Source organism: Coregonus clupeaformis, unplaced genomic scaffold (assembly GCF_020615455.1).
Source record: "Coregonus clupeaformis isolate EN_2021a unplaced genomic scaffold, ASM2061545v1 scaf0201, whole genome shotgun sequence".
NCBI classification, from domain to species: domain Eukaryota; kingdom Metazoa; phylum Chordata; class Actinopteri; order Salmoniformes; family Salmonidae; genus Coregonus; species Coregonus clupeaformis.
In genome coordinates this window covers 322,469-456,965 of record NW_025533656.1, presented here as the reverse complement: position 1 = coordinate 456,965, position 134,497 = coordinate 322,469, and the positions used below count along the sequence as shown (strand labels likewise).

The window sequence follows — 134,497 nt, the reverse complement described above, 5'->3', positions numbered from 1 at the left end:
CTTGACCAGGTTTGCACACACTGCAGCAGGGATTTTGGCCCACTCCTCCATACAGACCTTCTCCAGATCCTTCAGGTTTCGGGGCTGTCGCTGGGCAATACGGACTTTCAGCTCCCTCCAAAGATGTTCTATTGGGTTCAGGTCTGGAGACTGGCTAGGCCACTCCAGGACCTTGAGATTATTCTTATGGAGCCACTCCTTAGTTGCCCTGGCTGTGTGTTTCGGGTCGTTGTCATGCTGGAAGACCCAGCCACGACCCATCTTCAATGCTCTTACTGAGGGAAGGAGGTTGTTGGCCAAGATCTCGCGATACATGGCCCCATCCATCCTCCCCTCCATACGGTGCAGTCGTCCTGTCCCCTTTGCAGAAAATCATCCCCATGCTTCACGGTTGGGATGGTGTTCTTGGGGTTGTACTCATCCTTCTTCTTCCTCCAAACACGGCCAGTGGAGTTTAGACCAAAAAGCTCTATTTTTGTCTCATCAGACCACATGACCTTCTCCCATTCCTCCTCTGGATCATCCGGATGGTCATTGGCAAACTTCAGACGGGCCTGGACATGCACTGGCTTGAGCAGGGGGACCTTGCGTGCGCTGCAGGATTTTAATCCATGACGGCATAGTGTGTTACTAATGGTTTAATTTGAGACTGTGGTCCCAGCTCTCTTCAGGTCATTGACCAGGTCCTGCCGTGTAGTTCTGGGCTGATCCCTCACCTTCCTCATGATCATTGATGCCCCACGAGGTGAGATCTTGCATGGAGCCCCAGACCGAGGGTGATTGACCGTCATCTTGAACTTCTTCCATTTTCTAATAATTGCGCCAACAGTTGTTGCCTTCTCACCAAGCTGCTTGCCTATTGTCCTGTAGCCCATCCCAGTCTTGTGCAGGTCTACAATTTTATCCCTGATGTCCTTACACAGCTCTCTGGTCTTGGCCATTGTGGAGAGGTTGGAGTCTGTTTGATTGAGTGCGTGGGTAGTTGTCTTTTATACAGGTAACGAGTTCAAACAGGTGCAGTTAATACAGGTAATGAGTTGAGAACAGGAGGGCTTCTTAACTAACAGGTCTGTGAGAGCCGGAATTCTTACTGGTTGGTAGGTGATCAAATACTTATGTCATGCAATAAAATGCAAATACATTACTTAAAAATCATACAATGTGATTTTCTGGATTTTTGTTTTAGATTCCGTCACTCACAGTTGAAGTGTACCTATGATAAAAATTACAGACCTCTACATGCTTTGTAAGTAGGAAAACCTGCAAAATCGGCAGTGTATCAAATACTTGTTCTCCCCACTCTCCATACATATCCTTTTTTTAAATGTATTTCCCTATAGTACTTTCCAAACCCACCAGCTCTCCCTTAATTGGAGTAAACTAGTGAACAACATTGCTTAGGCCTCTACTTCCAGCTTATACATACTATACATTTTTTTTTTTTTTTACTCCTGAACTTCATCTACCCTCAACCGCTCTGATCATTTTCATTATGTCCATCCGGTTTGCTTCTATATGCCATATCTTTCTAACTGTGCTCTTTCACAAAAGCTCTGAACCTATAACCTATATACTTATTATTGATACAGTATGCTTTACATTAGTTATCTTGTAGTTATTAGTTGCTGTTAGTTGTTATTAGTCCCATCCTTCAGCTCCATTCAACACCTCCCATCTCTCTCTCAACACCATCCATATTGGATTTCTATTTGCCATATATTTTTCAACTGTACTGGGATGTTTCACAAACGTTCTGAACCCTTCTATTCTCATTGTTTCTACAGATTGTAAATTGAAAATAAACATTTTTGCTAAAATTATTTGTATATTATTGATCGATTGACTATGACTTTTCAGATTACCCAGTTGTGCTATCTGCAGGGTTAGCTCCAGGTAAATATTGCAATCCTTCAGCCATTCCTGGACCTGTGACCAAAAACAAGCTACAAATGGACAGTACCAAAACAGATGATCCAATGATTCTGTCTCTTCGCAGCAAAATCTGCACAGCTGGGAAGATTGTATCCCCCATATAAATACAATTCCAGTGGTATAATAATTGAAATTAAAAAATTCGATGTTTTGAATCCGGCGTTGTTTTGCCTATCAGTTTATAAACAATTTGCCATGGAATCGGTACGTCAAAAATCTCTTCCCTGTCACGGTTTCGGCCGAGGCTGCTCCTCCTCCTGGTTCGGGCAGGCATCGGCGGTCGTCGTCCCCGCAGTACTAGCTGCCACTGATCTATGTTTCATGTTCGTTTGGTTTGGTCTTGATGTTGTACACCTGTGTCTAGTTAGTCCTCATTAGTGTTCTATTTAAGTCTCGTTGGGTGTGTCTGTGTTTGTGTGTGATTGTTCCTGTCGTATGTTTGCTTGTCGATTTCCTTATTCGCTCGGTTGAGCTTTACTCCACTGTGTTGGAGCGTTTTACGCACCTGTGTAGTGCGCCTTTTGTTTGTCGCCTACGTGCGTAGTTTCGCCTTCGGGCAAGTTTGTTCTGTTTTCCTTGTTGGATATTCCACTAAAGTCTTTTGGACTATACTTCGGTGTCCTGCGCTTGATTCCACCACTACACCCACCTACAGCATTTATGACAGAATCACACACCATAAGAATGGAATCAGCAGGAGCCGCAGCAGCCCAGGCGACGCTGGAGGACAGGGTCCGTGAACAGAGTGACCAGATCCTGCAGATGGGGTCCGCACTGCAGGAGGTGATCACCACCATCCGAGGCTGGGGGACTCCTACACCGCCATCCTCTCTGCCAGCCCCATCGGGAAGTCAGCCCATTCCCGCTCCGGAACCCAGAGGAGTTCGACTCTCGCTCCCGAGGGCCTACGATGGGACCGCGGCCGGGTGTCAGGGATTCCTTCTCCAGGTGGAGCTTTACCTGGCCACCGTGCACCCGGCGCCCTCGGGACACGAGAGCGTGTCCGCCCTGATCTCCTGCCTTTCCGGGAAGGCGTTGGAATGGGCCAACGCAGAGTGGAGGAGGATCGACGCGAACACCATCACCTACGACGAGTTCTCCCGCCGCTTCAGGGCGGTGTTTGACCATCCCCCGGAGGGGAAAGCGGCGGGGGAGCGTCTGGTCTTCCGCCGGCAGGGGAGGAGGAGTGCCCAGGAGTTCGCCTTAGAATTCCGTACTCTAGCGGCGGATGCAGGGTGGAATGAGCGGGCTCTCATCGATCACTACAGATGTAGTCTACGCGAGGACGTCCGTAGGGAGCTGGCCTGTAGGGACACCAGCCTCTCGTTCGACCAGTTGGTCGACATGTCCATCAGGCTGGATAACCTGCTAGCTACCCGCGGACGTTCCGAGGGGGTCCGTCCATTTCACCCTCCAGCGCCTCCGAGCCGTGCCCCATGGAGCTCGGGGCGCTGGCGCTAGAGAGCGGAGGAGGAAGAGCCCGAGGGGGCCCTGTCTCCTGCACCCAAGTGCGGTCGTGGAGGGCACACTGCGGCCAGGTTCTGGGGAGGGTTCTCCGAGGGAGAGGACAACAGGCCACGCACTGGGGGGCCTCCCAGGTGAGTAGACGCCCCGCTTACCCAGAGCTTTCTGTTGCGCACTTTTGTATACCTGTTGGTTTTCCACAGGTTGCACCTCATTCCCAGCATAAGGCGCTAGTAGATTCAGGCGCAGCTGGGAATTTTGTTGATCGAAAGTTTTGTTTTGAGTTAGGGATCCCTCTCCTACCTGTTGACAAACCTTTTCCCGTACATGCCTTAGATAGCCGCCCGTTGGGGTCGGGGTTGATCAGGGAGGTCACAGCGCCACTTAGGATGTGTGCGCAGGGGGGTCATGAAGAGACTATACAGCTGTATCTGATCGACTCTCCTGCGTACCCAGTGGTGTTGGGGATTCCCTGGTTAAGCACCCATAACCCTGCTATTTCGTGGCAACAGAGGGCTCTCGATGGGTGGTCTGCTCAGTGTGAGGAGCGATGTCTGGGTGTTTCTTCGGTGGAAAGTCCAAACCAAGTGCCCGCACTGCACATTCCGCCTGAATATGGGGATTTAGCTCTTGTGTTTAGCAAAACTAGGGCGACGCAGTTGCCTCCCCATAGACAGGGGGATTGTGCGATTGATCTCCAGGCAGGAGCAGCGCTCCCACGCAGCCATGTGTATCTTTTGTCTCAAGAGGAGAGGAAAGCTATGGAGACTTACATAGCCGAATCTTTGAGACAGGGATACATTCGGCCTTCCATTTCCCCCGCCTCTTCGAGTTTCTTTTTTGTGAAAAAGAAAGATGGAGGGTTGCGCCCGTGCATTGATTACCGTGGTCTCAATCAGATTACTGTGAAATACAGTTATCCACTCCCTCTGATTGCGACCATGACGGAGTCTTGCATGGGGCGCGGTTTTTCACAAAATTGGATCTCAGGAGCGCGTATAACTTGGTGCGTATTAGGGAGGGCGATGAATGGAAAACGGCGTTTAGTACCACGTCAGGTCATTTCGAGTATCTTGTCATGCCATATGGGTTGATGAATGCTCCATCAGTCTTCCAATCCTTCGTAGATGACATTTTCCGGGATATGCAGGGACAAGGGGTGGTCGTGTACATTGATGATATTCTGGTGTACTCGTCTACCCGAGCCGAGCATATAACCCTGGTGCGACGTGTATTGAGGAGGCTGTTGGAGCACGACCTATATGTCAAGGCAGAGAAATGTCTGTTTTTCCAGGAGTCGGTCTCCTTTTTGGGTTATCGGTTGTCCGCGTCAGGGGTGAGAATGGAGGTGGATCGTGTGTCCGATGTGCGTAATTGGCAAACTCCAACCACTGTAAAAGAGGTGCAGCAGTTCTTGGGCTTTGCAATTACTACCGGAGGTTTATCCGGGGTTTTGGACAGGTGGCAGCTCCCATCACGTCCCTTCTGAAGGGGGGTCCGGTGCGCCTGCAGTGGTCAGCTGATGCGGACAGGGCCTTTGGGAGACTGAAGGACCTGTTTACGTCGGCTCCGGTGCTGGCGCATCCGGATCCCACAATTCCATTTCAGGTTGAGGTGGACGCGTCTGAGGCTGGTATAGGGGCCGTTCTCTCTCAACGGTCTGGCTCGCCACCTAAACTCTGCCCCTGTGCTTTTTACTCCAAGAAGCTCAGCACGGCGGAGCGTAACTATGACGTTGGGGACAGGGAGCTGTTAGCTGTAGTTCAAGCCCTTAAGGTGTGGAGGCATTGGCTTGAGGGGGCTCAACACCCTTTCCTCATTTTGACTGACCATCGGAACCTGGAGTACATCCGGGCAGCGAGGAGACTGAACCCTCGCCAGGCTCGATGGAGTATGTTTCTCACCAGGTTCGTATTTAAAATCACGTACATCCCTGGGTCCCAGAATGGTAAGGCAGATGCACTGTCCCGGCGGTATGACACGGAGGAGAGGTCCGTTGAGCCTACTCCCATACTACCGGAGTCTTGCCTTGTGGCACCGGTGGTGTGGGAGGTCGATGCCGAGATCGAGCGAGCGTTGCGTACCCGACCCCAGCCCTCCACAATGTCCTGAGGGTCGGAGGTACGTTCCGCTCGAGATTCGGGATCGACTCATCTACTGGGCTCACACGTCACCCTCCTCTGGACATCCGGGTATTGGCCGGACAGTGCATTGCCTTAGCACTAAATACTGGTGGCCTACTTTGGCTAGGGATGTGAGGGTTTACGTCTCCTCCTGCTCGGTGTGCGCCCAGTGTAAGGCGCCCCGACATCTGCCCAGGGGTAAGTTACAGCCCCTACCCGTTCCACAACGACCATGGTCCCACCTCTCGGTGGATTTTGTAACAGACCTTCCCCTCTCTCAGGGGAATACCACCATCCTGGTCGTTGTGGACCGGTTCTCTAAGGCCTGTCGTCTTCTCCCTATGTCGGGTCTTCCTACTGCCCTACAGACCGCTGAGGCCCTATTTACCCACGTCTTCCGGCATTACGGGGTCCCCGAGGATATAGTGTCTGATCGAGGCCCTCAGTTTACCTCCCGTGTGTGGAGAGCGTTTATGTAGCGTTTGGGGGTCTCGGTTAGCCTTACCTCGGGGTACCACCCGGAGAGTAACGGGCAGGTAGAACGTGTTAACCAGGATGTGGGTAGGTTTCTGAGGTCGTATTGCCAGGACCGGCCTGAGGAGTGGGCGCGTTACATTCCCTGGGCCGAGATGGCCCAGAACTCTCTCCGCCACTCCTCTACTAACCTAACCCCTTTCCAATGTGTATTGGGTTACCAGCCGGTTCTGGCACCATGGCAGCAGAGCCAGATCGAGGCCCCTGCGGTGGATGATTGGATGAGGCGCTCGGAAGAGACGTGGAACGCTGCCCACGTCCACCTGCAGCGGGCCGTCCCGTCACAAGGCGAGCGCCGATCTCCACCGCAGTGAGGGGCCGGTGTACGCACCCGGAGATCGAGTCTGGCTCTCTACCAGAAACCTGCCCCTCCGCCTGCCCTGCCGGAAGCTGGGTCGGCGGTTTGTGGGGCCCTTTAAAGTCCTGAGAAGATTGAACGAGGTGTGTTATAGGTTACATCTACCTGTTGAATATAAGAATATTAACCCCTCGTTCCATGTGTCTCTTCTCAGGCCGGTGGTAGCTGGTCCACTCCAGGTCAATGAGATAGGAGAGACTCCTCCGCCCCCATTGGACATCGAGGGGGCTCCGGCGTACACCGTTCGGTCCATCTTGGACTCCAGACGCCGGATGGGGGGTCTCCAGTATCCCAGTAAGGGGGGGGTACTGTCACGGTTTCGGCCGAGGCTGCTCCTCCTCCTGGTTCGGGCAGGCATCGGCGGTCGTCGTCCCCGCAGTACTAGCTGCCACCGATCTATGTTTCATGTCCGTTTGGTTTGGTCTTGATGTTGTACACCTGTGTCTAGTTAGTCCTCATTAGTGTTCTATTTAAGTCTCGTTGGGTGTGTCTGTGTTTGTGTGTGATTGTTCCTGTCGTATGTTTGCTTGTCGATTTCCTTATTCGCTCGGTTGAGCTTTACTCCACTGTGTTGGAGCGTTTTACGCACCTGTGTAGTGCGCCTTTTGTTTGTCGCCTACGTGCGTAGTTTCGCCTTCGGGCAAGTTTGTTCTGTTTTCCTTGTTGGATATTCCACTAAAGTCTTTTGGACTATACTTCGGTGTCCTGCGCTTGATTCCACCACTACACCCACCTACAGCATTTATGACATTCCCAACTATTTTGCAATCTATATGGGACGGCTGTCAATCCCTTGGTCCTTTAAATGAAACTGGTATACTTTTTTAGTTATCACAATTTTTTTTAACCATTTATGGTATTTAATGCAGGGCCGACAGACAAATTCCTTACTTTTTCCCCCTTCCACTCTCCTCTTCCATTTTTGCGGTAATGCTACAATTATTTGGTTGTAATTTTGGGTAGAACAGACATTTCCATATGTTTTTGTTAGCTGCATGTGCGACATAACTCCACCAGTCCTACCTATGATATCATTTACGAAGATTATACCTTTTTTAAACATGTATTTTATTAATTAGTATATTTGAGTTTAACCACAATATTTGTTGCATTCTGTCGTTCCTGGAGGATTAAATTGAAATTGGAACCAACTTTCTATGGCTTGTTTTAGAAATAGTGATATTTGGGAGTTGATTTCCTTTTAAAACAACTGAAAGTGACAGGTTGTAATCTGAATAAAGGGAAAAAGGCCATTCTTGAACATGGGGTAAGACAATCTTACTCATTTGCTAGAGAACCAGTTCGGATTTATGTATAACTTTTGTATGACTGAAGCTTTTAGTGATAGGTCTAACGCTTTAATATGTAATAATTCCTGTTCATATTCATTATATAAATAGGCCCGTTTAATTTTGTCTGGCTTGCCATTCCAAAGAAAATTGAAAATGTTTTTCTCATATAATTTAAAAAGCTGTTCGCTAGGCGTAGGCAAGACCATAAGCAAATAGGTAAACTGGGATAATACTAAAGAGTTAATCAGGGTGGTTTTTCCACAAATAGACAGGTATTTACATTTCCATGGTAGCAAGATCTTATCTATTTTTACTTACTTTCTATTACAATTTATTGGAGTGAGATCATTTATTTCATTTGGGATATGTATTCCGAGTATATCCACATCACCATCAGACCATTTTATTGGTAAACTACAAGATAACGTAAAAATTGTATTTTTTTGTGATCCAGTACGTTCAAAGTATTCGTTTTTCAGTCAAATACGTTAGCTGCACTTGATTGAGCTCTCCTGATGCAAAGGAAGCAATTAAATAGTCCCAAAAGTACATACTCCGTTAATCTGTCACTCCATACCTGCTCAATCAAAGTATTTGAATGAAAACAAATATATTGTGAACCCAGGTCTGTCCTGTATGAGTTTCTCTATTTCTAACTCTGCTTTTCCTGTACCCTGGGGTGGAAATTAGGAATAAATCTCAGCTGCCGCCGACCCTCATCCTGTCGTCTATGCTGAGTCTGGCCCGCTACCACTTGGGCACTGTGGCCAAAGTCTCCTTCATCATTACCCTTTTGGAGATCCCTCAACTCATCCTCACCTACATCCACAGCCAGCTCAAAGGAAAAGTATTTGTTTTATCATAATCACTATCCTAAACCAACAACCTGCTCAAAGGCACAGTACTTCCATTATTATGTTCACTGTCTTAGATCCACAGCCAGCTCAATGGAAAAGTATGTCCTTTATCAGAGTACAGAACTGTGGAACCAGTCTCGAAGTGGCGCCGGAGAAGATGGCTGCCGTTTTACAGCCCTCTAACCAATTGTACTATTATGTGTGTTTTTTCGCGTTATTTGTAATTTATTCTGTACATAATGTTTCTGCCACCGTCTCTTATGACCAAAAATAGCTTCTGGATATCAGGACAGCGATTACTCACCTCGTATTGGATAAAGATGTTTTCTTCAACGAGTCGGACGCGAAGGATATCCTACAGACACCCGAAAAGGCCCAAATCCCCGTCATTTGCATGATAAAGAGACAGAGATATTGTGGACATAGGTCGGTGTGCCTTGTAAGGATTCGACTGCGAGCGAGTAGACTGCCTCTTCCATCAATCCTATTAGCCAATGTTCAATCATTTGATACCAAATTGGACGACCTAAGATTACGGTTATCCTACCAACAGGACATTCAAAATTGTAATATCTTACGTTTCACCGAGTCGTGGCTGAACAACGACATGGACAACATACAGCTGACGGGATATACGCTACATCGGCAGGATAGAATGGCTGACTCCGGTAAGACAAGGGGTGGCGGTCTGTGTATATTTGTAAACAACAGCTGGTGCATAAAATCTAATACTAAGGAAGTCTCGAGGTTTGGCTCGCCAGAGACTTTAATGCAGGGAAACTTAAATCTGTTCTACCTAATTTCTACCAGCATGTTAAATGTGCAACCAGAGGAAAAAAACTCTAGACCACCTTTACTCCACACACAGAGACGCATACAAAGCTCTCCCTCGCCCTCCATTTGGCAAATCTGATCATAACTCTATCCTCCTGATTCCTGCTTATAATCAAAAACTAAAGCAGGAAGCACCAGTGACTCGGTTAATAAAAAAGTGATCAGATGACGCAGATGCTAAGCTACAGGACTGTTTTGCTAGCATAGACTGGAATATGTTCTGGGATTCTTCAGATAGCATTGAGGAGTACCCCACATCAGTCACTGGCTTCATCAATAAGTGCATTGATGACGTCGTCCCCACAGTGACCGTACGTACATACCCCAACCAGAAGCCATGGACTACAGGCAACATCCGCACTGAGCTAAAGGGTAGAGCTGCCGCTTTCAAGGAGCGGGACTCTAACCCAGACACTTATAAGAAATCCCGCTATGCCCTCCGATGAACCATCAAACAGGCAAAGAGTCAATACCGGACTAAGATTGAATCGTACTACACCGGCTCTGACGCTCGTCGGATGTGGCAGGGCTTGAAAACTATTACAGACTACAAAGGGAAGCACAGCCGCAAGCTGCCCAGTGACACAAGCCTACCAGACGAGCTAAATCACTTCTATGCTCGCTTCGAGGCAAGCAACACTGAAGCATGCATGAGAGCACCAGCTGTTCCTGATGACTATGTGATCACACTCTCCGTAGCCGATGTGAGAAAGACTTTTAAGCAGGTCAACATTTAAAAGGCCGCGGGGCCAGATGGATTACCAGGACGTGTACTCCGAGCATGTGCTTACCAACTGGCAAGTGTCTTCACTGACATTTTCAACATGTCCCTGACTGAGTCTGTAATACCAACATGTTTCAAGCAGACAACCATCGTCCCTGTGCCCAAGGACACTAAGATAACCTGCCTAAATGACTACTGACCCGTAGCGCTCACCATGTAGCCATGAAGTGCTTTGAAAGGCTGGTCATGGCTCACATCTAATACTATTGTAATTATTTTGCACTATAGCCTATTTATTGCCTTACCTCCATAACTTGCTACATTTGCACACACTGTATATATATTTTCTGTTGTATCTCTGACTTTATTTTTTTTTTTTTACCCCATATGTAACTCTGTATTGTTTTTGTTGCACTACTTTGCTTTGTCTTGGCCAGGTCGCAGTTGTAAATGAGAACCTGTTCTCAACTGGCTTACCTGGTTAAATAAAGGTGAAATAAAAATAAAAAAAATAAAAACATCAACACCATTATCCCAGAAACCCTAGACCCACTCCATTTTGCATACCGCCCCAACAGATCCACAGATGATGCAATCTCTATTGCACTCCACATTGCCCTTTCCCACCTGGACAAGAGGAACACCTACGTGAGAATGCTGTTCATTGACTACAGCTCAGCGTTCAACACCATAGTGCCCTCAAAGCTCATCACTAAGCTAAGGATCCTGGGACTAAACACCTCCCTCTGCAACTGGATCCTGGACTTCCTGACGGGCCGCCCCGAGGTGGTAAGTGTAGGTAACAACACATCTGCCTTGCTGATCCTCAACACGGGGGCCCCTCAGGGGTGCGTGCTCAGTCTCCTCCTGTACTCCCTGTTCACCCATGACTGCATGGCCAGGCACGACTCCAACACCATCATTAAGTTTGCTGACGACTCAACAGTGGTAGGCCTGATCACCGACAATGATTAGACAGCCTATAGGGAGGAGGTCAGAGACCTGGCTGTGTGGTGGCAGGATAACAACCTCTCCCTCAATGTGATCAAGACAAAGGAGATGATTGTGGACTACAGGAAAAAAAAGAGGACAGTGCACACCCCCATTCTCATCGAAGGGGCTGTAGTGGAACAGGTTGAGAGCTTAAAGTTCCTTGGTGTCAACATCACCAACGAATTATCATGGTCCAAACACACCAAGACAGTCGTGAAGAGGGCACGACAAAGCATATTCCCCCCCAGGAGACTGAAAACATTTGGCATGGGTCCTCAGATCCTCAAAAAGTTATACAGCTGCACCATCGAGAGCATCCTGACTGGTTGCATCACCGCCTGGTATGGCAACTGCTCAGCTTCTGACCGCAAGGCACTACAGAGGGTGGTGCGTACAGACTAGTCCATCACTGGGGCCAAGCTTCCTGCCATCCAGTATCTCTATACCAGGCAGTGTCAGAGGAAGGCACTAGAAATTGTCAAAGACTCCAGCCACCCTAGTCATAGACTGTTCTCTCTGCTACCGCACGGCAAGTGGTAACGGAGCGCCAAGTCTAGGTCCAAAAGGCTTCTCAACAGCTTCTACCCCCAAGCCATAAGACTCCTGAACAGCTAATAATGCCACCCGGACTATTAGCGCTGCCCCCCCCCCCCCACCCCATCCCCCTCTTTTACGCTGCTGCTACTCAGTTTATTATTTATGCATAGTCACTTTAATTCTACCCACTTGTACATATTACCTTAATTACCTTGACTAGCCGGTGCACCCGCACATTGACTCTGCACCGGTACCCCCTGTATGTAGCCTCCCTACTGTTATTTTATTTTACTGCTGCTCTATAGTTATTTGCTTTTATTTTTTTACTTAACACTTTTTTTTATATATATATATATATATTTTTTTTAATGTATTGTTGGTTAAGGGCTTGTAAGTAAGCATTTCACTGTAATGTCTACACCTGTTGTATTCGGCGCATGTGGCAAATGCAATATTATTTGATTTGATTTAGAAAGGCTGAGTATGTCCTTTACCAATTCACTTATACAGTATAAACAAGCTTAAAGGGGCAATCTGTAGTTTCTACCTCAATTTCTGGACTTATAAATGAATGATATACGCCCATTGTTTCTTGAAAAATATAACTTATAAATGCCTCATGCCCTTAGTTCAACTGTTACACCCCATTTGAACCCAAAATATAAACTTGTTTGTCTCCAATGTTTGTGAACATTCTAAATGAAGAAAAAAAACGATATAGCCTCAAAACATAGTTAAAACTATAATTTTGATATCATGGATGCTCAGTCCTTGCATCCATAGCTCTGTCTATTAATCTGAGAGTGGTTAAAATGATCCAGGCCCATCCCTCAGCTGTTTACCAAAACAGAAGCGGGCAGCTTCTTTGGATTCGCTCTTTAAAGTGCTTTGTCACGTTCACCTACATCCAAAACAAGTTCAAAGGCTGAGTTTGGCTTTCATCATCAGATCAATTTAGAGAGGGAATAAGAGAAAAAACAGAGAAAAGGAATATCACTTTAAAGGATGGTTTTCCCTCTGTAAAATAATGATGGGTATATTATATGAATAATCAAAACAACATAACTTTAAGGACTACTTTTATTTTATTTGATCCCGTAGTCTTCATTTTCAGTAAATACAAGCATTTATTATCCATGTTTAGATGTACAGAACAGTTTACATTTTCATTTGGTGATCCTAACTGACCTAAGACAGGGAATTTTTACTAGGATTAAATGTCAGGAATTGTGAAAAACTGAGTTTAAATGTATTTGGCTAAGGTGTATGTAAACTAACGACTTCAACTGTATGCTAATTTGGAAATATATCGATACATGTAATGATTTGGAAAAGTAACTGATTTGTTTAATCAGTGTGTGTGATTGACAGGAGAGATGATGAGAGGGGCTGAGTTTTGACCATCATTATTATCAGAGGGGGCTAATAATGGAAAGAGCTTCTCTGTAAAGGTGCATCCAGTGAAAGAGTAGATATGAGACCTGGCCTCCACATCATAAAAGGAGACCTGACCCTCCTCATAGTCCACAAACACCCCCACCTTCTGGGGCTTCTCTCTCAGGGAGAGGAGGATAGCGTGGGAGGTAGAGGCTTGGTACACATTCATGTCCCTTAGGTACAAAGTCCAGAGTCCATGCTCAGGGCTCAATGTGATATTACCCTTCCTGTCTATGGACTCTCTGGCCACCCCTAAAGTCCACCTAGTCTTCCCCTTAACCGTCACTTCATAGTAAAATCTCCCTGAGGAGAAGCCATTCTTTCCTAGGACAATGCCAAAACAGTCAAACCTTTTTGTATTGTCAGGAAAATTCTGTGGTGTGTCTCCATATCTTACTTGTTTCCCATCTTCAGACAGGATGAGCCAGCGATGTGCTGTATCAGGATCCAGAGTCACATCCACTGCATACTGCTGAATCCTCTTCAGTTTGACATCAGGCAGCTTCTCCATCTCTTTATTCAGTGTCTCCTCCAGCTGAGACACAGCTCTCCTCACAGTCCCCACAAACAGATCACTGTGAACACTGATCTCAGACCAGTCCTTGGTGGGTGGAGGGTTGCACACTAGGGAGAGGAAGCTCTGGAGAAGTTGGAGATGGTCCTCACTGTTTGAGAGCTGCTTCAGCTCAGTCCTTCTCCTCTTTAGCTCAGTGATTTCCTGCTCCAGCTCTTTAATGAGCCCTTCAGCCTGCCTCTCTACTGCTTTCTGCTTCTCCTCAATTGCCTTAACAAGCTCACCCTGGCTTTTCTTAATGGAGCGCACCAGAGCAGTGAAGACCTGCACACACTCTGCTTTCTCTCTCTCTGCTTCTTTCTTTCTAAGATCTACTGAGAGTTTGGTCCTTTTAACCTTCTTCAGTCGCTCCTGGATAATCTGCTGCACTTCTGCCTCAGTTTTCCCCAGTTGAGCCTTCCTCTCTCCACACTCTTCCTCTATAGGGACAGTGTCATGAGTCTTGTGGTCTGCCTCAATGCAGAACTGACACACACATGTCTGGTCAGTCCTACAGAACATCTCCAGGAGTCTGTCATGCTTCTTACACATCCTGTCTTCTAGGTTCACCACAGGGTCGATCAGTTTGTGTCTCTTTAAGGGTGGGGCTATCTGATGAGGCTCCAGGTGAGTCTCACAGTAAGAGGTCTGACACACCAGGCAGGACTTTAGGGCCTTGCGCTTCGTCCCAGTACAGACATCACAGGGCACTATTTTAGGTTTAGGAGGGGACCCATCTCTACCTCTGTCTCTCATCTTTTAAAATTCTCTACAACCTCTCTGAACGTTGTATTGACATGAAGCTTAGGTTGTCTGGAGAATTTCTGCTGACACAGTGGACATTGACACAGGTCCTTGCTATTCCAGTACTTTGTGATACAGGCCATGCAGAAGTTGTGTCCACATGAAGTGGTGACTGGCTCAGTGAACACATCCAGACAGATAGAGCACAGGAACTGCTCTTCAGACTGGAGACTGCTGGAGGAAGCCATATCTAGACAGAGAAGGTGGAACTATAAATTATTTCCTGGAATGAGTCAGCTCCCGATAGTTTCAGTTCCATTGTCAACACGGCATTTAGAGACACTAACCAATCTTGATTAAAGTTGTTTAACCATACAACATACAGTATAAATTAGTCAATGTACAAAATAAAGTTAAACATACAGTAGGTACTGTAGTTGATAAAGAAAACAGGAGAATGCAAGAATTCACACAGTATAATTTATCTTCACCTGCCCTTGTTAATCTCTACTCACCTGTATCTGTGTGTGAAAGAGTGTGGGTGCTTTCTCCGATTTTTTGGTACTATATACTGTAGTATTCTTTTTAAAACAGAGACTGCGTAGCTGTCGTAACAGATTTTTCAGAAGAGTTTGAGACAGTTTACTTGTGTCCGCAACACACAGTACGTCTAAACACTTCAGTTTCACTTAAAGTGATGTTGACATGCTCCTCCCCACCCAGTGTTGCTCTGTGCTCTGGAACATAATTAACCCTTCACATGGCTGATCTCTATTCATTCTTTGTTTCATAGTAACGTGAGTCAGCATTTCCAAAAAGCAACTTGTCATTGCTACGCAACCAATCAAAACACGTTGTAAAGAACAACTTTGCATCCTTGAATGGAACATTCCATGTTACAACTTATTTACAAAGGACATCATACGCACAAATCTCCTCAAATGGAGCTTCCAAGTAGTCATTAGTCTCTACATTAACAGCACTCACAGACAGCTAACTAACAGTTTGTTATGTGTACGTATATGTAGCTTTCACCATCAAATCTACTCATGGCCAGTTTCTAGGAATTTGACTGCAGGAAAGGGCTACATAAGCAGCAGGAAATGTCCAAGATTGTTCTTTTAAACGTACACACCTTCACTTATATCAACTCCCAGTTTATCAAGTCAAGCCAGACAATGGGTGGAGAACTAAAGCTGAATGTATTTTCTGTTTGTGGGAAAATGCCTGTGTTTGCTGTATGCTGAAAGCCTGCATCTGCTGCTTGTGGTGCCTGAAGAAGTGTTTAACATACCTGAATGGTTTTACAGGTTACCACTTTAATCCATTTCTATATGGTAAATTGTGTTTATGCACATATTACACCAAACTCGCCTTGTTAGCGTTTACGATACTTGCCCCTATTGTCTCAACACCCAACACACACATTCACTCTCTCTCTTCTTCCTCTCTCTCTCTCTTTAGGAGTTTGTGGAGAACAGTAAGAAAATGGCGGGAAGGGATCTGCTCGTCATTTATGGCACACTTTACATGAAAGCTTTATGTTTTCTTTAAAGCGCAATGCCTTTTTGAAACATATTTTGTATATAACAAAAGTACATCAGTCAAAAATACTGTTAGTGTAGTTTGGTTCTATTTTACAGGTTGTAGAGTTTTTGTTTTGTTTTGCCTCTTGTGGGTGAAAGTATTGTGAGAGATTATTCAAATATGTTCCATGCCATCACTGTAATTTGTTAACCACTATTACCGTACACTACAAGTTTTTGCATATCAATGTCTTTTTGCATTGTGGGATTGATGGTGGTGGTTGCTACTTGTGATGCATTGTTCCTTGACAAATACAACTGACTAGCATAACAGATGATTAACAGGCACTTTTCTGTCTGAAAAAACTCCATCTCAGTCTAGAGCTTGTTTAAAGTCTTCTTGCATGGATATTTTTGGAAAGTTTGTGATTATTTTGTATTCTAAATTTGTGCAAGGTGTTCTCCCTCGTCTGTTAACAGGATCATGTTACTACGGTGGCTCAAACATCAAATAGCCATTTACTCTGATAAGAACGTTTTATATTACTTTCTGTAAGACAAGTACTGAAGTTGTCTTATGTCAGAGGCAATGCATGATCATTACTGACAATATCTAAATTGTGGCAACGTTGAGTCATTACTGCTTATTGAGTTTATAATACTCAATCCACAGAAAAAGGGATTCCCTATGACTGCATCTTTATTAATGAATGAGTTTGTGTTATAACACAGAATTGTTATAAACATTTTATGCAGATTAATAAAAGAGAATGAAAACAGTCAATGTCCACTTGTCTTTGTGAGAGCTGTGGGGCAAGAGAGGATCAGTTCAATCTTGGACATGAGTTTGTGTCTGTATGTCATTAAGATATCCACTAAGAGAGACAAACAATAAAACAATATACCCAAATATAAAAACAATCATGTACATATACCCAACAATAAAACAATATATTGAACGAAATTAAATATTTGTGATGGTGATGTGGTGATTTGGAAATTGCCCTGTATCAGACCAGGGTTCAAAGTATATTTCTTCTTCTGTCAATATGTTAGCTGCACTTGATTGAGCTTCCCAGGTGCAATATAACCAATAGAATAGTCCCAGAAGTACAAACCCCACCAATCTGGCACAATAGAAATATGATTATTAAATGTCTATGTCTGGCACTCCAGTCAAACGCTCAAAGTATCGGAAAGAAAACAAATACTATTTGAATCCAGGTCTGTCCTGTATCAGTTTGACTATTTCCTAACTCCAGGAATAAATCCCAGCTGACCCTGACCTCCATCATGTCCTTTATGCTGCGACTGGCCCGCTTCTGTGACAAGTACTGAGGATACGAAGAGGCAGGACGCAGACGCAGGAATCAACAAGGTAAAGGTTTACTTAACAATAAGAAAGAGGATAACAAGGAGCGAGTAAACGACACGCCGCTAACAATTACACACAACAATGAGTGAACAGTCCAGGTTTAAATAGTGGAGGTGATGAGATGATGAGTTGCAAGTGCGCCGGAGGTGATTAGGGTGCGTTGGGTTTCCATTCCTGTGTTGCCGAGGTGGTGCGCTCAGACTGGTGGCTCAGTAGACCGGCAAATCAGGTCGCCGGAGGGAAGCAACGGGAGGAGACGTGACAGTGCGGTTCTCGCGGCAGGACTTCACCAGCCATGAAGACGACCCCGAGGACGAGGAGCGGCCGGTCAGGGCAGCGACGGTGGAAGTCCTGAATTAGGTTGGGGTCCAGAACGTCCCCAGCTGGAACCTAGCTCTTCTCCTCAGGGCCATACACCTCCCAGTCCACCAGGTAACGGAGCCGTCCCCCACGGAACCTGGAGTCCAGCAGGTCCCTCACAGCATATGCCGGACTTCCATCAATGTTCAGGGGCGGAGGGGGCTTATCCCGGGGGACGGCATCCGCCAGAGGACCAGCAACCACCGGCCTGAGGAGAGACACATGAAAAGTAGGTGAGACATGGTAGTGCGGGGGAAGGAGCAGCCGGTACGGCACCTCATTAATCCGCCGGAGGACTTTAAATGGCCCCACAAACTGGGGCTCAGTTTCTTGCAGGGCAGGTGGAGAGGGAGGTTTTGAGTGGACAGCCAGACACGATTACAAGGCTGGAATACGGGAGCCTCACTGCGGTGGCGGTCAGCTTGGTCCTTCTGCCGATGAATTGGCCCCCTGGAGACGGACATGGGCGGCGTCCCAGACCTGTCCGGCCCTGCGGAACCACTCGTCGACAGCGGAAGCATCGGTCTGGCTGTGTGTCCAAGGGACCAGGGCCGGCTGGTACACCAGGAAGCATTGGAAGAGAGTGAGCCCCATGGAGGAGTAAACGACGGAGTTCTGGGCATAATCTGCCCAGGGAAGAAACCTCTTCCACTCACCCTGCCGGTCCTGACAAAGGCAACAAAGAAACTTCCCCAGCTCCAGGTTCATGCGCTCCACCTGCCCATTTGACTGAGGCCTATACCCAGAAGTGAGGCTGGCCATGGCCCCGATAGCGTTCCACTCTCGGGAGGTGAATTGGGGGCCACGGTCCGAGACGATGTCCTCCGGAAGTCCATAGTGCCGGAAGACCTGTTGGAACAGGACCTCAGCGACCTGGAGAGCAGAAGGAAGACCAGTTAGTGGCAAAAAAACGGCATAATTCTGAGAATCGATCTACGACCACCATGACTGTGATGAAGCCGTCAGAACGTGGGAGGTCGGTGACAAAGTCTATGGACAGGTGTGATCAAGGTCGCTGAGGCACTGGTAGAGGAACTAGTTTGCCTGCCGGGGCGTTCCGAGGTGTCTTCATTTGGGGACATATGGAACAGGAGTTGACATAGCGAGAGACATCACTAAACAAGGTGGGCCACCAGTATTTTTGTGATATAGAATTCAGGGTGCGCGTAATACCGGAGTGCCCTGCCGTAAAGGTGGTGTGCGCCCAGATCACCAGGCGGTCACGGACACTGGTGGGTACATACACGCGCCCCAGAGGGGCGTTGGCAGGCGCTGGGTCCTCCTGAGCCGCCAGGCGGATGTCTTCTTCCACATCCCAAACGACAGGTGCAATGATGAGAGATGGGGGTAGGATAGGACCCCTCAGATCCTTCCTTTCTCTGGTATGGTGCATCCTGGAGAGTGTGTCGGCTTTCACATTCTGGGAGCCTGGGCGGTAGGACAGAATTAAGAAATTGGGCCCACCTGGCTTGACGAGAGTTCAACCGTTTCGCTGCCCGTAAGTGCTCCAAATTCTGATGGTCAATAAGAATCCGGAATGGATGGACTGCCTTACTTCCAGTGTCTCCATTCCTCCAGAGCATGGACCTCTGCCAACAGCTCCCTGTCTCCAACTCCATAGTTCCTCTCTGCGGGGGTAAGCTTTTAAGAGAAAAAGGCACAGGGATACATTTTCTCTGGCTTACCTTGCCGCTGGGAGAGAACCGCACCCACGCCCTCCTCAGATGCGTCCACCTCCAGGATGAAAGGTCAAGATGGATCTGGGTGTTTTAGGATGGGCGCAGTGGTGAACCTCTCCTTCAGCCTCTTGAAGGCAGCGTCAGCATCAGGGTTCCAGGCCAGCTTCTCAGGCCCACCCTTAAGGAGAGAGGTGAGCGAGGCGGCTATGGAGCTGAAGGAACTGATGAAACGGCGGTAGAAATTGGCGAAGTCCAGGAAGCTCTGTAGGCCCTTGGTGGTGGGGACTGGCCATGGCCTGATGGCGTCCGTATTCTCTCTTTCCATGAACACCCCCTGAGGACTGATCCTGTATCCCAGGAAGGAGATGGCCTGTTGGTGGAATTCACATTTCTCCCCCTTCACCAACAGGCTGTGTTCCTGGAGGCGGAGTAGGACAGCTCTGATGTCCCTGACGTGCTCCTCGAACGTAGCCGAGTAGATCAGGATATTGTCGATGTACACAACCACCTGTCGACTCAGCATGTCTCGGAACACGTCACTGACAAAGGACTGGAACACAGAAGGCGCGTTGGCGAGGCCGTAGGGCATGACGTAGTATTCATTGTGGCCTGAGGTAGTGCTGAATGCAGTCTTCCACTCGTCTCCTTCACGAATTCGGATCAGGTTGTTTGCACTCCTCAGGTCCAACTTGGTAAAGTACCGGGCCCCTCGTAGCTGCTCGATGGCCAACGGAACCAGAGGGAGGGGGTACCGGTACTTGGTGGTGACTGCATTCAGCCCCCTGTAGTCAATGCACGGCCTCAATCCTCCGTCGTTTTTGGCCATGAAGAAGAAGCTGGCGGAGGCAGGATAGGTAGAGCTTCTGATGAACCCCTGTTTCAGGGTCTCCGCCACATTCTTCTCCATGGCCTCAGTCTCCGCCCTGGAAAGGGAGTAAATGCGACTCTTCGGGGGTGTTGTCCCTCCATCAGGTCAATGGTGCAGTCCCAGGGCCTGTGAGGAGGGGAAACACATAGCCTTTGATGAAGAGAAGACTTCGGAGAGATCTGCATACTCACGTGGAATGCTGGGCTGGAGGGCGGAATCCGGACTCTCCGCTGACGTGGAACAACAAACCACTGGCAGGCAGGTCTTCCCGCATGAGGTGGACCAGGCTGTGATCCTCTTGGTGATCCAATTAATGGTGGGGTTGTGTAGTCTGAGCCAGGGCAATCCCAAGACGATCCGGTGAAGAGTGAATTGACGATGTGGAATGACAGCTCCTCGTGGGGTGCTCTGGTAGTGTGGGAATGGTGATGGTGATGGGGAGAGTGATGTGCATAATGGTGCCTGATCCAAGTGGCTTATTGTCCAGCGAGGAGACGTGTAGTGGAGAAGGCAGTGGCACGGTGGGCAACCCCCATTCAGAGACCAGCTCCCTATCTATAAGGTTCCCCACTGAACCGAAATGTATCATTGAATTGGAAATGGAAGAGAAGGAATAACCAGTCACCGTTATGGGAACTAAAAACAATGGTTTTGTGATAGGAGATGACGTAACACTCACGGAGCGGCGACGGGAGTCATACCGCCTAGATTGGAAACCGCCAGGAGATCTGTGTTCCTTGGTGGTGTAGGGCATGCTGTCCACCTCCATTGGTGAGCTCTCAGAGGCAGGGCGGCTTCCATAGCTCAAATGGGGTGAGCGTCGAGGTCCGGGAGGTGTTGGGAACGCCGTCTGTCTCTCAACATGTCGTCAAGACGGATGGAAGTTGCGATGAGGGTATCAAGGTCCATCTCGTCGTCCCGACATGCGAGTTCCGTCTTGATGTTCTCCCGTAAGCCTCTCCTGAAGGCTGTGCGCAAAGCACGCTCATTCCAGCCGAAAGACGGCGCCACAGTGCAAAAGCTCAGAGCGTACTCGGACGTGGGCCCCTCTCCCTGTTGTAGCTGGAGGAGACCCTCACCCTCGTCCTTTCCCTGCCTTGGATAATCAAACACCGCCCTGAACCGAGCGAGGTAGGTGGAGTAGGGAAGTGCCGCGGCCTCACCTCCTTCCCAGACTGACATGGCCCAATCCAGCACCCTTCCTTTAAGTAGCGAAATCACTAGCGCTATCCTGGCTTGGTCAGATGGATATGCCCCAGGCTGACGCGCCAGATAAAGTGAAACATGTAGCAGGAAGCCGCTACATTTAGTAGTTTTACCGTCATAGCACATACAGTGGGGAGAACAAGTATTTGATACACTGCTGATTTTGCAGGTTTTCCTACTTACAAAGCATGTAGAGGTCTGTAATTTTTATCATAGGTACACTTTAACTGTGATAGGTGGAATCTAAAACAAAAATCCAGAAAATCACATTGTATGTTTTTAAGTAATTAATTTGCATTTTATTGCATGGCATAAGTATTTGATCAACTACCAACCAGTAAGAATTCCGGCTCTCACAGACCTGTTAGTTTTTCTTTAAGAAGCCCTCCTGTTCTCCACTCATTACCTGTATTAACTGCACCTGTTTGAACTCGTTACCTGTATAAAAGACACCTGTCCACACACTCAATCAAACAGACTCCAACCTCTCCACAATGGCCAAGACCAGAACACTGTGTAAGGACATCAGGGTTAAAATTGTAGACCTGCACAAGGCTGGGATGGGCTACAGGACAATAGGAAAGCAGCTTGGTGAGAAGGCAACAACTGTTAGCGCAATTATTAGAAAATGGAAGAAGTTCAAGATGACGGTCAATCACTCTCGGTCTTGGGCTCCATGCAAGATCTCACCTCGTGGGGCATCAATGATCATGAGGAAGGTGAGGGATCAGCCCAGAACTACACGGCAGGACCTGGTCAATGACCTGAAGAGAGCTGGGACCACAGTCTCAAAGAAAACCATTCGTAACACACTACGCCGTCATGGATTAAAATCCTGCAGCGCACGCAAGGTCCCCCTGCTCAAGCCAGTGCATGTCCAGGCCCGTCTGAAGTTTGCCAATGACCATCCGGATGATCCAGAGGAGGAATGGGAGAAGGTCATGTGGTCTGATTAGACAAAAATAGAGCTTTTTTGGTCTAAACTCCACTCGCCGTGTTTGGAGGAAGAAGAAGGACGAGTACAACCCCAACAACACCATCCCAACCGTGAAGCATGGAGGTGGAAAAATCATTCTTTGGGGATGCTTTTCTGCAAAGGGGACAGGACGACTGCACCGTATTGAGGGGAGGATGGAAGGGGCCATGTATCGCGAGATCTTGGCCAACAACCTCCTTCCCTCAGTAAGAGCATTGAAGATGGGTCGTGGCTGGGTCTTCCAGCATGACAACGAACCGAAACACACAGCCAGGGCAACTAAGGAGTGGCTCCGTAAGAAGCATCTCAAGGTCCTGGAGTGGCCTAGCCAGTCTCCAGACCTGAACCCAATAGAAAATCTTTGGAGGGAGCTGAAAGTCCGTATTGCCCAGTGACAGCCCCGAAACCTGAAGGATCTGGAGAAGGTCGGTATGGAGGAGTGGGCCAAAATCCCTGCTGCAGTGTGTGCAAACCTGGTCAAGACCTACAGGAAACGTGTGATCTCTGTAATTGCAAACAAAGGTTTCTGTAATAAATATTAAGTTCTGCTTTTCTGATGTATCAAATACTTATGTCATGCAATAAAAAGCAAATTAATTACTTAAAAATCATACAATGTGATTTTCTGGATTTTTGTTTTAGATTCCGTCTCTCACAGTTGAAGTGTACCTATGATAAAAAGTACAGACCTCTACATTCTTTGTAAGTAGGAAAACCTGCAAAATCGGCAGTGTATCAAATACTTGTTCTCCCCACTGTAGTTGGTGATAGCACGGGAACAGGTGGACTGGGTGCACTCGCCGCTCCCTGAGGAGTAACCGGAGCGCTGGGCAGATTATGCAGAGTTTGGAGCACTTCCTGCATGGCAGTGTTCAACTGGGCAAGCTGCTACTGGTGATGGTCGAGGCTGGAAAACTCCAGGAGGATTACCTGCTGCATCCATTTTCGTGAGAGGTGTGTAATTCTGTGACGAGTACTGAGGATACGAAGAGGCAGGACGCAGACGCAGGAATCAACAAGGTAAAGGTTTACTTAACAATAAGAAAGATAATAACAAGGCGCGAGTAAACGACACAATGCTAACAATTACACACAACAATGACTGAACAGTCCAGGGCTATATAGTGGTGGTGATGAGATGATGAGGTGCAGGTGCTTAGGGTGCGTTGGGTTTCCATTCCTGTGTTGCCGAGGTGGTGCGCTCAGACCGGTGGCTCAGTAGACCGGTGAATCAGAATGCCGGAGGGGAGCAACGGGAGGAGACGTGACAGCTTCCACCTGGGCACTGTGGCCATCCTCACCTGCATCCACAACCAGATCAAAGGCTAAGGACGTGCCATATATTAGATTCACTTTGATAGAGTATATGAAAAATAGTATCATTTTCTGTCAAAGGTCAGCATTAGACCTAAATTATGTTAATAATTAAAGCAACATAACTTGTATTAGGTTTTCATTTAAGTTCATTTGAGTTTAATGAAGTGACTATTGGCTTAGTAACCGCGTGACGCAGCATGACATCGTGAACATGAATGTTCAAGAATCCAAAATTGCATTAGGCATTTCCTCCTTTCTAGAGTAGCTTTGATGACAGTTGGGTTTGTGATGCTAACGTTATCTAACAAATGTGAGGATGTTTGAGGTGGAAAAACCTAAGCCATTTATAATGAAGAAGTCTCATTCTTTCAACATTACGTTGGTGACGATGTCTGGTATGCATGTAAACAAGTCTGAGTTGTTACCACCCCGTCTTAGAGGCCAAGTGGGCATGACTGGGCATGATTGAAATCAAAACCCAACCCTTAAATAACCAAGGAAAGTCATACATTTAACAGAATCTCGCATATCTCTGTTTTGAAAGATACTGACATTATGAAAAATTATCCTATTTACATTTTGTAGTCAATTTTGAAATAATAATAATTGGTTTTGACTAAAATCAATGCCACATAACCAGCTTTCAACCAGAGAAGTCGTTTTATTTGGTTCAGCTTCCCTTTGAGGGATAGTTTTCTTTCTGTCAAAGAATGTCAGCATTATGGGTAGGAGAAAAGCTATGATCTCTTATTGATATAATTTATTAAATCCACTTCAATCAGTGTGGATGAAGGGGAGGAGACAGGTTAAAGAAGGATTTTTAAGCCATGAGACCGTTGAGACATGGATTGTGTATGTGTGCCATTCAGAGAGTGAATGGGCAAGACACACGATTTATATATATATATATATTTTTAAAGGAGACCTGACCCTCCTCATAGTCCTCAAACACCCCCACTTTCTGGGGCTTCTCTCTCAGGGAGAGGAGGATAGCGTGGGAGGTACAGGCTTGGTACACATTCACGTCCCTTAGGTACAAAGTCCAGAGTCCATGCTCAGGGCTCAATATGATGTTCCCCTTCCTGTCTATGGACTCTCTGACCACTCCTAAAGTCCACTTAGTCTTCCCCTTAACCATCACTTCATACTAAAATCTCCCTGAGGATAAGCCATCCTCTCCAAGGACAATGCCAAAACGATCAAACCTTTTTGTATTGTCAGGTAAATTCATATCTCAAATGTTTCCCATCTTCAGACAGGATGAGCCAGGGATGTGCTGTATCAGGGTCCAGAGTCACATCCACTGTATACTGCTGAATCCTCTTCAGTTTGACTCCAGGCAGCTTCTCCATCTCTTTATTCAGTGTCTCCTTCAGCTGAGAAAGAGCTCTCCTTACAGTCCCCACACACAGATCACTGTGAACACTGACTGACCAGTCCTTGGTGGGTGGAGGGGTGCACATCACGAATCAGAAGCTCTGGAGAAGTTGGAGGTGGTCCTCAGTGTGTGAGAGCTGCTTCAGCTCAGTCCTTCTCCTCTTTAGCTCAGTGATTTCCTGCTCCAGCTCTTGAATGAGCACTTCAGCCTGCCTCTCTACTGCTTTCTGCTTCTCCTCAATTACCTTAACAAGCTCACCCTGGCTTTTCTTAATGGAGCACACCAGAGCAGTGAAGACCTGCACACTCTCTGCTTTCTCTCGCTCTGTGTCTCTCTTGCTGAGATCTACTGAGAGTTTGATACTTTTAACCTTCATCAGTCGCTCCTTGACAATCTGCTGCACTTCTGCCTCAGTTTTCCCCAGCTGAGCCTTCCTCTCTCCACACTCTTCCTCTATAGAGACAGTGTCATGAGTCTTGTGGTCTGCCTCACTGCAGAACTGACACACACACGTCTGGTCAGTCCTACAGAACATCTCCAGGAGTCTGTCATGCTTCTTACACATGCTGTCTTCTAGGTTCACCACAGGGTCGATCAGTTTGTGTCTCTTTAAGGGTGAGGCTATCTGATGAGGCTCCAGGTGAGTCTCACAGTAAGAGGTCTGACACACCAGGCAGGACTTTAGGGCCTTGCGCTTCGTCCCAGTGCAGACATCACAGGGCACTATTTTAGGTTTAGGAGGGGACCCATTTCTACCTCTTTCTCTCATCTTTTTAAAATTCTCTACCACCATTCTGAACGATGTGTTGACATGAAGCTTAGGTCGTCTGGAGTATTTTTCCCGACACAGGTCCTTGCTATCCCAGTACTTTGTGACACAGGCAACGCTGAAGTTGTGTTCACATAAAGTGGTGACTCGTTAAGTGAAGACATCCAGATAGATATATCACAGGAACTGCTCTTCAGACTGGAGACTGTCGGAGGAAGCCATATCTAGACAGAGAAGGTGGAACTATAAATTATTTTGTTGAATGAGTCTGCTCTCGATAGTTTCAGTGCCATTTTCAACACGGCATTTAGAGACAGTAACCAATCTTGATTCAATTTGTTTAACTATACAACATACAGTTTAATTAGTCAATGTACAAAATAAAGTAAAAAATCGGTACTGTAGTCAAGAAAGAAAACAGGATAAAAAAATAATTCACACAGTAGAATGTATCTTCAGCTGCCCTTGTAAATCTCTATTCACCTGTATCTGTGTGTGAAAGTGTGGGTACTTTCTCTGTCACGCCCTGGCTCTGGGACTCTTATATGTTGAGCCAGAGTGTGTAGTTTCTATGTGTTTGTGTTCTGTGGTTAAGTTCTAGTGCTTGTGTTTCTATGTTGGCCGGGGTGGTTCTCAATCAGAGGCAACGTGAATCAGTGTTGCTTGTTGTCTCTGATTGGGAACCATACTTAGGCAGCCGTTTGGGCATTGTCATTTGTGGGATCTTGTTCCGTATGGTGTGTATTGTAACCAAGGACTTCACGTTTCGTATCGTTTGTTGTTTTGTTCTGGAATAAATAGTATGTTCACTTATCACGCTGCGCATTGGTCCACTTCCTCCGACGATCGTGATATTCTCAGGTTTTTCTCTAGTATATATATATATATTATATATACTGTAGTTTGGTAAAAAAACAACAACAACAACAACAGACGACTCTGTGTAGCTGTTTAATAGAGATTTCTGAAGAGTTTGAGAGAGTTTACTCCTGTGTGCAACATATAGCATGTCTAGCAATTTAAGTTTCACAGTGCTGCTCTGTGCTCTGGAGCAGAATTAAACCTTCACATGGCTGATCTCTCATTCTTGATACATTGTTTTACCATTTCAAAAACAAGGCACATTTTTTAAAAAGTGTTCTAATTTTGTTACTGATCAAGGTAGAAAAAGTGTGAATCAGAAATGTTAAACAAGGAATTATTGTAGATGTTTGGAAGGTTTTCCAAAAACATAAAAAACAACAGAATTCAAATTCCACATGGGGATGAACAAATAACTCAGTCTAGGTAGATTTGACATTGCCTGACGACTCACACGGAACTCTTTCGCTGCTCTATCGATAAGAAACAAACATTCGTGGGCGTGGCGTTTGGCCAGAGCAATGAGTCTGGGCAGCCAGGCAAGATTTGAAAATTAGCAGCCAAAAATATCCCAGATTATGCCTTTAAACATATTCACCACCAGTTTGTCTATTCAAACCAGACAATGGGTGGAGAACTAAAGCTGAATGTGTTTTCTGTTTGTAGGAAAATGCCTGTGATCGCTGTATGCTGAAAGCCTGCATCTGCTGCTTGTGGATACCTGAATCAAGTAAGTGTTCTATCAGAATCAGATTGATTGTCATCTGAGATGTTGATTATTCTTACTATTACACATGTTATATCATTGACCACAATCTATTTTACAATGGAGACTCATTCCAAGATGACAGCAATCACACATTGTTATTGATGATACTCCTGTCTCTTGTTCACCACAGAACGCGTACACGGCCACAGAGATCAATAGCACCAGTTTCTGTATGTCGGCACGCGACGCCTTCGTCATCCTGGTAGAGAATGCCTTCAGAGTGGCCACCATCAACACCGTGGGGGACTTTGTCCTCTTCCTGGGAAAGGTAGCGGCCACATAGCGATCATGTAACAATTAACTCATTAGGAATTTGGGGCACCACGGAAGGAGTTGTTTAACGAGTTACCATCTCCCGAATTAAACTCTTAGAATATATATATATATATATATATATATATATATATGCATGTTATGTACCAATAACAGTCACTCAGTAATCATTACCTCATCAGTCTCATTCTGAATGTCTTATAATCCTTGAACCTGCATGAACCCTAACCTTACTTATGTATCAGCAATACACAAATTGTCTTAAATATTTACTTACTATCTAACTAAATAATAACACAGAATACATACATACTTAATTCATGAGAAAAGTCCCTAGCGGATGAACAACAGCATGACTTGGTTATCAAAAAGGGAGGGGTCAATAGAAGGAGGGAGAGAGGGACAAAGACAGTCAAACTTATGGTACATACATTTGGAAACTACGCTCAGGGTAATCAGAATACTTAGCACCCTTACCACCGCCGTTTGGGTAAGAAATGCAATGTATTGACGTATAGAATGTCTTCTCCGTCGTCTCTCTGTTGAAACCAATCACTCCTATGGGGAAGGTGTCGATGGGTGTAAGGCTCTGGTTTGTCCACCAGAGGTCACAATGTCCTTTGTAGAGCTTCTCTGGTAGTGAAGTGGTTGTTAGACAGATACTTCAGATGTACCAACGGTTGTCTGAGATGGGATTGTCCTTGTCACCTGGTGTCTTTAGTCAAAGTTCTAGACTACTTTACATGCCAGCTGCAGACTGGTAATGCTACGGTCTAGTGAGTTTCTTCTTCTTGTGTAGAGATTGAGAGTTTCAGAGTTTCTCACCATTTCAAACGTGTGGACTAACGTCTCATGTTTCCTGGTCTTAGAGTTTCAACCATTTGTAACGTTCAGCTCGCGCTGTACGTCGGCTGGTCTGTTTGGTCTAACCATTTAAAGCTGTGTAGCCACAGCTCCACGCTTCCTGGTCTAATGTATATTTAGTTACCAAGGCTTTTATCCTCGGGTAAAAAGGGGGCGTTCCATCATGCCGACACAAAGTCTGTGCTCACTTGGGCGTGGTTACTGACTGGGTAAAAGTTCTAATGAGAAAACAATTATCTCATTAGAAGGCTAAAATCACATTCTATCTTAACCAAAATACTCTCATACTTAATCATATATTTAATTCAACATGTAGATGTAAACTTGACAAGTAGAATATGTACACTTTCAGAGTTACAGTTATTTATTGATACCATCCTTAATGACATCACAAAATAATAAACAATATGACATGATTATACTTTTAGATCACCACTGACCATTCCACACATTTGCATGTCTGAAATAATGTTCCAATGTCCAATCTTTTGAAGTTACAGTTTTAGACGGGCCACACTCTCTCTAGACAAAGGCATTCCTTTGGTGGATACCGAAAGGCAGAGAGAGAAAGTTTCTCTCCTGCATAAATGTATGACCCAGTGTTAAGGTGTCAAGAGGGGGTCTGGCTATCTTCAAACATTTGCCTAGCTGATGGGTCCTATGATCCACTGTCAGGAGAGTCATGACACCCTTTCCTCTTTTCTCCCTTTCTCACCCTCCTTTCTCTCCATCTTTTCCTGCGTGTCCAGGTACTGAACGTCTCATGCACTGCGTTCGCCGGCATTCTGGCGTCAACTACCAGCAGGACTACACGGTGTGGGTGTTGCCGCTGCTCATCGTCTGTCTGTTCTCTTGGCTGGTGGCCCACTGCTTCCTGTCTGTCTTTGAGATCGTGGTGGACATGCTCTTCGTCTGCTTCGCTGTGGACACCAAGCACAATGACCGCAGCCCCAGCCCAAAGTTCTACATGGACTAGGCCCTAATGGTGAGGGGAAGGGAGGTGAGGCTGGGTGGGAGACTATGGCTGCGTCTCAATTCTCCACCAAAAAGGAATGGATTGGTGTAATCATTGGCTAGAAGGAGTTTCAACCATTGTTAACTTCATGTTGTGTTCACTTTAGAAGAAGGGTGGAGAATCGGGATGTAGCCTTATATATGTCTCTGTTCCATTATCCACACTATCATTCCAATTACATCAGGACAAACATTCTTAGTGTTATGCTACTGTGGATAATGGAACATAGCCTGTTTTTCTACAGAGTACCACTTTAATCAATTCCTTTATGGTGAATAGCGTTTATGCACATACTGTATTACACTAAATTATACTTGCCCCCCATCATGTCAACACAGAACACACACGGTCACTCTCTCTCTCTCTTCTCTCTCCCTCTCTCCAGGAGTGTGTAGAGAACAGTAAGAAAATGTTGTAAAGGGATCGGCCCAAGACGGTCATGAGATGAAGTACATGGGGAGTTAACAAAACCATTCCAACAGAGAATACATCGTTTTTTAGGTGTTAAGGTTGAAAATGTGGGCACTGATAAGCATTTAAATTGGAAGTCAGTGGCTGTACAGTAACATGCTATAAATGACGTCAGAGCTCAGGCTCTGCACCTTGCAGCGCTATATGGGTTTTGACTGACAGCTGTTCTGAAGTTCAACACTGCACGCGACAAGAAGTTGCCCCCATCCCGCCCGTTTATTGGGCAACTTTTGTTTGCTTGAGTGAGGGAAATGCTGTAAATTAAGAGGACTCTATGTATTTTGAAAGATGAGACGTTGAGGATTATAAGAAATACCGCTTTTATGTCATACAAGTAAGCCAAACACCTGTGAGTCCAAATGTGTACTTCACATTTCCATATCAACAACTCATGTCATATACAATGCCAACGTTTTTGATCACTATGTGTGATGTCAAGTTACAAGAAGACATGGCGTCATACCCTGGGTTGTTCTGAACAGAATGAGCCTATTTTTGTCTATTGTGAAGAACATTTGCAGCAGAACAAGCACGTGAATGTACTCATTGCTCCTTTCTATGCAGACCAAAATTACAATCTGTTTCTCCAAATTGCCTTATGAAAGCCTAACACCTCAAGATCGTCTTTTATAACCTAGCTAGTCATGCTGGCAATAGAACAAGCTTTCTTTTTGGATTGCGTAAACAACAATAGTAATTGTGTGATGGCGGGGATGCAGGGTTGTGTTCCAAACCAAACAACTACTAGTGTGCTTGCTCTAGTTCCTCAATGACACAGCTAGGAGAGCTCAAAAACGCACCTTATAGTTTAAGACTCTTCTTTGAGTCCTAAATGTCCATTGACATTACTTTGGAGAGGTGTGTGGCCACTTGGAGACACCAGTTAGTCCTCTCATTCAAACCCTTGTCATTTTTTTGTATTATATGTTGCACCTACCCCACATTTTCCAGAAATAGTCTTATCATGTTACTGAATGTAACAAATGAGGCGAAAAATACAGTAAATGTAAAATGCACATAAAATCACCAGTGTAATGTTTGGATTCAGTCTTGTGTCAGGTGAACTGTTGTGTCCTCAATTTTGGTCTAATAATTTTCACATAATCTCCAAACTGTTCCTTTTCTATTGCTACAATGCTTATGCATATGCTTTTCATATTTCTTCTATAAGAAACATTTCAATGTAGCTTTATCCGTATTGGCCAATTCATCATGAAGTTAAAGGGAAAATCCACTCAACAACATTTGGTATTTTTTTCCATTCGTCCACTGTAGATACAGTTCCAACATGTTTTGCATCATCATGATGATGTGGCAGGTGACACTTTGCTTCTTGGAAGTCCAATATCTTGAAAACTTGACACCTGACATGTCAAACATTGTGGGACTGTATCAACAATGAACTAATGAAACAAATACCAAAAAATCGATGTGGAGTGGATTTTCCCTGTAACTCCATAATCTAGAACCATCCACCCAAAATGCTGATGAAGACGATAGTAAAGTTGAACACTTGTTTATTGTTGTAGACTCATGGAGGAGGGACTTCGGTTTGACCAAAACAAACCAGAAGACAGAAACCAAAAGCCATTCCAACCATTTTCTTTATTATATGTGTAATAGGTTTACCATGATATTTGTTAAATATATTGTCTTATGTTAAAGGAAAAGCATTATCATAACTGACAATCCCTATATTGTGGCAACATTGAGTCATTACTGCTTATTGAGTTTGTAATACTCTATACATAGAAAAATGATTATCTATGACAGTATCTCTATTTATGAATGCAAACAGAGTTTTAACCCGGAATATTTTTCATAAAATTTTTAGCAGAGTAATAAAACAACAAAAATAAGCAATGTCCACCTGTGTTTGTGAGAGCTGTTGTGTAAAAGAGGTTCAGATCAATGGGGACATGGGTTTGTGTCTGTATGTCATTAAGATATCCACTAAGAGGGAGAAACAATAAAATGATATATAGTGAATTCAATCTACACACAATACCCCATAATGACAAAGATAAAAACAAGTTTTTATACATATTTGCAAAGAAAATAATAAAAAAAATAATAATACTGGAAATATCACATGTACATAAGTACTGTCAAATAAATTGAACACACTCCCCCCTCATATAGTTACAGTGCCTTGCAAAAGTATTCATCCCCCTTGGAATTTTTCCTATTTTGTTGCATTACTACCTGTAATTTAAATTGATTTTTATTTGGATTTCATGTAATGGACATACCAAAATAGTCCAAATTGGTGAAGTGAAATGAAAAAATAACTTGTTTCAAAAAATGCGTAAAAATAAATTACAGAAAAGTGGTGCATGCATATATATTCACCCCCTTTGCTATGAAGCCCCTAAATAAGATCTGGTGCAATCAATTACCTTCAGAAGTCACATAATTATTTAAATAAAGTCCACCTGTGTGCGATCTAATTGTCACATGATCTGTCACATGATCTCAGTATATATACACCTGTTCTGAAAGGCCTCCGAGTCTGCAACACCACTTAGCAAGGGGCACCACCAAGCAAGCGGCACCATGAAGACCAAGGAGCTCTCCAAACAGGTCATAGACAAAGTTGTGGAGAAGTACAGATCAGGGTTGGGTTATAAAAAAATATCCGAAACTTTGAACATCCCACAGAGCACCATTAAATGCATTATAAAACAATTGAAAGATTATGGCACCACAGCAAACCTGCAGAGAGGGCCGCCCACCAAAACCCACGGACCAGGCAAGGAGGGCATTAATCAGAGAGGCAACAAAGAGACCAAAGATAACCCTGAAGGAGCTGCAAAGCTCCACAGCAGAGATTGGAGTATCTGTCCATAGGACCACTTTAAGCCGTACACTCCACAGAGCTGGGCTTGACGTAAGAGTGGGCCGAAAAAATAAGCAAACACATTTGGTGTTTGCCAAAAGGCATGTGGGAGACTCCCCAAACAGATGGAAGAAAGTACTCTGTTCAGATGAGACTAAAATGGAGCTTTTTTGCCATCAAGAAAAACACTATGTCTGGAGCAAACTCAACACCTCTCATCACCCCGAGAACACCATCCCCACAGTGAAGCATGGTGGTGGCAGCATCATGCTGTGGGGATGTTTTTCATCGGCAGGGATTGGTAAACTGGTCAGAATTGAAGGAATGATGGATGGCGCTAAATACAGGGAAATTATTGAGGGAAACCTGTTTCAGTCTTCCAGAGATTTGAGACTGGGATGGAGGTTCACCTTCCATCAGGACAATGATCCTAAGCCTATTGCTAAAGCAACATTTGAGTGGTTTAAGGGGAAACATTTAAATGTCTTGGAATGGCCTAGTCAAAGCCCAGACCTCGATCCAATTGAGAATCTGTGGTATGACTTAAAGATTGCTGTACACCAGCGGAACCCATCCAACTTGAAGGAGCTGGAGCAGTTTTGCCTTGAAGAATGGGCAAAAATCCCAGTGGCTAGATGTGCCAAGCTTATAGAGACATACCCAAAGAGACTTGCAGCTGTAATTTCTGCAAAAGGTGGCTCTACAAAGTATTGCCTTTGGGGGGGTGAATAGTTATAAACGCTAAAGTTTTCTGTTATTTTGTCTTATTTGTTGTTAGTTTCACAATAAAAAATATTTTGCATCTTCAAAGTGGTAGGCATGCTGTGTAAATGAAATGATACAAATCCCCCCAAAATCAATTTTCATTCCAGGTTGTAAGGCTACAAAATAGGAAAAATGCCAAGGGGGGTGAATACTTTCGCAAGACACTGTATATACAGGAAAATAAGCTTAGGCCTAACCCCAGAGAGATAGAGATATGCTGGTGGCATGCTACGACACCGACATGCATTTATTTATGTCAGATGGCTACTGCATCTGCTATACAGATATAGACCTACAGAAGAAAGGTCATTCGTTAATTTTCTATCTGAATATGTTGTATAAAGATAAGCATTATATTGTTAGATTATAGGAATAACTCTGGTAGGCCTAAAACGTCCTTCCTCACCTCAAATTCAACTGCCAGAGTCAGTGGGATCGCCGGGGCACACTGCGTTCATATCAAAGGCCTGCAGTAGCTAAAGCTTAATAATAGCCACACCTTCCCCAAACGTTTCTAAACTGTAATAGGATAATATAGAAAGTAAGTTAAGCCATTGTTTATAGGGAAAATACGTGCAGAATGGCAAATGTAAACCAGGGGATAAAACGCACCAACCTCCCCTGTGCCCCCCAAAAAAACACACAACCCTCCCCAAAGCAATAAAAAAGGTTTGACAACCCTCCCATATGTTGGACCACCCCTTCCCCAGTCATTTTCAATTTGTCCCTAACAGAGTAAAGAAGATTCCATTTTCATTTGATGATGAGATTTCAGAGGACATACATGTGGTCCTCTGTAGCTCAGGTGGTAGAGCACGGCGCTTGTAACGCCAAGGTAGTGGGTTCGATCCCCGGGACCACCCATACACAAAAACAAAAAAAAATGTATGCACGCATGACTGTAAGTCGCTTTGGATAAAAGCATCTGCTAAATGGCATATTATTATATTATTATTAGGGGTGTAACGATCCATCTACTACATCGATGTATCGATTTATATTCATATGATCCAACTACATCGATCTGTGCTCGGCGAGTTGGCCTTTTGGACAACATATATCGATCTAACATCGTTTTAAAATGTAATAAATCGATTGTATCGATACTAGGAAATAACCCATTGGATTTAAGCACGTCAGACTTTATATGCAGGGATGCACATAACTGGTACGTAGATACGCAAGCGCGACAAAAATCAGGAATGCGTAATGCCACTTGTGTTACTACGCGCCTTTGCGTACTTGACCGATCTTCTCATCTAACCTTACACATGACATGTTGCTTGTCAACTACTGTCAGGGATGTCCAAAAAGCAACAGACATCAAGCAGATTCTTTGGCGTTTCGCCACCTACAAAGAAACGCCAACTGGAGCCAGAGCCGAAGAAAATACTTTTTTCGGAAAAGTGGCTTGAAGCTAACGATGAGCGCACTGAAATGTGGTGCAAGATTTGCCGCTCAAATCCACATCTAGCAGACAAAACAGGTGCATTTTATAAAGGCTCAAAGAATTTCAACCATCCTTTATTTGACAAACATGAAAAGAGCAAGGAGCACACAAATGTGGCGCAAGCCATTGCTAAAAGCTAGCCGAATAATGTCCAGTCGCCGAGACAAGCTGAATGAAGAACAGCGGCAAGCTCTGTTTAATATTTTTCTCTTTCCATAAAGCTAAACACGCACGTCCCATGTCTTCCTATTCTGAGGATGTTCCTTTACTGAATGCTTTTTTGATGGATCTGAGGACATCACAAAAACTGAGCAGGAAATAGTTTACATTGTGTCTGTGTCCAGCAACGGAGAGTTTACTTCGGACTTTATTGGACTGATTGAATTGGGTGCTGACCGAACCGCACAGGCCATAACAGACGGACTTGTGAGACTTTTGGTAAGTTTCATAATACCAGATGGTCTGCATGGAGTCATGAAACACTGTTAAAAATATCAAGACTATTGCCAGCCATTAAAATGCAACTGGTTACCAGGTATTTATTTCAGTCACACTGGTTGAATTTTTGGCTAAAAGGTTACTGAATCGATTTCAAGTCACTGAATCGTTTCGGATCGTATCGTTCTAAATGAACCAATATCGTCCTTGAATCGTATCGACAACCACGAATCGTGATACAAATCGAATCGTTGTTAAAACGAATCGTTACACCCCTAATTATTATTATTATTATATTATTATACATGGAAATTCTAGTCATGTGTCATGTCAACTGACTAAATATAATAATTTCTAAATTGATATATTTAATGATTTGTGAATGTAATTAATTGATTATCTGTTCCCTCTCCATCGTTTAATCAGTGTGTGTGATTGACAGGAGAGATGATGAGAGGGGCTGAGTTTTGACCATCATCATTATCAGAGGGGCCTAAGAATGGATAGAGCTTCTCTGTAAAGGTGCATCCAGTGAAAGAGTAGATATGAGACCTGGCCTCCACATCATAAAAGGAGACCTGACCCTCCTCATAGTCCACAAACATCCCCACCTTCTGGGGCTTCTCTCTCAGGGAGAGGATAGAGTTCAAGGTTCCATTAAGGTACACATTCTCATCCCTTCGCGACACAGTCCAGAGTCCATCCTCAGGTCTCGGTGTGATAATCCCCTTCCTGTCAGTGGACTCTCTGGCCACTCCTAAATTCCATCTAGTCTTACCCTTAACTGTCACCTCATAGTAAAATCTTCCTGAGGAGAAGCCATTCTTTCCAAGGACAAACCGATGACAATCAAACCTTTTTGGATTGTCAGGAAGATTCTGTAGTGTGTTTCCACATCTTACTTGTTTCCCATCTTCAGACAGGATGAGACTGGGATGTGCTGTATCAGGGTCAAGAGTCACATCCACTGCATACTGCTGAATCCTCTTCAGTTTGACTCCAGGCAGCTTCTCCATCTCTTTATTCAGTGTCTCATCCAGCTGAGACACAGCTCTCCTCAGAGTCCCCACAAACAGATCACTGTGAACACTGATCTCAGACCAGCTCTTGGTGGGTGGAGGGTTGCACACTAGGGATAGGAAGCTCTGGAGAAGTTGGAGGTGGTCCTCACTGTGGGAGAGCTGCTTCAGCTCAGTGCTTCTCCTCTTTAGCTCAGTGATTTCCTGCTCCAGTTCTTTAATGAGCCCTTCAGCCTGCCTCTCTACTGCTTTCTGCTTCTCCTCAATTACCTTAACAAGCTCACCCTTGCTTTTCATAATGGAGCACATCAGAGCAGTGAAAACCTGCATACTCTCTGCTATCTCTCTCTCTGCGCCTCTCTTGCTGAGATCTACTGAGAGTTTGATACTTTTAACCTTCATCAGTCGCTCCTTGATAATCTGCTGCACTTCTGCCTCAGTTTTCCCCAGCTGAGCCTTCCTTTCTCCACACTCTTCCTGTATAGAGACAGTGTCATGAGTCTTGTGGTCTGCCTCAGTGCAGAACTGACACACACATGTCTGGTCAGTCCTACAGAACATCTCCAGGAGTCTGTCATGCTTCTTACACATCCTGTCTTCTAGGTTCACCACAGGGTCGATCAGTTTGTGTCTCTTTAAGGGTGAGGCTATCTGATGAGGCTCCAGGTGAGTCTCACAGAACGAGGTCTGACACACCAGGCAGGACTTTAGGGCCTTGCGCTTCGTCCCAGTGCAGACGTCACAGGGCACTATTTTAGGTTTAGGAGGGGACCCATTTCTACCTCTTTCTCTCATCTTTTTAAAATTCTCTACAACCTCTCTGAACGTTGTGTTGACACGAAGCTTAGGTCGTCTGGGAAATGTCTCCCGACACAGTGGACATTGACACAGGTCCTTGCTATTCCAGTACTTTGTGACACAGGCCATGCAGAAGTTGTGTCCACATGAAGTAGTGACTGGCTCAGTGAAAATGTCCAGACATATAGAGCACAGGAACCGCTCTTCAGACTGGAGACTGCTAGATGATGCCATATCTAGTGAGAGAAAGTGGAACTTTAAATGATTTCCTGGAATGAGTCAGCTCCCGATAGTTTCAGTTCCATTGTCAACACGGCATTTAGAGACACTAACAAATCTTGATTAAAGTTGTTTAACTATACAACATACAGTTTAATTAGTCAATTTTCAAAATAAAGTTAAACATACAGAGAGTATTGTAGTTGATAAAGAAAACAGTAGAATGCAAGAATTCACACAGTAGAATTTATCTTCACCTGCCCTTGTTAATCTCTACTCACCTGTATCTGTGTGTGAAAGAGTGTGGGTGCTTTCTCCGATTTTTCGGTACTATATACTGTAGTATTCTTTTTAAAACAGAGACTGCGTGGCTGTCGTAACAGATTTTTCAGAAGAGTTTGAGACAGTTTACTTGTGTGCGCAACATACAGTACGTCTAAACACTTCAGTTTCACTTAAAGTGATGTTGACATGCTCCTCCCCACCCAGTGTTGCTCTGTGCTCTGGAACATAATTAACCCTTCACATGGCTGATCTCTCTTCATTCTTTGTTTCATAGTAACGTGAGTCAGCATTTCAGAAAGGCCCCTTGTCGTTGCTACGCATCCAATCAAAACACGTTGTAAAGAACAACTTTGCATCCTTGAATGGAACATTCCATGTTACAACTCATTTACAAAGGACATCATACGCCCAAATCTCCTCAAATGGAGCTTCCAAGTAGTCATTAGTCTCTACATTAACAGCACTCACAGACAGCTAACTAACAGTATGGTATGTGTACGTATATGTAGCTTTCACCATCATATCTACTCATGGCCAGTTTCTAGGAATTTTATTGGGGGGTTTTGTAGGCGTGTGGTGACGAGTCCCGTGTAGCTCAGTTGGTAGAGCATGGCGCTTACAACGCCAGGGTTGTGGGTTTGATTTCCACAGGGGACCAGTATGAAAAAAAATAATTATGCACTCACTAACTGTAAGACAAATACAACTGACTAGCATAACAGATGATTAACAGGTACCTTTCTGTCTGAAAAAACTCCATCTCAGTCTAGAGCTTGTTTAAAGTCTTCTTGCATGGACATTTTTGGAAAGTTTGTGATTTTTTTTTTTTCTAAATTTGTGCAAGGTGTTCTCCCTCGCCTGTTAAAAGGATCATGTTACTACGGTGGCTCAAACATGAAATAGCCATTTACTCTGATAAGAAAGTTTTATATTACTTTCTGTAAGACAAATAGTGAAGTTGTCAAATGTCAGAGGCAATGCATGATCATAACTGACAATATCTAAATTGTGGAAACGTTAAGTCATTACTAAACATTTTATGCAGATTAATAAAATAAAATGAAAACAGTCAATATCCACTTGTCTTTGTGAGAGCTGTGGGGCAAGAGAGGATCAGTTCAATCTTGGACATGGGTTTGTGTCTGTATGTCATTAAGATATCCACTAAGAGAGACAAACAATAAAACAACATACCCAAATATAAAAACAATAATGTATATATACCCAACAATAAAACAATATATTGAACGAAATGAAATGTTTGTGATGGTGATCTGGTGAATTGGAAATGTCCCTGTATCAGACCAGGGTTCAAAGTATATTTCTTCTTCTGTCAAATACGTTAGCTGCACTTGATTGAGCTTCCCAGGTGCAATATAACCACATCATCAATCTGGCACCATAGAAATATAATTATTAAATGTCTATGTCTGGCACTCCATATGCAGGCTCAGTCAAACGCTCAAAGTATCTGAAAGAAAACAAATACTATTTGAATCCAGGTCTGTCCTGTATCAGTTTGACTATTTCCTAACTCCATTTTCCTCGACCTTGTGGTGGATATCAGGAATAAATCCCAGCTGACCCTGACCCCTATCCTTTCCTCTATGCTATGACTGGCCCACTTCCACCTGGGTACCGTGGCCATCCTGACCTTGATCCACAACCAGCTCAAAGGGAAAGTAGGTCCTCCATCACATTCAGCTACATCCACAACCATCTCAAAGGCTACGGATGTGCCATTTCATTAGCTTCTCTTTGAGAGAGAATAAGAGGTTAAGAGAGAGAAAAATTGTCAGCATTAGACCTAAATTATATTAATAATTAAAGCAACATAACTTTTGTTACTTTTTAATTTAATTTGTGTTGATTGAAGTGACTATTAGCTTAGCAACCGCGTGACTCAGCAAAAAACCCTAAATCAAATTATGCATTGCCTCCTTTCTAGAGTATCTTTGATGACGGTTGGGTTTGTGATGCTAACGTTATCTCACAAATGTGACGATGTTTGAGGTGGAAAAACCTAAGCCATTTATAATGAACAAGTCTCGTTCTTTCAACATTACATTGGGGGTTAATGCACTCGGTATATTAAGATGTACAGAACAGTTTCCATTTTAATTTGATGATAATATTTCAGAGGAGATCTGTGGACATTCTAATAATGTGTAATGTCAACATGACTATATATACTAATTTGTAAAAATATCGATACATGTAATGACTTGGAAAAGTAACTGATTTGTTTAATCAGTGTGTGTGATTGACAGGAGAGATGATGAGAGGGGCTGAGTTTTGACCATCATCATTACCAGAGGGGCCTAAGTATGGATAGAGTGTCTCTGTAAAGTTGCAGCCAGTGAAAGAATAGATATGAGACCTGGCCTCCACATCATAAAAGGAGACCTGACCCTCCTCATAATCAATAAACAACCCAACCTTTTGGGGCTTCTCTCTCAGGGAGAGGAGGATATAGTGGGAGGTACAGGCTTGGTACACATTCTCATCCCTTAGCATCACAGTCCAGAGTCCATTCTCAGGTGTCAGTGTGATATTCTCCTTCCTGTCAGTGGACTCTCTTGCCACTCCTAAAACCCATGAAGTCTTCCCCTTAACAATCACCTCATAGTAAAATCTCCCTGAGGAGAAGCCATTCTTTCCAAGAACAATGGCAAAACGATCAAACCTTTTTGGATTGTCAGGAAGATTCTGATCCGTGTCTCCAGTTCTCACTTGTTTCCCATCTTCAGACAGGATGAGCCAGGGATGTGCTGTATCAGGATCCAGAGTCACATCCACTGCATACTGCTGAATCCTCTTCAGTTTGACTTCAGGCAGCTTCTCCATCTCTTTATTCAGTGTCTCCTCCAGCTGAGACACAGCTCTCCTCACAGTCCCCACAAACAGATCACTGTGAACACTTACATCAGACCAGTCCTTGGTGGGTGGAGGGTTGCACACTAGGGATAGGAAGCTCTGGAGAAGTTGGAGGTGGTCCTCACTGTGTGAGAGCTGCTTCAGCTCAGTCCTTCTCCTCTTTAGCTCAGTGATTTCCTGCTCCAGCTCTTTAATGAGCCCTTCAGCCTGCCTCTCTACTGCTTTCTGCTTCTCCTCAATTACCTTAACAAGCTCACCCTGGCTTTTCTTAATGGAGCACACCAGAGCAGTGAAGACCTGCACACTCTCTGCTTTCTCTCTCTCTGCTTCTTTCTTTCTAAGATCTACTGAAAGTTTGATCCTTTTAACCTTCTTCAGTCGCTCCTGGATAATCTGCTGCACTTCTGCCTCAGTTTTCCCCAGTTGAGCCTTCCTCTCTCCACACTCTTCCTCTATAGGGACAGTGTCATGAGTCTTGTGGTCTGCCTCAATGCAGAACTGACACACACATGTCTGGTCAGTCCTACAGAACATCTCCAGGAGTCTGTCATGCTTCTTACACATCCTGTCTTCTAGGTTCACCACAGGGTCGATCAGTTTGTGTCTCTTTAAGGGTGAGGCTATCTGATGAGGCTCCAGGTGAGTCTCACAGAACGAGGTCTGACACACCAGGCAGGACTTTAGGGCCTTGCGCTTCCTCCCAGTGCAGACATCACAGGGCACTATTTTAGGTTTAGGACGGGACCCATTTCTACCTCTTTCTCTCATCTTTTTAAAATTCTCTACAACCTCTCTGAATGTTGTATTGACACGAAGCTTAGGTCGTCTGGAAAATGTCTCCTGACACAGTGGACATTGACACAGGTCCTTGCTATTCCAGTACTTTGTGATACAGGCCATGCAGAAGTTGTGTCCACATGAAGTGGTGACTGGCTCAGTGAACACATCCAGACAGATAGAGCACAGGTACTGCTCTTCAGACTGGAGACTGCTGGAGGAAGCCATATCTAGACAGAGAAGGTGGAACTATAAATTATTTCCTGGAATGAGTCAGCTCCCGATAGTTTCAGTTCCATTGTCAACACGGCATTTAGAGACACTAACCAATCTTGATTAAAGTTTAACCATACAACATACAGTATAAATTAGTCAATGTACAAAATAAAGTTAAACATACAGTAGGTACTGTAGTTGGTAAAGAAAACAGGAGAATGCAAGAATTCACACAGTAGAATTTATCTTCACCTGCCCTTGTTAATCTCTACTCACCTGTATCTGTGTGTGAAAGAGTGTGGGTGCTTTCTCAGATTTTTTGGTACTATATACTGTAGTATTCTTATTAAAACAGAGACTGCGTAGCTGTCGTAACAGATTTTTCAGAAGAGTTTGAGACAGTTTACTTGTGTCCGCAACACACAGTACGTCTAAACACTTCAGTTTCACTTAAAGTGACGTTGATATGCTCCTCCCTACCCAGTGCTGCTCTGTGCTCTGGAACATAATTAACCCTTCACATGGCTGATCTCTATTCATTCTTTGTTTCATAGTAACGTGAGTCAGCATTTCAGAAAACCCCCTTGTCATTGCTACGCATCCAATCAAAACACGTTGTAAAGAACAACTTTGCATCCTTGAATGGAACATTCCATGTTACAACTTATTTACAAAGGACATCATACGCCCAAATCTCCTCAAATGGAGCTTCCAAGTAGTCATTAGTCTCTACATTAACAGCACTCACAGACAGCTAACTAACAGTATGTTATGTGTACGTATATGTAGCTTTCACCATCATATCTACTCATGGCCAGTTTCTAGGAATTTGACTGCAGGAAAGGGCTACATAAGCAGCAGGAAATGTCCAAGATTGTTCTTTTAAACGTACACACTTTCACTTATATCAACTCCCAGTTTGTCAAGTCAAGCCAGACAATGGGTGGAGAACTAAAGCTGAATATATTTTCTGTTTGAGGGAAAATGCCTGTGTTCGCTGTATGCTGAAAGCCTGCATCTGCTGCTTGTGGTGCCTGAAGAAGTGTCTAACATACCTGAATGGTTTTACAGGTTACCACTTTAATCCATTTCTATATGGTAAATTGTGTTTATGCACATATTACACCAAACTCACCTTGTTAGCGTTTACGATACTTGCCCCTATTGTCTCAACACCCAACACACACATTCACTCTCTCTCTTCTTCCTCTCTCTCTCTCTTTAGGAGTTTGTGGAGAACAGTAAGAAAATGGCGGGAAGGGATCTGCTCGTCATTTATGGCACACTTTACATGAAAGCTTTATGTTTTCTTTAAAGCGCAATGCCTTTTTGAAACATATTTTGTATATAACAAAAGTACATCAGTCAAAAATACCGTTAGTGTAGTTTGGTTCTATTTTACAGGTTGTAGAGTTTTTGTTTTGTTTTGCCTCTTGTGGGAGAAAGTATTGTGAGAGATTATTCAAATGTGTTCCATGCCATCACTGTTATTTGTTAACCACTATTACCGTACACTACAAGTTTTTGCATATCAATGTCTTTTTGCATTGTGGGATTGATGGTGGTGGTTGCTACTTGTGATGCATTGCTCCTTGACAAATACAACTGACTAGCATAACAGATGATTAACAGGCACTTTTCTGTCTGAAAAAACTCAATCTCAGTCTAGAGCTTGTTTAAAGTCTTCTTGCATGGATATTTTTGAAAAGTTTGTGATTCTTTTTTATTCTAAATTTGTGCAAGGCGTTCTCCCTCGCCTGTTAACAGGATCATGTTACTACGGTGGCTCAAACATCAAATAGCCATTTACTCTGATAAGAACGTTTTATATTACTTTCTGTAAGACAAGTACTGAAGTTGTCTTATGTCAGAGGCAATGCATGATCATAACTGACAATATCTAAATTGTGGCAACGTTGAGTCATTACTGCTTATTGAGTTTATAATACTCAATCCACAGAAAAAGGGATTCCCTATGACTGCATCTTTATTAATGAATGAGTTTTTGTTATAACACAGAATTGTTATAAACATTTTATGCAGATTAATAAAAGAAAATGAAAACAGTCAATGTCCACTTGTCTTTGTGAGAGCTGTGGGGCAAGAGAGGATCAGTTCAATCTTGGACATGGGTTTGTGTCTGTATGTCATTAAGATATCCACTAAGAGAGACAAACAATAAAACAATATACCCAAATATAAAAACAATCATGTATATATACCCAACAATAAAACAATATATTGAACGAAATTAAATATTTGTGATGGTGATGTGGTGATTTGGAAATTGCCCTGTACCAGACCAGGGTTCAAAGTATATTTCTTCTTCTGTCAAATATGTTAGCTGCACTTGATTGAGCTTCCCAGGTGCAATATAACCAATAGAATAGTCCCAGAAGTACAAACCCCACCAATCTGGCACAATAGAAATATGATTATTAAATGTCTATGTCTGGCACTCCAGTCAAACGCTCAAAGTATCGGAAAGAAAACAAATACTATTTGAATCCAGGTCTGTCCTGTATCAGTTTGACTATTTCCTAACTCCAGGAATAAATCCCAGCTGACCCTGACCTCCATCATGTCCTTTATGCTGCGACTGGCCCGCTTCTGTGACGAGTACTGAGGATACGAAGAGGCAGGACGCAGACGCAGGAATCAAAAAGGGAAAGGTTTACTTAACAATGAGAAAGAGAATAACAAGGAGCGAGTAAACGACACGCCGCTAACAATTACGCACAACAATGACTGAACAGTCCAGGGCTATATAGTGGTGGTGATGAGATGATGAGGTGCAAGTGCGCTGGAGGTGATTAGGGTACTATAGTATCTGAAGATTATGCCTTTGTTAAATGTTTTTCATGAAGAAATGGAATGTTGTTTGTGTTAGTAGCAAGAGGGAATGTTTTGGGTGTGACGCCAAATACAACAGACCGGAAGTGTCTTGTAGACAGGGGAGACTGGTGATTGGCCAGAAGAGGGAGTCACCCCTCTTTTTGCATTGTTTATAAATAGGGGTTAAACGATGAGACTTCAGAACGGCCATAGCAATTGGAGGAGCCGTTCTCCGGACAACGCGTGTCTGTAATTTATGCTGTAACCTCGTGGTATGAATAAAAGCCTCTAACACGATGCAGCATAACGGACTCTTTGTTGATGGCAATAATTGCCACCATTCATCATATACGACATAATGGCGCCCAACGTGGGGCTGGTTTTGCGTCTCTTCTGTGTTTCAGTCAATCGCCGGGCTAACTCTCTCTGAGGCAGGGAAAAAAGGGTGAGTGTTCTTACCGCTTTGGAGTTTGTTAGATTGGATATGACTTGTGTACACTGGAGAGATGTTCCATTATGACCTGGCCTCAGGTGGCGTTGTTGCTGGTCGACTAGAGTCTGCTAAAATTTATTCCATTGGAAGCGGCAGTTAATTGGAAGCATTTAGAGCATTAAACGGTAGGATTTAAGTATTGAAAGGGCAGATTCCATTGAAAGGGCAGATTCCATTGGCAATGTTAGGGCACTGGACCGCTTCAAGACCCCGAGGGGGCCATTTTAGATAATGGGCTGGCAAATCCGTGTGTACGATAGAATGTATATTCGGTGAGTTTTTGAAGAAAACTCGGGTTGGTGGAATTTATCTGATTGTGATTATGATTTGACTCTCGTCCGACGGGGTGTTTGATTAGGTCTGATTTCTCGGTGTAATTGTCGTCAATTCTCGGCAACAAAAACGGTAGGAGAAATAGGTTAAAAAATAAATAGGCCAGTGCAGGGTATGTTTCTGTGTGGTAGGCCGCAGTTAGCTAGTGGCTAATGCTAATGCTAATTGTGTTGTGTGCTACAGGCTAACGTATCCTTAGAGATTCCGTTGCGACGGGTGAAAGTCTCTTAAACTTGTTTATGTGTTTGTAAGTCAGGTTATATGTTTTGTGAGCTCTGTTATGTGTAATTGTGTGAGTATAACGTATAAAATAGTGATGCTGTAGCGTAATGCTATCGGTCTATTGTGTGGTCAGCATGGGCTTAAGGGGTTGTGCGCATGTGCGTGATTGTACGGGGCTAAAAACTACAACATGTGGTTATGTGCTAAGCCTACAAAGCACGGCATTATGGGTAAGGGTCATAGGTCCCATGTGGGGGGTCGGAAGGGACAATAGTCACAGAATAGAGAGATTTTGGGAAAATCTCCTAGGTGTTAAACGGCTGTTGTTCGAACGTGAAACTATTTGGCGAGATGTAGTAAAGTTATAAATCAAATATATGTTGATGGAGTATAATTAATTAAATTAAAAGACGATTAAAATTAAATGAAATGTTTTGGAGCGATCTATGTAATAAATGATATTTGCGCATGCGTGGGATTCTGCAAAACAACACATTGGTTAAACTGCAGGGGGAGACAGAGGAACACAGACGACGGAACAAATAGGCACAAGGAGAGTTTAACACGAATCTTATAAGTTTAAACGGCGGTGGGTTAAGATGAAACTTGTTTTGGGACCTATTGAATTTATAAATTAAATATATGGTAACGGATTATAATAGAGTGAATTAAATAATTAAATGACGGATTAAAATCAATGTTTTTGGGCGATCTATAATTAGTCCTGAGTTAAAGTCTTAGAACGAATGTAGAACGGACAAATATTGAATGTGGATAACTTGGTTAATTGCATAAACTGCTGAAATCTTGTGTGTTTCTATGTTTTTGAAATATGAGAGGAACAGGGAACGGCGAGATGAGAGAGAGGAGGGGCTGACGGGTGCGTGGCGTGGCGTGACGTCACATGACGTGACAGAAGATCAGATATCAGGCTAGGTTACAACATTTTCCAATTTAAAGAAATGTGATAATGACAATTTTGCATAGGCTTGGCAAAATACTATTTGAATAAAATTTACATTTTGGAGGCTATGTGCATCACTGGGGTTGATTGGAGTTGTGTTAGAAATGAGGTACTCACATTATTTGGCAATTATGATACTTGGGGTTTATATCATAGGGGGCGGCAGGTAGCTTAGTGGGTAAGAGCGTTGTGCCAGTAACCGAAAGGTCGCTGGTTCTAATCCCCGAGCCGACTAGGTGAAAAATCTGTCGATGTACCCTTAAGCAAGGCACTTAACCCTAATTGCTCCTGTAAGTCGCTCTGGATAAGAGCGTCTGCTAAATGACTAAAATGTAAAATATATAGGAAGAAACAAAGGGTTATGGGGATTGTAGTATTGAAGGGTTAGAGGCTTTGTTTTTGGGATTGCTTTGAAGTTGACTAATTTACTGGCATTTGATGGGTTGTGGTAAGATAGCCAACACTAATTGATATTGGTGACATAGGAATAAAAATTGGGGTTAATTATTCAGGATTGTTAATGGATTTGTTAGGTTTATATTAATAATTTAAGGGGGGAAGCCTTAGGCTCTACAGTCTAAAATAAGCTAATTCATAATAAAGGAATATGAAAGAGTTGTTACAAGGGGGAGAAAGGACAGCAAGGCTAGAGGAAGGTGATTACACCGATTGATATAGGGGTAAAATAGTAATCCTTTAATTAAAGTAGGGTTAGAAAGTAGGGTTAGGAAAATTAATGGCAGATGTTAGTACACCTTTCTTACATACGGATTCAGCAGAAAGACACCCACCTTATTAGAAGGAAGCTTTCAGTGATCATTCAGCAGTGTGATTATGGCATCAGAGATGAAGACGAATACAAGCAGAAACGACGATAAAGATGAATCCAAAACTCCAGAAGGAAGAAAAACTGAGATGTCTGGGAAGTTAAAGAAGATGAGTGATGATGAAGAGGTTATGCATGGGTGGATATGACTCTGTGATCAGAAGGAAGTTGGCAAGAGGAGAAACGAAGAAGGATACACAAGATTTGATCTCTGATGGAAGTTGAAGATGAAGAAAGCGATGAAGATTTGGAGATTAAAGGTGCTTTATTTTTGTGACACTCTGGCTCTAGGACTTTTGTATGTGAGCTAGAGTGTATGTTGTTTTGTTGGGGATTTGGGTGTTTTTCTATGTTGGTAGTTCTGTCGGGTGTATTTCTATGTTTGCAGGTCTGTGGGTTGTTTTTCTAGGTGTTGTATGTTGTAGTCAATGACTCCCAATCGGAGGTAACGAGTGTCAGCTGTCGGCTCGTTATCTCTGATTGGGAGCCATATTTAAACTGTCAGTTTTCACCTTTGTTTTGTGGGTTATTGTTCCAAGTTCAGTGTATTGTTACGTTAGGACTTCACTATCGTCTTTTGTTGTTTTTACGTGGTTGCTTTATAAATAAAGTCATCATGTTCACTCCACGCGCTGCGTATTGGTCCGCTCCTTCCGACGATCGTGACAGAATAACCCACCGTAAAAGGACCAAGCAGCGTAACAAGCGGCAACAGGACCTACCTAGACAGGATTTGTGGACACCTCCTAAGGATTCATGGACTTGGGAGGAGATTCTGGATGGAAAGGGTCCTTGGGCACAACCGGAGGAATATCACCGCCCTCGTGAAGAGCTGGAGGCAGCTAAAGCCGAGAGGAGGTGGTATGAGGAGGCAGCACGGAGTCGAGGCTGGAAGCCCGAGAGGATTACCCAAAAATTTCTTGGGGGGGGGCTAGAAGGGAGTATGGCGAAGTCAGGTAGGAGACCTGCGCCTACTCCCTGGACTGACCGTGGAGAGCGAGAGTACGGGCAGACACCGTGTTACGCAGTAGAGCGCATGGTGTCTCCTGTACGCAGGCATAGCCCGGTAAGGTACATTCCAGCTCCACGTATCGGCCGGGCTACGTTGAGCATTGAGCCGGAGGTCACGAAGCCGGCCCCTACGCATCAAGCCACCAGGGCGTCTCCTCGGGCCGGCTTACATGGCACCTGCCTTAAGCATGGTGTTCCCGGTTCGCCCACATAGGCCGGTGCGGGTTATTCCTCCTTCCCGTACTGGTCGGGCGACGGGGAGTATACAACCAGGTAAGGTTGGGCAGGCTCAGTGCTCAAGGGAGCCAGTACGCCTGCACGGTCCGGTATTTCCGGCGCCACCTCCTCGCTCCAGCCCAGTACCACCAGTGCCTACACCACGCACCAAGCCTCCTGTGTGTTCCCCGAGTCCTGTGCGTCCTGTTGCTGCTCCCCGCACTAGGCGGTATGTGAGTCCCCAGGGTCCAGCATGCCCTGTTCCGGCTCCCCGCACTAGGCGTTATGGGAGTCCCCAGGGTCCAGCATGCCCTGTTCCGGCTCCCCGCACTAGGCGGTATGTGAGTCCCCAGGGTCCAGCATGCCCTGTTCCGGCTCCCCGCACTAGGCGTTATGGGAGTCCCCAGGGTCCAGCATGCCCTGTTCCGGCTCCCCGCACTAGGCGTCATGTGCGTTCCCAGGGTCCAGCAAGCCCTGTTGCTTCTCTCCGCACTAGCCCTGAGATGCGTGTCCTCAGCCCGGTACCTCCTGTTCCGGCACCACGCACCAGGCCTACGATGCGCCTCAGACGGCCAGAGTCTGCCGTCTGCCCAACGGGGCCTGAACTGTCCGTCTGCCCAACGCCGTCTGAACTGTCCATCTGCCCAACGCCGTCTGAACTGCCCGTCTGCCCAACGGGGCCTGAACTGTCCGTCTGCCCAACGCCGTCTGAACTGCCCGTCTGCCCAACGCCGTCAGAGCCTTCCGCCAGACAGGATCAGCCAGAGCCTTCTGCCAGACAGGATCAGCCAGAGCCTTCTGCCAGACAGGATCAGCCAGAGCCTTCTGCCAGACAGGATCAGCCAGAGCCTTCTGCCAGACAGGATCAGCCAGAGCCTTCTGCCAGACAGGATCAGCCAGAGCCTTCTGCCAGACAGGATCAGCCAGAGCCTTCTGCCAGACAGGATCAGCCAGAGCCTTCTGCCAGACAGGATCAGCCAGAGCCTTCCGCCAGCCAGGATCCGCCAGAGCCGTCCAGCCAGGATCCGCCTGAGCCAGCCAGCCAGGATCTGCCCCTCAGTCCGGTGCTGCCCGTGCTCCTTTAGTCAGGTGCTGCCCCTTTAGTCCGGTGCTGCCCCTTGGTCCGGTGCTGCCCCTTAGTCCGGTGCTGCCACTTAGTCCGGTGCTGCCCCTTAGTCAGGTGCTGTCCCTTAGTCCGGTACTGCCTACTAAGCAGTTTGTGACTGTGGTGGGGTGGGGATCACGACCGGGGCCAGAGCCACCACCGTGGACAGACGCCCACCCAGACCCTCCCCTAGAGCGTATGCTGGTGCGCCCGGAGTGCGCACCTTTAGGGGGTACTGTGACACTCTGGCTCTAGGACTTTTGTATGTGAGCTAGAGTGTATGTTGTTTTGTTGGGGATTTGGGTGTTTTTCTATGTTGGTAGTTCTGTCGGGTGTATTTCTATGTTTGCAGGTCTGTGGGTTGTTTTTCTAGGTGTTGTATGTTGTAGTCAATGACTCCCAATCGGAGGTAACGAGTGTCAGCTGTCGGCTCGTTATCTCTGATTGGGAGCCATATTTAAACTGTCAGTTTTCACCTTTGTTTTGTGGGTTATTGTTCCAAGTTCAGTGTATTGTTACGTTAGGACTTCACTATCGTCTTTTGTTGTTTTTACGTGGTTGCTTTATAAATAAAGTCATCATGTTCACTCCACGCGCTGCGTATTGGTCCGCTCCTTCCGACGATCGTGACAATTTTCAAGAGGAGTTTGTCCTACAAGGACTGGCACAGAAGAAAAGTAAGAAGATGATGAAGATGATATGTCGAGGACAGAATTTAGAAGAGAACCTTTTGAAGAATATTGATATGTCAACGACGAGAAGAACAGGACGAAGAAAACTCAATCAAATACAACTTATAACTGGTGGTGGAGAAGAAGAAAAGAAGTGTTGGTTATGAAGAATCAGAGGGAACCAAATCAACAATCACTGTTACAGCTTCAACTGAACAATATGAAATGCAATTGTACCAGCCAAGGGGGGTACCAGGTTATCCATATCCACTGTCAGTTTCTGGACAGACACAGAATGGGAGAGGAAACAACAGAGGAAGATAAAGGAGCAAGTGAAGATCACCTGTTCTCCAGGTGAACACTAAATATTCTAGAGTGCCTAGAATATCCGGAAGGGGGGTATCAGCTGAGAGCATCAATTAGAGAAGAAGAGAAAATAGCCAACAATTGAAGTAAAAACAACCGACCATTAGAAGTGATAGTGAATAGGGGAAAAACTTATCTGGGTTCAGTCTAAAGAGGTTAAACATATCACTCTGTAAAATAAACTAATTAGGTTAGGATAGGGATTGGAAGTAGTAAAACAGTTTAAATACTCTTAGGGAATCAATTGAGCTCTGCTATAGAAGTCAAATAGGAATATTAGGACAATATATCAATGATATTGTGGGAAGAGATGCATGGTGTAAATTGAAGTGTTCAATCAGAGGCACACTAGACGACTGACTGTCTGGTAGAATATTTTAAGAAGTAGGGTTTTTGGGAATCATTTGCTTAAAAGATAATATCATAGGAAGGATGATAATGTATTAGATTGCCTGTTAGACAATCTGTCTGGGAAAATAAACTTAATAGAGTGACTGTTATTCTGGGTTACATCCTTACACCAAGAGATTTGAGGTTAGGCTAAAGGTGTTTAGTCATTTGCCAAGTCTGTGTAAAGGAGTCAGGAGCAGGTGGGGAATTCCCAATCACGTATTCTAAAAATTGGTGGGGAAGGAATTTTGTCAATAAATCAGTGGAAAAAGGTTTTTTTTAAAGGTTAGGAGAAGATTAGATTAAAATAAGTTAGGAGTAGATTAGGGTTGAAGGAACTCTGAGACAGTAAGCTAAGTTTTAAAGTTAGTAGTAAGAAGAGAGAGAATAGTAATGAAATAAGATCTTTAAATAGGAAGATCAAGGTAATTGTGGGTACCTTTTGTTATAATCAAAAGGTTTAAAGTTTAGAGGTAGAACTGAAAGGGGGAAAAAATGACACTAGTGGTGATTGATGGAAGTACAAGTAAAGAGTTCAGAGCTTTGGGAAAACTAGGTTGATTATAAGGGTCCAGCACCAATTATAGGGGGAAAATACTGTTATTAGAGTTAGGATAGTGATAATAATAATATGCCATTTAGGATGATGACGTTTCTTTCACAGAGAGAGCGAGAGAGAGAGATAATCAGGGAGAATATGTGTACTTATCTAGTGAAAGCATACAAATTTGTTCCGGTTAAGAATTATTGGTTAAAGGGCTATGTAATTCGTAAAGTGATGCTTATAATGGAAGATTTGAAGTCTGTAAAACTTTCCACAGTCACAGAGGGAGTTAAGGATAAGTTTATTACAGTAGTCACTCCAACAGGGAATAATCGAATAGGATGTTGGTAGTTTCCCACTAGAGGGAATTAAGGGTTTTAATTCATCAACTAAATCAACAACGTTAATGGTAACTTTGGGAAGGGATTAATGATACGATGGTAATAGCAAATGTAGGAAGGATGACAACAACTTTTCTGAAATTAAAGGAGGCAGCAAGAGAGACTCAGGGGTTTAGGTTACGACGAATAGGGTTAAAAAAGGAGAGCAGATAGTAGTAGAGAGCAATATAGATTAATCTGAAATGGAGAAGAGAGATTCATCATGGAAGCTGCAGGATGGGGTCTTTTGATTTTGATGACGGAGGGGGGGGGCATCTGATCAGTGCTGCTCGTTCCTCTGTTGTGAAAATTAGAGATAGATTAACTCATTCTGTAAGAATCAGTGAGGAATCTTGAGGGTCGATGTCTGTTGGGGATGCCAGCCCAAGACGTGTTAGACGGTCGCGCGGCCTCTATCAGGTGTGGGTAAGTCTTGTGCTTTGTCATAACTGTGGTATCGGCAACAGTCATTGACAGATAAAATAATGTAGGTGTCAGAACAGTAGGGTTTAAGTGTTCTTGGGTAAATGAATTACCCTATGGGAATTGTTAGATGGAAAGTAAAGTCAGGTAACAGTGGAAACCTGAAGTATTCAGGTGAAACATTGAGGGCTAAAAGTTATTTTTGTTCTAATAAAACATATGAGGTAAAGGGTATGTTTATGGGAATATCATATTGGGATGTTATATGATAACTTTGGATAAGCATGAACATAAGGTTAGAGATGACAAATAATAGGTTACTTTTTTATATACCAGGTAGTAGAAAAGCAGGATTTTGATGGTTAAATGATTAGCTTTTGACTGACAATGTGTCTATGGGAATTTTAGAGATATTTGGTGGGTTTGTGATGATAGAATATATTCGTACCCTATGGGGGGATAGGATATTGTTACAGGTCAACGTTTAAGCTTCCATATGAGGTTTCTACTATTATAAGAGGGATAGCACCGGACACAGCTAAATCTAGGGTTAAAAGGATGACATGGCTACATGTCATAGTCTTCAAGCCTACCATTGGAGAATAAGTCTAAGGGAGAAGGGGGGACTTCTTCCATGGTATGGTGTAACATTTGGGAAGATCATATGGATAAATATTAGTTATACTTTGAGTTCAGATAGGTCAGATAATATCACTGGGGTTATAGATGCATTATAAGGGATGTGTTTGAGAGATTTGATAGGATTTGGTTGCAAGATCAGTTAGGCCAGTAGGGGCAGTGATGGGTCAGATTTTAGTTTCAGCTTTGATATCACTGTGTGATGTTTGTACTGACTTTTGAGAAAGTTATGAGATTGAGATAGGTTGGAGAAGTGGTGCCTGGAGACAACACTCAGATGCCGGTGTTGACTGTTCCTGATCTGGATAAAGATGGACAAGTGGAACTGATGGATAAATATCCTTTTTGATTATTTGATCATTTTATTTTTATTGTTGCAAGGAAAACATTTTGTAGGCTGATTTTAGTATGATTTTAGAATGATTTTATGAATCAAGGGGGGATAGGTTAATGTGATTCATGCATCATTTATATATCATTTTTTAAATTCTTAGGTGAAATTGAGGTTTAATTTGAAAGTGGTTGTTTTGCAAAGGATACTGTTTGGTCGTTTCTTTTCTTTTCATTCCAGAAGCATTTGGGGGAACATGTGACTCAAAGACAATATGAAGGGACAATATGACTGGAGGAGATGAAACAAGGAGGGTGTGGCTGATTCCATCATCAACGATGCAGTGGAAGTCGAGATTACGGAGGAGACTACGGAGGAGATGAAGTGTAGTGGACTACATTCCAGTGTCAGCAATGAAATATAGACATATTTGATGTGTAATACATAATTGTGTCATATTCTTAGGTATTGATTTTAGTAGAATGATGTTTGATGTTATTGAATGCAGATGAGGATCGTAGATGCTTTTGTTTATTTCGATGGGGTTAGGGAAAGGACGTTTAGGCAGGGAGAGATTCCCTTTCAGGTCCTATGGGTTGACCAGCCTGAGAGTGGATGTTTCTGGATAGGATTTTGTTTGCAGGGGAACATGTGTATTTGGTGGCATCATAGTTTCAAATGTATTTACATGGTTTATGAGTTTATCTGGAGTACCGCGGTGGTTGCCTGGGGCAGAGGGACCGTGAGAGAATTTTACTGTCTTGATTGATGGATGGATGGATTTGGAACAAAGGTTGCCGGACAGTTTTTCGCTCTCACACTCCATAAAGATTTATTCATAATTCATAGTAATGTGTTCACACTCCATAAAGATTTATTCATAATTCATAGTAATGTGTTCACACTTCATAAACAGTTATTCATATGTCATAGAAAGGTAGGTACACTCTAGAGGAGAATGTTTTTGGTTTAATGTTAAAGATACTCAATAAGATAAATTGTTACTAGTCATAATCCTATTCTGTTTGTTTTCGAGACTTAGTTTAGTCTCGAAGGGGGGAATATAGTATCTGAAGATTATGCCTTTGTTAAATGTTTTTCATGAAGAAATGGAATGTTGTTTGTGTTAGTAGCAAGAGGGAATGTTTTGGGTGTGACGCCAAATACAACAGACCGGAAGTGTCTTGTAGACAGGGGAGACTGGTGATTGGCCAGAAGAGGAGTCACCCCTTCTTTTGGCATTGTTTATAAATAGGGGTTAAACGATGAGACTTCAGAACGGCCATAGCAATTGGAGGAGCCGTTCTCCGGACAACGCGTGTCTGTAATTTATGCTGTAACCTCGTGGTATGAATAAAAGCCTCTAACACGATGCAGCATAACGGACTCTTTGTTGATGGCAATAATTGCCACCATTCATCATATACGACAGTACGTTGGGTTTCCATTCCTGTGTTGCTGAGGTGGTGCGCTCAGACTGGTGGCTCAGTAGACCGGCAAATCAGGACGCCGGAGGGAAGCAACGGGAGGAGACGTGACAGTGCGGTTCTCGTGGCAGGACTTTGCCAGCCATGAAGACGACCCCGAGGACGAGGAGCGGGCCGGTCAGGGCAGCGATGGTGGAAGTCCTGAATTAGGTTGGAGTCCAGAACGTCCCCAGCTGGAACCCAGCTCTTCTCCTCAGGGCCATACACCTCCCAGTCCACCAGGTAACGGAGCCGTCCCCCACGGAACCTGGAGTCCAGCAGGTCCCTCAAAGCATACGCCAGACTCCCATCAATGTTCAGGGGCGGAGGGGGCGTATCCCGGGGGACGGCATCCGCCAGAGGACCAGCAACCACCGGCCTGAGGAGAGACACATGAAAAGTAGGTGAGACATGGTAGTGAGGGGGAAGGAGCAGCCGGTACGGCACCTCATTAATCCGCCGGAGGACTTTAAACGGCCCCACAAACCGGGGGCTCAGTTTCTTGCAGGGCAGGCGGAGAGGGAGGTTTTGAGTGGACAGCCAGACACGATTACAAGGCTGGAATACGGGAGCCTCACTGTGGTGACGGTCAGCTTGGTCTTTCTGCCGACGAATGGCCCCCTGGAGACGGACATGGGCGGCATCCCAGACCTGTCCGACCCTGCGGAACCACTCATCGACAGCGGAAGCATCGGTCTGGCTGGGTGTCCAAGGGACCAGGGCCGGCTGGTACCCCAGGAAGCATTGGAAGAGAGTGAGCCCCATGGAGGAGTGAACGAGGGAGTTCTGGGCATTATCTGCCCAGGGAAGAAACCTCTTCCACTCACCCTGCCAGTCCTGACAGTGGCAACAAGGAAACTTCCCCAGCCCCAGGTTCATGCGCTCCACCTGTCCATTTGACTGAGGCTTATACCCGGAAGTGAGGCTGGCCATGGCACCGATCTTCTCCAGGAAAGCCTTCCACACTCGGGAGGTGAATTGGGGGCCACGGTCCGAGACAATGTCCTCCGGAAGTCCATAGTGCCGGAAGACCTGTTGGAACAGGACCTCAACGACCTGGAGAGCAGAAGGAAGACAAGTTAGTGGCCAAAAAAATTGCATAATTCTGAGAATCGATCTACGACCACCATGACTGTGATGAAGCCGTCAGAACGTGGGAGGTCGGTGACAAAGTCTATGGACAGGTGTGATCAAGGTCGCTGAGGCACTGGTAGAGGAACTAGTTTGCCTGCCGGGGTGTTCCGAGGTGTCTTCGTTTGGGGACATATGGAACAGGAGTTGACATAGCGAGAGACATCACTAAACAAGGTGGGCCACCAGTATTTTTGTGATAGAGAATGCAGGGTAGGCGTAATACTACCAGCAGGACTACACGGTGTGGGTGTTGCCCCTGCTCATCGTCTGTCTGTTCTCCTGGCTGGTGGCCCACTGCTTCCTGTCTGTCTTTGAGATCGTGGTGGACATGCTCTTCGTCTGCTTCGCTGTGGACACCAAGCACAATGACCGCAGCCCCAGCCAAAAGTCCTACATGGACTAGGCCCTAATGGCGAGGGGAAGGGAGGCGAGGCTGGGTGGGAGACTATGGCTGCATCCCGATTCCCCACCAGTCATGGATTAAAAAGGAATGGATTGGTGTAATCATTGGCTAGAAGGTGTTTCTACCATTGTTAACTTCATGTTGTGTTCACTTTAGAAGAAGGGTGGAGAATCGGAACGTAGCCTTATATATGTCTCTGTTCCATTATCCACACTATCATACATTAAAAATTATATATATATATGTATTCACTAACTGTAAGTCGCTCTGGATAAGAGCGTCTGCTAAATGACTAAAATGTAAATGTAAATCATTCCAATTACATCAGGACAAACATTCTTAGTGTTATGCTACTGTGGATAATGGAACATAGCCTGTGTTTTTACAGAGTACCACTTTAATAAATTTCTTCATGGTGAATAGCGTTTATGCACATATTACACTAAATTATACTTGCCTCCTATCATGTCAACATAGAACACACACGGTCACTCTCTCTCTCTTCTCTCTCCCTCTCTCCAGGAGTGTGTAGACAACAGTAAGAAAATGTTGTGAAGGGATCGGCCCCAGACGGTCATGAGATGAAGCACATGGGGAGTTAACAAAACCCTTCCAACAGAGAATACATCGTTTTTTTAGGTGTTAAGGTTGAAAATGTGGGCACTGATAAGCATTTAAATTGGAAGTCAGTGGCTGTACAGTAACATGCTATAAATGACGTCAGAGCTCAGGCTCTGCACCTTGCAGCGCTATATGGGTTTTGACTGACAGCTGTTCTGAAGTTCAACACTGCACGCGACAAGAAGTTGCCCCCATCCCGCCCGTTTATTGGGCAACTTTTGTTTGCTTGAGTGAGGGAAATGCTGTAAATTAAGAGGACTCTATGTATTTTGAAAGATGAGACGTTGAGGATTATAAGAAATACCGCTTTGATGTCATACACGTAAGCCAAACACCTGTGAGTCCAAACGTGTACTTCACATTTCCATATCAACAACTCATGTCATATACAATGCCAACGTTTTAGATCACTATGTGTGATGTCAAGTTACAAGAAGACATGGCGTCATACCCTGGGTTGTTCTGAACAGAATGAGCCTATGTTTGTCTATTGTGAAGAACATTTGCAGCAGAACAAGCACGTGAATGTACTCATTGCTCCTTTCTATGCAGACCAAAATTACAATCTGTTTCTCCAAATTGCCTTATGAAAGCCTAACACCTCAAGATCGTCTTTTATAACCTAGCTAGTCATGCTGGCAATAGAACAAGCTTTTGTCGTGTATTGGGATTATGTCTTTGTTAAATGTTTTTCATGAAGCAATGGAATGTTGTTTTATGATCTTAGTTCAAATGTGGCGTTTGGAGGGTGACGCCCCAGGGGAGACTGGTGATTGGCCAGAAGAGGGAGCCACCCATCTTTTTGCATTGTTTATAAGTAGGGGTTAAACGAGGAAGAAAGTTGGAGCGGTCATTATAATTCGAGGACGCCGTTCTCCAGACCTCGCGAGTCTGTAAACTTATGCTGTAAGCTGTGATAATGAATAAAGACTTCAAATCAAGGTACAGCGTAAGCGGTCTCTGTGTTTGACAGCAATAGCCACACCAGCCGCCGACGCGACACGACAAATGGTGGCCAGTACGGGTACTGATTGCATCTTTCTTGGTTCCCTCTTGAGACGCGAGGTGATTATTGTTCAAGCCGGCTAAGGTGAGATTTATCACCATTTGGGCATTAATTGTGTCGATTGCTCATTGGGGGAATGACAAAGTATGTACAGTGTGGATTTTGTGCTGCTGGTGGTGTGATTGCTGTTGACTAGGAGGCTGAAGTAAAATATTCTAAATTTGGTTGATGTGTAAACGGTAAAGTCTAGAACAAATGGATTGGTAGAGAATAAAGGCTGGAATACGTATGCATATTTAGGGCACCGTGAATCTGGTAAAGACCTCGAAACGAGGCGATTCTTTAGGAATGGGCCATAAAATCCTTGCAACGCGTTCGGTGGTGTCAGGTTGATTCTGGGAATTATAAGCTGGACGGATTATATGTATGTTATGCTCATCGTATAGTTGACGAAGTATATGTGTGGGGTAACCTCTCTATGATTATCCAGAACTTACGGCAGCATAAAGTTAGACGGGGATAATTGGACAATGATTTGGCCACGGTGCAGGTTACTTAGGGCTGGGTAGGCCGCAGTTAGCTAAAGGCTAAGGCTATTGGTAATGCTAAATGCTGAATTGGGTTTCATGCTACTAGGTACATAGCGGCTAATGCTAAATGCTAAGGCTAAAGGCTAATTGTGTTGTGTGCTACATGCTAATGTATCCTTAAAGGTCCTATTGCGATAGGATAATCCTCTTAAAATATGTCTGTGTGTGGGTGGAATTCAAAGTTCTACGCAAATGTGAGCTCTGTTATGTGTTATGTGTGATTATAAGGTATAAAATAGTGAAGCTGTAGCGTAATGCTATCGTTCTATTGTGTGGCAATCGTATTGTTAAATGTATGCGCATGCGCATGATTTTACGGCGCTAAAACTACGACATGCGGTTATGTGCTAAAACTACAAACACGGCATTATGGGTAAGGGTCATAGGTCCCATCTGGGGTTACCCTGCAGGGGGAAAAATAGCCACAGAAAAGAGAGATTTGGGAAAGAATCTCCTAGTTGTTAAACGGCTGTTGTTCGAACATGAAACTATTTGTTGAGATGTAGTGAATTTATAAATTAGATATATGGTAACGGAGTATGATAAATTGAATTAAATAATTAAAAGACGATTAAAATTAAATAAAATGTTTTTGAGCGATCTATAATTAGTCCTGAGTTAATTCTTAGAGCGAATGTAGAACGAACGAATATTGAATGGTTGGAAATACTCAGTGATTGCATTAACTACTAAAATGTTATTCTGTGTGTTTGTTTTTCTGTCATATGAGAGGAGCAATAGGACATACGACAGGAGAGAGAGAGAGAGGAGATACAGGAAGTGCGTGACGTGACATCACGTGCCGCGGCAGAGGATCGGATCAGATATCAGGCTAGTTCACAAAATATGTGATGTTATGACCATTTCACATAGGCTTGGCAAATTCATTAAAAAATTGGATTTTGGAGGCTATGTGCATCACTGGGGTTGATTGGAGTTGTGTTGGGAATCAAGGACTGACATTATTCTGTAAAATAAACATAATTAGGTGCTGATAGAGCAAGGGGGTTTATGGGAATTGTAGTAATGGTAGGATTAGGGGCTTTGTTTTTGGGATTGCTTTGAAGTTGACTACTTGCATTTTATTTCCTGATGGGTTGTGGTGAGAGAGCCACTAATTGCTAAATTGGTAAGATAGGATAGCATATAGAAATAAAAAAATAATTTTAAATATTCATAATTTTTAATTGATTTTTTAATTGATTTTTTATTTTTTTAATTATAAATGGTTTTTGAATAAAACATTTAATTTAATTTTTTCATATTCATATTTTGGTTGATAGATTAAAAAAAAAAAATTAAAAAAAAATTTTTTTTGGAGTTCTTTGGTTTATATTAATAATTAGAGGGGGGAAGCCATAGGCTATATAGTCTAAAATAAGATAGTTCACAATAAAGGAATATAAAAGGGTTGTTACAATGGGGGGAAAGGACAGCAAGGCTATAAAGGTCATTACACCGGTTGATATAGTGCATAGTGGTAATCCTTTAACTAAAGTGTTGCTAGGTTATCTGGCAAGTGAAACAAAAGTTGCCCTTCATTCTCAAACAAAAATTGATAAAATATTCCAGCAATAAGATAACCAAAGCTATAGAGATAAGGCTAAAAAGTAGAGCTTAGGGATGGTTATCCTCAGCTTCCAGTGATCCTCCAGCAGGGTGATTATTGCATCAGAGATAAGATGAACAAATAATAGAGAGACGACAAGCAGAAACGACGATGAAGATGAATCAAAACTCCAGAAGGAAGAAAATGAGATGTCTGGAAGAGAAGAGTGAGGATGATGAAGATGAGAGTGATTGAGACGAGGTCATGGGTGGATGTGACTCTGTGATCAGAAGGAAGTTGGCAAGAGAGGAAAGAAGAAGGATACTAGAGATTTGATCTCTGATGGAAGTTGAAGGAAGGATACACGAGATTCGATTTCTGATGAAAGCAAAGATGAAGAAAGCGATGAAGATTTGGAGATTAAAGGTGCTTTATGTTCAAGAGGATTTTATCCTACAATGACTAGCAAAGAAGAAATAGAGATATAGACCGATGTTTATCATGCCTGGATAAAGCGAATAATTTAGAAGAAGTAACACGACTGGATGAAGAACTCAAGAATTGGAGGAGAAGAATCCTGATATGTCAACAATGAGAAAGAACAGGACGAAGAAACTCTCAGAAAACTCAATCAAATACAACTTACAACTGGTGGAGAAGAAGGAGAAAAGAAGCGTTGGTTATGAAGAATCAGAGTGAACCAAATCAACAATCACTGTTACAGCTTCAACTGAACAATATCAAATGCAATTGTACCAGCCAAGGGGGGTACCAGGTGTTCCATATCCACAGCCAGTTTCTGGACAGACACAGAATTGGAGAGGAAGAGGACGAGAAGGCTTAGAAGGAGGAGGAAGATTTCAGCTACACTTCCAGCAACTTTCAGAAGAGTGTTATAATTATGGACAGGTTGGTCACTTTACCTGTTGATGAGATGCGCCAGGAGGAAACAACAGAGGAAGATAAAGGAGCAAGTGAAGATCACCTGTTAGTGCCTAGAAGATACGAAGGGGGGTGTCAGCTGATGACACCGATTAGGGAGAAGAACAAAAATATCCAACAATTGAAGTAAAAACAGAGGACTGTGATAGTGAATAGTGGAAAAACTTATCTGTGTTCAGCCTAAAGAGGTTAAACATCTCACTATGTAAAATTAATTAATTAGGATAGGGATTTGAGGTAGTAAAACAGTTAATTACTCTTAAGGTACTAATATTAGAACATATACCTATTGTAGTGTTGGGAAGAGATGCATTGTTTAAATTGAATTGTACAATAGGATGTACACTAACGGCTGTCTGGTAGAAGATTTTAAAAAAGTAGGGTTTTTGGGAATCATATTGGCATAAAAAGATAATATCATAGGAAGGATGATAATCTATTAGATTAGACAATCTGTCTGAAAAATAAAGTTAAAAGGGGTGACTGTTATTCTGGGTTACATTCTTACACCAAGAGATTTCAGGCTAGGCTAAAAGGGTGTTTAGTCATTTGCCAAGTCTGTGTGTGAAGAAGTCAGAAACAGGTGGGGACTTTCCCAATCACGTATTCTAAAAATTTGGTGGTAAAGGGATTTTGTGAATAAATCAGTGGAAAAAGTTTTAAAGGTTATGAGAGAAAAGATTAGATTAAAAAAGTTAGGAGAACTAGGTTGAAGGAACTCTAAGACAGTAAGCTAAGTTTCAAAGTTAGTAGTAAGAGAGAGAGAACAGTAGTGAAGGACATTTTAAAGTTTAGTGGGAAGATATGGTAGGAGTTTAGATCTGTTAGGAGCAGATGCATTGAGAAAGTATGTGTTGCTGAATGATAAGAGAAGATTGAGGGTGATTGAGTATCTATAGTTACAGTTCCCAGCAGGGAGATCAAGGTAATTATAGGTGTATTGTTATAATCAAAAGTTTGAAAGTCACGGATTAGAGATAGGACTGAGAGTTGGGAAAAAGTGACACTAGTGGTGATAGATGGAAGTACAAGCAAAGACAACTTTTCTTTGGGGAAAACTAGAAGAAACTAATGACATCAACACTTCAGTCTAGTAAAACAACAGTGAGAAGCAATTTAACTCTTTCAACATTGATAGTTATTAAAGCCATAAATATATCGCATTTGATTATAAGGGAACCAAGAGCTCCAGCACCAATTTTAGAGAAAAAGACTGTTATTAGGGTTAGGATGGTGACGTTCCTCCCACATAGAGAGATAATTAGGGAGAATAAGTATTGTTATCAGGACCAGGAGAAGCAAGCTGTTGCACCTAATCAAAGGAGATATAGTTTGTACAACGATATGAAGTGGAAGAGAGTTATGAGTGACTGTTCACTTATTTTGCGTAAGATTAGGGAGAATATGTGTACTTATCTAGTGCAAGCATTAAAATTTGTTCCGGTTAAGAATTATTGGTTAAAGGGCTATGTAATTCGTAAAGTGACGCTTATAATGGAAAATGTGAAATCTGTTGAAGCTTCCACAGTCACCGAGGAAGTTCAGGAGGAGTAGATTACAGTAGTCACTCCAACAGTGAATAATACACATAGGATATTGGTAGCTTTCCCACTAGAAGGAATTAAGGGTGTTAATTCATCAACTAAATCAACTACGTTAATGGTAACTTTGGGAAGGGATTAATGATACGATGGCAATAGCAAATGTAGGAAGTATGACACCGACAACAACTTTTCTAAAAGTAAAGGATGTAGCAGAAACGACTCAGCAAATAGTGGTAGAGAATAATATAGGTTCATCTGAAATAGAGAATATAGATTCATCATGGAGCTACAGGATGAGGTCTTTGATTTTAATGACAGACAAGGAGAGGTATCTGATTAGTACCGCTCGTTAGGGAAGAGAGAAACTAAATGGAGTGGTTTGATTCTTCTGTTGTGAAAATTAGAGATAGATGGGCAGGTTCCAGTAACTCATTCTGTAAGATCAGTGAGGAATCTTGAGGGTCCATGTCTGGTGAGAATTCCAGCACCAAACATTTTAGAGACGGTCGCTCGACCTCTATCAAGTATGTGTCAATTTTATGCTTTGTCATGACTGTTGTATCAGCAACAACAGTCAGTAACAGATAGAATAATGTAATTGTCAAAACATTTGTTTAAGCCTAGGTTTAGGTGTTATTGGGTTAAATGAATTACCCTATGGGAATTTGTAGACGGTAAGGAAAGTCAGGTAACAGCAAACCCTGAAGCATTTGAGGTGTAACCATTGAGGGCTAAAAGTTGTTTTTGTTCTCGTAAAACATATGATGGAAAGGGTATGTTTATGGGAATATCAGATTGTGATGATTATATGATAACTTTGGGTATGCATGACCTTAAGGGTAGTAATGAGAAATATAATGTTACTTTTTATGTTTCAGTTAGTAAGAAGAGCAGGACTTTGATGGTTAAAAGATTAGCTTTTGACTGACAATGTCACTAAGGATTTAGGTTTGAAATTGGATGAAAAGGGTGACATGGAGACATGTCATAGTTTTCAAGCCTATCATTGAAGTATAAATCTAAGGGAGAAGGGGGGACTTTTTCCATGGTATGGTGTAACATTTGGGAAGATCATATTGATAAATATTAGTTATACTTTGAGTCCAGATAGTTCAGATAATATCACTGGGGTTATAGATGCATTGAAGAATATAAGGGATGCGTTTGGGAAGTCAGCGAAGACTTGGTTGCAAGATCAGTTAGGCCAGTAGGGGCAGTGATGGGTTACATTTTAATGGCAGCTTTGATAGCACTGTGAATTTGTTACTGACCTTTGAGAAAGCTATGATATTGAGATAGGTTGGAGAGTGATGCCTGGAGACAACACTCAGATGTCGTTGTTGACTGTTCCTGATCTGGAGGAAGATGGATGGACTACTGATGGATAAATATCCTTTTTGATTATTTGATCATTTTTCAATTTTTTTCAATATTAGTGTGTTTTTAGAATGATTTTATGAATCAAAAGGGGGGAGAGGTTAATGTGATTCATACATCATTTATATATCATTTTTATATTCTTAGTGGATCTTGGTGTTTAATTTGAAAGTGTTGTTTTGGAAAAGATACTGTTTGGTCTTTCCTTTTCTTCCAGAAGCATTTGGGGGAACATATGGAGATTGAAATACTCAAACAGGGACAATATGAAGGGACAATATGACTGGAGGAGATGAAACAAGGAGGGTGTGGCCGATTCCATCATCAACAATCCATTGGAAGAGGAGACTACGGGGGAGATGAAGTGTAGTGGACTACATTCCAGTGTCTGCAATGAAATATAGACATGTGGAAATACATAATTTGTGTCATATTCTTAGGTATTACTTTTTGTAGAATGATATTTGATGTTATTGGATACATGTGGGGATCTTAGATGTTTTTGTTTATTTCGTGAATGCTTAGGGACAGGGAAGTCTAGGCAGGGAGAGTTCCGCTGTAGGGTCCAATGGGTTGACCAGCCTTAGAGTGGATGTTTTTTTGGATAGGATTTTGTTTGCAGGGGCTTACATGTGTATTTTAATTGCATCATAGTTTCAAATGCATTTACATGGTTTATGAGTTTATCTGGAGTACCGAAGGTGGTTGCCTGGGGCAGAGGGACCGTGAGAGAATTTTACTGTCTTGATTGATGGATGGATTTGGAAAGATGGCTGCCGGACAGTTTTTCGCTCTTACACTCCATAAAGATTTGTTCATGATTCATAGTAATGTATTCACACTTCATAAACAGTTATTCATATTTCATAGAAAGGTATTTACACTCTAGAGGAGAATGTTTTTGGTTTAAGGTTAAAGATACTCAATAAGATAAATTGTTACTGGTCATAATCCTATTCTGTTTGTTTTCGAGACTTTTAGTTTAGTCTCGAAGGGGGGAAATGTCGTGTATTGGGATTATGTCTTTGTTAAATGTTTTTCATGAAGCAATGGAATGTTGTTTTATGATCTTAGTTCAAATGTGGCGTTTGGAGGGTGACGCCCCAGGGGAGACTGGTGATTGGCCAGAAGAGGGAGCCACCCATCTTTTTGCATTGTTTATAAGTAGGGGTTAAACGAGGAAGAAAGTTGGAGCGGTCATTATAATTCGAGGACGCCGTTCTCCAGACCTCGCGAGTCTGTAAACTTATGCTGTAAGCTGTGATAATGAATAAAGACTTCAAATCAAGGTACAGCATAAGCGGTCTCTGTGTTTGACAGCAATAGCCACACCAGCCGCCGACGCGACACGACACTTTCTTTTTGGATTGCGTAAACAACAATAGTAATTGTTTGATGGCGGGGAATGCAGGGTTGTGTTCCAAACCAAACAACTACTAGTGTGCTTGCTCTAGTTCCTCAATGACACAGCTAGGAGAGCTCAAAAACGCACCTTATAGTTGAAGACTCTTCTTTGAGTCCTAAATGTCCATTGACATTAGTTTGGAGAGGTGTGTGGCCACTTGGAGACACCAGTTAGTCCTCTCATTCAAACCCTTGTCATTTTTTTGTATTATGTTGCACCTACCCCACATTTCCCAGGAATAGTCTTATCATGTTACTGAATGTAACAAATGAGGCGAAAAATACAGTAAATGTAAAATGCACATAAAATCACCAGTGTAATGTTTGGATTCAGTCTTGTGTCAGGTGAACTGTTGTGTCCTCAATTTTGGTCTAATAATTTTCACATAATCTCCAAACTGTTCCTTTTCAATTGCTACCATGCTTATGCATATGCTTTTCATATTTCTTCTGTAAGAAACATTTCAATTTAGCTTTATCCGTATTGGCCAATTCATCATGAAGTTAAAGGGAAAATCCACTCAACAACGTTTGGTATTTTTTTCATTCGTCCACTGTAGATACAGTCCCAACATGTTTTGCATCATAATGATGATGTGGCAAGAGACACTTTGCTTCTTGGAAGTCCAATATCTTGAAAACTTGACACCTGACATGTCAAACATTGTGGGACTGTATCAACAATGAACTAATGAAACAAATACCAAAAATCAATGTGGAGTGGATTTTCCCTGTAACTCCATAATCTAGAACCATCCACCCAAAATGCTGATGAAGACGATAGTAAAGTTTAACACTTGTTTATTGTTGTAGACTCATGGAGGAGGGACTTCGGTTTGACCAAAACAAACCAGAAGACAGAAACCAAAAGGCATTCCAACCATTTTCTTTATTACATGTGTAATAGGTTAACCATGATATCACTCCAATCCCAGGGACTACAATATTTTCGATAACCTGTTTATTAATTTATACCAGACTTTACATGAAACTATTTTTTTCTGAAAGCACAATGCCTTTTTGTACTATTTAATTTTATATATGTATAACAAAAGTATAACCGTCAAGAATATAGATAGTGTAGTTTGGTTCTATTTTACAGACTGTAGAGTTGGTGTTTTTTAGTTTCGCTTCTTGTGGGTGAAAGTATTGAGAAATTGTTCAAATGTGTTCCATGTCTTCACTGTTATTTTTAACCACTACTACTGTACAGTACAAGTGTTTGTATATCAATGTCTTCTTAGATTGTGGTAATGATCGCTATTGTGTTGCATTGGTACATCTAATACAATGTTGACAAATACAACTGACTAGCATAAGACATTTTCTTGCATGGACATTTTTTAATGTTTTAATTTAATTAATTAATTATTTAAAATAAAAATGTGTGCAAGGTGTGCTCCCTCGCCTGTTAATAGGATCATGTTACTACTGTGAATCACATATTAAAGAGCCATTTACCCTGATGAGGATGTTTTAGACTGAACAAAAATATAAACACAGCAAGTGTTGGTCCTATGTTTCATGAGCTGAAATAAAAGATCCCCGAAATGTTCTATACGCACAAAAAAACGTATTTCTCTCAAATGTTTTGCACAAATTAGCTTACATCCCTGTCAGTGAGTACTACTCCTTCGCCAAGATAATCCATGCACCTGACAGGTGTGGCATATCAAGACTCTGATTAAATAGTATGATCATTACACAGGTACACCTTGTGCTGGGGTCAATAAAAGGCCACTCTAAAATGTGCAGTTTTGTCACACAACACAATACCACAGATGTGTCAAGTTTTGAGGGAGCGTGCAATTGGCAAGCTGACTGCAGGAATGTCCACCAGAGCTGTTGCCAGAGAATTTAATTTTAATTTCTCTACCATAAGCCTCCTCCAATGCCAGAAACCATCTTCAGGGAAGCTCATCTGCGTGCATCTAGGGGCCGGGTGGGCATTCCGCCTTGGAGGCGGATCCGACTCCGGGCGTGACCACCCCTTACTCTCCACCTCCCTGTTGCGCCCCTGGTCTGGTCTGGACCTCGGCGCGTTGCTTCCCCTCTCCTTCCTCCCACGAAGTACCAAGCCCTGTCTGGACCCTGGTGTGGGAGACCCCGAACCTGGAGAGGGGCTGATGTCTGGGTCTGGACTGGAACCGCTGACTGGAGCTGGACCCGACGACGGTGGATCGAACTGCTCTGGCTCCGGAGTGGAGCCGCTGACCGGAGCTGGATCAGGCACCGGTGGAGCGGACTGCTCTGGCTTCGGAGTGGAGCCGCTGACCGGAGCTGGACTGGACCCCGGTGGAGCGGATTGCTCTGGCTCCGGAGTGGAGCAGCTGACCGGTGCCGGACCAGGCACCTGTGGAACAGGCACGGGCCGTGCCGGACTGGACACACGCACCACTGGCTTGGTGCGAGGGGCAGGAACAGGCCGGGCCAGGCTGGCGACGCGCACCACTGGCTTGGTGCGAGGGGCAGGAACAGGCCAGACCGGGCTGGCGACGCGCACCACTGGCTTGGTGCGAGGGACAGGAACAGGCCGGACCGGACCGGGCTGGCGACGCGCACCACTGGCTTGGTGCGAGGGGCAGGAACAGGCCGGGCCGGGCTGGCAACGCACACCACTCGCTTGGTGCAGGGAGCAGGAACGGGCCGGGCCGGACTGGGAACACGCACCACTGGCTTAGTGTGGGGAGCAGGAATGGGCCGGACCGGACTGGCGACACGCACCACTTGATTGGTGCGAGGAGCGGGACTGGGTTCCTTCATTAACCCCCGCTCCTTCTGCTGCCTAACCAGCTCCTCTCGCCGTGCCTCTACACTTTCCTTCTGCTCCCTCTGAACCAATGGCCACCCTAATCTGGTAGCCTCCTCTGCTAACCGGTGGAACCGCTCTATCGCGGCCTCCTGCTGCCTCGTCGTCCACGGCGTGAGCCCCCCCCCTAAATTTGTTTGGGGATTGTCTCTCCCCCGTGATCATGGCCTCCATCCCTCTTGCCAAACTCTCGCTCATCTCCTCCCAAGTCCATCCTCTCTCCTCGTCACGCTGCTTGATCCAGGATTGGTGGGATCTTCTGTCACGATCGTTTACGAACGAGAAGGACCAAGGCGTAGCGTGATATGCATTCATATTTATTTACGGCTAAACACACGACAAAACAACAAACGAACCGTGAAGTCCAAGGTAGCATACAAACAACATACCTTACACGGAACAAGATCCCAAAACTAACAGGTGCCAAAAGGCTGCCTAAGTATGGTCCCCAATCAGAGACAACGAGCTACAGCTGCGTCTGATTGGGAACCCCACCAGCCAACATAGATCTACACATTATAGATCTCACCATAGACAATCAACATAGCACAACACGACACAGAAAATACACACCCTGACTCAACAAATGAGAGTCCTCAGAGTCAGGGCGTGACAATCCCCTTTGGCGTTTTCCCTATTTTGTTGCATTACTACCTGTAATTTAAATTGATTTTTATTTGGATTTCATGTCATGGACATACCAAAATAGTCCAAATTGGTGAAGTGAAATGAAAAAATAACTTGTTTCCAAAAATTTGAAAAAATTAATTACAGAAAAGTGGTGCATGCATATGTATTCACCACCTTTGCTATGAAGCCCCTAAATAAGATCTGGTGCAACCAATTACCTTCAGAAGTCACATAATTAGTTAAATAAAGTCCACCTGTGTGCGATCTAATTGTCACATGATCTGTCACATGATCTCAGTATATATACACCTGTTCTGAAAGGCCCCAGAGTCTGCAACACCACTAAGCAAGGGGCACCACCAAACAAGCGGCACCATGAAGACCAAGTAGCTCTCCAAACAGGTCAGGGACAAAGTTGTGTAGAAGTACAGATCAGGGTTGGGTTATAAAAAAATATCTGAAACTTTGAACATCCCACAGAGCACCATTAAATCCATTATAAAAAATTGAAAGAATATGGCACCACAGCAAACCATCAAAACTCACGGACCAGGCAAGGAGGGCATTAATCAGAGAGGCAACAAAGATACCAAAGATAACCCTGAAGGAGCTGCAAAGCTCCACAGCGGAGATTGGAGTATCTGTCCATAGGACCACTTTAAGCCGTACACTCCACAGAGCTGGGCTTGACGGAAGAGTGGCCCGAAAAAAGCCATTGCTTAAAAATAAAACTAAGCAAACACATTTGGTGTTTGCCAAAAGGCATGTGGGAGACTCCCCAAACATATGGAAGAAAGTACTCTGGTCAGATGAGACTAAAATTGAGCTTTTTTGCCATCAAGGAAAACGCTATGTCTGGAGCAAACTCAACACCTCTCATCACCCCGAGAACACCATCCCCACAGTGAAGCATGGTGGTGGCAGCATGGGACTGTTAAACTGGTCAGAATTGAAGGAATGATGGATGGTGCTAAATACAGGGAAATTCTTGAGGGAAACCTGTTTCAGTCCTCCAGAGATTTGAGACTGGGACGGAGGTTCACCTTCCATCAGGACAATGACCCTAAGCCTATTGCTAAAGCAACATTTGAGTGGTTTAAGGGGAATCATTTAAATGTCTTGGAATGGCCTAGTCAAAGCCCAGACCTCAATCCAACTAAGAATCTGTGGTATGACTTAAAGATTGCTGTACACCAGCGGAACCCATCCAACTTGAAGGAGCTGGAGCAGTTTTGCCTTGAAGAATGGGCAAAAATCCCAGTGGCTAGATGTGCCAAGCTTATAGAGACATACCCCAAGAGACTTGCAGCTGTAATTGCTGCAAAAGGTGGCTTTACAAAGTATTGACTTTTGGGGGTAAATAGTTATGCAGGCTCAAGTTTTCAGTTTTTTTGTCTTATTTTGTATCTTCAAAGTAGTAGGCATGTTGTGTAAATCAAATGATACAAACCCCCCAAAAATACATTTTCATTCCAGGTTGTAAGGCTACAAAATAGGAAAAATGCCAAGGGGGGTGAATACTTTCGCAAGCCACTGTATATACAGGAAAATAAGCTTAGGCCTAACCCCAGAGATATAGAGATATGCTGGTGGCATGCTACGACACCGACATGCATTTATTTATGTCAGATGGCTACTGCATCTGCTATACAGATATAGACCTACAGAAGAAAGGTCATTCGTTAATTTTCTATCTGAATATGTTGTATAAAGATAAGCATTATATTGTTAGATTATAGGAACAACTCTATTAGGCCTAAAACGTCCTTCCTCACCTCAAATTCAACTGCCAGAGTCAGTGGGAGCGCCGGGGCACACTGCCTTCATATCAAAGGCCTGCAGTAGCTAAAGCTTAATAATAGCCACACCTTCCCCAAACGTTTCTAAACTGTAATAGGATAATATAGAAAGTAAGTTTAGCCATTGTTTATAGGGAAAATACGTGCAGAATGGCAAATGTAAACCAGGGGAAAAAACGCACCAACCCCCCCCCCAAAAAAAAACACACAACCCTCCCCAAAGCAATAAAAAAGGTTTGACAACCCTCCCATATTTTGGACCACCCCTTCCCCAGTCATTTTCAATCTGTCCCTAACAGAGTAAAGAAGATTCCATTTTCATTTGATGATGAGATTTCAGAGGACATCCATGGAAATTGTAGTCATGTGTCATGTCAACTGACTAAATATAATAATTTCTAAATTGATATATTTAATGATTTGTGAATGTAATTAATTAATTATCTGTTCCCTCTCCATCGTTTAATCAGTGTGTGTGATTGACAGGAGAGATGATGAGAGGGGCTGAGTTTTGACCATCATCATTATCAGAGGGGCCTAAGCATGGAAAGAGCTTCTCTGTAAAGGTGCATCCAGTGAAAGAGTAGATATGAGACCTGGCCTCCACATCATAAAAGGAGACCTGACCCTCCTCATAGTCCACAAACACCCCCACCTTCTGGGGCTTCTCTGTCAGGGAGAGGATAGAGTTTAAGGTTCCATTAAGGTACACATTCTCATCCCTTCGCGACACAGTCCAGAGTCCATCCTCAGGTCTCGGTGTGATAATCCCCTTCCTGTCAGTGGACTCTCTGGCCACTCCTAAATTCCATCTAGTCTTACCCTTAACTGTCACCTCATAGTAAAATCTTCCTGAGGAGAAGCCATCCTTTCCAAGGACAAAGCGATGACAATCAAACCTTTTTGGATTGTCAGAAATATTCTGTAGTGTATTTCCATATCTTACTTGTTTCCCATCTTCAGACAGGATGAGACTGGGATGTGCTGTATCAGGTTCCAGAGTCACATCCACTGCATACTGCTGAATCCTCTTCAGTTTGACTCCAGGCAGCTTCTCCATCTCTTTATTCAGTGTCTCCTCCAGCTGAGAGACAGCTCTCCTCACAGTCCCCACAAACAGATCACTGTGAACACTGATCTCAGACCAGCTCTTGGTGGGTGGAGGGTTGCACACTAGGGATAGGAAGCTCTGGAGAAGTTGGAGGTGGTCCTCACTGTGGGAGAGCTGCTTCAGCTCAGTGCTTCTCCTCTTTAGCTCAGTGATTTCCTGCTCCAGTTCTTTAATGAGCCCTTCAGCCTGCCTCTCTACTGCTTTCTGCTTCTCCTCAGTTACCTTAACAAGCTCACCCTTGCTTTTCTTAATGGAGCGCATCAGAGCAGTGAAGACCTGCATACTCTCTGTAATCTATCTCTCTGCACCTCTCTTGCTGAGATCTACTGAGAGTTTGATCCTTTTAACCTTCATCAGTCGCTCCTTGATAATCTGCTGCACTTCTGCCTCAGTTTTCCCCAGCTGAGTCTTCCTCTCTCCACACTCCTCCTCTATAGAGACAGTGTCATGAGTCTTGTGGTCTGCCTCAGTGCAGAACTGACACACACATGTCTGGTCAGTCCTACAGAACATCTCCAGGAGTCTGTCATGCTTCTTACACATCCTGTCTTCTAGGTTCACCACAGGGTCGATCAGTTTGTGTCTCTTTAAGGGTGAGGCTATCTGATGAGGCTCCAGGTGAGTCTCACAGTAAGAGGTCTGACACACCAGGCAGGACTTTAGGGCCTTGCGCTTCATCCCAGTGCAGACGTCACAGGGCACTATTTTAGGTTTGGGAGGGGACCCATCTCTAACTCTATCTCTCATATTTTTAAAATTCTCTATAACTTCTCTGAACGTTGTGTTGACACAAAGCTTAGGTCGTCTGGAGAATTTCTCCTGACACAGTGGACATTGATACAGGTCCTTGCTATTCCAGTACTTAGTGATACAGGCCATGCAGAAGTTGTGTCCACATGAAGTGGTGACTGGCTCAGTGAACACATCCAGACAGATAGAGCACAGGAACTCTCTTCGACTGAGACTGCTGGAGGAAGCCATATCTAGACAGAGAAGGTGGAACTATAAATTATTTCCTGGAATATCAGCTCCCATAGTTTCAGTTCATCAACACACTAACCAATCTTGATTCAAGTTGTTTAACCATACAACATACAGTATAAATTAGTCAAGGTACAAAATAAAGTTAAACATAGGTACTGTAATCGATAAATAAAACAGGAGAATGCAAGAATTCACACAGTAGAATTTATCTTCACCTGCCCTTGTTAATCTCTACTCACCTGTATCTGTGTGTGAAAGAGCATGGGTGCTTTCTCAGATTTTTTGGTACTATATACTGTAGTATTCTTTTTAAAACAGAGACTGCGTAGCTGTCGTAACAGATTTTTCAGAAGAGTTTGAGACAGTTTACTTGTGTGCGCAACACACAGTACGTCTAAACACTTCAGTTTCACTTAAGTAAAGTGATGTTGACGTGCTGCTCCCCACCCAGTGCTGCTCTGTGCTCTGGAAAATAATTAACCCTTCACATGGCTGATCTCTCTCTTCACTCTTGATACATTATTTTACCATTTCAAATCCAACAAGAAGAGAACAATTGAATAAACTGGACTATTCTCATTTGGACTGATCTGGCTAGAAAAGTATGAATAATTAAGATGACTTATGAAATATTGGAACAACTATGAATAATGAATATGTATTATGAAGTGTCAATCTAAGTAACATAATAAAAAGATCCCCATCAAAACACTATAGAGCTGCTTTATAATGAACCTTGGATTGAATACCGATGATATGATACTGATGGTTTGTCGGGACTGCTGGGTTGTACGGTTGGGGCTAGATTGAGTACAGCTCCATCTAGTTTTTGCACCGGGGACAACAGTTGTCGACATCTGTAGCATTTTAGTTAAGCCTAACCATAACCCTTTTCCTAACCTTAACCTCATTCTCCTAACTTGCTACGTTAATTATCCTAACCTGCTACGTTAATTCTCCTAACCTGCTGCGTTAATTCTACTAACCTGCAATGTTCGTTCTTCTAACCTGCTACGTTAATTCTCCTAACCTGCTACGTTAATTCTCCTAACTTGCTACGTTAGTTCTCCTAACCTGCTATGTTAATTATCCTAACCTGCTATGTTCATTCTCCTAACCTGCCACGTTAGTTCTCCTAACTTGCTATGTTAGTTCTCCTAACTTGCTACGATAGTTCTCCTAACCTGCTACGTTAGTTCTCCTATCCAGTTACGTAAGTTATCCTAACCAGCTATGTTAGTTCTCCTAACCGTCTATGTTAGTTTTCCTAACCTGCTACGTTAGTTATCCTATCCAGTTACGTTAGTTCTCCTAACCTGCTACGTTAGTTCTCCTAACCTGCTACGTTAGTTCTCCTAACCTGCTATGTTAGTTCTCCTATCCAGTTACGTTAGTTCTCCTAACCTGCTACGTTAGTTCTCCTAACCTGCTATGTTAGTTCTCCTAACCTGCTACGTTAGTTCTCCTATCCAGTTACGTTAGTTCTCCTAACCTGCTACGTTAGTTCTCCCAACCTGCTACGTTAGTTCTCCTAACCGTCTACGTCAGTTCTCCTAACCTGCTACGTTAGTTCTCCTATCCAGTTACGTTAGTTATAATAATAATATAATAATATAATATGCCATTTAGCAGACGCTTTTATCCAAAGCGACTTACAGTCATGCGTGCATACATTTTTGTGTATGGGTGGTCCCGGGGATCGAACCCACTACCTTGGCGTTACAAGCGCCGTGCTCTACCAGCTGAGCTACAGAGTTCTCCTAACCTGCTACGTTAGTTCTCCTAACCTGCTACGTTAGTTCTCCTAACCTGCTACGTTAGTTCTCCTAACCTGCTACGTTAGTTCTCCTATCCAGTTACGTTAGTTCTCCTAACCTGCTACGTTAGTTCTCCTAACCAGCTATGATAGTTCTCCTAACCAGCTACGTTAGTTCTCCTATCCAGTTACGTTAGTTCTCCTAACCTGCTACAGTGAGGGAAAAAAGTATTTGATCCCCTGCTGATTTTGTACGTTTGCCCACTGACAAAGAAATGATCAGTCTATAAATTTAATGGTAGGTTTATTTGAACAGTGAGAGACAGAATAACAACAGAAAAATCCAGAAAAACGCATGTCAAAAATGTTATAAATTGATTTGCATTTTAATGAGGGAAATAAGTATTTGACCCCCTCTCAATCAGAAAGATTTCTGGCTTCCAGGTGTCTTTTATACAGGTAACGAGCTGAGATTAGGAGCACATTCTTAAAGGGAGTGCTCCTAATCTCAGCTTGTTACCTGTATAAAAGACACCTGTCCACAGAAGCAATCAGTCAATCAGATTCCAAACTCTCCACCATGGCCAAGACCAAAGAGCTCTACAAGGATGTCAGGGACAAGATTGTAGACCTACACAAGGCTGGAATGGGCTACAAGACCATCGCCAAGCAGCTTGGTGAGAAGGTGACAACAGTTGGTGCGATTATTCGCAAATGGAAGAAACACAAAAGAACTGTCAATCTCCCTCGGCCTGGGGCTCCATGCAAGATCTCACCTTGTGGAGTTGCAATGATCATGAGAACGGTGAGGAATCAGCCCAGAACTACACGGGAGGATCTTGTCAATGATCTCAAGGCAGCTGGGACCATAGTCACCAAGAAAACAATTGGTAACACACTACGCCGTGAAGGACTGAAATCCTGCAGCACCCGCAAGGTCCCCCTGCTCAAGAAAGCACATATACAGGCCCGTCTGAAGTTTGCCAATGAACATCTGAATGATTCAGAGAACTGGGTGAAAGTGTTGTGATCAGATGAGACCAAAATCGAGCTCTTTGGCATCAACTCAACTCGCTGTGTTTGGAGGAGGAAGAATGCTGCCTATGACCCCAAGAACACCATCCCCACCGTCAAACATGGAGGTGGAAACATTATGCTTTGGGGGTGTTTTTCTGCTAAGGGGACAGGACAACTTCACCGGATCAAAGGGACGATCTTGGGTGAGAAACTCCTTCCCTCAGCCAGGGCATTGAAAATGGGTCGTGAATGGGTATTCCAGCATGACAATGACCCAAAACACACGGCCAAGGCAACAAAGGAGTGGCTCAAGAAGAAGAACATTAAGGTCCCGGAGTGGCCTAGTCAGTCTCCAGACCTTAATCCCATAGAAAATATGTGGAGGGAGCTGAAGGTCGAGTTGCCAAACGTCAGCCTCGAAACCTTAATGACTTGGAGAAGATCTGCAAAGAGCGGGACAAAATCCCTCCTGAGATGTGTGCAAAACTGGTGGCTACAAGAAACATCTGACCTCTGTGATTCCCAACAAGGGTTTTGCCACCAAGTACTAAGTCATGTTTTGCAGAGGGGTCAAATACTTATTTCCCTCATTAAAATGCAAATCAATTCATAACATTTTTGACATGTGTTTTTCTGGATTTTTTTGTTGTTATTCTGTCTCTCACTGATCAAATCAACCTACCATTAAAATTATAGACTGATCATGTTTTTGTCAGTGGGCAAACGTACAAAATCAGCAGAGGATCAAATACGTTTTTCCCTCACTGTATGTTAGTTCTCCTAACCGTCTATGTTAGTTCTCCTAACCTGCTACGTTAGTTTTCCTAACCCGCTACGCTAGTTCTCCTATCCAGTTACGTTAGTTCTCCTAACCTGCTATGTTAGTTCTCCTAACCTGCTACGTTAGTTCTCCTAACCTGCTACGTTAGTTCTCCTAACCTGCTACGTTAGTTCTCCTATCCAGTTGTGTTAGTTCTCCTAACCAGCTATGTTAGTTCTCCTAACCAGCTATGTTAGTTCTCCTAACCTGCTTTGTTAGTTCTCCTAACCTGCTTTGTTAGTTCTCCTAATCAGCTACGTTAGTTCTCCTAACCTGCTACGTTAGTTCTCCTAACCAGCTATGTTAGTTCTCCTAACCTGCTATGTTAGTTCTCCTAACCTGCTATGTTAGTTCTCCTAACCTGCTACGTTAGTTATCCTAACCTGCTACGTTAGTTATCCTAACCTGCTACGTTAGTTATCCTAAACTGCTACGTTAGTTCTCCTATCCAGTTGCGTTAGTTCTCCTAACCTGCTACGTTAGTTCTCCTAACCAGTTATGTTAGTTCTCCTAACTAGCTATGTTAGTTCTCCTAAACTGCTATGTTAGTTCTCCTAACCTGCTATGTTAGTTCTCCTAACCTGCTATGTTAGTTCTCCTAACCTGCTACGTTAGTTATCCTAACCTGCTACGTTAGTTCTCCTAAACTGCTACGTTAGTTCTCCTATCCAGTTGCGTTAGTTCTCCTAACCGTCTATATTAGTTCTCCTAACCAGTTATGTTAGTTTTCCTAACCTGCTATGTTAGTTCTCCTAACCTGCTACGTTAGTTCTCCTATCCAGTTACGTTAGTCCTCCTAACCAGCTATGTTAGTTCTCCTAACCTGCTACGTTAGTTCTCCTATCCAGTTACGTTAGTTTTCCTAACCTGCTACGTTAGTTCTCCTATCCAGTTACGTTAGTTCTCCTAACCTGCTACGTTAGTTCTCCTATCCAGTTACGTTAGTTCTCCTAACCTGCTACGTTAGTTCTCCTAACCTGCTACGTTAGTTCTCCTAATCAGCTACGTTAGTTCTCCTAATCAGCTACGTTAGTTCTCCTAACCAGCTACGTTAGTTCTCCTAACCAGCTATGTTAGTTCTCCTAACCAGCTATGTTAGTTCTCCTAACCAGCTATGTTAGTTCTCCTAACCTGCTTTGTTAGTTCTCCTAATCAGCTACGTTAGTTCTCCTAACCTGCTACGTTAGTTCTCCTAACCTGCTATGTTAGTTCTCCTAACCTGCTATGTTAGTTCTCCTAACCTGCTATGTTAGTTCTCCTAATCAGCTATGTTAGTTCTTGTAACCTGCTACGTTAGTTATCCTAACCTGCTACGTTAGTTCTCCTAAACTGCTACGTTAGTTCTCCTAACCGTCTATGTTAGCTCCGCCTCATAGCCAAACCAAACGTGATTGGTTGGATGAAAACAGTAGGCAAAGTTTAGGTGTAGAGACAGAAAAATGTATTGTCTTACAGGAGAAGGTTGGAGGTGGGCGTTACATGGAGGTTGTGACTTGCAAGGTTCCCAGTTCAAGTCCCCATTCCAACCTTACCCAACATTCTTAACTTATCACATTTCTAATCTACTAGCTTTATACGTTTCTAAACTTCTAACTGAACAGCTTTAAATATGTAAACAAACAAGCCTGGTGCCCTCCCCCCTGCTGGCACACTGGATAAAGATCAGGTCACAGGTTCAAATCTTGCCCATGAACAGTCTAATAAAATATCTGAATTACGGCCCAGATTCAATCAGTTCAGTGTTAACCTGCAATCAAATCAAATCAAATCAAATCAAATTTTATTGGTCACATGCGCCGAATACAACAAGTGCAGACATTACAGTGAAATGCTTACTTACAGCCCTTAACCAACAGTGCGTTTATTTTAAACAAAAAAAGTAAGAATAAAACAACAACAAAAAAAAAAAAAAAAAAAAAAGTGTTGAGAAAAACAAAGAGCAGAAGTAAAATAAAGTGACAGTAGGGAGGCTATATATACAGGGGGGTAACGGTGCAGAGTCAATGTGCGGGGGGCACCGGCTAGTTGAGGTAGTTGAGGTAATATGTACATGTGGGTAGAGTTAAAGTGACTATGCATAAATACTTAACAGAGTAGCAGCAGCGTAAAAAGGATGGGGTGGGGGGCAGTGCAAATAGTCCGGGTAGCCATGATTAGCTGTTCAGGAGTCTTATGGCTTGTGGGTAGAAGCTGTTGAGAAGTCTTTTGGACCTAGACTTGGCACTCCGGTACCGCTTGCCGTGCGGTAGCAGAGAGAACAGTCTATGACTAGGGTGGCTGGAGTCTTTGACAATTTTGAGGGCCTTCCTCTGACACCGCCTGGTATAGAGGTCTTGGATGGCAGGGAGCTTTGCCCCAGTGATGTACTGGGCCGTACGCACTACCCTCTGTAGTGCCTTGCGGTCAGAGGCCAAGCAGTTGCCATACCAGGCGGTGATGCAACCAGTCAGGATGCTCTCGATGGTGCAGCTGTAGAATTTTTTGAGGATCTGAGGACCCATGCCAAATCTTTTTAGTCTCCTGAGGGGGAATAGGCTTTGTCGTGCCCTCTTCACGACTGTCTTGGTGTGCTTGGACCATGATAGTTCGTTGGTGATGTGGACACCAAGGAACTTGAAGCTCTCAACCTGTTCCACTACAGCCCCGTCGATGAGAATGGGGGCGTGCTCAGTCCTCTTTTTTTCCTGTAGTCCACAATCATCTCCTTTGTCTTGGTCACGTTGAGGGAGAGGTTGTTGTCCTGGCACCACACGGCCAGATCTCTGACCTCCTCCCCTATAGGCTGTCTCATCGTTGTCGGTGATCAGGCCTACCACTGTTGTGTCGTCGGCAAACTTAATGATGGTGTTGGAGTCGTGCCTGGCCATGCAGTCATGGGTGAACAGAGAGTACAGGAGGGGGACTGAGCACGCACCCCTGAGGGGCCCCCCGTGTTGAGGATCAGTGTGGCAGATGTGTTGTTACCTACCCTTACCACCTGGGGGCGGCCCGTCAGGAAGTCCAGGATCCAGTTGCAGAGGGAGGTGTTTAGTCCCAGGATCCTTAGCTTAGTGATGAGCTTAGAGGGCACTATGGTGTTGAATGCTGAGCTGTAGTCAATGAATAGCATTCTCACGTAGGTGTTCCTCTTGTCCAGGTGGGAAAGGGCAGTGTGGAGTGCGATAGAGATTGCATCATCTGTGGATCTGTTGGGGCGGTATGCAAATTGGAGTGGGTCTAGGGTTTCTGGGATTATGCTGTTGATGTGAGCCATGACCAGTCTTTCAAAGCACTTCATGGCTACAGACGTCAGTGCCACGGGTCGGTAGTCATTTAGGCAGGTTATCTTAGAGTTCTTGGGCACGGGGACTATGGTGGTCTGCTTGAAACATGTTGGTATTACAGACTCGGTCAGGGACATGTTGAAAATGTCAGTGAAGACACTTGCCAGTTGGTCAGCACATGCTCGGAGTACACGCCCTGGTAATCCGTCTGGCCCAGCGGCCTTGTGAATGTTGACTTGCTTAAAAGTCTTACTCACATCGGCTACGGAGAGCGTGATCACATAGTCGTCCGGAACAGCTGGTGCTCTCATGCATGCTTCAGTGTTGCTTGCCTCGAAGCGAGCATAGAAGTGGTTTAGCTCGTCTGGTAGGCTTGTGTCACTGGGCAGCTCGCGGCTGTGCTTCCCTTTGTAGTCTGTAATAGTTTTCAAGCCCTGCCACATCCGACGAGCGTCAGAGCCAGTGTAGTATGATTCAATCTTAGACCTGTATTGACTCTTTGCCTGTTTGATGGTTCGTCGGAGGTCATAGCGGGATTTCTTATAAGCTTCCGGGTTAGAGTCCCGTTCCTTGAAAGCGGCAGCTCTACCCTTTAGCTCAGTGCGGATGTTGCCTGTAATCCATGGCTTCTGGTTGGGGTATGTACGTACGGTCACTGTGGGGACGACATCATCGATGCACTTATTGATGAAGCCAGTGACTGATGTGGTGTACTCCTCAATGCTGTCTGAAGAATCCCGGAACATGTTCCAGTCTGTGCTAGCAAAACAGTCCTGTAGCTTGGCATCTGCGTCATCTGACCACTTTTTTATTAACCGAATCACTGGTGCTTCCTGCTTCAGTTTTTGCTTATAAGCAGGAATCAGGAGGATAGAGTTATGGTCAGATTTGCCAAATGGAGGGCGAGGGAGAGCTTTGTATGCGTCTCTGTGTGTGGAGTAAAGGTGGTCTAGAGTTTTTTTCCTCTGGTTGCACATTTGACATGCTGGTAGAAATTAGGTAGAACGGATTTAAGTTTCCCTGCATTAAAGTCCCCGGCCACTAGGAGCGCTGCATCTGGATGAGCGTTTTCCTGTTGATTAATGGCCTTGTACAACTCATTCAGTGCAATCTTAATGCCAGCATTGGTTTGTGGTGGTAAATAGACAGCTATGAAAAATATAGCTGAAAACTCTCTTGGTAAATAGTGTGGTCTACAGCTTATCATAAGATACTCTACCTCAGGCGAGCAAAACCTCGAGACTTCCTTAGTATTTGATTTTGTACACCAGCTGTTGTTTACAAATATACAGAGACCGCCACCCTTTGTCTTACCGGAGCCAGCCGTTCTGTCCTGCCGATGTAGCGTGTAGCCTGCTAGCTGAATGGTATCATTGTTGTCGTTCAGCCACGACTCCGTGAAACATAAGATATTACAGTTTTTAATGTCCCGTTGGTAGGATAACCGTAATCTTAAATCGTCAATTTTATTCTCAAAAGATTGAACGTTGGCTAATAGTATTGATGGGAGAGGCAGTTTACTGCGCTCGCCGTCGGATCCTCATAAGGCACCCCGACCTACGTCCACGATATCTCCGTCTCTTCCTCAGGCGAATGACGGGGATCTGGGCCTTGCCGGGTGTCTGTAGAATATCCTTCGCGTCCGACTCGTTGAAGAAAAAGTCTTCGTCCAATGCGAGGTGAGTAATCGCTGTCCTGATATCCAGAAGCTCTTTTTGGTTATAAGAGACGATGGCATAAACATTATGTACAAAATAAATTACAAATAACGCGGAAAAACACACATAATAGTACAATTGGTTAGAGGGCTGTAAAACGGCAGCCATCTTCTCCGGCGCTGTTTGTTTAATTAGAAATAATAACACAATAATAATGTTTGAGTATTTTACTGTTGATAATACCCCAAATTACTGTATAAATTAGTTTTCCATTACAGTGTACCTCTGCTTTGTCTAACAGGTGAGCAGAAGATCCCTGTTATCAGTGAAACCAGGAATATGGTTGACCTCCAGGAACACACAGGAGACAACGGATACCGGGAGAAGATCAAGGGGTGGCAGCAAACACTATCGGAACGTTGTCACCAATGGTTACATGGGTGAGTCACGCTTCACGGCACTTCAAATGAGAAGCAACGTGTTCTTTTTTAATGGTTGTTCTGTTCATCATACAGTGATTTATTTCATACACCAGATTGCACAACAAATTACGTTTCTCTTCTATATACAGTTGGTGATTCTGTTGGATCAATAAAAAAAATTAAAACCTGACCTTTTCAAACTACGGTTTCTAATGATGAGAAAATCTAAAATTTGCCACACATTTACAGGATTTGACCCAAGTGGGGACTATGTGTACACTAAGGCGAGCCCTTACGGAGCTGAGGAGTTGCTTCCCATGGTGGACGAGAGTGACCAGAGCTATGAGAGAGCGGTCATCATCAAGAACAAACATTCTGGGAGGTTCTTGGCTATCCAAAATGGCTGCTTTGTTGGACTAACATTGTACACTGAAGACTGTAAATGGTACTTAGAAAAAGGAGTACATTGAAAGCAAAAAAGATTCAAGTGAAAATAAAAGCCAACTTGTTCAAAATATGTTTTTGTGTGAATATTCTTCTTTCAAAAATTATGGGAGTTCTATTGATGGGAATATTTACAACAGAAATTAATGAAGGAAGTTTTAATTTTATTATTTTAGATTTTTTACTAGAATCTTTTCCTCTTGAGGATCTCCGGTTTCCAGTTGATTGGGTGGCTTTCTTCAGTCTGAAAGAAAAAACAATACCACCCTAGTCAGAAACAAGAACTTATGAAGCACTCAAAGTAATACTTATTCAGTTTCATTAGCTTAGCAGTATTTTTAGTGACTTTGTCATTTTCACTGTTTGAAGAAACATCCACTTTGTATGAGGTTGTAAATACAAAATCCACATCTCAAAACAACAAAAACCTGTGTAGATATAGAGCACAGGACAAAAGTATATCTTACCGCGGTGTCGTCCTCTTTGTACACCTTGATGGTCTTGTCGGCCTCGGCCGTGATCAGCCTGCTCTCTGAGTGGTCGAACATGCAGGCGAAGATTCCCGATTCGCTGTCCAGCGAGCCGGGCTGCACGGCAGCGTGGATACGCTGGAAGTTGTAGCCTGTCCGCCAGTCCCACAGGTGAATGGTGCCGTTGTCAGCTAACAGAGACAATAAAAAGCCGTAAGGATTAGCTGTATCTAGATCAAGACATCGGAATAGATAGACAGCAATGTCTAGGTCCTAGCCGTTTATAGGATTTCCTATTACTTAGCCCTTCAATATCTTTGCTTCCAGCCTCTGCAGTTATTACTTTTTGTTTGTTGCCCATCCTTAGTAGTGCACCTTCGAAGCAACAATTCCCTTCAGAGTCATTCAATGTACTACGAATTGAAAGAATCTGACCCAATCATCATGACAGAGGCTCAAAACTGTCTATTTCAATAGCAACATATATACACAAGGTCTGTTGGAAAAAGTGAAGGACGTTTTCATACCTCCTGATACCAGCACGCCGTCTGAGTTGACCGCCATTGCGTTGATGATGGCGTTGTGTCCAGAGAGGTTCTGGATGAAGTTGCCGTCGGGGAACGTCCACTGCTTGATGTTGTCGGCAGAGCCAGAGGCTAAGGTATACCTGTAACGTGCAGCCAACGTGTCATAATACAAACGCAATTAGCAATCCTATCATTAACTACAATTAGATAATAGAAGTTGACTAACTTGGGTGTAACATATGCATCATCATTAACAACATAGCAGGAATTTACGTACTGTCTGGGATGTAGGGCCAGTGCTCTGACAGACTTCTTGTGGTTGGTGAGTGTGGCTCTGGTCTTCCCAGCTATCAGATCCCATAGCCTGATGGTGGAGTCGTGGCTCCCTGGAACGGAAAGAGCGGGGTTGTGTTCAGAAGATCACAATGTAGCAAAACGTTTTGAAACTAACAATAAAACACTGTTCTTATTGGACAAGTTCAAGTGGTATCTCCTATTTTCTCCCTACTGAACATGAACCAGGAGAAAAGGTCAAAATTCAAAAATTCGGATTTCTCCTCGCGCCAGCTCATAATAAAAAGTTCAAGATGACAAGCCATTGATTCTACTTTGGAGTGAGTCAACTACCCAATATATGAACACAGCAAGGCAAAGGAGGTGCAACGTATCCGTGTCCGTACCTGTGATGATCTGAGGTTCGGCGGCCTGGCATCTGACTGTGGCCACTGTGTTGGTGTGTCCGGACAGGGTGTGCACGTTGGCTTTGCTCCTGATATCCCACACCTATAGACACAGAAATGTCATATTGAACTCTCAATACACTCCAAAATGTTCCACAGAAATAATGTTTTTCAAAGTCAAGACAACTGGTCATTAGCAAGACTTACCCTGGCTGTGGCATCTCGACTGCATGTGACCAGCACGTCGATGGTTGGGTGCAGGTCCAAGTCGTACACGGCGCTGAGGTGGCCGTGGTAGTGCCTAATCACCTAAAAAACGACAACAACATAATTGGAAAAACAATACGCCATTGAAACACGTGAAGTAGAGCAGAAATGAGTGGGCGTAACTATACTAAATACTTAACTACCGTATTTTCCGCACTATAAGGCGCACCGGAGTATAAGCCGCAGCAGCTAAATTGAATGATGTGTACATATATAAACCGCACTGGACTATAAGCCGCAGGTGTTTTAATGTTTAATTACCATATGTAAGGGTTCGTGCACAGAGGGGATTGTCGGGAAAGAGACAAACTGTCTTGCTCTCGTTCTGTCTCTCGTACCACTCTCGGTTCCACTTTTACTTTTGCGCGCTACCTGTCTCACTCTTTTCCGGCCTCCAGCTTTTCCTGCTGGAGCCCGCCGCTTAAAGGTGGGGGGCACGGACCGGTCATAGAGCCCATAGAGTTAAAGTTGGTGGACTGTAACCTGTAAAATCCATAGATTTAGGAGGTCTTCTAGTGGCCGTTAGCTGTAAAAATCCATTGATTAGCCGCACCGTTATATAAGCCGCAGGGTCGAAAAATGGGGAAAAAGGCACAGCTTATAGTCCGAAAATTACGGTAAATAATAAATGGGACAACAGCAGTGCATTGAAACACATCAGATAAAGTAAAGCAGAAATGAAAGGGTACTAGTACAGTACCTTGTTGTACTCCAGATCCCAGCACTTGACCTGCTTGTCTTCACCGCAGGAGAACAGGTAGGGGCTCCGGGTGCTCACGGCCACGCCGCGCACCGTGCTGATGTGTCCCGTTAAAGAGAGCTTTAGCTTACCACTGGCCAGGTCCCAGATCTGTCAGGAGAATGAGAAGCAATGGGGATTTAACGTCACGGTCAAATTTATAGCTGATCCCAGATCTATTATGAGATACATGACTAAATGCCACCATTTGACAGACATTGAATAGATCAAATGGGTGCCCCAATATCCTTATGATGTCACTTCTTATAAAAGCTGCAATGTGTAACTTTTTGGGCGACCCAATCAAATGCACATAGAAATCTGAGTTATAGATCTGTCATTCTCAATGAAAGCAAGTCGAAGAAGCGGCATATATGTTCTATGTGCGCTATTTCTTATGTTTCGTTTGTGTGTCTGTGTTTCGGTTTTGTACACAAGCTTAAAACAGCTGAAAAAACAATATTTTGGGTTATGGAAAATATATTTCACCGCGGTTTAGGTGGTACAATGATTCTCTGCACTACACATGCTTGTTTTGTCACAAACTGAAATTAGACGAACTATCAGAATTTTTGCAAACAGGAAATGTGATTACTACATAGTGCACCTTTTTTCTACTGTTTAGAAGTTACAGATCTCTCGGTCTCGCTCTGTACTCACCTTAATGGTTCTGTCTCCAGCGCCGGTGACAAACCACTGGTTGCCGGGTTCTACGGCAATTGACCTCACCCAGCCCAGATGACCACTGATGACCTGGAAGGGATAAAGCAAACCTGTATCAGCTACCACACAAAACAGGGAGCAAGTCAACACCCCTGAAGGTATCTTAACATCATAGGCCCTACATAAAGATATTCTATGATTATTGTAGTACATTCGAAGAGATAAAGTTTGTGCACAATGTAGAGGAAATTCAGGAACCCTAGATATGACAAAATGATGTCCTTACCCGAAAGAGCTTCCATGGCGCGTGCCACTGGGGCTTGGGCATAGTGGGGGCTTTTCTGGCCACGAGGGAAGAGTTTTTGGTGCCGCCTCCTTCCAGAAGAGACTAGAAAGAGGACAGAAAGGGATTTATTATTCGTAGTGGTAGTATTATATCATACGAGACTGTTGTCACGTTAGTGGAATGTTGGTGCAGAAATGCATGTGAAGTGTTACAAGACGCAAAAAGGTGTGTAGCAATAACACTAAGTATCAGAGAGCGTTACCCACCATAGCATGTGAGTGAGGAGCATGAGACCTCTCTGCCCCCCCTGCGTGTCGGTGAATGTCCCCGACACTGGCTGCTGTACGACTGGCGTCCAGCCTGCAATTACACAAAAAACTAAATGGATGCCGGATGGTCTCAAAGTGCACTCTTCTAAGATAGGCAACCCCGATTAGGGTCTCGTGTTGCTTGGATACAATAACCCTTTGATTATTTCTCTAACATCTGGGGTCTGTACAAGAGGTTGTAGTGTTACAGTATTGTGTCAAAAAGATGAATGTCTGACGTGAACTATTGCATTATGTCTGTTGTCTTTTCCCTTCAACACATCTACTGTGCATCATCTGAAGTAAGTACCTGGCTTGTGATGGTGGCAGGGCAAGAGCCATGGCATGAACTCCCCCCTCACTGGGGTTCCTATGAATCTGAGTGTCCACCGTCAGAGCCACCCCTGAGGATGACAATACACAGCATTATAAAAGTGACGTAGCACCCCTGAGGACACCATATGAATAAATGTCGTTTTACATGCAACAGTAGTGTTGCTTGGTGTACTGGGGTTAGACCACAGGGAGGGTTATCCAAGTCTGGTCCTGGAGAGATACTGGGTGTGCAGGGTTTTGTTCCAGACCATTATTTATCACACTAGATTCAAATAATCATGATCTTCTGCCATGATTTGCTGAATCAGGTGTGTTAGGATAGGGCTGGAACGAAAGCCTGCACCCCCAGTACCTCTCCAGGACCACAGTAAGGGAACCCTACCGTAAGACTGTTTTAATTACCAGGTGCAGAGGGGTATGCGTGGGTCCCAGTGATCAAGTACTCTGGATCATCACCTGGAAGGCCAGAGGGTTATAATGAGAAATACTTGGGAGGTTTTGAACTTGTAACAGTTTTAAAGTGCTCATTCATTGCCCATGAAATCAATAATGATTTGTCAATGATTGATGTTGACGTGATGGCATTCTTACCAGGTTGGGCATTGTTCTGATTGCTATGTATGTTGGATCCCAGTGGTCTGTCCTTGCCCTCTTTCAGAACGGGCATGTGTAGAACGGCACTGTAGTCTGCCCTTAGCTTCGCTGCCATCTTCACCTTGTGACTACGAATGGAAACACTAGTTAACTCAATTGAACATATCAATTGAACATATCAGAGCCTGAAAGTAGGGCTGGGTGATATGGCCTAAAAATCATATCTTGATATTTTCAAACGTATAGGTGATTAACAATATATATAAACTTGTAGTTAAAAAAAAAAGCTTTGTTGTACAATTAAAAGGTAAAATACACTACATTTCAAACAATCAGCAATAATCTAATGTATTCAGCGCTTGTGAAATTATTCAGAGGCTAAATATAAGCCTTCCACAATCATACGACCCTCTAATGATTACAGTATTTTATCAAAATAGTGTTACCTGCTTTTTTTTGGCTTGCAATGATCACTGATCTGGCTTTCAAGTCTGTCTATGAAAATGCCCTTTTTGTTACAAATTTAACCAGAACCATGCACAATGTACATTCACTAACAATGGCCAACTTCTTGTAGCAGGCATTATAGAAAATGAACACAGGTCTCATAAACAATCTCTCAAGCACAAGCCCAAGTGCTAGTGAGTAGCCAGCTAATCATCATATTTACGGTCTAGCCAACTTGGATCTATTTGCTAGATAACAAGGTAGAACAGTTGAATTGTTATAAACACAACCTTCTGTCCGTCTCCAACTGTTTGAACAGCATGCTAGCCTGTCCACTTAGTTCAGATGTTGAAATCAAGTGGCATACCTTATTTCTCAGAATGAGTTGCCAATTCCTTATATAATTTTTTTTTTTTTTACTCTTTGTACATTTATAAAACACAAACTAGACAGCTAGTGTAATAGTCAGTGGCTAAAATACTGCTAGTGGTACCGCAATGTTGCGCGTGACAGAAACTGAGCATTCATTTTCCAGAATCAATTTTCAATTATACTCCCGTTGTAATAGGGTCTGCTCTTTGCACAACTTGAGCAGTTGACACATAAAAAAGGTATAGTTAGAAAGTCCTCCTCTATTACAGTAAGATAATGTCTCAATGTGTTTCAGTGTCCATATGAGCGATTCTGTTGGACCAAACCTCAAATACAAATAGCGAGTTGAAACCGCTTGTTGTCAGAGAGGAAGAAGTGATCTTTCATCTTTGTTGTTCTGAGTGGCAGGGGAGGAGCTTGGTGTGTGTGGGGGGGCTTGTTGTGGGGGGGAGGGGCTTGCTGTGTGTGTGAATGGGAAGGCACACCTTCACAGCAGAAAGAGCGAAGGAGACGAGACCAAAAGACAACATGAGAACAAGTGGACATAAACACTTATAAAACAAACAAAAAATAGATGATTGCGATACAGGCATTTGGAATACCGTGCTAAAACATACATTGAAATTAATTACATATATCGCCCAACCCTACTGGAAAACCTTAGTCATTTCAGAGACTGAGCCTCTGTCCTGAATATAGCCAGAATAGATTCAGACCCTACGCTTGCTTACAGCTGCACTGGGGTCTAACAGGCTTCCTGTTTAGATTAAGACACCGCAGGCGTGGCGCGAAATATGGCTTAGAAAACATACCTCGTTCCAGGGATGAGAAATGCGCTGTACTCTGAATTGTCCCATTATCCCAACTGTTACACCAAGAAGTTTGAACGACTGCTGTAGCAGAACCCACAGCAGCCATTTTGGAAGGGCAATGTCAGCCAATCAGCTCCTTTGTTGTTCAATGTGACGTGCCACTCCATAATGGCTGCATGGCTACTGCTAGCTAGCTTGAAGATGAAAACGGCAGTTCACTTAAAAACGAGTCGTTCACTCTTCTCGATGGAACAGAGTGTAACTCACATACTTACACTGACACCCCAGAACACACACTTGTTTTCACTAACTCTCCTATGTGCACACAGTGGACACTACCCACACCCCAACACATACATACACACACTACGTACGCCCACACACACACATAACATGCGCACACATGTATACTGACACCACACACTTTCACACTCACCACATACACTGCTGCTACTGTCTATTATCTATCCTTTTGCCTAGTCCCTCCCTAAATGTACATAGCTACCTCAATCACCTTGTATCCCTGCACATTCGACTCGGTACTGGTACTCCCTGTATATAGCCATGTTATATTTACTCGTTATTCACTGTGTATTTATTCCTCGTGTTACTATTTCTATTATGTTTTTTATCTTAAACTCTGCATTTTTGGAAAATGACCTATAAGTAAGCATTTCACTACACCTGTTGTTTACGAAGCATGTAACAAATAATATTGTATTTTATTTGATAATGGGACAATTCAGAGTACAACGAATTTCTCATCCCTGGATGGAGGTAGGTTTCCCGAGCCTTATCTCGCGCTGGGTCCCAGTGTCTTAATCTAAAGAGGAAGCCTGTCCAACCCGAGTGGTGCTGTAAGCAAGTGTATGGTTGGAAACTATTATGTCTATCCTGAACACACAGACAGACTGGACCAACACACCCCCACCCAGCTTCTCTTTATCTCACACAACGACACAGAAACGAGTAGTTAGATGGCAGAATAAAGACAGCATATATCCAAAACATGAGTACCTTGTTTCATCCAAGGAGACTGGTTTGGCATGGTCAGCTACAAACATATCATGAGTCCTCTTGAGGGACCTGAACACGAGCGTGTGCACAGAGTGCTTCTGCACATCCTGAAAAATGAAATACACGGAAATATTACTTTCGAATTTTTTAATTGCTAGCTACCTAGCTACATATTCATGATGCATGGTAGCTAGCCAAGTATATATCAACTCCACGATACCACATCCGCGGATGTAACTTACTTGGGCTAGATGTATATATACATACAGCTGATCTAACTAATATTAATTTTCCAAATTGAATACTTTCAAGTGTGCTTCAAATAGGCCAGGCATAACTTAACGTTGCTAGCTAGCTATCATGCTAACGTTAGCTACTGGCGCGTAAGCTACACCTGTTGTTATTTCAGCTTTACTGGCATAAAGATGCACGAAATAGCACATACCTCAGTCATTTCTGATGTTATTTAGCCAGATAGCTTGACTATCTATAAAAACTTTAGATAAAACAGATGTAGAAATGTAGCTAGATCCAGCTTGCTAAACAAACGCAGATGCTGTTTAGATGCACCGGAGGTAAACAACCAAATTCACGTGTTCATTTCCGGGTCAATTTTTCCCCATATAGCTGACGGTAAACGCCACCCTATGGCCACATCAGTAACTTGTATGATTTAAGGATTAATTATGCTGTGCTGCTGAACCCTACACAATAACAATTCAGTGCTTATTTATAGTTTATATAATGCCAGCTTTTAATTCAAGATAGACAAGCTATGATGACTATCCTGGCAAAAACTGCTATTTTATTTTTTGGGGGGTTTCAGACAGTTCAAAGTGTCTATTTGGATTTCATCCTGACCTTATGTTCTGAATATGTCAATACTGCATTTTGAAAACCTCTGGAAAAAATGGCACTCGGACCATGTTTGCCAAGCAAAGTACATAGATTAATATTTGTCTAATAGTCTAAATTCTAAATTACCCCCATTCATAGTCTAAATTCTAAATTACCCCCATTCAAGACCCACATCTGCATTCTGCAATTTTCAATGTGTATTTCGATCACAATCAAGAACAAACAAAAATCTCTTAATCTCAACTGTAGATTTTAGTCTGTTTGTGTTATTTCCCTGCTGTCCAATGCTTCAAAAATACGATTAAGCATATTGCAGCTAACATATTTTACTCAATATGAGTAACTGCCTTACAAGTATGGAATGTCTGTCAGAGACGTGGACTTCTAATCAACCAACATCGATACTACATTCCCAAAGGGATGAATGAAAGTTTTCCCTGATCCTACTTTCCATCTACTGGATGGAAAAGTGATAGTCAATTGATGACAGTTGCTGTTGTTTAACCTTACTTCAGAGATAGTAGCCTGTAGTACAGTAGTATGTTATTAAATACATTAATTTACTCATTTTGAATTTTGGATGACCCCATAAAAATGCTGATAGGAAAATGTAATGTATGTTGGGTAATATTGACATAATGAGTGGTCACATAGGGGACCTGCGCAATGTACAAACAAAGACAAATAAACACCCACACATAGCCTAATACCAGTCAGCAGAAACCAACGCATCGACCCACAAACACACACCCACCCAGACACGCAAACGTGCACACACACGCACACAAGGCCTTTCTGAGATCCCTATGATTAGACGGGAGAAAGAGAGAGAGCGAGAGAGAGAGTATTTTTGGTCATAGTGTCAAATCTACCAAATAACATCCAAACATGGTTTTGTCCATGCAGTCTAGTAGATCACGTGACAACAATTACAAATGTTGTTCTCAAAGCATGTGTGGAGAACATTTGTCTTGAAAATGCCACACACCAATGGGACAACAACAGTATGGGTTGTAATTCCTGTACTGTTGGTATTGTAGGAAATAAAGGATTGACTGAGCCTTATGTTCAGGTACAGTGGGGGAAAAAAGTATTTAGTCAGCCACCAATTGTGCAAGTTCTCCCACTTAAAAAGATGAGAGAGGCCTGTATTTTCATCATAGGTACATGTCAACTAAGACAGACAAATTGAGGGGAAAAAATCCAGAAAATCACATTGTAAGATTTTTTATGAATTTATTTGCAAATTATGGTGGAAAATAAGTATTTGGTCACCTACAAACAAGCAAGATTTCTGGCTCTCACAGACCTGTAACTTCTTCTTTAAGAGGCTCCTCTGTCCTCCACTCGTTACCTGTATTAATGGCACCTGTTTGAACTTGTTATCAGTATAAAAGACACCTGTCCACAACCTCAAACAGACACTCCAAACTCCACTATGGCCAAGACCAAAGAACTGTCAAAGGACACCAGAAACAAAATTGTAGACCTGCCAGGCTGGGAAGACTGAATCTGCAATAGGTAAGCAGCTTGGTTTGAAGAAATCAACTGTGGGAGCAATTATTAGGAAATGGAAGACATACAAGACCACTGATAATCTCCCTCGATCTGGGGCTCCACGCAAGATCTCACCCCGTGGGGTCAAAATGATCACAAGAACGGTGAGCAAAAATCCCAGAACCACACGGGGGGACCTAGTGAATGACCTGCAGAGAGCTGGGACCAAAGTAACAAAGCCTACCATCAGTAAAACACTACGCCGCCAGGGACTAAAATCCTGCAGTGCCAGACGTGTCCCCCTGCTTAAGCCAGTACATGTCCAGGCCCGTCGGAAGTTTGCTAGAGTGCATTTGGATGATCCAGAAGAGGATTGGGAGAATGTCATATGGTCAGATGAAACCAAAATATAACTTTTTGGTAAAAACTCAACTCGTCGTGTTTGGAGGACAAAGAATGCTGAGTTGCATCCAAAGAACACCGTACCTACTGTGAAGCATGGGGGTGGAAACATCATGCTTTGGGGCTGTTTTTCTGCAAAGGGACCAGGACGACTGATCCGTGTAAAGGAAAGAATGAATGGGGCCATGTATCGTGAGATTTTGAGTGAAAACCTCCTTCCATCAGCAAGGGCATTGAAGATGAAACGTGGCTGGGTCTTTCAGCATGACAATGATCCCAAACACACCGTCCGGGCAACGAAGGGGTGGCTCTTCGTAAGAAGCATTTCAAGGTCCTGGAGTGGCCTAGCCAGTCTCCAGATCTCAACCCCATAGAAAATCTTTGGAGGGAGTTGAAAGTCCGTGTTGCCCAGCGACAGCCCCAAAACATCACTGCTCTAGAGGAGATCTGCATGGAGGAATGGGCCAAAATACCAGCAGCAGTGTGTGAAAACCTTGTGAAGACTTACAGAAAACGTTTGACCTGTGTCATTGCCAACAAAGGGTATATAACAAAGTATTGAGAAACTTTTGTTATTGACCAAATACTTATTTTCCACCATAATTTGCAAATAAATTCATAAAAAATCCTACAATGTGATTTTCTGGATTTTTCTCTCTCATTTTGTCTGCCATAGTTGACGTGTACCTATGATGAAAATTCCAGGCATCTCTCATCTTTTTAAGTGGGAGAACTTGCACAATTGGTGGCTGACTAAATACTTTTTTCCCCCACTGTAGGTATTTATTTTGTATTATAAACTGGGTTGTTCCAGCCCTGAATGCTGATTGGCTGACAGCCATGGTATATCAGACCATATACCACGGGTATGACAAAGCATTTATTTTTACTGCTCTAATTACATGGGTAACAAGTTTATAATAACAATAAGGCACCTCAGGTGTGCCACGGCTAAGGGCTGTATCAGGCACTCCGCGTTGCGTCATGCGTAAGAACAGCCCTTAGCCGTGGTATATTGGCCATATATAACTTCTGATATCACATATATATAACATATATAACTTCTGAATAGCAGAATAATCATCCGGGGGATGGGTTGAATTCTGTTGAATTCTGAGAATTCTTGAATTCTGAGAGGATGTGTCAACGGGAAACAAAGTAACACTATTAGGTTGGAATGTGAAGTAGGAATTTACCCTATTAAAGAGAGTATGTGGTGTGTTTTTCCCCTCTAAGACAAAAGTGCCCACCAAAAACAGGGTCATGTTCAGTATGGAAAAAACATACAGAAACAGAGTTAAATTATAAAAAATCCTGGTATGTCCTTTATGATGTTCTATTTCAGCAATAAGGCCCGAGGGGACCAGTGTATCAAAATAGCTTCTAAAAATCGTTATCTAGAATAGTTTAAAATAGTTGAACGAATTGATTGAGTTATGTCTTCCCAGCACAGTGCCTTTCCTTTAAAAGCATTTCAATGCCGCCACCAACTTCCATGCTTCTGCAATTTATCATCAGATGCCTATGTGCAACTTATCATATCCTGCTTGTTGTATTTCTAAAGAAAATGTATGTCATATAAATGGGTATCATATTTTGCACAGTTACAAGCGGTACCAGGAATGGATATCAGGGAAAGTACAATAAAGAAATTGGCATGGTCTTTTAAATGCTAGACCCTTGTGTAACCAAGGTGATTCAGTGCCTTGGCCTGAGACTTGAAGACTTGTGTTAGCTCCCTGAGGTATTGCCTTGGCTTTTAGCTCAGAGGGCTTACACAGTCTTGTTGCATTCAGACCACCCGGGTTCAGTTACACGTGCACCTTAGATAATGTAGTGGGGGCAGGGGTATCTAAAACCAGCTCAAAATACATCTTACATTTAGAAAAACATTTATTCATTGGTCAAACCAACCAGATCTAATAAAACTCCATAGACACTAGATCAAGTTTGTTCTAACAGAAGGTGCTAAATAGAAGAAGTCAAACCAATCTACCAAGATCCAACAACAGGGATTTGATCATAGATCATATTTTAGGCAAGAGGACAAAACACGAAATTGATTGAACCAATAAAACAAAGATACAACAAGACAGAGGGCCATTTTCCCAGACATAGATTAATCCTGGAATGCATGTTTAATAGAGATTCTCCATGTGCTTCTTAGTCCAGGACTTGGCTTAATCTGTGCCTGGAAAGTTCAAGAAAGTTCTAGCTAAGACGATATTGCAATATGTGTTTTAGTTGTCTCCCAGCCCTCCAAACTGTTTGACCCCTCCGGTCTGCTGTCCGTCCGCTGCTGCGATCCTATTGGTGGGGATGATCTTCATGGTAGTCTCCTTCATTGAGTACCAGCGGCTCTGCCACGTGGCCCAGATGATGCCGTTGTCGTAGCCTGACTCGCCGGCGTCCTTCTCCGTGTATTTCCCACCTAGGGATGGAAAGATCAAAAGACAGAGGTGTCAATCAAAAGTTTGTTATAAGTATGAAAATAACAGTGTTGGGCCTACTCGTAAATGTGGCCTTCTTGGAACGATAACAGTAAACATTTCAGAGAACCCCCAAAACGGACATTCGTAAAGGTTGGTAGTGATTTGCATAAATGTATAACTCTTGTATGGTTCATGTTGCTTGGAGAGTAGTGTTCTTTAAAAGGAAGACCGCTGCTCCACTCAGGAGGCCGGTCTGTTTAAGGCATGGCATTGCAGTGCTTGAGGTGTCACTACAGACCCGGGTTCGATCCCGGGCTGTGTCGCAGCCGGCCGCGACCGGGAGACCCATGAGGCGGCGTACAATTGGCCCAGCGTCATCTGGGTTAGGGGAGGGTTTGGCCGGCCGGGATGTCCTTGTCCCATTGCGCTCTAGCGACTCCTGGGTCGCTAGCACAGTCGCCAGTTGTACAGTGTTTCCTGTGACACATTGGTGCGGCTGGCTTCCGGATTAAGTGAGCATTGTGTCAAGAAGCAGTGCGGCTTGGCAGGGTCGTGTTTTGGAGGACGCATGGCTCTCGACCTTCGCCTCTCCCAAGTCCATACGGAAGTTGCAGCGATGGGACAACGCTAACTACCAATTGGATATCACGAAATAGGGGAGAAAATGGGGTTAAAAGAAAAGCGAGAGTGTGAGAGTGTGCACCTGTGCGTGTCCTTACCCTGGTAGTATTTCCCGTTGAGGTGGGCGGCGTGGCATCGGTTCATCCACCAACCGGAGCCGTCCTGCATAGCACAGTTACCCTGGAACTTGTCGTTGTCCTTGTCGCTGGTACTAAACTGCATGCCGTTGTGGGACGTGTAGAACTTGTCGCTGGGGTCATCTCCGAAGTCAAAGCCGTCGAACGCGTCACCCGCATCACCGCCAAAGTAGTAGGCGTAGGTCAGGCGGTACATGTCGACTTCTGGACCCACTTTGAACATGGCGTAGTCAGCATGCCTAAAGAAAGAAAATAAATAAAATGATTAGCTATTTTTATAAATTGTTTTTATGCGTGTGGTTTTATTGAATAAATAAGACAGTGAGAAGATGACACGGTGCAGGTCAGAAAGGCATTGGGTCGGATTTGAACCCATGCCTACTGTGGTGCATGTGCCGGGGTCCGCGGCACTAAGCACACAGGCCACAAAGTATTCATATAAAATGCAGCATATTAGCCTGAAGGCTTGAGTACTGGCCTCCAAAACCAGTGTCACAAAGTAGAATACGTTGTTTGCTTTGATTGTGGAGGTCAGTTCTTTCAGCTATGTAACTTGGCACCAGAAAATCTATTCCGCAAACTAAAGTCCAGAGGTTTGTGTGGAAAAACATGTTATTTGAAAGTTAGACACCTCACCAAAGAAAAGGCTTACTGCTGCTTATTTCCACAATTCCTCATAAAAAAATTGCACTAAATGGCACTAAATATTTCAGCACTAAATATATTAAAGAGGCGAATCCTAACTTCCACTTAAGTTGAATTTCAACTTAGTCGCTTCTTGATATTAATGACTAAGTGAAAAGTTGACTTGCTGAAGTTAGGATTCAACCCAAAATATTTCATTAATTTAGTGGAGAGAATTGCGCAAGTAAATGTGTCATATAGGCAAGACCAATGATGCCAAGCCCCCAATAACTTTGAGGGGGAATTGATAATAGCGAAATATGGTATTTATAGCATTTCTAATGCGTGAAACCTAGACACCACAGAATTGGATTGGTAAGCATCCCAGTGGGTCAAGTTGGTTGCAATGATGTCATTATAACGTCCTTACAACAGGTTGGAGTGACATCATAGGAACCAATTTTACTTGATGGGATAAGACTTAGAGCCGTTCCCACCACATTATGAACACCAGTTCATTCATTTTCTATTCAGGAGGGGGAATGTAGAACCTAACTGTGCATTAATAGTAGCCTTAGTAGCGAACTTAGTTGTACATACTTCTTGTTGCCCTGCCAGTCGGTAAGCTCGATCCTGAGCACGTATGGGATGGAGGACTGGGTGGAGAGCAGGTGCATCTTCTCATTGCCCAGCCAGAACTCGCTGGTGTCATCTGGGGTCAGGTAGCCGAAGCCCTCTTTATACTGGACCCAGTCCTTGTTGAAGTCCACACTGCCATCACGTCTCTGTGGAGATATATGTTGGACGGTGGTTATGATAATAATACAGTATGTGGTTCCAATCAGGTTTGGGTCAATACCATTTCACTTTAGTCAATCCGAAAACTTAAATCCCAATTGGAATGTTTACTTATTCAAATAGAATTGTCCCCAACCCTGGTTCCAACTTCCAATGGCTCAGTGGGTTGGAGCATGGTGGTGTTGGGGTTTGAATCCTGCATGGGCCAACCATAATTAATATACTATGTGTAGGGAAGAACACACGTACCCTCTGCAGGACGGTAAAGCCGCGGCCGAAGCCGTCGATCTCGCAGTAGACCAGGAACTGCTCCTTAGCCTTCAGTGGCTTCACGTAGTACAGACCGCTGGTTTTGCCACCCTTGTTGGCAATATCCTGGCAATCTAATATAAAAAAAACAACATGCCATGATCATGTTGTTATGTGTTAATAACAAAGACTACTGTTCCCATAGGACAATGCGCTATACCCAATGGTTTTGTAGTATTTTGATTCTGTTTTTAGCCTGTTCCGGGACTACAGATGGAAATGAGCTCTGGCACTATTACCTTGCTGATTATGTTGATTATGTTGATTATGTTGATTATGATCTTGCTCATTGTTGATTATTGTCCCTTGTCCCTGGTAAAGATCCACTCTGTGGTATTTATTAACAGCCATTTTTGATCATTTAAATTAAAGCTATACCTATTTATGGAAGAATCACTTATAAATGCCAAGAAATGCTATAAACTAATTAATTAAACTAATCAAAAATGCATTCATATAACTGGATTGATATCCCTTACTTAAAGAATATCACTTATAAATGCCAACATATGATATAAACAAAATAATTCATTAACCATCCCTAAAGTGCATCCAAATAACTGGATTGAGACAAATCTGCTCAGCCTATATTGATTGTGCCATTGACTCGCTTCTGACTAAACAAGCAACAAGGACAAATGACGGGTATGTAGAGTGAATTCTCCAGGAGCAGGGTTGAGCAACCTCTCTGATGAAATGAGAACGACCTGCAGAACGTTGTTGATTTCACCTTTCCCTGTAGTGGGTTTGATTTCCACAGTATCCTTGCAGGGATCTTTGCATTTCTGATCCAGCTGAATGGACATCTGTTTGAGGTCTAACATCCTCTTCTTGTTGGATTCCAGTGTCCCTTGGAGTTGACTGAGCAAAAGAGGGGAACAGATTGATAATGTTTCTCAGGTGATTTGGACATAAACTTAGATTGTGATTTAAATTGTAGGTCAGTGGGTGTATGACTTGACTATCAATGTGTTTGAAGTACATAGCATTTGACACTTGTACCCTTACTTAGTCCTGGTATTTCCAATTTTAGCAGGTATTTCGTCCCCAGCAGGAAAAACTGGTTGAAATAATTGTTTGTTGATGTCATTGACTGGTTTCAACCAGCTTTAGCCGCTGAGAGACATACGACCATTCGGGGTCAATTCCAACTAAATGCCAATCAATTCCAGAAGTGAATTGCTCTCCTAAGGAGAAGTTCCAAGTCCAATTCTAAGTGAATTGAGACCAAATTAGATTCTTACTATATTTGCTCCTCCTGAGAGACGATGGTCTTCTCAAAGCGCAGGACATCATCCAGTATGCTCGATGACCTTTTGTAGTGGACGTCTATGGAACAATCAAAATACCTGCTTCAGTTACAGTAACCTACATGAATTACCAGAGTCTATAGTTATTTTAAAATGAGCCTAACACCTGGGTGTCTTCAGTAGGGCAAACTGTAGAAAAACATTTTACAAAGGAAAACAAAAATATGTGCTCTTATTGGACGAGTTCAGACAGTTCCTCTCGGATTCACTCTGTTTCAAAACGTTTCTCCCTATCGAACACAACCTCGATGAAGGTTATAGACAAACTGTTTGTGAAGTGATGCAAAATAAATCACATAGCAATGAAAAGCAGAGTGTACCTCATTGATGTATTTCTTTAAAGTTTCGACTTTTCTGCTACTGACTTCTCCACCACATCTAATAGTGTTAATTTTGTGTTTATTTTTATTTTGTATTAGCTAGTTTAACAAATAACCCAATATACAGAAAAGTCAAATATCCCAAGATACAGAAAAGTCAAATAACCCAAGATACAGAAAAGTCAAATAACCCAAGATACAGAAAAGTCAAATAACCCAAGATACAGAAAAGTCAAATAACCCAAGATACAGAAAAGTCAATTACCTGCACCAGACTTCTGATGTTGTGTTGTCGAATCCTTCATATAGGTGACTTTCTCTGTGGCCCCTGTGGTAAGGTTGGTTATTCTTTTCAGGATATCCTCCATTTCATCAAGGTCCTTGTCTACCACCGGCTTGTACTTGTTGAGGTAGTCAGCCACGCCACATGTCGTTGGGCAGTACTTGCCCTACAACAGGCACAGAACACAGATGCTTTAATTTTAACACTATGTGAGAGATGGGGTGTCATCACAAATGACACCCCATTCCCTTTATAGTGCACTACTTTTGACCAAGGTGCATTGAGCTTTGGTCAAAAGTAGTGCACTTTACATGGACTAGAGTGACATTTGTGATGCATATTTATAATATATTGTTATATTGTGACAGTGGATGTGTAAGTATTGGAACATTTCATTGGATTCAAAGAAACTAGAAAATGTTTATTTACGTGTGTTCTTGAAGAGGCACCAACTAAATTGGTTGTAATACCCCAGCATAACTACATATCATATGCTTGTGAGGACTATAATTTAGCAACAAATCCATCTAAATAACAATGTCAATAAGCATACAATACAAAGAGGATGAAATAGTAAGATGGGGAATTTCTTCCAGTACACACACCACTTAACGAGCGGTGTAGAGTACATCGGTGCATCCCATGTACAATCATACTCACAAATCCGTCCCTTGGTGTGCATTCCTCGGAATAGTCTCCCCTTATTTGCTGTGGATCAGAAGCAAAACAGCACATTCTGTTACCTGAGTAGATGCTACTGTATCTCTTGTTGTTGCAGAACACTGTTTATGAGAGAACACGTCGAAAATGAAACAGGTTCATTGAAATTTGACACTTACTGCAGAGGAGAGGGAGAATAGCAAAAGAACGCCTGTGGCTGTAGACAAAAGTGAAGGAGCCATGTTGCTAGCCTTTGGCACACCAGTTGTGGTGTTGTCCAGTTGGAGAATGAAGAGCCTCTGGCCCCTGATGGTATATTTATCAGATCAAGGTCCTCCTTTCGGTAGCAGATAAGGGGTCCGAGTGTAAACAGAGCCGGGTCATCCCACTCATGTCCTAGTAGATGACTCAATGTTGGGATAAGGTTGTGACTCAAATGTCCTACTACTCATCCTTTCCCAGATGTGACTGGGATTGATTGACAGGTTTGGTGTGGTTCCTTCCATGGCTTTGTGATCACAGGGATAGTCGCGGGCAGTAGGTTCACGTGGTGAACTTCGTTGGGGTCAAAACAACACTGGGTCAACCATGTCATATCATTACCTTGCAAATTCCACTCAAACCAAACATTACCTTGCAAATTCCACTCAAACCAGTATAAAACATATGACAATATACTATATTAGATATTATTTTAGAGTGTTTTCTAAATAAAATTGTATATTTCTGACAGCTATAATTAGTGAGTCCCCTTTAAGGTTATTTTAGGACCGCAATCACTCCTTAAGTTAGAGTCCTCTACCATTTGGCTGTTTTTGTGGGGAGAGTGATACAATATATATACAAAAGTATGTGGACACCCCTTCAAATTAGTGGATTCACACAGCCATGCAATCCCCATAGACAAACATTTGCAGTAGAATGGCCTTACTGAAGAGCTCAGTGACTTTCAACGTGGCACCGTCATAGGATGCCACCTTCCCAACAAGTCAGTTTGTCAAATTTCTGTCCTGCTAGAACTGCCCTGGTCAACTGTAAGTGCTGTTATTGTGAAGTGGAAACGTCTAGGAGCAACAACGCAAAGTGGTAGGCCACACAAGCTCACAGAACGGGACCGCCGAGTGCTGAAGCACGTAATGCGTAAAAAAAAGCTGTCCTCGGTTGTAACACTCACTACCGATTTCCAAACTGCCTCTGGAAGCAATGTCAGCATAATAACTGTTCATAGGGAGCTTTATGAAATGGGTTTCCATGGCGGAGCAGCCGCACACAAGCCTAAGATCACCATGCGCAATGCCAAGCATTGGCTGGAGTGGTGTAAAGCTCGCCACCATTGGACTTGAGCAGTGGAAATGCTTTCTCTGGAGTGATGAATTACGCTTCACCAACTGGCAGTCGAACGGACGAATCGGGGTTTGGCGGATTCTAGGAGAATGCTACCTGCCCCAATGCATAGTGCCCACTGTAAAGTTTGGTGGTGGAGGAATAATGTTCTGGGGCTGTTTTTCATGGTTCGGGCTAGGCCCCTTAGCTCCAGTGAAGGGAAATCTTAACGTTACAGCATACAATGACATTCTAGATGATTCTGTGCCTCCAACTGCATGACAATGCCCCCGTGCACAAAGCGAGGTCCATACAGAAATGGTTTGTCCAGATCGGTGTGGAATAACTTGACTGGCCTGCACAGAGCCCTGACCTCAACCCCATCGAACACCTTTGGGATGAATTGGAACGCTGACTGTGAGCCAGGCTAATCGCCCAACATCAGTGCCCGACCTCACTCTTGTGGCGTTAGTTATGTTCCAACATCTAGTGGAAGGCCTTCCCAGAAGAGTGGAGGCTGTTTTAACAGCAAAGGGGGTATCAACTCCATATTAATGTCCATGATTTTGGAATTAGATGTTCGACGAGCAGGCGCCCACATACTTTGGTAATGTAGTGTATAAGCTTAGTTAGTAAACAATGCAATTGTAAACAAAGGCTGTATAACCTTAAAACATGGTTAAAACTATAATTTGTATATTTACATTTTAGTCATTTAGCAGACGCGGATGGTCAGTCCTTTCACCCATAGCGCTGACTATGAATTTGAGAGTGCCAACATTTCTTCAGGCCCATCCCTCAGCTGTTTACCGAAACAGAGACGGTGACGGCTAGTTGTTCCTAACTGCAGATTGCCCCTTTAACCCCAAATCCTTCCTTTAAACATTAGGAGAGTACAAATAGACCTAGCCCTGGATCAGCAGTTAGGAACAACTTGATCCATCCTCCCTCAATACTAACAGAACTAGTGGGCACAGAGCCACTGCCACTGCACTGTAGGCTAATGATTACCACCAACACAACATTTAATTTCCATTATGGAGACTCATTTGTGTTAATATTACATTTTTAGTCATTTAGCAGACGCTCTTATATTATCTTTTTATTTTTCCTACTGGCCCCCTGTGGGAATCGAACCCACAACCCTGGCGTTGCAAACACCATGCTCTACCAACTGAGCTCCATCCCTGCCGGCCATTCCCTCCCCTACCCTGGACCAATTGTGCGCCGCCCCATGGGTCTCCCGGTCGCGGCAGGCTACGACACAGCCTGGATTCGAACCAGGATCTTTAGTGGCACAGCTAGCACTGCAGTGCCTTAGACCACTGCGCCACTCAGGGAGTCTTTGATAGGCAATGCTGAGGCAGACAGTTAGAGCAATCTTGCTGATGCTATTTTGTTTCTTGCCGATGATTGAAGGAGACATTGGTATGGATCAATGCTCTGGCATACCATAGGAGAATCTCAATTGCATACTTTTTGCGACATCTGGCTTTCTGATCCAATGGGTTTTGAGAAGGAGCTGAGGAGAGAGGACGTGAGGATTATGCAATTGAGATTCTCCCCATGCCACTCGAGGTAGAAATTGCTATTAACCACAGATCAGATAATCCTTGATCCCCCTAATGGTTAACAACATTAGTATTGGGGGAAATTCCCCTTTCCCCCAATACTAATTTTAACCATTAGGGGGATGAAAAGTATCTGTAATGATGAAAAATGACCAGAGGGGTAAAGTAACTAATTACGAATACTCTCGTTACTGTAATTGAGTAGCTTTTCAGAGTACTTGTACTTTTTGAGTCAGTAATTTTATTTATACCTGAGTAAATATTAATTAAAGTAACAGTACTACTTGAGTAGGATATTTCAGTACACTTTACACCCCAGGTGAGTGAGTGAAAGAGGGAGTTTGTGAGTGAAGGAAAGAGGGAGAGAGTGAGTGAGTGAGTGAGTGAGTGAGTGAGGGAGGAGGGAGGGAGGGAGGGAGTGTGAATGAGTGAGTGAATGTCAGCCGGTCACATAGACAGGTAACAAGTATGAGGGATTGAATGGGTGAAATAATTAGACGTTTATTTCTGAAGGCTGAAGTATACTGAAGTATACTGGCAACTTAATTGTTTATGTACTTTATTTTGTATAGCTTTTTTATTTATCAATACATTTGAATTGCTTTGAATGTTTAATTTATTTTCAAATGTAATAGTATGTTTTTGACATCCTTAATCTTTTACATACAGATGTGCCTGGTTGCAACTCATAAAATAAATGAACTTAGTTCCTGCAGTACATTCCTTTCCTCGCTTCAATTTTCAATTTAATCCATGGAAAATCTAATGTGTAACTGTCACGTTCATTCATCGACGGGACGGACCAAGGCGCAGCCTGATATGCATACATGTTTATTAACGAATAAACAATAAACAAACGATACGCGAAGTGCAAGGCACCACACCACACCACACCACACCACACCACACCACACCACACCACACCACACCATACCACACCATACCATACCACACCACACCATACCATACCATACCATACCATACCATACCATACCATACCATACCATACCATACCATACCATACCATACCATACCATACCATACCATACCATACCATACCATACCATACCATACCATACCATACCATACCATACCATACCATAACACGGAACAAGATCCCACAACCCACTAGTGCCAATAGGCTGCCTAAGTATGGTCCCCAATCAGAGACAACGAGCGACAGCTGCCTCTGATTGGGAACCACACCGGCCAACATAGAAATAGACATACTAGAATATAAACATAGAAATATACAACATAGAACATACACACCTTGACTCAACATATACAAGTCCCCTTAGTCAGGGCGTGACAGTAACAATGTTCAGGTAACCTTAGCGAAATTAGCTAATTATGTTTTTATTTAAAAAGTAACAATTACTTTTACTCTGAGTACTTTTTAAATGAGCTACTTTTTACTTTACCTTGAGTAGCTTTTTTACACCAGTAATTTGACTTCTATTGAGTAAAATGTCATTAAAGTAACAGTACTTCTACTTGAGTAGGATATTTCAGTACTCTTTCCAACCCTGGTAATGACCCTCTGTCAGTAGTTGGGTGGGCAAATTTGTCCTACTCCAACCATGGCTTCATTTCTTAGGATAACCACCAGTGGGAGTTGAGCTACCACGATCTGAGGAACACTGGAGAGAGAGGCCATACAATTCAGTTGGTAAAGGTTAGGATTGGGGGGAGGGAAAGATGATACTAGACACTTCACCCAGGAGCTCAAATTTAAGACAACGGTGTCCATATTAGAACAGCCTCAGTTTGGGTCTCAGCTTCTTACAGACAGTTACAAAAAGAGTGAACGTTCCTACAACCATTCTTTCTACAGGCAGTGAAAAAGAGGAAACGTTCCCACAACCATTCTTTTGACAGAGAGTGAAAAAGAGGAAACGTTCCCACAACCATTCTTTTGACAGACAGTGAAAAAGAGGAAACGTTCCCACAACCATTCTTTTGACAGACAGTGAAAAAGAGGAAACGTTCCCACAACTATTAACAGGCCTGTGAATCACAGATAAATCTCTTTTAACCAGTCAATCTATCTGAATGAGCGTTGTTAAGCCTATAAAGTGAATCAAACTTAATGAACAAACACACTTCTGAAAAGGCTTTTGTGTCCCGTTGAGACAGAACAATGCGGGCAAAGACGGCACGGTCAGTGGTGACGCATGTCAAAACAATATTCCACTTCAATACCTCACTGTCATGAAACGTTTGTTTACGACAGAGCGTTTAATTATAGTTTCAGTAACATGTGGGCACTAATTGTTAGTTTCGCTTCGCCTGTCAGGCAAACACGTTTCCATTTGTTGGAGTTGCGCAAAAACCAAAGCAGCTTTTTTTTTTGAAGAGCTTAAAAACGTTTTTATTCGTATTCTTGAGACGCTCTCACACAAACAATTAAGCTATTAGGACTTTGTGATTTGAATTGGAGCCTAGCGGAGCTTGTAGGGGCTGAATAGGGTAGAGAAATGTTAGAATGGAGGCTACTTCCACTGCTGTGCCCCCCAAAAAGACCTGCTTACGTACATTGCATGCAAATGTCCCCACTCGAAAGTCGCAAGGACAATGCAGCATGTTCAAGTGTGTCTTTTTGACGTCATTGAATTGTAACTAAAGCATGCCTACTGGTAAGGGAGCGAAACGATAAGATAATAATAATAATATTAAGTTTTACAGTTAAGGTGTGCTACAGTCTGGCACCCTTGATAAAGATGAGCAAAAAATACTATAAAATAGAGAATACAAATACTGAGCTATATAGTATGCTCAACATTTTTGGAAAATTATATTATTTTATACTAATACAATTGCTCAGATATATATATATTTTTTTAACAAGTAATACTTTTTTTCTCTCAAAAAGATAGGGGTCAAAATGATTGGCACTACTGTTTTCAATACCTTTCAATACTTCACCTAAGGCACTGAGCCTTTTTCTAAAATGGTTAATTGACCACAAAATCAACATCTGCAGTCTCCGGACTTGGACCCCATTGAAAACCTATGGTTTGAATTGAAGAGGGTAGTCCATTAGTGCAAATGAAGGACATCAAGGATCTGGAAAGGTTCTGTATGGAGGAATGATCTAAGACCCCTCCCAATGTGTTCTTCAATCTCCTAAAACATTTGAGAAAAATGATCAGTGCCGTTATCCTCGCAAGGTGAGGTATTGAAAGGTATTGAAAACTATCTTTTATAGAAAAAATATATTACTTGTTAAACAAAATCTATTTTTCTGAGCAATTGTATTAGTTTAAAGCCGAAATCCTTAATGGTGAAACAGCCAGGTCCTTTTGCGATATTACAATAACAAAGAAGTTACTGCAAACAACAAACACCATTTTTTTTCCGATCACAGCACGTGGGATAGAAGAACACAATATGTTTTACCATGCTGCACGATGTCTCCTCAGCCCTGCAACAAAAACAATAACAATGGTGGTGGGGCGGCCGTTGTGCTGTTTACTCCCACTGCGGACTCCATCTTTAAATAATAATATCTTCCCATTTTCTGGAGCATACAACATAGCTCAGTGTGTGTATTATTTATTTTACACAGTCTTTTTATAATAATCTTTATAAAGGGCAGGGGAGAACAACGGCCCCCTCTGAGGTAGTGCACTTTATAGGGGAATAGGGTGCCATTTGGGACGGACATAGGGTTGTTACCTGCCACCGAATTGCAAGGCCGACCTCGGTACTGCAGGCATTGTTAGCAGAAAACAGGATACCCCATTATAGTGAATTGGAAAATTGATGTCTTCGGGGTCAATCTTCATATAAATAAACACATTTTTCGAAGACAATCATTGTACCAATATTTGCTTATAATACACCAGATGTATGTCCTTGAACCAATTACTTTTAAATCGCACACAGAAGAAGTTATAATGATAATTTAGTTGCTAATGTCAACCTGCAGTACAAACTGTTCTGACCTGAGACACCATCTTAACCGACTTGATTTGGCTTCAATGCGGTATTGAGTCTTCACATAAGACTGAATGGTGATCGATGGCTTTGTCCATTCATATACAGTGCATTCGGAAAGTATTCAGACCCCTTGACTTTTTCCACATTTTGTTATGTTACAGCCGTATTCTAAAATTGATTCAATCGTTATTTTCCCCTCATCCATCTACACACAATACCCCATAATGACAAAGCAAATACAGGTTTTTAGATATTTTGCAAATGTATAAAAAAAATAAAACTGAAATATCCAATTGATGTAAGTATTCAGACCCTTTACTCAGTACTTTGTCGAAGCACCTTTGGCAGCGATTACAGCCTCGAGTCTTTTTGGGTATGATGCTACAAGCTTGGCAGACATGTATTAGGGGAGTTTCTCCCTTTCTTCTCTGCAGATCCTCTCAAGCTCTGTCAGGTTGGATGGGGAGCGTCACTGAACAGCTATTTTCAGGTCTCTGCTCAAGTCCGGGCTCTGGCTTGGCCACTCAAGGACATTCAGAGACTTATCCCAAAGTCACTCCTGCGTTGTCTTGGCTGTGTGCTTAGGGTCGTTGTCCTGTTGGAAGGTGAACCTTCGCCCCAGTCTGAGGTCCTGAGCCCTCTGGAGCAGGTTTTCGTCAAGGATCTCATTGTACTTTGCTCCATTCATCTTTCCCTCGATCCTGATAAGTCTCCCAGTCCCTGCCGCTGAAAAACATCCCCACAGCATGACGCTGCCACCACCATGCTTCACTGTAGGGATGGTGCCAGGTTTCCTCCAGACGTGACGCTTGGCATTCAGGCCAAATAGTTCAATCTTAGTTTCATCAGACCAGAGAATCTTGCTTCTCATGGTCTGAGTCCTTTAGGTGCCTTTGGCAAACTCCAAGAGGGCTGTCATGTGCCTTTTACTGAGGGGTGGCTTCCATCTGGCCACTACCATAAATGCCTGATTGGTGGAGTGCAGCAGAAATGGTTGTCCTTCTAGAAAGTTCTCCAATCTCCACAGAGGAACTCTGTCAGAGTGACCATCGGGTTCTTGGTCACCTCCCTGACCAAGGCCCTTCTCCCCCGATTACTCAGTTTGGCCGGGCAGCCAGCTCTAGGAAGAGTCTTGGTGGTTACAAACTTCTTCCATTTAAGAATGATGGAGGCCACTGTGTTCTTTGGGACTTTCAATGCTGCAGACATTTTTTGGTACCCTTCCCCAGATCTGTGCCTCGACACAATCCTGTCTCGGAGCTCTACGGACAATTCCTTCGACCTCATGGCTTGGTTATTGCTCTGACATGCACTGTCAACTGTGGGACCTTATATAGACAGGTGTGGGCCTTTCCAAATCATGTCCAATCAATTGAATTTACCACAGGTGGACTCCAATCAAGTTGTAGAAACATCTCAAGGATGATCAATGGAAACAGAATGCACCTGAGCTCAATTTCGAGTCTCATAGCAAAGGGTCTGAATACTTATGTAAATAAGGTATTTCTGTAATTAGCAAACATTTCTAAAAACCTGTTTTTGCTTTGTCATTATGGGGTATTTTGTGTAGATTGATGAGTAATAAAATTAGTTTAATCCATTTTAGAATAAGGCTGTAACGTAGAAAATGTGGAAAAAGTCAAGGGGTCTGAATACTTTCCGAATGCACTGTATACAGTCAGTCATTGATCAAGAGTGCCAATAATTTTGGACTTTATTGTATTTCAATGTATTGAAACACATTGATTACATTTTAATCCTTTTGAAAAAAAAAAAACTTGTTTGTTGTGGATAATTGGTAAAGCATTTAGCCCCCTGGATATATTACAATAGAGGGCATTCAGTATTTATATTCAGGAATATGCATGCATCTCCTGTCCTGTCTAAAAGAATAAACATCACTGCAGCCAGTGGCTGACCTAAAATGTCTTTGAACCTCCTGAGAAAGTTTGTCAGACATACTGACACACCAAGTTTTACTATGAGGCAGGATGTGAAAGCTATGACACATTTCATTGTCCAAAATCAATAATCGGTCTGTAATCAATTACATTAATCACCATTGTAAAAACAACCAAAAAATGTTGTGACAGTCCTTTTCATTGTGGTCCTCCTGGGAAGAGAGTTGTTCCGAGCTACACACATTGTTAGCCCGAAGCTAACACTGAAGCTACACACATTGTTAGCCCTGAAGCAAACACTGAAGCTACACACATTGTTAGCCCTGAAGCTAACACTGAAGCTACACACATTGTGTGTACTGTGTAGCCCCAAAGCTACACACATTGTTAGCAACAAAGCCTATGAACAAAAACAAGGCTTCCAATGGCCAACTTTGCTCCTAATTGGCTGCGGTATCTGGTATGTATTTTTAAGGAACTTTTGGAGCATGGAACCAGATGGCCATTTGTTTCTGGCAGCGAGACTATAAACAACATATCAGTGTCCTCATATGTCCCAAGACTTGGAGAGGAATACTTGGTTCATTTGAGGCCATGGAAGAGACAATATTTCCTGTTTGTTTATTAAAGGCCTACTACTGAATATGAACCATCAGGGCGTTCTAGGTCGTTGTTGTTTTCAGTCGCCTGACACAGATTATCAGCCTGGACCCTAGCCTAAACAGCCTGGTTATGATCTCCTGAAGTATGTCATTTAGCAGACACTTTTATCTAAAGTGACTTACAGTAGCGCCGCCATACATTGTCGTATGGGTGGCCCCAGCAGGATTTGAACCCACGACCCTGGCGTTGCAAGAGATCCGCAAGGAGGGTTGCACTGTCGCCTTTCGCTACATTGGTGTCAGAAGTGGGATGCTGTCTGTGAGGTCATCGGAGAGTCGTGTTCGTGTGAAGGACTTGGTATAATAAAGCGCAGTGTAAAGACCCTTGCCTAGGTAGGCTTTCGAACTGGGAGACCAGGGGTTCAAGACCCACAAGGGACATTGCCCTGTCACTGTTTGTTACAATACAATACAGCAATTTCCTGAGATGCCCAACAAGACTGCAATAAAGACGACTAGGAATGCAATCTCAATGTTGTAGCGCTCCTGTGCTTTCATTTGACCATGGGCAAAAGAGTGGTAGCGAACAATTCCACAACGAGGGTTTGATTGAATTGAGCTCCGTCTTCTGATACGTTGGGCATGAGTTGTGAGGCATTAGCTTCATACAGGCCTACTAGGCCAGGAGTTGAATCCCAGCAAAATGCCTGACACTCCTCTAAGCTGTTTTCCAAGGGATTTCAAGCATTCAGGGGGTTGAGAAATCTGAGGAATTGGGATCTCTGACTGGGCAGTAGTGGTACACTGCTCTGAGCAGTGCCATCTGAATGCATTCAAAACGAAGGCTAACTGAGCCAGTGCAACCAAAACACTAATTTCAGATTTTTTTACTGAGGGGAAAACTGTCACATCTCTGTTTGTCTCAGACAGTAATTGGTTGCTTATAGCGTTTCTACAATGGAATGTATTCAAAGGTTTAAATGAGGACAAACTGCACCAGTGCAATCAAAACACCTCAAACTCAATTCTGATTTTTCACTGTCTCAGACAGTAATAGGTTGCTTGGAGCGTTTCCACGTGGTTCTGTTGGGTTTTGTGTGGTTGCATGTTCCACCACAGAACCATATGCATGAAATATTTTGGGGGGGTATCTTTTTCTGCTTCATTTAGACAGATTAGTGGAAGAGGGGGAGATAGATGAAGGAGACACAGAGTAGGTAGGGTGGACATGGGAATCGAACCCCCAGTCTCTGGGGTCAACCTACACTGAATGTACAAAATATTAGGACATAGACTGACCTGGTGAATCCAGTTGAAAGCTATGATCCCTCATTGATGTCACTTGTTAAATCCACTTCAATCCACTTTAAATTATCTCCCTCTCTCCCTCCCGTCCCGGCGGAGGACCTGAGCCTTAGGACAATGCCTCAGGACTACCTGGCCTGATGACTCCTTGCTGTCCCCAGTCCACCTGGTCGTGCTGCTGCTCCAGTTTCCACTCTTCTGCCTGCGGCTATGGAACCCTGACCTGTTCACCGGATGTGCTACCTTGTCCCAGACCTGCTGTTTTCAACTCTCTCTCTCTACCGCACCTGGGTCAATATCACCATAAGGTGCCTTTGAGACTTCCCCATTTCCCCCCCAAAAAGCTGAGATTTTCCATTGAACTTCATATTCATTGTATTAAGTATATGTTATGCTGTTAGAAATGCATATTGGTCAAGCTCCCACACTTTTTATAAATTAACTGCAAGCAGACAATTTACATGCAAACAGCAAAATATGTCCACCCTGTCATGGACAATTTCAAAGCAGAATAAATACATTGTAATTACATAGTGATTATAAAACGTACATTTTCAGAAAACTATTTAGTCACTTTCTCAACAATATATTTTAGTTTATGGGAAAAGTATTTGGATAATAATGAAATTATGGCAAACTATTTGTTTCTCTATAAAATCTGCGAGAGTTGCACTTTCTTTTCTAAATAAAATCTAACAAAAAAGATATCTGGTCAAACTTTCAAACAATACTATTTGGCCCTCATTTGTTTATAAAGGAATCACACAAAAGATTTTGCTAACTTGTGAAAATAATTTGTTTATTTTCATAGAACATGAAAATAACAGGGTGGACAGTGACATGACAGGGTGGACCCTGGGCATGACAGGGTGGACACGTTGTGAAATGTCATTGAATGGCCTCATAAATGCAAGGAACAATGCAAGAAAATGATGTAAAAAATGCCTTTTCCCATGTAGGGGGACATTACAAGTTGAACAGACTGTTTTTGATCCACTCAAACTGCATGCAGCCACTGAATAAAGATGCCCAAAATGAGACATTAATGTGGCCTTCTAGCGTTAAACTCTGTACATCATTCTGCACAGTGAAAGTCAAACATTCAACTGTAGAACAAGAAGAAAAATGTTTTTTAAGTGGAGAACAGTTGATTTGAAAAAACAGAATATTACAGAAAGATCACTTGGACGCATCTCCAAACAGTCTCTCCCTTTCTGCAGAGACATGGCTCAGTTCTGCAGTTCCTGTTCCACATACTTCCATGCAGACACTTCAATCTGTACAGAGCGCTTGTTCAGAGCCTGTGGTTCTGGTTTTAGGCAAAGTACCTGCCAGTCATGGTACCAACAGATGTCGTCCCGAAGACTTGGCCATTTGAACTTGTTTATGCCATGGCGTTGCATACACTTAACTTTCACACTGTGCCCTTCTGCATCCATGATGATACCTGGGTATGCTTCATTGTCATAATTAACGACGCACAACTCTCCAATGTGCTTTACCTCAATCATTTCTGGTCTCCTAGGATTATCTGGTGTCTTTCCACATGCTGGGGACTTGTCAGATGAAACAGGAACATTAGCTAGAGTGACCTCTTGAAGGTTAAAGCAGGGGCAGTCCAAAACACCTTCCTCCCTTTTACACAGACATGAAATGTCTCTGTATTTCATTTGGCCGGGTGTCAGACTGATAGCTTGGTGGATTCTCATAGTGCCTTTTATGGCAGCTATTGCAGGTACCTCAGGCTTTGATTCTGACTGTAGCAAAGCACTGGCCCTGTTTCTGGCTCTGGCTTGACTTTTGCCTCTCTCCATTTCTTTCTTTTGCCCTCTTCTCTCTCTCACTGAGCTCATTGACACCCTTCTTCTTTCCAGTCTCTCTGTCTTTTTCCATTTGACCCTTTCTTTCTCAAGGTACTTTCTTCTTCTGTCTGGGTCAGCATCACGACGTTCCCGATATCTCCTTGCTATCTCAGCTCCTTTTGATCTCATTCCTTGAAAAAGACGATTCAAAACGTTCCCTTACACACTTTAATTGGCAGTCCCGGTAAACTAGGCTTGCATTATCAAACTAGGTTTGCTGGTACCGATATAGCCAAAAAAATTGTCCATATTGTCTATTCTTACTATGTATAGCATGTACTGTTATAAAATGTGTGTAATAGCTGTTGTAATATGTGTAACATTATCAGTATGTGGCCTAAACTATGCACATGTCCTTCCTGTCATGAACCATGTCCACCCTGTCATGGAAGGCTTGCTGACAGGGTGGACAATGACAGGGTGGACATTTTTGGCTAATGTTAGCATTTAATGAGCACATGGTGGACCTTCACTTAGCAACATACTACAGTTAGCAAGCTGACTGTGTACTGTTTTACAAATATATTTCAAAGTTCTGATAGGTTTTTCTATCAATTGATATTTCACTATGACAGAGTGGACATGTTAAGCTTGACAACATCCAACTACACACATAATATGATGAAAATTATGAAACATAAGTGTAAATACTTACTCTGCAACTAGACACTGCTTCAGCCTTCATTGAAGAAAGACAAAATGCTCGTAGTGATGTCACTGAAAACATCAGTGGGTTTCTTAAAGGGGCAGTTACCCCATAATGACAGGGTGGACAGCAATTTTACATTTACATTTTAGTCATTTAGCAGACGCTCTTATCCAGAGCGACTTACAGGAGCAATTAGGGTTAAGTGCCTTGCTTAAGGGCACATCGACAGATTTTTCACCTAGTCGGCTCGGGGATTAGAACCAGCGACCTTTCGGTTACTGGCACAACGCTCTTACCCACTAAGCTACCTGCCGCCCCATCATATATTTCCAATTCAAAACGCTTTTTTCAAAAAGCAATTTCAGGGACACATGCAAAATGTTCAATATGATTATGAAAATACAATATACATGATCAAAATTACTTGTTTTATCAAATAACTTATTGTGGACAGTAAAACCATGTAAAAAAAAAATGGATTTAGTATCATTTAACCACTTATTACACACACTGTAGTTAGCAGAGCAGTGTGTGGGACATGCCAAAATCACGTACATCCAATGAAAAAAAAATTCTAAAATGAAGAAAACACTTTTTTAGAGACTTATCATTCTACTGATATGTGTGCAAATGTTTGGCCACTTATAATAAGACCTCAGACTTTCATTATTCTGCTACATTTTCATGATGACTGAGTGAGTCTGATGAGGACACCAAAGGCACCTCATAGTGATATTGACTCACCTGCTATTTCAACCTCTAAATGCCCGGCTATGAAAAGCCAAGTGACATTTACTCCTGATGTACTGACCTGTTGCAACCTCTACAACCACAGTGACTTTTATTTGACCCTGATGGTCATCTATGAATGTTTGAACATCTTGGAGAAAAATCTGGCCTTAATGGCCATGTACTGTTATAATCTCCACCCGGCACAGCCAGAAGGGGACTGGCCACCCCTCAAAGCCTGGTTCCTCTCTAGGTTTCTGCCTTTCTAGGGAGTTTTTCCTAGCCACCGTGCTTCTACACCTGCATTGCTTGCTGTTTGGGGTTTTATGCTGGGTTTCTGTATAGCACTTTGTGACATCTGCTGATGTAAAAAGGGCTTTATAAATAAAATGTGATTGATTGAACTTGATTGAATCAGTGTAGATGAAGGGGAGGAGATTTTTAAGCCTTGAGACAATTGAGACATGGATTGTGTATGTGTGCCATTCAGAGGTTGAATGGGTAAAACAAAAGATTGAAGTACTGTCACGATCGTAATAAGATGAAGACCAAGGCGCAGCGTGATATGCGTACATTATTTATATAAGTACACCACACGAACAAAACACAACAAACAAACGATACGTGAAGTCCTGAGGTTAACACAACACAAACCTTCCGGAACAAGATCCCACACCAAACTAGTGAAAACAGGCTGCCTAAGTATGGTCCCCAATCAGAGACAACGAGCCACAGCTGTCTCTGATTGGGAACCACCCTGGCCAACATAGAAATACACGAACTAGAACAAAACATAGAAAATAACACATAGAAAATCCACACCCTGGCTCAACATATAAGAGTCCCCAGAGCCAGGGCGTGACAAGTACGTTTGCACGGGGTATGGTAGTAGGTGCCAGATTCACCAGTTTGTGTCAAGAACTGCAACGCTGCTGGGTTTTTCACGCTCAACAGTTTCCTGTGTATATCAAGAATGGTCCACTACCCAAAGGACATCAAGCCAACTTGACACAACGGTGGGAAGCATTGGAGTCAACATGGGCCAGCATCCCTGTGGAATGCTTTTAACACCTTGTAGACTCCATGCCTCGACTAATTGTTCTGAGGGCAAAAGAGGGATGACTGAATATTAGGAAGGTGTTGCTAATGTTTTCTACACCCAGTGTATATGTGCTATGAGTAGTGTGTTATCGGGTAGGGCGATATTTGGGCGGACTTCTACGATATGCTACTCCAAATATCGCGATATCCGATATAATCGCTTTGCACCGTAAATGACTAAATCAATTCAAATCAATTTTTATTTGTCACATACACGTGTTTAGCAGATGTTATAGCGGGTGTAGCGAAATGCTTGTGCTTCTAGCTCCGACAGTGCAGTAATATCTAACAAGTAATATCTAACAATTTCACAACATATACCCAATACACACAAAACTAGTAAGGAATGGGATTTAAGAATATATACATATATGGACAAGCAATGACAGAGCGGCATGGACTAAGATACAGTAGAATATTATAGAATAGAACGCAGTATATACATATGAGATCAGTAGTGCAAGATATGTAAACATTATTACAGTGACTAGTGTTCCATTTCTTAAAGTGGCCAGTGATTTCAATAGGCAGCAGCAGCCTCTAATGTGCTAGTGATGGCTATTTAACAGTCTGATGGCCTTGAGATAGAAGCTGTTTTTCATTCTCTCGGTCCCAGACTGTGCAATTGTTGCCCTTAATTACGATATTATAGTCACATTCTCAATAAATAATATTTTTGTGGCAAAACACTAAGACTTAGATCAAAGACGGCACAGTTTTGATTTGTAAAGTTCAAAGTATAGTCTTGCACATCACGATATATGGTCAATGTCAAATATCACGATATTCGATTTAATTATACAGTACCAGTCAAAAATTTTGAACACACCTACTCATTCCAGGGTTTCTCTTTATTTTTACTATTTTCTACATTGTAGAATAATAGTGAAGACATCTACACTATAAAATAACACATATGGAATCATGTAGTAACCAAAAAAGTGTTAAACAAACCACAATATATTATATATTTGAGATTCTTCAAAGTAGCCACCCTTTGACTTGATGACAGCTTTGCACACTCTTGGCATTCTCTGAACCAGCTTCACGAGGTAGTCACCTGGAATGCATTTAAATGAACAGGTGTGCCTTCTTAAAAGTTAATTTGTGATATTTCTTTCCTTCTTAATGTGTTTGAGCCAATCAGTTGTGTTGTGATAAGGAAGGGGTGGTATACAGAAGATAGCCCTATTTGGTAAAAGACCAAGTCCATATTATGGCAAGAACAGCTCAAATAAGCAAAGAGAAATGACAGTCCATCATTACTTTAAGATGAAGGTCAGTCAATACGGAACATTTCAAGAACTTTGAAAGTTTCTTCAAGTGCAGTCACAAAAAACATAAAGCGCTATGTTGAAACTGGCTCTCATGAGGACCGCCACAGGAAAGGAAGACCCAGAGTTACCTCTGCTGCAAAGGATATGTTCATTAGAGTTACAAGCCTCAGAAATTGCAGCCCAAATAAATGCTTCACAGAGTTCAAGTAACAGACACATCTTAACATCAACTGTTCAGAGGAGACTGCATGAATCAGGCCTTCATGGTCAAATTGCTGCAAAGAAACCACTACTAAAGGACACCAATAATAAGAAGAGACTTGCTTGGGCCAAGAAACACGAGCAATGGACATTAGACCGTTGGAAATGTGTCCTTTGGTCTGATGAGTCCAAATGTGAGATTTTTTATTCCAACCGCCGTGTCTTTGTGAGACGCAGAGTACGTGAACGGATGATCTCCGTATGTGTTGTTCCCACCATGAAGCATGGAGGCGGAGGTGTGATGGTGTGGGGGTGCTTTGCTGGTGACACCGTCTGTGATTTATTTAGAATTCAAGGCACACTTAACCAGCATGGCTACCACAGCATTCTGCAGCAATACGCCATCCCATCTGGTTTGCGCTTAGTGGGACTATCAGTTGTTTTTCGACAGGACAATGACCCAAAACACACCACAAGGCTGTGTACAGGCTATTTGAGATGGTTTGGGATGAGTTGGACCGTAGACTGAAGGAAAAGCAGCCAACAAGTGCTCAGCATATGTGGGAACTCCTTCAAGACTGTTGGAAAAGCATTCCTCATGAAGCTGGTTGAGAGAATGCCAAGAGTGTGCAGAGCTGTCATCAAGGCAAAGGGTGGCTACTTTGAAGAATCTAAAATCTAATATATACTTTGATTTGTTTAACACTTTTTTTTACTACATGATTCCATATGTGTTATTTCATCATTTTGATGTCTTCACTATTATTCTACAATGTAGAAAATAGTAAAAATAAAGAAAAACCCTTGAATGAGTAAGTGTGTCCAAACTTTTGACTGGTACTGTATATCGGCTGATTCAGCCCAACCCTAGTGTGTTACAACTAAAACACAGCTCACAGGCCACTAGATGTATGAAAATGTATGCACTCACTAACTGTAAACCGCTCTGGATAAGAGCGTCTGCTAAATGACTCAAATGTAATGTAAATGTAAAATGTAAATGTAGATCACATATTTAAAATGCTGTTCCTGTGAGAGATCGACCCACTGGGGAGACCACTTTCTCAGACCTACTTGCCCCCAATAGGGGCCCATTATATTCAACATACAGTATGCTTGGAGGTCATTCAGTGGATCAGTAAGCCCAGCTGTGCTCCTCTACTTCGTCCCACTTCCATCTACAATACATGGCATTCTCATGGTATTCCTCTCTAGAAAATGCACTCATTGTTCTCTCAGGAACTTGGCTATACTGTGCTAGCACTTGCCTGTACTCTAGTACCTATTACAAAACTAGGGCATTATAACATTTCTAGTCTGAAGAGCGCCTTGGAATTGTTTTTAATTGTACAAATAGGCCTGTACATATTCACCCAGGCAGCGCTCCGGCATTTTCTTATTTCCACTAGGGCCTTTATTGATGGATCAATATGTAACATGCTGTAAATTAACCGTAACTGACTCTTATAATAGCTCTGTTTTGTATTGGGCACACATGTATCACCATGCACACCACCATAAACACAATGCTAGTCGTATCTTATTTACTGGTAGCCAGGCTACATTTCTGGCAAGGGTGTCGTACATCTTCTCTCAGTTCTGTTTCGCTTTCCATACCAAAGCAAACAGTTGTAGGAGCCATAACGATACCTAGTGGCTTATAAAGCCCCACCCCCCCTCCCCCCACGCTGTTGACATAGGTGATAAATCACACCTCGGCTACCTCTCCGTGACCCACTTTTACTATGGGAAACAACATGCGAAACACAGGCACCCAGACAGATAAGGCCTGGCTGACCTGGGAGTGAACTGTCGGGCCCCCAAACCTAAACAACCGTGAATTCTCCACGAACTCTCATTGAACTGTCCTCTTCCTCCTCCTTGAGACTGGAGAGAGACGCCAGATGGAAAGTGTTTCCTAGTGCTCTTGTTCTCTCTCAAGTGCCAGTAAGAAATACTTATTTTCTAGGCTCGAGACCAACTGATAAGATAGGGCTTGGATGCTCTGTCCTGTGTTGGTGTGACTGTCTGTTGAGGGGAGTTTGTGTTGGAGAGTTTTTAATCACGTATGCATTACCATGAGAAAACAGAACACCTCTTCTTGTAAATAGCGAAGATGCAGTTTTGTTTATTAGTTACACTGATGTAACTGCAGAGAGATTTGAACCTGCAATCTGCCCTTTTCTAGTCCTGTATTTAGTCTGCTGCACCCACTGATGTGCATAAACCGTACATGACTGACAGGGGGCGCTGTATTGAATCCACCGCGCAGCCATTTTGGTGGTACGCCTTCATTGCAACAATTTTTTCGGGAAGCTATACAAATTCATTTATTAATGTCTACATTCGTTTTTGACAAGCATATTCTATTACAGACACCTTACAGACACCTTAAAACTTTTAAAATTAGATTATATGAACTAAACATAAAAAAAAAAAACATCTTTAAAGTATTTTGTTAGAGAGTACTAATGTTGCTGTCCCCATTACAACAAAGAAATACTTAAATACATTTTGTGGTGTCGAATTCCATTAATTCCTATGGAAGACTGCTCCTTCTGGGGAGTACCAATATGGCCGCCAATGGCACCAAAGCCTCTCACTGGCCATTATATTGGCTTCACCACTAAGAGATAACTGATGTATTTCATTTTCATTACATATACAGTACAGTTGGCTGTTCAGTCAGTTAGTCTAATAATTTCAAGTCTCAATATGGGGCAAATCCTAACATTATGTTAAGACAAATGTTAATTTAGTCTCCCATTGACATCAATGCATGACCAAGTGGAAATTCTGCTTAAAGATGGAATCCGCAGAAGGGGGAAACAGCACAACTGGCTGCCCCACAACTGTTGTTATAGGTTTTGTTACCGAGCTGAGGGGCGTCGCACAGCATGTAAAAAAAAAAGTACATATCATGCTCTTCTATCGCGCGTGCAATGATGTCCGAGGGGAAAAACAGTGTTTGTGGTTTGCAGCAACTTCTTTGTTGTTGTATCGCAAACGGACGTGGCAGTTTTACCACTAAGGTTTCCAGCTTTAAGTGGAAGTTTAGATTCACCCCTATTTGCCTTTGCAACCCTAAATGGTTAAATTAGTTATACAGTGTATATCACTGCCAGTTCAGTCAAAAGAAAGCAATGTGCATAAAGAGCCATTTTTGGGTTATCCTCAAACTGGTAGCTCTCACCTAGCACCTCGCCAACGTGCTTCTCTCAGTAATAATCTCAAGTTTATGGGGTAAGAACAAAGCTGACACTGACTATTGGTGGCCCTCACGGAATTACCTTTCAGGACCCTTGTTAAAAGTCCCCCAGTGGTGACTGCTATACAGTGGGGGAAAAAAATTATTTAGTCAGCCACCAATTGTGCAAGTTCTCCCATTAAAATTTACGTCAACTATGCAGACAAATGAGAAAAAAATTCCAGAACATCACATAGTAGGATTTTTAATGAATTTATTTGCAAATTATGGTGGAAAATAAGTATTTGGTCACCTACAAACAAGCAAGATTTCTGGTTCTCACGGACCTGTAACTTCTTCTTTAAGAGGCTCCTCTGTCCTCCACTCGTTACCTGTATTAATGGCACCTGTTTGAACTTGTTATCAGTATAAAAGACACCTGTCCACAACCTCAAACAGTCACACTCCAAACTCCACTATGGCCAAGACCAAAGAGCTGTCAAAGGACACCAGAAACAAAATTGTAGACCTGCACCAGGCTGGGAAGACTGAATCTGCAATAGGTAAGCAGCTTGGTTTGAAGAAATCAACTGTGGGAGCAATTATTAGGAAATGGAAGACATACAAGACCACTGATAATCTCCCTCGATCTGGGGCTCCACGCAAGATCTCACCCCGTGGGGTCAAAATTATCACAAGAACGGTGAGCAAAAATCCCAGAACCACACAGGGGGACCTAGTGAATGACCTGCAGAGAGCTGGGACCAAAGTAACAAAGCCTACCATCAGTAACACACTACGCCGCCAGGGACTCAAATCCTGCAGTGCCAGACGTGTCCCCCTGCTTAAGCCAGTACATGTCCAGGCCCATCTGAAGTTTGCTAGAGTGCATTTGGATGATCCAGAAGAGGATTGGGAGAATGTCATATGGTCAGATGAAACCAAAATAGAACTTTTTGGTAAAAACTCAACTTGTCGTGTTTGGAGGACAAAGAATGCTGAGTTGCATCCAAAGAACACCATACCTACTGTGAAGCATGGGGGTGGAAACATCATGCTTTGGGGCTGTTTTTCTGCAAAGGGACCAGGACGACTGATCCGTGTAAAGGAAAGAATGAATGGGGCCATGTATCGTGAGATTTTGAGTGAAAACCTCCTTCCATCAGCAAGGGCATTGAAGATGAAACGTGGCTGGGTCTTTCAGCATGACAATGATCCCAAACACACCGCCCGGGCAACGAAGGAGTGGCTTCGTAAGAAGCATTTCAAGGTCCTGGAGTGGCCTAGCCAGTCTACAGATCTCAACCCCATAGAAAATCTTTGGAGGGAGTTGAAAGTCTGTGTTGGCCAGCGACAGCCCCAAAACATCACTGCTCTAGAGGAGATCTACATGGAGGAATGGGCCAAAATACCAGCAACAGTGTGTGAAAACCTTGTGAAGACTTACAGAAAACGTTTGACCTGTGTCATTGCCAACAAAGGGTATATAACAAAGTATTGAGAAACTTTTGTTATTGACCAAATACTTATTTTCCACCATAATTTGCAAATAAATTCATTAAAAATCCTACAATGTGATTTTCTGGAGAAAAAAAATCTCATTTCGTCTGTCATAGTTGACATGTACCTATGATGAAAATTACAGGCCTCTCTCATCTTTTTAAGTGGGAGAACTTGCACAATTGGTGGCTGACTAAATACTTTTTTCCCCCACTGTAACTATGGGGCCATTTGACTGGGGAGTAAATCTCTGAGTGGGGAGACCCCAAAGGTTTGTTTGAATACCACCTAGGAGTTCAATTTAGGGTCACAGACTGTAAACTCACTCAGCTGAACTTGGTATGACCACCAGAAGTGGAACGTGAGAGCGCTGGTTGACATGTGGTTATCATAATGTTCTTAATTTTTATACCACATTCTGCATATGATCATTTCTTAAAATGTGACAACATTTGGTTTATATAATAATGTATATACCCATGAATAGAGTTGTGTTAGTTACAAATAAGTAGGTCTATGTTTCATTTGTAAATCACAAAATGTCATGCAAAATCTATGTAAATTGCATAATTTAATGTCAACTTCAAGATTTATAAATCACTCTACCCATGTTTCCAGCCGCAGTTTTTAAAGTTATACCGTATACATTTTTTTATGACAGCTGTGATGGAAACAGAAAGTTTCCTTACCATTTTATAAATGCAGACAGATCATTTGTTCGTTCGACATGGTGGGATCTTTTAGTAACCGTAAAATTAATTATGCGAGAAATGGCAGTGGAAACTCCTTTATGCACAAATATTGATATAATAACCAACATCTCGAAGTAAACTTGGAGTCACGCGATGACATGATGTGTGGTCCTCCCACTACGACTCGGGAAACCACAGAGTTTATTAGGCTACAGATTAAATAAATTATGATGAACTTCACAGGGTGGTGAAAGTGCACGGTATCAGCTTGATGCACCTTTCCAATAAATATCGAGAGTCTTATTCTGGTGACATGATGATCGATGCTTGACTGCCATTTAGTAAATAAAAATATTATTGCTCTTATCCATAATAATCTCATCATGTAGGCTATTGTAGACTAACCTACCCGCAGAGTTTACCCGCACTGTATCTGCGAGCTGTTGGCTAGACCAGACTGGGCACATTTTCTATTTAACACAACAGATTTTGTGACAAAACTATCAGTAGAGTTGAAACTGCAATGGAAACACATTGAACATTAGATTTGTATTTGGTACATGAAAACTTAAGCGAAAAAGTACATTTTGGGTGCACTATGTCATCAGGCACTGATTTTCCTCCGCAACAAGGCGCTTGGACTCTAATTTTAACCGTTACAAAATGTCATGTCACTTTCTAACACAATGGAAGCAGAGTGGATTTATACAGGTTCTGCGCATATGTTAGGATTGTTAGGCTATATATCGAAGTGGTTTATGATAAAGTCTACACTTCAGGCACTGTCAAGATCTGATCATCTGTCCAGACTTAGACAAACACTGAACTGCAAATCCTGTTGGATTTGACATCTTAAGACGCCAGTCAGTTAGGGTTGAGGGAGGTTTGAGGTCAACAGGCTCTTGACTTGACCTTGATGTGACCACAACACAACCCTTTTCTGACCCCAACAAGACCACTTCAAATCTGCAGTCTTACAAAGGTCAGTGACAGTCAGACCTCAACTTTCAACCCCAAATATTTTGGTTGATAAGAGGGGGGTTAGAAGTTCATGCAAGACATTTGGACCCCATCTTTGTTTACTTTTGCATTTTTCAACATCAACCCGCTTTGGAGCCTTTGTTATGGACTCAGGACCTCAAGTTAATGTACAGTTTCAATGATAACATGATAAGCCACTAGTTTTGGGGTTGAGGGGGGTCGTTGGCGCCAAAACGAAGGCAGGCCAAAACTGGACTGACAGCGATAGCCCTGCTAAGGCAGCCCTACCAAGGCAGCCCTCCTAACCCTCTGTTAGCCTGTATTTTGAGGGCAATAAAAACCTGGTTCTCCTGTTCAACTTCAGCTACCATCTCCTCATTCTTTTAGGTAGCTAGCTAGCTAAGGAATGGACCCGTTTACGCTAAAATATTATACATGTTAACAGGGAATGCTTGATGATTGTACTTGATGTTCCGTTTCTTGGGGTCAAGTGGCACGAGTTTTTAATAAACACTTGACGTAGTTGTAAACATCTAGATTCCAGTTAACCTAGAAAATCTGAGGTTTTATAGGTCACACACTTCTTTTCCCAAACTCTGAAATGAGCAGCCAGACAATGTTATGTATGAGTAGTTGCAAAATCTTTTAGTGTAGAATAGGTTGATTTCATGGATTGCAATGTATTCAGGTTGGTAGATGTTGAAAGACATTATATCAAAGGAGGTTAACTCCTTTCACTAAAGGAGTTCTTTGTGTGCAAAGGATGAACCTGGAATTGGAGCCAGTAGGATTATCAGGTAAACTGCTGGTCTATGGAATGTCACTTTGTTATCATATGCCAGTGTCAGGAAGCGAAATTGGGTCACTGAATACAATATTTATATTCACGCTAAATGATCCTTGATTGGAGATAGTAGTCCGAATAGACCTGCCCATGAGTCAACAAAGCAGGCCAAAAGCCTACGGTTACGGTCTGCAAGGTATTCGGCTAAATAGTCTAATTAGAGAATCTCACATTTCACAAACCAATACCATCTACAGTACAAACAAAAGTCAGCCATTTTACTCCAGGTCATTGGCAATGAATGGGATGGGAGAGGCTAACATGCTTGAGACATCCTCAATTGTCTCACTAAATCATGTTGGGGATACTGTACCGGGAGATACTGTAAATTAGTTAAAAAGGGATTGCTCCAAAAGTAGCACAATGCTTTGCAGACAAGGTTGATTTACTTAGAATACAACAAATGTAAAGGTCCCTGAGTTAGGTTACATTAGAAGACAGTGTAGGCCTAATAGGTCAGACAAGGTGCTCTTCCAAATGTTGAAAGAGCACCTTCCAACTGTCCCATACTGTACATAATAAAATAATATATTTTTACAAATCTGCCTTTTTGGTTATAAAATGGATAATACAAAAATCGAATGTACTTGTTCAATATGATTAGAATGAGCCTGTAATTATAGGCTGATAATGTAGTACTTTATTTGTATATCCTACTAATGTAATGGTTGCGAACTTAAATTCTGTAAATCATCGTCCACCTTAAGCATAAACAAATGATTAAAAGTAAAGTAAACAATATGCCAAATTCTGTTTACTAAAGAAAAAAACATACGTGCCATAAATGCCATGGGAATGTCCGTTTTGGCCAATCGTATCTTCGGGGTTTACCTTTGAGATGCACTGTCCCCTCCTAGTGCACTTACGCATATAAACCCACTTCTCCTAGACAACTCTCAGAAAACTTTGGAAAGGAACTTTCACCATGCTCGACTCGTTGACATTTATCGTCGAGAAGCTATCCCTTCTCTCCAACTTCAAACTTTTTGAGTTTAAATTGACTGATGGGAAACGCAAAGAGTCGGGATGCCAAGAGCGAAAGACGCATAGTCACGCGCCGTTGACTCTCCAGAGAGGGGACCTTTTGGAGGTGCCGAGAACTTTGTTCACGCACTTCGGTATCTACTTGGGTGACAACAAAGTCGCGCACCTGATCCCAGATATCATGCCCGTGCTAACCAATGATAAGATGATCATCAAAAAAGTTATCACAAATAAGAGACTCATCATGGGTTGCCTGTACAAGTGTGCCACGGTACGCGTGGACACCTTGGAGGACTTTGTGTATGGCTCAAACATATTGGTGAATCATATGGATAGAAAATGCAATGCGCAACAACCGTTCCCAAATGAAGAGGTTGCAGAAAGGGCAGAACAACTCGTCGGCACCATCCCTTACAGTTTACTATGGAATAACTGTGAACATTTTGTTACATACTGCAGATACGGTTCAGCGAAAAGTCAGCAAACGGAAATGGTAATTTTATTTTCCTTGCATTATTTATTTTTTTATTTTCAATACAATTAAGTTGTGCATAATTCTGACCCCTTAACTTTTACGCTACTGGAGATACTGTAAATGTAGTGTCTTCTTAAAATATTTTGCCTATGCATGACCTGTATCACATTGAGGACTGTTATCTTTAGATTATGGCATAGATAATGTTTTCAGAGATTTGCATTTAGATTTGGTTAGACCTGGTTGTATTACTTATTGGGCACAGCATCTCCAACCTTTGATATTTCCAATCCCATGTTTTGCATTTATATTCATGATAATGCATCTCCATTTTAAATTATATTATGTCATGGTTAATATAATAGGCAACTATATTAAGAAACATTGTGTTTTATTCAGTGTTACTGAAAATACATTTATTTGGGCTTTGGTTTGTTGTTTTGGTGTTGTTGTATCCAAGGTCTTCTTCTCTCTTTTCTTCCATAATTCATAAAAGTTTCGATTTAAAACATAAAGAAATTAAATGTGCCTAAAATGAATTGTTCATAAAAGTCCTGTGTATTATTTATCTCCTTTCTCTGCAGTTTTGTGAGTGCCTGAAATCAATCATCCGAGACCAGAGGAGTGTCTTTCTCAGCGTTCTCCTGGGAATGATCTACATCGTCTGCTTTGGCCTGGCGGCTTCAACTACGTTACCCACAATCCTCATCCCCTTCACTCTGTGGATGGCCGGCTGAGCGGCCAAAGTTCAAAGCCTTCAAACAATCCTATGGACATTTCAATAGAAACTATTTGGGATGGTGTCTTTTCATTGGTCCTTATGATGACATTACTTGGCACCTCCCAACTCATATGCCTTTGGTATAGGCCTATAGTGGCATATCATATAATAGGCCATTGTTACAGCAAGCGCTACCATTCATTCACTTTTGATTTGATACTTGCCAGCCAAAAGTAAACAGAGGGCGATGTAGTTGTAGGCCTAGCAATTTACATTTTAGTGTTCATGTCAACACTTACTGTATTGTATGTAGGCCATTAAGGCATTATAAAGGCCATATGATCCCTCTGTGACCAAAGTATCATCCCTATTTCCCCCCAAAAGATTGGCTAAGGCACGTTTTCTACTTTTTATCTTACTGTGTAAGTCATTGTAGTCTAATCTGTAAATAATTCAATTTCTTCAATGATGATACTCTTGTATAATTTGTATATATATACATTCAGTTTGAAACTCTAAGAGTACTACGCTGATTAATACAATACTTTTACCTATGTGTTTTGAGAGCAGATCATTTCATTTCGTACAAATACATTGTAAATATCAGAAATGTTAATAAAGATATTGGAAGTTATCATTTGGTTTGTTTTGGTCTGGTTCCAGAAAATATGTAAATAATTGACGTTTGAAGTATTTTCCAACATGTTTCAATACCGTTAGGTACATGCAATCACAGTGCATCTTAATACTCACAATGCATCTCTATCAATACCACCCACAGCATTTTCAAATGATCATGTTATTGATATAATATTGACCACATAAAATCCCCAATATATCCCCATAGTATTTCAAATCCCCAATATTTAATCATATTAAGTCAATTTACGTAAAAGCTACATTTTCTGGATAATATTGCTGAGTAATGACTATGCATTATTATTTTCTTTCTACTGTACCGTATTCACAATTTTAGACATATCAAGAGTGAGTCAGCATTATTAACTCACCGTCTGTTTATTCAGGCTATAAAATTTTTATGACCTTTTAAACTGGGGGTTTGTTTTTCTGATTTGCCAATGAAAGCCGCATAACTGGAACACTTTCCCTGATTAAATCCTCGGTTGTGAAATTAAGCCGCCCTCGAAACCACGCGATTAGCGGAAAGCTCCTTTATTTCTGTCAAAATTGCACTGCAAAGTTGAGAAACCTCTAATCCCACGCGCTTGGCTCCTCCCAGACCCTTAGCCTTGATAAAACGGCCAGGTGTCAAACCGTTGGATATAGTTCTGCCACCATGATTCCCTTCCTCCAACTCCTCAGCCTCCTCTTCATCTCTTCTAAAGTGGATGAAGAGGACAAAGACTCTAAGTATGACCTGTCCTTGTACAAACGTGGCGACCTTTTGGAGGTTCCTAGAACTCTCTTCACCCATTTCGGCATCTACCTGGGCAACAACCGGGTGGCCCACTTCATCCCGGACATCCTTCCAGTCTTCACCAAGAACAAGGCAGCCATCGGCAAGATGGTGACCAACAACCGGCTGATTCTAGGGGTGATCGCCAAGTCGGCGAGCGTCAGGGTGGACTCATTGGCGGATTTTGCGTATGGCTCGGAGATCCTGGTCAACCACATGGACAAGCTGTGCAGCCAGCCCCCCCTGGAGGGGGACGAGGTGGCCAGGAGGGCAGAGAAGCTCTTGGGCCCCATGACCTACAGCTTGCTGTGGTACAACTGTGAACACTACGTCATGTACTGCCGCTATGGCATGGCCATCAGCTACCAGACATACCAGGTGGAGTATGGGGTTCTCTCCTTTGTCAGAGGGCGCTGTTCTTACACGTTTTGGGGGTAGGATGTGATTGCAAAATCTATGGTGATTTCACGGACGACTAAGATCAGTCACTGCAAACTTCTCAGAGCGACATCATCACGTGACCCCCAGGGCACTTGAAATCAAGCAAAGGAGTGTGTCACTTTAGACAATAGGGTTTCCCAAACCTCCCCTCAACAGTCAGTCCACTGATTTGACCTATCCCAGTTTTAGCACACCTGATTCCCCCTGTCAATCATCAAGCCCTTTAATAGTTGTGTGCTAGACTCCTGGAATAGATCAGTGGAATGGCTGGAGGTACTCAAGAAAACAATGCTTTAGTTGAGACTGAAGGAATAACATTGTAGACCATGAGCCAATAGTACTATACACTGTAGTACTTGGTGTTACATAATGCTCAGGGCAACGAACCAATGGCGGGAGGAGTTACTGCTGGTTCAAATTACGGTCAGACAAACTTTTTGTAATACTGTTCATTTATTATTGAGTGAAGAACTTACTGAGACATATTAAAGTGAATAGCTACCGATAAATACGCGCAGGGGAAGCAAAAACTACAAAAACTTGTTCTTAAATGACTTGCATTAGTATATAGCTTTCCTGTTAGAGCATTAGGCTACACATTAAACATTTATTGGAAGGAATCAGCTTTACCTCAGAGCATATAGTCTCTCCAACCTTTCTGAAATGCCCCTTTTGGTACATGTGATTGTAACCACAGAAATGTCTCTATTTATCCAGTCACCTATGTCTTAGGATCAAAACGTCACACGTGAGGGATATTTTCTGAAAGAAAAAAGTGTTGGCACGTGGTTTGTGTGGGAAATATGCCAGATATTTCAATGGATTTGATGGAACAAAACACAGATTATGGGACTATAAAGTGTTGTCGTTAAATTGACCTGTCACCTCACGTGCCAAATCGGAACATAGGCAAAAGGAAAATGCATAGGACGAAACCTTTCTTCAACCGTCAGATATGTTTTGGTCTTCCAAGTAAAAGTGCTGTTTCAGGCTGACATCAACTGACTGTGTTGGAAACTATGGTGAAATAGCGGCTTAGTTGCTCAACTCCTTTGGTTTGAGAATGGATTTACAACGTCTCTCATTTATATCAGCCTATGTTGGAGTAGTTTAGCTGGTAGAGCACGGCGCTTGTAACGCCAGGGTAGTGGGTTCGATCCCCGGGACCACCCATACACAAAAATGTATGCACGCATGACTGTAAGTCGCTTTGGATAAAAGCGTCTGCTAAGTGGCATATTATATTATATTACTTAGTTCAGAAACTTAGCTCAGATGACGGCAGTTGGCATACACCAGATGTGGCTAATTTGTTCCAGCCCAGCAGTAAAACGCCTGGTTCAAATGATCAACGGATCATGATTCATGGACATCCTCCTCAAAATCTCTAAAGCATAATAAGTGAGTGGCATTAGGCTCCATATTTATAAAGCGTCCCAGACGGATCCCTGCATTATCATCTAAAAGTCAAAGCTGGTGATAGATCAGCACACCTAAGCCCTGGTCTGAGTTCAGCAGGGCACATTGTTGTGGAACGCTTAGAAATATATCGGGTAGAACAGACATGCAACCTCTCTGGCATGTAAGTAAGGAATCGGGCAAGCTCTAATCATGGCATTTCTATCTGAACACAACACAGGTGTGCTGGTACCAACGTCTAATCTACACATGCTGTGGTCACCCCTAGCACAGACAATAGCCAATCAATGTGGGAATACTGCACACTGATGCAAAGTACTGTATGATGAGAGCGGTTAAAAGGCTGTACATTTCTCTGAAAAGGTCGGATGATTCTGTGTTGCGGTGAATTGAATGCTTTTAGGCCAATGAAAAGTGAACTCAAAGGCTGCTTCCCGATTCTCTACCCTTCTCCAAAAGTGTGCACTTGCACACTCCATGTCATGGATTCAAAAGCATCTGTTTGGTGTAAGCAGTGGCGGAGGGAGGGAGTTACTAACCTTGGTTAAATCCAAGAGAGAACGGAGAAGTGTGGAGAATCGGGACAAAACCACAGACTTGTTGAGTTGGACCGTAGTGCACTGGTGAGCAGCACCATCTAGTGTTAATGCATTAAAGGCCCTCATGCGTCGCTGTTTGGCTGTGGCTGTTCACCAAAACAGTGGAGGGGTACCCACCTTGATGTTGTTTAAATCACAGATTGCCCCTTTAACGTAGACACAGGAAGTCCTCAATTTAAATAATAAATGCATTGTAATATAATTCAAAGTAACGATAAACACTTTCAGTACTGAAGCCCTATACAGCAGTGGTTCCCAACCTTTTTCAGTTACTGTACCACCAAATGAATTTTGCTCTGCCCGGAGTACCCCTGAAGTACCCCTGAAGGACCCCTCATGTGCATTTGATCAGTAAGCCTATGGTCTCCTGAGTCTTCTCAAGTATCCCCTGTGGATAGGCCAAGTACCCCCAGGGGTCCTAGTACCCCTGGTTGGGAACCACTGCTATACAGGACTGTATAGAATAGAGGTGTTTATGGTTGAATCCCAATGGTCTGTCAAATTAAGACATCTCATGCTGTTTCATAAATTGTTCTATCGTCATTGTATTTCATTTGTATGTATGATTGGCCAGAGCTCCTTTAAAAAGAGATTTGCATCTCAATGGTTACAAATGGATATGGATGAATAAATAAATAAAATTGACAATAACGATTAACCATTAGAATATCAAAGGCCCCAATTCAATCAAACAAAGACAAAGGCAAAAAGCAATCATCTCTTTCACTCAATGTTAATACAATTTAGTATTATTTTAGTCATCTCGTGGATACAAAATCTGCAAAGGATGCTTACTCTTGTTTCACCCTCTCTCCTGCAGTTCTGTTTGACAGTGAGGAAGATAATCTGCAGTAGGATGAACGCCTACCTCACAGCCCTGTGTGGAATGGGAACCATGTTGTACCTGGGCTCCCTAACGCTGCTAAACACAGTACCCACCCTGCTCGTCCCCTTCACCATCTGGATGGCATCGTAAAACAAAAATGGCCACCGACATATAGAGACTCATTGACATGACTGCGGAATATGGAATGCTTAAATGATGTCCTACTATCAGTAACACTGTATTATCACTGTACATGAAATCAAAAAAGCATTGTGGGAAATGTCACGTTTGTGGTGATTTTTTTGACAGTTTAAAGAAGAGTAAACATTTTGTACAACTGGTATTTACTGTGTATAACCGTCTATAAATGGACAGCAATATTCTAAAAAAAAATGGTTCCTGATAAAGGCATTGTTTTGACAATATATAATGGACATCATGACCTTTATGGTCAAAATTATACACACAATAATGACATTAGGACAGGATGGACAAGGTGCAATTTGACACTGTTATTGCCATTCTCAGACAATCTGAATGTACTGAACTAGCTATGTGTCTTTCAAGTCAATTCGTATGCCTACTCTCCCTTGTGCAGCTTTTCAATTAGCCTATCAATTCTCCTCCTGTTGTTGCCCTTACTTATACTCCCAGTAGATAGCACTGTAAGTAACATCACCATGCTTCTGAATGAAATGCATTATTTTGGAATATATTGGGAGACAAGTCTACAGGAAATCTCAGGCTCTGAATATAGAAGTCCCAGAAATATGCTCAACTATGCTCAATTCTTGGCCATTATTATTTGTGGTGGTTTCAGCATGGTTCAAGCATGGTTGAAAGGGTCCCTAATACTGTAGTGATAAGAACCAGTGTTTTCTCAGTCTGAGATATCCTTTCCATCCATTTCAGGCTCCCACTGGCCTACTCAGAAATAATAACAAACCATTCAATAATTCACTGTAAAAATGTAATTTCAGCAGTAATCTGATGCCAACAGTGCTTGCATTTCTTTTCCTAATATGGCATTTTGGATGGCAAATTGAACTAATGACTGCAGTAAACATAACGTGCATGTAAACATTCGATTTTAAGGATGATTAAACTATCAATTATGAAAGTATTTGCGGAATCAGAGACAAAACAATGAGATTGTATTACATGGGTTAGTGGGTAAATGTATTCTGCTGTTACTGAGGACACTAGACATTCACGTTTAACTGTGCAATACATGTGTTGTTAAGACAGTACTGGGACACACTGTGTGCCCAGAAACACTAATTTAAAGGAGCATTTTACTTAAAAAAACATCATATATTTCCAATTCAAAACGCTTTCTATTCAGTCCACCTATCATGTATTCTCAAATTATATTTATTTAGCACATTCAGTACAAGCTCCGTAGCTATCCTAACTGTGGGCCTGTGATTACTTCCTGTCAAAACACATCATTTTTATGACCCACCAATAGGTGAGCTCTGCAACGTGTATGTGCAAAATAATGATATGTAAGAACATAATAATGGTGAACTGATGAGAAATATCAAGAAGATTTGGGAAAGAAACCTTTTTTTGAAGGTGCAATATGCAGAAATTGCTCCGCCATTTTCTGCTTGCGGAAATTCTAATAGTTCAGTTTATGTGACAAAACAAGCAGTGTTGAGAATCATTGTACCATCAAAACCTCTGCTTGTTTTTTTCAATAACCAAAAATATTGTACTTTCAGCTGTTTGAAGCTGGTGTAAAAAAATCAAAGTAAAAGATGCAAAAACAAAACTTAAGAATGGGGAGCATAGAAATAGGGCACATAGAACAGATCTTCAGATTCTTAGACTTCCTTTCAATTAGAATGACAGCTCTATAACTCACATTTCTATGTGAAGTTGGTCAGGTTGCACAAAAAGTTACATATTGCAGCTTTAAATTTCAGTTTTTTAAAACTAAAATGTCATTTTTTAAAACGTAAAATGCCCCTTTAACACTTCCTCTCAAAGATACAGTACACCCCATCTAAAATGACATGAACCATCGAAATCATCAACGAAAAAGTGTCTTTCCATTTACCTCTTTAGAAATAGCAATACTGTCTTGCTTTTACAGTGCTGAATCATCGAGGGATAATGAAAGAAAAATGCTAGTGGGTGGTAGTTGGGTGGCCACCTCACTAAAGGAGCCAATGTAATATAATTTCTGTGGAAGATTCTGGACATGTCTACTGGACCCAAATCTCTCTCCCTTACTCCCCTGTCTCTCTCCCTCATACTCTCTCCCCTGTCTCTCTCCCCTGTCTCTCTCCCCTGTCACTCTCCCCTGTCTCTCTCCCTGTCTCTCTCCCCTCTGTCTCTCACCCCTGTCTCTCCCTCATACTCTCTCCCTGTCTCTCTCTCCCTGTCTCTCTGCCCTGTCTCTCTCCCGTCTCTCTCCCCTGTCTCTCCCTCATACTCACTCCCTATCTCTATCTCCTGCTTCTGTCTTTCACTCTCCCTCCCTCTCCCTCTCCCTCCCTCTCCCTCTCCCTCTCTCCCTTTCTCCCTCTCTCCCTCTCTTCCTTCCCTATAACACATCCCAGGCAGATGGCTGTACACTGACTGCAAATTAGAAAATTGCAGTTGGAATAATCAACCCTCTGTCCCGGTGGGGTCTGTGTGGGCCCCTCCATAAGGTAAACAGTGAGGGGTGATATAGCCTACTGGTAATAGTGCGCAACAGAGTGGTCTCATGGTTCAATAACCAAGCAGCGACTCGCTCCTGTGGATGGGGGAATGGCATCTTATGGGGGCATAGCCATGGTAGCCAAAATAATGACCTGCCCCACCATTTTTATACATGACCCTAAGCATGATGGGCTGTTAATTGCTTAATTAACTCAGTAACCACACCTGTGTGGAAGCACCTGCTTTCAATATACTTTGTATCCTTCATTTACTCAAGTGTTTCCCATATTTTGGCAGTTACCTGTAGCTAAGACATTAGCAGTCAATTGTAATACAAGTTTTATACGGCAACATCGCTCAATTCTCCCTTGGATAAAAGAAGCAAGGCTAATTAAATCTACCTTCTAATTAGTTTGTTATGAAATCTGATACATTTTTCAAAGCTTGACTCCATGGAGATTCAAACAACAATGTTTTTTTCCTCTCATTGCACATCATTGCATGTGTGATAGACCGCAGAGTATGTACTATGATTAATTTTTTTGGTATAATGCTGGATGCTAATTTCCTCAAAACAAAAACAATAACAAATGAGCCTGGGGCGGCCAGTGGCTTTGTTTTGCCTATCGCGGATCTCAGCTTTAATCGCATGTGAATATTACACAGTCCCAAGGTCTTACCATATACATCTGAGTTTGTTGAAGGTCTTCAGAAGTAACTTCACTAGAGTGTGAGCAAGTGGGATTTTGTTAGATCCTACTATGTTGATTGCTTGGATTAAGCGCGATATCCCCATAAAATATCTCATCTATTTAAGCCGTTACGTTTCAGAACTCTAGGTGCATTTCAGGACACACAAATCGTCTCTTTTTCGGGCAAAGGAAAACCTAGTTATCATCTTGCAAATGCCTGCTATTTACATTTGGCTGCTAGGCCCGTAAAAGGGTATGCATGACATTACCACATCTCCATATCAGCTAGAAACCTACAATATTTGTGATATATAATTTGGTATAATACCGTCTTATTATAAACGTGTCTTCCTCCAATCCTCGCCCTAGGTCCAGAAAATCGAGCAGATGTCAACAGTTTCCTCCTTCCTATGGTCTTATTTACCCTACCAAGCAGACTGTTAAAGTGCACTGTGGTACCGATAAAACCTGCCAGATTTACGCCCCCCACAGACCCTCGGTGGAAGCCAGGTAGAGAGCACCGATAATAAGACATCATTACCTCCCCATTATGTCAAGA

At 42.9% G+C, this 134,497-nt stretch overlaps 7 protein-coding genes and 2 pseudogenes across 7 annotated transcripts; 3 read left to right on the top strand and 6 right to left on the bottom strand.

The window, feature by feature from the left end:
- Positions 1–12,917: 12,917 nt before the first annotated feature.
- Positions 12,918–14,645, bottom strand: LOC123484118 (annotated as a pseudogene).
- Positions 14,646–15,622: 977 nt separating this feature from the next.
- LOC123484115 lies at positions 15,623–30,036 on the top strand (annotated as a pseudogene).
- Positions 30,037–35,945: 5,909 nt separating this feature from the next.
- Positions 35,946–37,669, bottom strand: LOC123484119 (E3 ubiquitin-protein ligase TRIM21-like). Its single transcript, XM_045214138.1, has one exon. It carries the CDS (start codon positions 37,630–37,632, stop codon positions 36,004–36,006), a length of 1,629 nt encoding a protein of 542 aa, XP_045070073.1. The 5' UTR covers positions 37,633–37,669; the 3' UTR covers positions 35,946–36,003.
- Positions 37,670–37,774: 105 nt separating this feature from the next.
- Positions 37,775–42,182, bottom strand: LOC121558812 (E3 ubiquitin-protein ligase TRIM39-like). The gene is made up of 2 exons (XM_041872172.2): positions 42,049–42,182; positions 37,775–41,786 (listed from the first exon to the last, which is right to left on the bottom strand). The coding sequence occupies exon 2, from the start codon at positions 41,782–41,784 to the stop codon at positions 40,153–40,155; it is 1,632 nt and encodes a 543-aa protein (XP_041728106.2). The 5' UTR covers positions 41,785–41,786; positions 42,049–42,182; the 3' UTR covers positions 37,775–40,152.
- Positions 42,183–71,221: 29,039 nt separating this feature from the next.
- LOC123484120 (E3 ubiquitin-protein ligase TRIM39-like) lies at positions 71,222–72,887 on the bottom strand. The gene is made up of 2 exons (XM_045214139.1): positions 72,591–72,887; positions 71,222–72,125 (listed from the first exon to the last, which is right to left on the bottom strand). Exons 1-2 carry the CDS (start codon positions 72,885–72,887, stop codon positions 71,262–71,264), a joined length of 1,161 nt encoding a protein of 386 aa, XP_045070074.1. The 3' UTR covers positions 71,222–71,261.
- Positions 72,888–81,616: 8,729 nt separating this feature from the next.
- Positions 81,617–91,790, bottom strand: plrg1 (pleiotropic regulator 1). Its single transcript, XM_045214136.1, has 15 exons — positions 90,234–91,790; positions 89,789–89,895; positions 87,138–87,268; positions 86,949–87,002; positions 86,521–86,614; positions 86,169–86,262; positions 85,903–86,004; positions 85,614–85,706; positions 84,915–85,064; positions 84,155–84,256; positions 83,948–84,050; positions 83,545–83,653; positions 83,268–83,407; positions 82,738–82,931; positions 81,617–82,514 (listed from the first exon to the last, which is right to left on the bottom strand). The coding sequence occupies exons 1-15, from the start codon at positions 90,240–90,242 to the stop codon at positions 82,455–82,457; spliced, it is 1,542 nt and encodes a 513-aa protein (XP_045070071.1). The 5' UTR covers positions 90,243–91,790; the 3' UTR covers positions 81,617–82,454.
- Positions 91,791–94,420: 2,630 nt separating this feature from the next.
- Positions 94,421–100,347, bottom strand: fgg (fibrinogen gamma chain). The gene is made up of 9 exons (XM_041872168.2): positions 100,219–100,347; positions 100,040–100,087; positions 99,362–99,545; positions 98,711–98,795; positions 98,197–98,327; positions 97,407–97,540; positions 96,960–97,144; positions 95,697–95,974; positions 94,421–94,976 (listed from the first exon to the last, which is right to left on the bottom strand). Exons 1-9 carry the CDS (start codon positions 100,279–100,281, stop codon positions 94,786–94,788), a joined length of 1,299 nt encoding a protein of 432 aa, XP_041728102.1. The 5' UTR covers positions 100,282–100,347; the 3' UTR covers positions 94,421–94,785.
- Positions 100,348–124,445: 24,098 nt separating this feature from the next.
- Positions 124,446–126,523, top strand: LOC121558804 (lecithin retinol acyltransferase). Its single transcript, XM_041872160.2, has 2 exons — positions 124,446–125,186; positions 125,753–126,523. The coding sequence occupies exons 1-2, from the start codon at positions 124,635–124,637 to the stop codon at positions 125,903–125,905; spliced, it is 705 nt and encodes a 234-aa protein (XP_041728094.2). The 5' UTR covers positions 124,446–124,634; the 3' UTR covers positions 125,906–126,523.
- A 663-nt stretch (positions 126,524–127,186) lies between these two features.
- Positions 127,187–131,655, top strand: LOC121558808 (lecithin retinol acyltransferase). Its single transcript, XM_041872169.2, has 2 exons — positions 127,187–127,684; positions 130,586–131,655. Exons 1-2 carry the CDS (start codon positions 127,187–127,189, stop codon positions 130,739–130,741), a joined length of 654 nt encoding a protein of 217 aa, XP_041728103.1. The 3' UTR covers positions 130,742–131,655.
- Positions 131,656–134,497: the final 2,842 nt, after the last annotated feature.

Coding starts and splice junctions, on each gene's coding strand:
- LOC121558804 (XM_041872160.2), top strand. CDS start 124,635: ATGCTCGACTCGTTGACATTTATCGTCGAGAAGCTATCCCTTCTCTCC. Junction 125,187..125,752: donor AAAGTCAGCAAACGGAAATG/GTAATTTTATTT, acceptor CTTTCTCTGCAG/TTTTGTGAGTGCCTGAAATC.
- fgg (XM_041872168.2), bottom strand. CDS start 100,281: ATGGCTCCTTCACTTTTGTCTACAGCCACAGGCGTTCTTTTGCTATTC. Junction 99,546..100,039: donor GCACACCAAGGGACGGATTT/GTGAGTATGATT, acceptor TGCCTGTTGTAG/GGCAAGTACTGCCCAACGAC. Junction 98,796..99,361: donor ACATCAGAAGTCTGGTGCAG/GTAATTGACTTT, acceptor ATTGTTCCATAG/ACGTCCACTACAAAAGGTCA.
- LOC121558808 (XM_041872169.2), top strand. CDS start 127,187: ATGATTCCCTTCCTCCAACTCCTCAGCCTCCTCTTCATCTCTTCTAAA. Junction 127,685..130,585: donor TCAGCTACCAGACATACCAG/GTGGAGTATGGG, acceptor TCTCTCCTGCAG/TTCTGTTTGACAGTGAGGAA.
- LOC123484119 (XM_045214138.1), bottom strand. CDS start 37,632: ATGGCATCATCTAGCAGTCTCCAGTCTGAAGAGCGGTTCCTGTGCTCT.
- LOC121558812 (XM_041872172.2), bottom strand. CDS start 41,784: ATGGCTTCCTCCAGCAGTCTCCAGTCTGAAGAGCAGTACCTGTGCTCT.
- plrg1 (XM_045214136.1), bottom strand. Junction 87,003..87,137: donor TCAGAACAATGCCCAACCTG/GTAAGAATGCCA, acceptor CTGGCCTTCCAG/GTGATGATCCAGAGTACTTG. Junction 84,257..84,914: donor GGGATCTGGAGTACAACAAG/GTACTGTACTAG, acceptor GTCGTTTTTTAG/GTGATTAGGCACTACCACGG.
- LOC123484120 (XM_045214139.1), bottom strand. CDS start 72,887: ATGGCTTCCTCCAGCAGTCTCAGTCGAAGAGAGTTCCTGTGCTCTATC. Junction 72,126..72,590: donor TAGTGCCCTGTGACGTCTGC/ACTGGGATGAAG, acceptor CTTGTTAAGGTA/ACTGAGGAGAAGCAGAAAGC.